The sequence below is a fragment of the Pungitius pungitius genome, chromosome 16 (assembly GCF_949316345.1).
Source record: "Pungitius pungitius chromosome 16, fPunPun2.1, whole genome shotgun sequence".
NCBI classification, from domain to species: Eukaryota; Metazoa; Chordata; class Actinopteri; order Perciformes; family Gasterosteidae; genus Pungitius; species Pungitius pungitius.
Window position 1 is genome coordinate 12,325,639 of NC_084915.1, and position 138,885 is coordinate 12,464,523.

The following is a 138,885-nucleotide window of genomic DNA, read 5'->3' on the forward strand; positions in this document are numbered from 1 at the left end:
ATATTTGTTCAAATATATTTCTCCATACAGTCGGGTTTTATTAGCCAAGAGAGCGAGATGGTTCCGGTCAGAATTAAATATTTAAAAAGGTTTTTCCTTAAAGCTGTGTGTGCACTTGTTTGTTTGTGATCATTAAACCTGATACTTACAGAACTAAGCCCCTGAAACTGTATTATCCTTCATAATGATCATGAGCCGTTATATAAAGCGGCTAGCTTTGGCAAATATGTTTAATGGCTCATGAGCATAAAATCACATCTGGGCCCAGACGTATTAAACTGGTTCCGTGTATGCATAATAAGGTGATACATTTGCATAAACATCACCCAACTCAGTCACAAGAAAAGTCTAAGCACTTACATTGTTCTGTCTGGAAATAGTAACATCTTGCCTGATGTTAAACAAAACCTATTTAAACCGTTCCTAACTACAGCAGTTTCAGTTTGGAACATTTCCTTTGACCCCTGTTTTTCAGTGATGCATCAAAGACAAATGGAATCAGTTAATAGTATTTATTTATTTTCCAGCATCATTAACAGCTGTGTAAGGCTGGCATTTTGAAACTAAAACCCACCCCAAAGACGATCCCTTTCCAGCTTTTTTATGAGGCGATCAGACATGATCTCTTAACACTCCTAAATATTAGGAAATATCTTTAAAACCTTCTGAATTGCCATATTAAAACAATTTAATATATTTGTAAAATGACTATTATTATTGGTGCTGATTTACAATTGAAGGCCATTTTGTTTTTTTCAAACTTTGTGATTTGACCTTATTTACAACTTAAAAAAAAAAGAATCAGGTCTGACAAAAGATAAAAACTATGATTATTATTGAAACTCACCAGCAAAGATCTTAGAAATTTTGTGCATATACATCCCAGTAAAGCACTGATAACAACAGCTTACTCAGTACTGAAATATATTTATCACTATTGATTTTACTGTACTTGAGTTCAGATTGACAGTAATATGAAACAAGATAATGAAGCCAATTCAGTCAAATAAACATCCCCAGGAAAGGAATTCCAACGTGTGAATCCCAAAGTCATCGTCCGTAGACTGCGTCAGAAGAACGTTTCTCTGCACAGAGGACAGGTGGACTTATTGCTGGATGTGAACCATTTGTACTGCAGAAAAATGAGAAGAAAAAAAAGAATATCCGTGTAAACAACGAAACAATGTGAGCGAGCAAAGAATGTGCCCACATTATATTGTGTAGGGTACTCGTGAGGTGTAAGACAGAAAAGCGTATAACACAAGGGGCAGTGGATTCATGAATTATGCCCTGCTATGAAGAATAGATCCGGCTGAAACATCATTGATCAATAATTCCTATATACAGACACACTAGTTTGTTATACCATAGCTATTGGGCTTTCTCCGTTATGACGATTGATCAAATACCCCCCTCCCCCCCTCTAAAAGTAGACACTTCTGAATATTCTGCAGAGTAGTCGCTGTAGCTCTTCACACCCCACCACCAGACGCGCCAATTCATATATCTCACCAGACACGCCGAGTGGAATTTCTTCTTGCAGGTGCGGCAGCCCTTCTTCGGGAGCGAGTAGTTGGAGCCGTGGATGACGGAGAAGCAGATCATGCAGTCCTCGATTCCCTCGAATCGTTTATCCACGTTGTTCTTCCACAGAGCCAAGCCCTCCATGATGCTGCCGTTCTGAACAAAGCAAGCCACGTTTTACGTTTTCTGACTCTTTCTGAGCTGAGCCCTAAACAGAAAGACGCCTCCTTTTCAGCTCTGGGGTGGGTCGATAAAAGGGGCTATGAGGAATTAAAGACAGGCAGTGTTGGCCAGCTCCAAAATGACCAGTTCTATCATTGGTACTTTTAACAAGTTTTTTCGGGGCTATTTTTTTTTTTTTAAATCACTTTTATTTTTACATTTTCAACACAGACAGAGATATATATATATATATACATACATACATATACATATATACACACACACCAGAATTAAATAATAATAAAATGATTTTTTGGGGGGTTATTTACGATCTTCTCCGCTCTCTGAGTCAGGGCTGAGCTACTTATACTCAATCATAAAAAACACACGGCGCACTAGCTTAGCCGACGGCAAATTGTTACACAGCAAAGACGCTCTGCTGAATACATCATTATTATAAATAATGAAAAAGAACTGATAAGAGTAAGGATAAAAAACTAAAAGATATACAGCTAACAGTAGTAGCATCAAACAAAAACAATCGTGAATCCCCACCGACATCCACCCCCTACTCATGTATTGATCTAAAAAGGACTAGCGTCTTGCTCTCATACCCGTGGTGTGTTTGCACATTTACCTGATGGGTGAGGTAGGTGCTCAGCTGCAGCATCCAGTTCCTCCACTGCTGCACAGCGACTCCCACGCGCCTCCCGCTCTCCACAGTGATGGAGCCCAGAGGGCAGTTTTGTGGGAGCTGAATCACCAACTCGATGAAGATGTCGTCCACGGAGTACGTCGCAATCACCTCCCGCGCCGCCGAGCGGGCCTTCACCTGAGGCATCGGGGGGAAACACACACACACACACCGTTTGCCTCCGCCATTGAGGGGGTGGCTTGCAGTGCACAAGTACACACGCGACCGAGTGTTTGTAACTTACGGTCATGCTGTCAAACATCTGAGTGCTGGAGTGGACCGACGCGATTTCCTGGGCGGAGAGAACCGGGCTGACGTATTTTATGGTGAACTTCTCCACGGCGGCGCTCACTCTCTTCTCCTGGCTGTTCCACCAGAGGCGCACCATGGCGGGCAGGTCCTGCACCGTGCTATAGTACACACTGCAAGCCAGGTGATGGAGCTCCCACGCAACGCTGTCGCCGTCTGCGGCGAAAAGGAACGCGCAGGTGAAAAACCGAAGCTTGTCTACATTTCACGGATCGGTACACGGCCGTGTGTGTGTGTGTGTCATTTACTGGGAACAGCCAGAGACTGGCTCTCTGTAAAGAAGGTCTTGGTCTCCTTGGTCTCTGGCGCCTGGTCAGGATAGCTGGGGTTCTCCGGCATCAGTTTGAAGAGGTGGAGGAGGAGCTTGTTAAGGGAGCAGCTTCTCCTGAGATACTGGGCGTAATGGGCTCGCAGCTAGGAGTAGATCAGGAGAGGGGGCGGGGGGGGGGGGCGTCAACTCTCAAGGCACTCATTCTTACACATCAGATTGGATTTTCCAAAAGTCAAAAACTGATCTGATAATCTGAGGAACCATCACGACTCACGTGGGATGGTGAGGACTTGAAAAAGGTGAGGAGCAGCTTCCAGGATAACAAGTACCCCAAGATGCAGGAGTACTCCACGCTGAGAGGCTGGACCACTGCAAACTCTCCGACCTGGACCCCTGCGAGGATGCTGTCACACAGCTCCTCGCAGGTGGACAGGACGGCCATCAGAGACGCGGGAGGAGACCTGAACGGAGAAATGAAACGGAGTGGTCAGGACAAGTAGAAGACAGAACTTCTTTCAGTTCTGAAGATACATGTATTTGTAAAACACAGCATTACTACTTCCTCTTACAGACACGGCTCATCACTATCATCATCGGACTTGCTGTTGTCTCCTTCTCCATCACACTCTGGCAGCTGAGGCATGACCCTGGATGGACAATGAGCAAATATGTTTACTTTCTTCTATATAAAAGGATCATTCTAGGCTCGGGGCGATGGGAATACAAATCAGCGAAGGGATCGTCGAGGATTTTTCTTTTTTTGTCAATATCAAGGCAACGTGAACCAGTTTACTCGTCTCTACAATCTTCGCCGTCGTCCCGTGCTTTTGCCGATATTTCGGTGAATTTTTAATCCTCAACTACAATTTGCCGTCTATTTCACACCCAGCCTCTCGGTCTATGCGCTCCAAAAGATTAGTTTACATATACATGGGCCTGTAACTCTTTTTTTTACATACAAAACTATCAATTATTATCAATTATTTTTTAATGTTTTCTTGCTATACGTTAACCGTAGAAGAATGGAAATGCAGATGGCATGAATATTAGATGACACGTGGACTATTGCATGTGATGTTTATGTTATCCATTATTGATAACTCAAATGTCAACCGTATAAAAACAAACTTCTACCACTTGACACATCGCTGGTCATGTATTTGACTTGGATTGTGATACTAAACTCAAGATAATAACACTTAACAGACCACGATGCTGCCATGATACGGTCCCGCCGAGCACAGACATACAGACTTTTGATAAGGGAGCTTTGGTTTGAATGGAGGACACTATTAAGATTTTTGACTGTTCAAATAAAACGTTCACCCTGTCTTATAAATGTTTAACACGTCATTTTAGCTTTATTGTTTGCAGACAGCCCAAAGGTTCTATTAGTGTCTGATTGGGCTATTTCAAAGCCCAATCAGACACTAAGCCACGTTGGTACCAGAACGCCTGGGCGATAAAAACAAACAACCCCCCAACCATCGATCATTTACAACGTCCTGCAAGGCCTTAAATGTCATTTGACACTTTATCCATAACCCAGTCCTAATTACGTTTTTGGCAGAGTTGTTTTTCCCGGTTCATTTATGGAGAATTCACCCAAATATGTGCACCGATACACACTTTCATAATAAAGTCCTTACTTTTCTAACAAGTGGTAGACGGTGATCTGCAGAGGCCTGGCCTTAAAGAGCAGCAGAGGGCAGAAGGTGTTGAGCAGCGTCTGCAGGGGCTCCGGCAGGTTGGTCTTCTGGTCCGCTATGAACCGTGGCGGCAGAGAGTTCTGTTTCAGCTGCTGCACAGGCACATACGTCAGTGCCACGCCGACGGACTGCAGCACCGCCAGAGGGAAAACGGGGTCATCCGGTTCAGCGAAGGCATCTGCAGTCAGACAAAGGAGGACGGTGACTTTCCAACTCAGGGGCTGTTACATGAAGGTGCATGTATGAATTTCACCTAAACTCCTGTTGCAGATTGTCGACAGTCAAAAACAATTGTTTTTTTTAAAGGAGGAAGTATTGGGTACATTTTGTTGCTTTCTTCTCAGTAGGTGTTGGCCCTTAAAATAAATTCCACACACGCACCGGTGATATTGACGGGTAAAGGAAACAGCAGGTTGTAGATTCCTTCAACAAAGAAGTCTGTCCATTCAGCCGTTAGTTCAGGCGGCAGTTTCTCCAGCACATCGGGAGGAGATGATGTAAAGAACTGGTTCAGCGTCACGATCACGGCAGCATTCTCACACACGAACAACTGCACCCACGGGTTCCATAAGCTGCTCACATTCTCGCTGGAAGTCTGAAATTGGGAGCAAGTCAGAGATGGAAAGGGACAATTAAAATACCTGTTTAACAAGTTTAACCTCACGGGAGAAATCTCTACAGCGTCGCCTCTGTAGCCGAGAATGACCTCAAAGTCCCACAACGCCGTACTATGATCAACGATCAATGTCTCACCTCCAACCAAGCCAACATGGAGCAGAGCAGGAAATCCCACTGGCTCGCCCCGAGCACTTTCGGACAATTAGTCACCAGCCAGGACAGGAAACGCATCATCTCCACAGCAAGGTTCAGCTGCTGCGCCGTTGCTTTGGACAGATCACTGAAAAACAAAGATGTGACGGACGCAGCTAGACTCGGTAGGTAGCATCGAAACTTAGATGGTGCTTCAAGAGATGAAACCAAACATGGTTGTGTGGTTACATTGCGATTACGATACCTGCTAAAGAGGAACCAATCCTCCTTGCCGCTCCTCCACTCCATCACGGTGGCCAGGATGGCCTGCAGAACCTCGTGCTCTACATGCGTGTCGGCTTTCAGGCAACACAGCAGTACCGCTAGACACCCATACACATCTGTGACACACACAAACACACATTAGTGCTTTGGTTCCAGTCCATAGTTATGCATTCATCTTTGTGTGTGGAAGGAGGGGGGTGGGGGGGGGGGGGGGGGGGGTTACATGTGTACTCTCACCATCATTTTCTTGCCAGTTGATTATTCCAGCAGTTGCCAGAGCAACAAGAGTCTCTCTGTCCTCTTTGGTCATGGTGGGGCACAGCACCTGGAGCGTGCTCAGTTTGCTGTGAGACACTGGGAACAAACTGACCAAACAACAATGTTCAATACAACACAGAGGTGAGCGTGGCCAATGTAAAATGCAAGCAGTAATAAATAAAAGATTAACCTGTCTGCACTGCCGTAAAGCATTCTCACGGTTCCACTGTGTGTGTCCGCCAATTTATTGGTGTGGATGTAGTTCTGTAGAGTCAGAGACCAGAGACCCCCGTCCTCCACTGACCTACAAGGTAACAACGCACACATATTCAGTGGGTATTGTTTCAGTGTCAGAAAGAGAAACATTGGAAACTTCAGACGGTTTGCGTATGTGTTACTTCAAAGAACATTTTTCTTTTGAAGAAGCTCCAGGCTCCAAAAAAAAGGGATGTGTGTTGGATGCTGTGCGTAGGTCACCTTGAGTAGAGTGTCTCCAGCAGGTCTTTCATTGGAACCTGGCTCTGAAGACCTAAGAGCCCCGAGTCAGTCAGCAGGCTGTGAAAGGCAGTGATGTCCCCGACCTCCTTACACCACTGCAGAGCATACAGCAGTTCTGAAACTGCCAAAGAGCAGCACACACACACACACACACACACACAAAGAAACATTAAAACAGCACCGTGAGATCTCTCATCCGAGAGACATTAACGACAAATACAGAAAACAGACAAAACACCAACGTTAGAGAGACATTTGGTTAATTTAGTCAGTGTTTGCGCACCTGTGTATTTAAGGTTTGGCAAGCGTGAATCCCATTCGGCCTCCTTTTCGTCGCCAGGTGTGAATGGTACAGTCTGGGCCACCCTCCCCAACAGCGCACAGGCACATAGGTGGGCAGGTGGCCGGGCTGAGACCCTGAACTTCCACATTTCCATGGAGGGTTTTTCACAAACTCCTCGGTGACAGCCGGTCAGCAAAGGGGTTTTGACCCACTGCAGAAGACAGGAAGGCATTCCATGCATACCAACAAATTGCATGAATCAATGTCAAGACCTTTGAGTGGAATCTAATAAAAGCAGAATTCCTCCACAGTACGTTCTGTGCAACAAATGCATACAACAACTGGTGTAACGGACCACGGTTGATCCGGGATAGATACCAAAAAAGTGATGGATAGCATTTAGAATTTTCTGATGATTTACAGACTTCCGCGTGGTTGCTAATATTTTCGTAATGCAAGCCAAGAAATGAAGTCTGAAGACTAGTAGAACAGCTGCTGTAATCAAACAACAATATGGATCCTCAGTGATCGATGATGAACTGGTGGCTGGCTCACCTGAGGAGGTAGTTCCTGTCTTATTTTTGTCCATTCTGTCTGACTGGGCATCAGCTGTGTAAAGAACTGGACGAGGAGGGGGGAATCTTTATCGCAGACGGAGATGATTGTCTCCACTAAGCTCTGCACAGCTCCTATTAGAACCTGCAAACTAGAACCCCAACAAAGCCTTGTCAAAGATGCTGAGGATACGGTTGTGTGGATTCAGAAACAATGTACAGGCCCAAACGTGGGGAGGGAACTACTGACATCCCCACTTAAGTATATTTAAAAATACATTTAAAAAAACATGCAGTTGTTGTTACCTTTTAATATCCATAGAAATGGTTAGAAGTTGCTTCACAACCCAAAGAGCTGCCCTGTGCAGGAAACCACCTTTCTTGACCTCGTATTTAGAGTGTTGAACCAATGACTGGACCCCAGCCACACACACTTTCCTCAGCTTATCCAAAAGGGAGTCTTTGTAAACGGAAGACAAATGTTTTTTTAAAATTAGTATTAGGCTTTTCTGAAAAGAATACACGTTTGTAGACTGTGCGCGGCCCTACCTGAAAGGTGCGTGTGCGTTCGATCCTGGGCGGTGAGCTGGAAGACGGTGAGCAGCAGTTCCTCGGCAGAGAGAAGCAGAAGACAGTCTTGCACAGAAGAGAAGAAGGTGGAGGCCACGTCGCAGATGAAGCAGACGAGTGGCTCCGTGTTGCCTGCATCGGACAGACTCTTGGTCTCAGAGAGAGTGGCATGGAGCCTCTTTAATATCTTCTCCATGTACACCTCCCCTATGACAGGCCCTGCACGCAAAACACAGATTTAAAAAAAAGATGATTGTCATACTGGTATACTCCGCAAATGCCGTGCACCAATAGTTCCGCAGAAACAGAACGATTGCTGCTGCATGTGATGATGTGTGTGTGTGTGTGTTCACCATTGTTGTGGTGCTGAGAGAGGACAATGCTGATAAGTGTCCAGCTGTGGTTGCTGGTGGAAGCGGTAGAAGCGGGAGCGTTTCCTCCCACATTGCAGAGCTCCTCAGTCAACCGCAGCAGCTGCTCGCCGAGAACCGAACCCTTCAGCCAATCACGACAGCTCATGAGCGCCTCAGGGTCCGTGCACGCCTGACGGGACGGGCGGCAAAACAGATGCGTGTGACTGGATGTACAATTTGATGCTGAGGGAACTCACTTGTGTGTGCGGAGAAGAAACATACCCTCTGAAAAATTTGCAGGATAACTCCCCACCGCAAACCCATCTAGGAACCAGAGGGGAGAGCATCGAGGTCAGCAGAGAAACAACAGAGCCACACGAAAGTTCAATCTACTACGCCTGTAATGGAGAAGATCGACAACCATCTGCCTCCTGGGGTTACCGTGGTGATGTGATTGAGGATGCGGGTGATCTCCTGCGGGCTGCAGCAGTAGAGCGAGCTGAAGACCATCTCCACCAAGTGCTCGGTGTCCGTGCGCTCCCTCTCAGCCAGCCACACCACCGCCTGCTCCAGCAGGAACCGCATTGCTGGATTCTTCATGGTCACCTCGTCCCTCTGCTCGCTGACAGTTGTTGTTGTTGTTGTTGTTGTTGTTTTGTCGTCCGACTCAACCAACGTCTGATGCAAAAAGTCAATTCTTTCAATTATACATCATTTTTAAAGATCAGGCCATTATAAATGACAGATACCTCGCTCAGAACAACACAGAAATACGCCTGTATGTGTAATCATGACTTACGCTGAAGACCCTGGGTGTGTGGAAGGACTGCAGCAGTAGGGAGAGGAAAACAAGATGCCTCTCAGAGTGTTTCTCATTCACATGCACCAGGCACAGTTGGGCCAGCTGACACACCACGTCCTCGAAATGCTGGGTGTGCAGGGACCCGAGGGCCTTCTCATTCACCGGCTCAGACGCCGTCGGAACAGGCTTCTCGACACCGTCAGCCTCAACGGCAGTTTTCTCATTGTTCTCTGGCTTAGAGAAACAGACTTTGACAGATTCCTTCTTCTGGGCGCGCTTCTTTTTCACCCTCTCAGGGTAGCGCATTACCTGGGAGGAGGCGAGAATAGATTTGTTTAGACATTGGTTTTCTGTTTCACTTCTGCCACTTTCAAAAAGACCCGAATGGCTCCGACAGCCATATTGAGCGGCCGTGTCCTCTCAAAGTGACCTCACCTGCAGCAAGGTGGCTACTCCTTCCAAAGCCTGAGGATCTGCATCCTCATTGTCGGCGCAACGCACAAACAAACAACCCAGTCCCTCCCAGAAGTCTGCCAGAAGCACTTGAAAGATGTCCCCGCTGTCATCAGCGTCATCGTCGCCATGTAGGCCGGTCTTTTTCTCCCAGGAAATAAGCAACTCGGTGACCAAAAGGAAGAGAGGACCGTTTTGAAGGGAGGGGTTCCCAAGAGCCTTTTCTAGAAGTGGCAGGAGCTACGAAAAGACAGACAACAAAAGAACGTAAGACCGACTGGCAAAGAAGGAGGAACAATAGTGAGTAAATGTTTGATCCCACCTGCTGGGAAAGGAGCATGGCCCGTATCTTCTTCTGTTCCTCCTCAGCTTCGGTGCTGTGCAGTACGCAGTACCTCAAGCACTCTACAACCGAAGTCACTATAACCGCACTCTCAGATGGACTGGTCACAGCACGTTCACTGGACAGACTGAAGGACAAACGGCACAGACAAATAAGGTCAGAGTGTTGATTGTGATAGAGGAATGTTGATTTGTTATATAACACAAAAGGTGTTTCCGAATCCCAGCTGTTGAAGTGTCCCTGAGCAAGACACCCAACCCCTAATTGCTCCCCAGGCAAAATGTAACACATGGGTTGTAATGCAATGCAAGTCGCTTTGGGTAAAAGCGTCCGCTAAATGACATTTAATGTAACATGCATTATATTTATGACAAGCGCAAGGGATTCTTTGATAACAATATATCTAAAGATATGACATATAGATGTGGAAAGCACAATGAAATTAAATTACTGCTCAGTGCAATGATATGTGTTTTAAGATTTAAAATTTACTTTGATTATAGGAATAACAAATTAATCTTAATTGGTGTTAATCTTAGTGACATTTGATCACATGACCTCAGTATATATACACCTGTTCTGAAAAAGTGTCTGCACCTCAAAGGTTTGCAACAGGAGGACCAAAGGGCTTTGCCAGGGACAAAGTTCAGAAGAAAGGGTTGAGTTATAAAAAAAACAACTGCTTACAGGTGGATTTTATTTAAATAACTGATCCATTATATGCCATTTAGGAGCGTTATAGCAAAGGCGTGATTACATACGCAGGTACTAATTTACTCCATTTAAATTCTAGTTTAAAATGCAACGAAGTAGGAAAAACAAAGGATGTAGACGTTTGCAAGACATCGTACCAACACACAAAAACAAATTACCCTTGTATGACAGAAGAGAAGAAGGTGGTGTAGAAGTCCAAGGTCGGATCGGTGACCTGCTGGGGCAGTTTGCTGAGGAGGGGCATTAGATTAGGGTGGAGGGCCTTAGCCATGCCTTTGCCACCCTCTTTTAGAAGAGACCAAAGTTTAGGTAAGAAGCCCTTCTTAGCATTCACGTGGGTCCAAGAATCCTGGAATAGCAGCAAAAAAAATTGAATTAGACACCATTAAACTGGCAGCAAAACTAAAAAGCTCCAGTTGTGTTGCCTACACATTCATGACTCTAGTGGTTAACTGCGCTACACATATGGAAGGTACCGGTATCGTAGAGACGACGTGAAGAACAGCCTCCCACACGGGCGGCAGCACTACAGGATCCGTGTCGTCGATGCTGAGGAGAACAGCGGGGAAGAGTCGGGCTGCTTCAGCCTGCACCAGTCCTGGAGTGAAGTCACACAGAGCGCACATCATCTCAAAGAACGCCCCTCGCACCTGTGGAGAGACGTAGTAGTGAGAAATGCTTACTACTCAAAAAACACATCAACATAACATGTGCGTATTGGAATGGCCTTATTCTACGGTATTTGTGTTTGTATTTGTTAGGGATTAATAGGAATGTTTGTAATCCACAGGTAATCTGGAATTTCAAAAGAAATATATGAATACAAACATTTAAAACCAAATACTTGTAAGTTTTAAAGTAAAAAAATGAGTAAAAAATATCAAACACTGATTAGGGGAACAATTCATTTAAACATCTACTGACAGATGAGCAGAGAGTGTACACTCAGTCCCTGGAAACCCAACAAAAATTCAGATTAAACCCCCGATCAAGGTCTTATGACAAATATATGGAACTCAAGTGGAATAGACGTGAACCATGAGCCCTACTGGACGTCAGTACCTGTGGCGTCTTGTGTTTGCTGTACTTCCAGAACTTCCCAGAGCTCAGGAGAAGCGCTAGTCTTTCCTCCAGGGCTGCCCGGTCACTCGGGAGCAGCAGAGACAGCAGTCTCCTCACGCCCAGCAGAGAGCTGGTCACCATGCGCACATATTTGCCTTCCCTCTCCTCCTCCGTCACACTTCTAGAGAACGAGGGGAAACCAGTTCTTCAGCAAAGGATCTGAAGGACGGAACGGACACACGGACCCACCGTGACTTACTGTGGATCGCTCAGCGTGTCGGGCGTGTCCTTCAACAAAACATCTTGAAGTACCTGCAACATCAGGTTGAAAACAATTGAATGTTCAATTTATTCGAGGCGGATAAAAAGCACCGAGGCCCCCGGCCGGGACTACTCACGTTGAGGATATCGTCCTTGCAGAAGCCGAGGGCCTCCGGCTGCTTGCCGGGCGAGAAAGCCGCCTGGAAGGCCTGGCACGCGGCCGAAGCTGCGGGCGTGTAAGTGTCGCACTGGGACAGAATCCAGTGGCCCATCAAGCTCTTCAGAATGGGGGCCAAGCTGCGGCGCACTTTCAGCACCAGCTGCTCGAAGGCCTGCTGGGTGGCCTCCCTGATGCGGCGATCGTGGTCCTGAAAGGCATGACATTGGCCTGATGACGCCAACCTCTTGTTCAGAAACATCTCCCGTCACGAAGAAGGTGCTTGACTGTGATGTTGCAAGGCAGGGCGGGGTGATGGTGGTTTGTTGGAGGGATTGAGAGATGCACTGATGTGAGAATGAAGCGAAGCAACCAGCTCACCACTGAGATCTTGCAGTAAATCCTCGGCCAGTACGGCAGGACCCCTTTCACCTCCTCAGCATCCCGTTCCTGACACATGGAGCCAAAGTCCTGCACCGCCTGACAAGAGACAACACAACACCGAGACCATCAGTGGGGGAGAGGGAGGGGGTGGGAAAACACCACCCAACACACCCGATGGGACGCGAAGGCCATTAGTGGAGATCATGCCTCAAGCTCACCTTCAGTCTAGTCACAACATCCCTCTTCGAGAGTTTCCGGAGCACCAGGCGGAAGTCCGCATCCACCAGGTTGTCGATCTCCTCCGCGCCGTGGACGGCGGGGACGTAACTCAGCTCCGACGTGACCGCGGTGTCGAAGCCCACGAACCCCGGGATCGCCCCCCCGTCCCGGGTCAGCACCGCGGCGGCTCGGCCGCTACTGGACGGCTGGTGGCGGGCGGAGAGACGCGTAAGGGTTTTTATTTATTTATTTATTTATTGTAAGCTCAAGAATGACGTCAGATCGGTGGCAGAAAGAGACGCCAGCCAGGCGGACACGTTGTTGTTCATGAAGCACGGTTTGGACCACGACGTTAAAGAAGGTAAACTTCGAAACAACGTGACGTAAACGTGGAGACATCAGTACTCACCCGAACATTTCCTTTGGTTCGCTGTTTATTTTTACCCCCCATGGATTCACATTAATCTTAAACGTATCCGTTTCTTATCTTTTGAAATAGCAGAGAGACGCCACAGTTCGGGATAGTGTGACGGAACTGTGTGCTGCCGTAAAGCCCCGATGAACAAGAAGAGGCAGCTTTTTACGACAGCCGTCACGCGTTACGTTGCTTTGCTGCCTCCTTCAGGATAGAGAGCATCACTGTGCTGTGTGCATTATGGATCTTATTTTAATAATAAACCACTGTCCCTCAGGCAGTTAATAGCTAATCATTGTATTTGCTAATATTGCTGTAATACACTTTTGTAATATGTGAAACTCTTCCAATTTTTTGTTGTTGTAACCTTAAGTTAGCAACTTGTTATTCCTATAGTGACTTTGCTGTTTGTTGTTGCAACCATAACGTTTTGTAGATCACAAGGAATTATGTTCAATACCCTTCATCATAGCATAGTATTATTAATAATTAACATTGCGTCAACCTTTGGAAACGTTATTTTAAAATGGGATGAAGTGATCAGCTCGCTCTACCCCTCACGACAAACATATGCTCAACATCTGTGGTTCCCCTTAAAGTGATTAGATGTTTAGCCAGTGACCCTTGTGATCAGTCAAATCCGGCTGACTTTATATTTAGAAAGCTAGAGAAAGGTTGTCTTGAGTAATCTTCATCAAATAACTTTAACATTATTATAATTATATGAAATGAAGCTGCGCACAAAAAAAAACATCATGCACTTGGATTAAAAAATATTTTAATATACACTCTTTTTGCATGAATCACAATTTCTAAAATAACAGCGATAGTTTTAGTTAACATGTGACTGTGTTCTAAACAACTCCACTTTAGTCTGACCATAGCTTCTGTTAAGGACGTCTGGTGTGTCTAAAGCGGAGTTGGTTTGAGAAATACGATGCAAGATAAGAAGTTCACAAACTGACAGTTTGAATATATTATCAGGCATGTGAGCTGTGCAAAAAAAAGCAAACATTTTAGAGTTAAAATTAAATAGTTTCACATTTGTGAATTGAATAGGTCAAGATGAGCCGTGTGCAATGCCATGGTTGAATTTGCAGCAAATAGCTCAACAGTTTCACATGAAGCACCTACTGCTTCCAGGGATTCATTAAGTGCAGAACCACTGCGACCATTCATCATCTAGTAACAGGAGTAATGCGTCCCGTTCAAAGAAGATTAAATATCTTTTTGAGGCGGATACCCATTCTCAAAAAGAGAAGCGTATTGAGCAGTGTGCTTTGTGTGTGTGTGTGTGTGCGCTTTGTGTGCACAGAGGTTTCCTTTATTGCTTCCAGTCAAAAGCGTCAATGTGGCCACCAATTCCTCAAAAATGAGTTTCTATCAAAGGCAATATTGAAATGGTTTCTGCATTATATTTTACTAAAAACCAAAGGAGGAAAAGACACTAACTTGATTACAATCATGCACCCAGATGAAAGGGGTGGGGAAGCCTCCCTGTGACAGCCGGGCAAGATCGTTTCTTCTAGCTGAACACATGTTACAAAATGATGAATGAAGTCAGACTAAATAAAAAAGAATTTTGTCCAAAATATGTTTGCAAAAAAAAAGGAGACCCGTAGAAAAATTACAAATGTATACAAGTTGAGAAAACAAGGACCATGCAGCTTAATTTATGACTATGTTTGTTATTTCATTTTATAAACCTTTATATATATGCAATGAGTGTAATTTACAAAGTTTACATCATTATGATCAAAGCTCTCGAGCAAGAGATTTGGTAAAACTTGCATTTGAAAAGAACAAAGACAAAAACAATAAGTAACTTCTTAAAATTGTTGACTTTCTAAGCCTGTGTTTCACATCATAGATCTCCATCTAAATTCATCTTTAATTGCAAACAATAGAATAATTACACATATCATCACTAGCAAAAATTGAAATGATTGAGTGGATGAGCCAAAATTCTCTCTCTTATTAAATCAGAGGATTCAAAAAGGTTAGTGAGTTTTGCTCTCCTTGTCAGAGCAACCCTCCAAACCATAAGGTTCTACACCTTACTTCGACCATCCACATCTTAAACAGGTAATGTCACACTGACAAAAGCAACTGGAAATTTGACAAAACACAAATATTTAGCATCAGCCTATATTTTGTTCTGTGTTTTATTAGGACTTCATATCATAATAGTAACTTTTAATAGTACTATTTAGGATTAAATACTATTTTTACTAGTTTAATTAAAGCCTAGTCAGGTATTGTGCTTGTGTGGCACCACAATTGAAACTCACAAAGCCCTGTTTAGGCTCAACATCCTCCTCACAGTTCACAACGCCACATCCCTTCTTCAACTTTCGGAAGGTTGTATAACACACAACCTTTCCGTTTCCTGATGAAGTACACCCCCCTCCCCCCTTACACCTCCCCCACGGCCTGGTCCTAACTCAACCGAGCTGGAAGTCGCCTCCTGGTGGAAGCACCGTGGTGTATCGAGGGTCCAGTTTGGGAACAAAGCCTTTAAAGTCCCGCGAGGCTTGAGTCCCGAACACATCTAGCAGCTGTCGGTTCATCAGAGCAAATCTAAGAGCGGAAAGGGAGGATCATCTCTGTGATGAACATATTTAGACTATTGACCGGTAAATACCGATTTTTGTCAACACGTGATGACGGATGGGTATCCAACAGTCAGTGTAGACCATGAAAAATACTAAATGTCATTCTTAGTGTTTTAACACTTATTGCCACAATTAAAAAGGTGTGGAATTTATTCATACCTGCCCTTTGTTAAACGCAGCAGGAACTTCCAGTAGGTCGGCCTGAGGTTCTGCACTTCCATCACAGCCTGTGCAAAAGTATCGAGTCAGACATTAGTGCTGAGACTTACTCAACAAAAAAAGAAATTGAATGTGTATGAAGCATTTTTTGTGTTACTCACAGCCTGGAAACAGATGGCAGTGGAGATGGCATAAAGGACTGTGTCTGCATGGGGAAAGTACGGGAAGCGTCCGGCCTCAATGCCCTTGAAGTACATGGTCTAAAGACAGAGTTTATGACATGTGCCGTTAATGATGAACTGGGGAAGTTGAATGCATTTCAGATAAAGAGACTTGTACAGAAGTCCATCTTCTATTGTGGTTGGTCTGACAATAAGCTAACTGAGGAACTACTACCACATCTGTAACATTCCTGCAAGGTTCAAGTTTGAATAGCAGCAGTAACTTTACATGTCATTTAACTGACGCTTTTATCCAAAGCCACTTACAATAAGTAAATTTCAACTGTAGAGATAACCAAATGTTGAGCATGTGAATGGTGACCATAGATATTTTACTTTTTACTTTGTATGATATCGTTTTGCCATCCTCGTGATGAGACATTAATGTTAGCTGGTATATTTTTCCAACCAAAATCATTTTCTTTTTTTTTACTGTTTGAAGTGCTTCTGAGACGTTCCTTTACCTCCACCAGCTTGGAGAACAGATACATGGATATTGAAGTGCTTTTGTAGAAGAACATCGACATACCAGCCAGGAAGCCTTGGAAGAAAGAAAGAGAAAATTAACTAACAGATTAAAGGGAAGTAAAAGCAAATGTGACATGCTTTATATGCTATGACCATGTGACAATGGCCTCTCACATGGTCATAGGACCCGGGCCACTCTGCTTTGCGTCCCTTGAGTGAAATTCAGCTGACACGTGACCTGACATCAGCTGAGACGACCCGGAGGATTGCGCCACCCGGACTTTGTTTGAACGTTTACGCAATACTGTCTCACCAGCAATCAGTGCGTGGAGTTCATCATCAATGTTCCGCAGCCAGCGCAGCAAGCAGCTTGTTCCCTGGGAGAAAGAAACAAAAAGGTACTTAAGACAGGAAAAAACAAAAATGGGAAACGATAAAAAAAAAAAAAAAATAGAACAGCTTGTACCTTATAGATACTGACGAAAGATCCTAGAAAGGCCCCTAGCTGGAAGTTCTCCTTGTTGTAGAAGAGGGCTGGGAGTCGAGAGGGTTTAGTCAGCATGTGCCTGAATGCTGAAGGCACTTTAAGACAACACTGAATCAGGTAGCCAATACTGAACATCCTGACAAAACCCTGGACAAAGGAAAAAAAGGTTCAACATATTATTGCTTTTGTCGTTATTATTTAATAATAAAACAAATACATGTGTAAATATCCACCGTAACCAATTGTCTTACTTTCACACAGTAAGATATGCAGTTGTCTTGGTAATGTTTACAACATCTGTGTCTTGGACCCTTTTTGCATCTAGAAAGCAAAACAAAAGTAAATACAGGGCCCTCTGTACCAACCATGTCAGTCATGTCAGTGAAGTGAAGGAGTGGATCTTCTCACATCGATTGAAGCAGAGCCCTGATTTGGTCTACCAGAGTTTTGCTGCGGGAGGACGGCCTGTCTCCTGCCGCTTGTGAGGCCTCGGGCCCAACAGCAGCGGCCCTCTCAAGGGACCTGGAGCAGATCTGCTCGCCGGCGACAGAGTGCGTTGGAATCTCTTCTTTTCCTATGATGAACCTGTCACGGAAAACGCACCCCAGCTATGTAGGCCTCAGCCAAACACCGGCAGTCAATGGAAATCAAGGCAACAGTCGGAGAAGGTCCAACTTACTTCAATGCGGAGAATGAAAAGCCTTTGAGACCATCTTTATTCCTGCAGCATAAAAAAAGAAGTTTATCCTCTCTAATGTTCCCTCAAATATATTTTCATTTTTGACCAAAATCAAGGCTTTAAAGTCAACTGTAGGAATCGGTCCGCTGACCTGAAGAAGAACATGTAGAGTGATGCAGTTATGCAGAACAACAGCACCTAATGGGGGGAAAAGGAATCAGGCAATAGGTCCAAAAAACAGATATAAGTAATGATTTAATCTTCAAGAGACACAATCGGTTATGAAGTTTTTTTATTACTATTGCAGGGTTACTCAATATTCTTTGGATTGGTAATAAGTGAAAAGACACACAAGCCATCAGGGCCGCCCTTAACAGCAGAGATGAATTAAGGTTTTTATTGCTATTATTAAGGCTCTACGTCCCATTATTACGCTCCCCCCTTCAACATCAGCTCATCCACACCTGCTTGTCATCTTACCTCGCCATGTCTGATGGGTTTGACGATGCCTCGTGTCACGGCCATGCGGAACAACGTCTCAGTGGCCTGAAAACGAGAGGACACAGTCACATATACACTCGCATATAACAAATAATGCATAAAAGAAAAGAGTAGCTCTTACAAGATTTGTCATGTATATTGTCAGCAGCCCTCTCCTGATGGCAGGTGAAAGCAGATAAACATAGATCAATGAACACAAAATCACAGGAGCACGTTGCGTCTGATACTTGATGCATCCAAAGACGTAATAGGTCACTAAAAATAAGTGCCATACGTGTGCACTGTTGTACATGAAAATGGGTTCATGTTGAAAACATGAAATGATTTGACAGTAAGAGATCTGAGACAAATGTAGTGAGAACAATCAGATTGATTTCTCACCTGCTCTTGCGCTCCAGGAGGATGGCGATATAGGAGGCGGGCAGTGCCGAGCCAAACCCAGCAGACCAGGAGTGGAACTCTCCCAACAGCTTCCTGAAGTTAGAAAATAAATATATATGGGAATACACGCTGGCATTTCTATTTTTCATAAAAGAAAATATGTGCCGACTGTGCTTGGGTCCAGTTTTTTCCTGTCAGTTTTCAAATTGCGGAGACATTTTGGAAACGTGTGCAGCAATGTGAGCTTAAAGCAAATGCAGAAGTAGAGAAGCTGAGGAACCTGTCCTGGCTCACTGGGGGTCAACAAATGCTTATCTCAGCTCATCTTTCCAAGAAATCGCCACGGGGCACATTTAAGCAACTCTGCACACAAACAGCAGAACACCCCTAATGAATCTATTTTGTAGCTGGCAGTCATTGACAGCGTTGTGTCTTTGTTGAACTGACCTGAGAATGCAAAAGAACACGATGTAGAGACTTCCATTGGCAGTGAGGAAAGAGGTGGACCACAAGATCTCGGGGAGAAGCCTCTTCAGATAGTAATCCTTCTTCCTTCTCCTCAGGACAGCTGCTATCTGCAATGACGTCACGCAGAGTTGAGTTGAGTTCACACACCGCTGCTGAGTGATTTCCCCCCGGTTGCGAAAACGTAAATGTTGTGCAATTGCATGAAAATAGCGAGCTGTAGCTGCAGTAGTAATTGCTTGTTGTGCAGTATTAAATAGTTTTCACAGTGTGTTACAGTTAACTGTGGTGAAATACAACGTCAATTCGCGGGTTTCTATTGGACAACGTTAAAGAATGGCATTCAACGTGTTTACGCCCGTTACGGAGATGCATCACCCGCAACCACTTGGAACTTTGTATCTCAAAATTAAACCAGCTACGTGTCTCGGAATTAAAGTTAGTTAGCGTTAGCCTCACTCGGTTAGCTAGCTGACTTTAGCTTCAGGTGGGAAAGGTTGCTATTGTCAAGCGCACGTCAGAAGGACTCACTTACCAGGTAAAGCGGGGCGTATACTTTGAAGGAGACCTCCAGAGCGCCCCTGGCTATATCGACGGCGGCTTGCACACACGACGGGTCCCAGGTGTGACCGATCTCGTAGCAGTTGTGCGGTAGTTTGCTGAGGGCGGCCATGTCTGAACCACTACTGACCGCGGGGCCGCCAGCAGTCAACAGCGCAGACAGTCGGCAGCGCGCGCTCGTGCGCATTCGCGGGGACGAGAACGTGTTTACGTAAACTAGCGGTGCACGTGCACGGCACTCCAGGGACGACTGATAATAAATAGCCCACATTTAGGCACATTATTAATCAATGGTCAATGTAAGGTCAGTGAACCCTTCCATTTACATTTTTCTTTATTATCAGAGTTATTTGATTGATTTATTATATTATTATAATGTATATATAAACATTTTTTTCTTTAAAAGTGACATGATGAGACATGGCGAGGTGCATTAAAAGCCAGAATCACTAGTTAAAAGTGAAAATTGTACTTTCTTGTTACTTGTTCTTCTGAGTTTGTATCTCTACAGTGGAAATGCACTTATTGTAAGTCGCTTTGGATAAAAGCGACTTACAATATTTGGATTTGGACCCATTTGGATAATGGGTACTTTCGTGACAACATGAAAAGAAACAGGTTCTTACACATCGTCAGACTTTCCCACCTGCTCACAGTGGCAGTAGATAAATACGTAAATCTGATTAAATCTTCAACTAAACCTGGAATCAGATTAGGCTTAATCTGACCATCACAAAAACCATCACAAAAAAGAAGATAGAAGTGTGCTAATTCCTGTTCAAGGGGTGTCATGTCAATGTAGCCTCCATACTGGGATGATTTTGCCAGTGTTTGATTAGCGGCTGGCAGTCAAGATACATTATTCAGCTACAATTTTCATTTTTTCGTCTCTTTTGTTAGACTGTAGCAGCACAAACATTACAGAGGTACAAATAAACTTGAGAATATCATCTAACAGTCCAGACTAAATTAAGATGTATATCAGCTCTAATGAAAGGTATATCCTGGAGAATCGAAAAATCCACCAGCTATTATAGTAAATCCCATAATGAAGCGCTAGGCCGGGCCCTGACAATAAACTAAAGCTCGGGATAATTCGGAACAATGTGTTCTTTCTCTGGGCTTTCAGGGGGCACTGTGGTGCTGCGAGACAAAAGAATCCCCAATCAGCCCCTGCGCTTATAACCAGACCCTGGTGACGGACAAGCACATAGGAGGAAAATAACAATGCAAGACTGGGGGTGCTTTTTTTTTAGACTTGCTGCTGTTAACCGCCTAATTATCCTGTAAAAACTCAAATAATATGGCAAATAAACTTATCATATCATTACTGCACTTGGGGGGAAATTGCATTTGAGGTTTGTGGAGAGTATCATAAATAAGGAGCCAGAGTGATTGGGAATATGCTTCTACATTGTTTGTACATACTCAAGGTGCACTCACCTTGGTCTCCACAGTTGTAACGCTCGGAGCTGGTCAACAGGTGTCAGCCTCCTCACCCCTTTGATGCAGAGACATTCAGGCTAACACACCTATTATAGGGATGGAGCTGATGTGTTGGGTTGAGGACGTGATGTGGGTCAAGTAGAATTATGAATTGAACAATTATGAATCCATTGCCAAATAATGTAGACCATTGATTTCGCCACTAAGTGGCGTTTAGACGGGTTTTATCAGAAAGAGGAGACGAAATGTCGATTGACGATTCAAAACTAAACAATAGAGGCTGCGACCCCAGCTGGCAAACGTTCATAAACTCTGGAAAAAATTGCCAGCCAATTTAGGACGCCCCACGACACCTGTGTCTGCATTTTAGATTAAGTGGACAAATCATACCTTAATTTCCCAGTGGGCAATTTTAATGGACATTTCACAATAATTAACGCGAGAACGCTGAGATTTTATTATCCGTGCGCTGTGTGTGACACGGCAGGAGGCGGTCACACGGTGCCTCTCCGGCTCGAATAGGCCAACCGTGTTTCCTTTGCTCTAGTTTCACAAGTGCGGCGTTCCCAAAGCACGCCGCCTGTTACGCGCCAGCGGGAGCAGATTCAGCGGAACTTTCCATTTGCCCCAGTGGCCGCAACAACAACAAAAAAGCCGCCGGACGTCCAGACCTGCAGAGGAACGGAGCGACCAGCCGAACACATGGCACCGAGTTTGTGTCTGTTTGTGGGTTCTTTGTTGCTCCTTCTCTCCTCCTCCGGAGCGGAAGGGGGGCGCAGCAGGGAGAGAGTGTACTACGTGGGGATCATTGAGGACTATTGGGATTACGCACCGAGCGGAAAGAACCTCCTCAACGGGCTAGACGTCAGAAATGATCCGTGAGTTGTGATGCAGTCAAGTTATTAGAAGACGTTATATATTGTGAGTGCACATACGTGCATATCAAATATACACAGGGGGGAGGTGTTGGGTTTATCTGGTGAACAAAAAACAACCCAAACTAAGATTGCGAGAAAGTGATAGGCCATGTCATCTTGTCAGGTTGAGACGGTGTCCAGACCTTTAGAAGGTGGTATCGTGTCCTTTGCTGGTAGACAAGCAGACGCATCGGAAAAGTGATAACACTTGAGTGAATTCATTCTATTCATGGAGGCTTCTTTTGCAACATGTAACAACGACCAGAATAATTAAGAAACAGGAATAGCTGCCTCTCATAGAGAGAAAGTTACATCAGACCACAGGTACTGATGTTTTACATACAGGTTACCAATGGTTACTGTGCTTTAAGAATGAGCTTCTGTTAAATTTGTGATGATAGTCAAGCTCATAAATACCTGAGATATCTGATTCAATCTGTGTCTTTGTAAGGGATTCATCACATTCACTTACATTTTAAATGAGGATAGATGAAAGCATTTGGTGAGATCGCACAGTGTGATAATATGATGTCACACTTTTTGCCACATTTTCCCATTAATTACACAGTTGTGCAGCAGACTTCAGTCACACAATCACTGTTTAATCACGGCGGTGTGGTTATGCTTCCTTCACTTGGATTTAAAGACTGAATATAAGTACCATTTAGTTATGCTTCTTCTTTACAGATTCATTCATGTCACAACTTAAGGAGATAAAACTGCATGTCATTGAGTAATCCTCTTCTCTACAATAGCCTGAACGTGACCTGAGGAAACGGGATCCGGATATGTGGATGTCACTTCTCAAACACTCTTCTTTCTGTTTTACCTCTTCCCCGTCTCCACTTCTACGTCAGGCATGCATCTGTGTTCCTGGAAAGAGGACCCCATCGTATTGGCCGTGTTTATAAGAAGGCCATGTTCAGACAGTATACAGATGCCACGTACAGCAGGAAAGTCCCCCGGCCGCCCTGGTTGGGCTTCCTGGGGCCGATATTGCGAGCAGAGGTCGGCGAAGTTATTGTGGTCCACCTGAAGAACTTTGCGACCAGGAGTTACACCATACATCCTCATGGGGTTTTGTATGAGAAGAACACAGAAGGTATAGTGCTACGAACCAACCCTGCATACGGAGATGTGCTGCGTTTACACCCAGACTGAAAAGAACAGCTTCAGTAGCTGTAATTCAGTTTGTGTACTAACGGTTTATAACTATATATGTTTCAATAAGATAAGAGTTGAGTCAAAGGTGCTGATTCACTCAACAAGCAACACCGAATCTACTAAGTATTTTTTTGAGGCAATGCTTATTCCTCCTGGAACATAAGGAAACATAAGCTGTGCAGGTGTTAATTTCAAAACATTTGAATCATTGGATGACCTTCAAAGTTTAGCCATTACTATTTCTCAGAAGAGCTGGAATATTCGATGTGCTGGGTCAGCGGTATGAATTGTCATGGCCTTCATGTGCAATAGATTATTCCGTCGAGTAGATTAAATCTTTATGGATACTTTACACCAAATATTTGTGAAATGCTGGTCAGAAAAGATATGACGGACTTTGTAGCTCTTTGTGATGCAACAGGCCCCCATCCCCCACTCATCAAAGGAGATGCTTTGTGCTTCTGTAATTTCCAGAAAAAGTCAAGAAACAAAACTTCCTCTTTTGGAGGAATATACTGCTATATTAAGCATTTAAAATAAATATAGTCATCATTATGAGTTGTCAAAAACATTTCTTTTAAGTGAAACTAACTGGGCAGGAAGGGAGCGATGTGAAGTGATAGAGAAAAAAAATACAAGCTCGCCTGAGGGAAGGCATCAACACACAAGGACACACAACTGGATAAATTCAGCTAATTCTCTCTTCGACCACTTTCGGTTGACGGGTGCAGATTGCTTCACAGGTCAGTGCACAGCTGACATCTACCACAAAGATGGGATTTATGGGTTCAAACATCACTCATACACGTAGAGGCTGAAAGTTTAACAGAGATAAGACCCGAGGAAATGAATGAGGTGATATACCTCCATTGAGAAAATGTGCTTATGAAACCTATTTGCAATTGAATCATCAAAAAAATGCATATTATGTTTTACATGATTCGTGCACCCAGATTTAAACATTTAAGTATAAGAAATGTGCTCCTTTAGACCTTGGCTTTCCGTTTCAAAAGACATTCTACTGACAAAACGTACAGGTTTGAACTGCTTTTCCAAACTTTAGAATAAACAGGATGATCTCAGAATGAACATTGCATTTGCATTTATCTACCAGGGGCGCTTTATCCAGATGGGACACCAAAGGAGATGAAGAAGGACGACTCTGTTCCTCCCGGGGGCAGCTACACCTACCGCTGGGAGGTCATACCAGAATTTGCCCCCACAGATGACGATGCCAACTGTCTGACTTGGGCGTACCACTCGCATGTGAACGCTGCCAAGGAAGTCGCCTCAGGACTTATCGGAGCACTGCTCACCTGCAAGAAAGGTATGAAGATGTGAGACTGCTCATTGTTGATATATTCATCCTGCATCTCTCCCCTCTCTCATCTTTCCCTGTGAGAGCAGGAATCTTGAAGGACATTGGTGTGGAGGCAGAGTCTGTTCTAGAGTGGCCCCGAAATGATGTTGACCATGATGTCTTCCTGATGTTCAACGTGGTGGATGAAAACCTGAGTTGGTACCTGGAGGACAACATTCAGAACTGCTCGGATCCAGCTGGAGTCAACCGGGAAGACCCAGACTTTGTGGAGTCGAACATGATGCACGGTGGGAAAGATCCTTTTCACAGTTGGTTCACACCGAAACAACTGCACGTAGATAAAAATGCTTTGCAACATAAAATAGCAAGTCACAAGTTTCATGCAGTACATGAACCAAGTTTAAATGTTTGCTCTCTTTGTCCTTGTCTGTCTGTGTTCTCCTCTCTGTGACAGCTATCAATGGCTACATGTTTGGTAACCTTCCCGGAATCAAGTTGTGCCAGAACAGCGCAGTGGCCTGGCATTTGATTGGCATGGGTAACGAGGTGGATGTACATTCTGTCTTTTTCCATGGGAATACGCTGCTGAACCGGGGGCACCGCACCGACGTCCTCAGCCTGTTCCCGGCCATGTTTGCCACGGCCAAGATGGTCCCAACAGCGCCAGGAAAGTGGTTGGTGACCTGCCAGGTCAACTACCACTTGCAGGGTAGGGTACCCAACCTTTAGCCTTTGTGTGAACTTTAACCTCTCTGCTCAAGTCATCCAGAGGATTGATCAAGCGGTGGGAGGGGGGGGGGGTGTGTTTCTTTTGGGAGGTTTAGGCCTTGTTTATTTTGTCAGGGGAATGTTTCAGGTCTCCCATTAGGCGAATGAAGCATTATTATAAATAGCGTTGTTTTGTTTCTGTGAGCCTTTAAAGGAACACACGCAAAAATGTGCAAATCTGACCGTTACTGGTTCTGTGTCCTGTTTTTTTCGGGTGGGCTCAATGGAAAGGATTCTGTTCTATGTGATATATCGTTTTTTATAAACATCCCATAAGGATTCAGACAGGAAGATTTCCTGAGGCTCAAAAGGCCCAGTTTCACCACAAGCTTGAACTTTGTGCAACTTTGTGTGTTGGAGTGTAACGTTTGAGTGTATCTCTCTTTTTACCAATTCCAGCTGGGATGCAAGCGTTCTATGAAGTGAATGCATGTGGCATTAAAGCCGACTGTACACACAAGGGCGGTGTCGTGAGGAACTACTACCTGGCCGCAGAGAAAGTCCAATGGAGCTACGCTCCCTCAGGAAGGGATCTAATTCATGATGTATCCCTCACTGAGGCGGGCAGGTGGGTGGAACGCTTATCAAATTAGGGGTAGCGCACCGCTGCATCCAACCGTATCCATGGTAACAGCATTGTGACGCAAAACTGAGAGCTGTGCACAAGTTGATTCATGCCAGCTTTCCTAATTGGCTCGTTTAGTACATAGGTTTAGCTAAAGATATTATTTGTACTGCATAAGGTTGTTTACATAAACATACAGTCTTATTGGCTATCCTATTGATAGGATGTAGTAGAATATTAAGATAATGACAAAATGTCCCTATGAACAGAACACAGAATAAGGTTTTTTAGCCAGGCCGATATGCGTCAGCCATTTTTTTATTATCTAGAAAGTACAACCTGTGTAGTTGGAGAAGGGAGTGAGGAATCTTACTGATTAGATTATTCATTAAGGGAGGAAACTCTGCATGGCCTCAGGGCTGATGATAAGTGACCTGGTTGTTCCTTTGGTTGAGGCATTCCGTGGCGTCTATAGTTAATGATGTAGATTGCGATGCAGTGACTCATCGTCACCGACCAGTCAGCAGTCTGCAGCAATTAGTGTTCGGGAGGATTAAATTAAATTAAACAGCGTTTTTTTCTGGGCCAGATATGAATTGCATATTGGTCATGCTCTGTTCTGTGGACTAACGGTGCATCTCCTTCATGTGCTTCCTCCCACACAACCCACCCTTTTTATCCCGTAGTGCATCTGAGGTATTTTTTGTTAGAGATGGCGGAGGGATCGGAGGGGACTACATGAAAGTGTTGTACGTAGAGTACACAGATGCTACCTTTACCGTCAGAAAGCCATCAACCCCTTCTTCTCAACACTTAGGATTCTTAGGTGAGGCCTCCCCTTTTTTTTTCTCGCAAAATCGAGATTTGGCAAAAGACTCCATATTTCCTCTTTTGTGTCTTTCTAGTACGCTGGTGTCTTGTGTCACTCAGTTCTTTTGTCCCATTTACAATGTTTCTCTATTTGTCCAGGTCCAGTCCTAAGGGCAGAGGAGGGAGACACTCTTAGAGTGACCTTCCTGAATAAAGCTGATAGAAACTATAGCATACAGCCTCATGGCCTGCACTATGACAAACACTTCCAGGGAGACAGCTATGAAGACGGTGAGGAAGTGACCAGTTGCATTTACATCATTAAAATAGTTTGATTAAATACTGAAAGAAATATCCCTTTGTGTCTGTGCTTCCAATTGTAGTTGTACTATTGAATTAATTTCATTTGCACAAAGACCAAAATCTTAAATTATAATTAAGGAACATTCTTTTCTATATGAATTCATGCTGAAACATGTATAATGAAGGTATGAGAATATTTGCATTTCACACTTTAGAATAAAGTAAATGAATCACAATTTTTCATATATTTCAGGAAATAATATATATTTTAAGGCTCATTATTATGGAGTTTAATGTTAAAAAGCCTATTTCAAACGGAACAGTTGGTTATTTCTGTATAATACTGTAGGTTTTGACAAGCCAGGATCCCACGTTGGTCCAGGGATGAACTTCACCTACAGCTGGCAGGTGCTAGAAGGTCCGTCGTCATCGGACTCTCCCTGTATCCCGTACCTGTACTTCTCTGCAACGGATCCCGCCTTGGACACCAACTCTGGATTAGTGGGGCCGCTGCTTGTGTGCTGGAAGGGAGCGCTGAGGGAGAACGGGACCCAGGTGCTGCTTTAGTATCCATTCACACACTTTGTCTCAGAGGAATGCAGGAAATCGTCTTTTGATCATTCAAATGATCTTGCAGATGAGATGAGATGAGAAGAAATGACTCTGTGCTGAAGATGATCTTGTTGATTGCGACAGTATAACGGTTTACATATTCGGAAGACAGGCATTGACATTTTGAATTAAAACAATGTGACAGTGGAGTATTTGTATTCATGCGGCTATTGGAATGTGCATCCGTGCTTTGTTTTACAGAAGGGTGTGGATAAAGAGTTCTTCCTTCTGTTCTCTGTCATGGATGAAAACGGCAGCTGGTATTTGGAGGAGAACATTGAGAGGTTTGGCACAAAGAAAACAGATCCTCAAGATGAAAACTTTAAGGAGAGCAATTTGATGCACGGTAAACAGTGTGTTTTTTTGGTGTACTTTACAATTTCTATTAATGGTAACCATAACTCTATAAATACAATAATATTTGTGCTGATTGTGGTATTTCATGAGTATTTTTTTACTTTTCTCTGCATTTTTCTGGTTAAATCTTTCCTTTTGATATAGCTGTAAATGGACGCATGTATGGGAACCTTCATGGGCTGGAGATGTGTGCCGGGGACAAAGTTAGCTGGTACACCTTTGGGCTTGGCACAGAAGTGGACATCCATGGTGTTTATTTTGAGGGGAACACCTTTAAGAAGGAGAGCACAACACGTGACACTTTGAGCCTTTTCCCTCACACCACTGCTACTGCCTTAATGCAGCCCAGCACTCCAGGTTAGGCCCGTTACACACACACACACACACACACACACAAACGCACACTGTGCTGCCAATCCAAAAGCTACCTCTTCCCTCACAGACATTGTCGGAATTTATCCCCAATCCAGCTTTTGTTTGACAGATTTGTTTTTTGTAAACGTGCTTGGATAACATGTGTGACCTCTCCCAACCTGAGACGTCAATAACTACAATGCAATTATCAAATGTACAAACTCAAAATCTACCATTTTGCTTCTTAGCTGTACATAAATATAAGTTTTTTTAATTTAAATTACTGATATTAGATTATGAGAGGCAAGCATGTAAAATAATACAAATGCAGTTTGATGTGTACATGTTCAAGCTAACTCAACATGCAGCAATAAATGCAAAGTGCAACTCGCAGTGAGCCACAGGGCAAAAAGAGGGATTTGTGTGTTTCAGCGGGAAATGCCTGCACCATGGCTTTCGATGAATATATTCACTTGTGTGTCCAAAAGCTTTTGGCTTTTTCATTCCCCTTTTTCATCCCCCTTTTCAGGCCTCTTTGAGGTGAGCTGCAGAGTAACAGACCACTACTCAGCTGGCATGAAGCAGCAGTACAGAGTGAACCTGTGCCCGCAACACAAATTAAAGCCCGAACACCCAGGAGGGCCGACCAAGATTGTGCAGTATTTCATTAGCGCCGAAGAAATAGAGTGGGACTTCTCCCCCACAAGACACTGGGAGAAGGAGAACCACAACGGCACACTGGAGGACAGGTGTGTGAGTTGGATAATTGCAGGATGATGTGTTTCTCTTTTGGAACCCGAGCCTGTGATTAGTGGTGTAAGTTATTGCTGTTTGTTAATGGAAGCAAATTGGCACATGTCTTCCAGTCCAGGCAATATATTTGTGGGGAGAGGAAGAAACAGAATTGGCTCGCGCTATAAGAAGGCCGTGTACAGAGAATACACCGATGACACCTTCAGAGTTCAGGAGGAACGACAGGCCGACCAGCAACACTTGGGAATTATAGGTAAGCTTAGTGCTCCATGTGATGTGTGTTTTATTTAAGCAAAAAAGGATTGAAGGTTATTCATTTTTATTCATTTTGTTGTTGTTGTTATAACGTTCTTTTTCCTCCTCTGTAGGGCCAATTATCAAAGCAGAAGTGGGAGAGCAGATAGTGATCACGTTCAAGAACAAAGCCAGTCGTCCATACTCGATAGCGCCACACGGGGTGAAGGCCAGCGGCGCTCACGTTCCTGTCCAACCCGGTGAGAAGGTTTTTCTTCTTCTTTTTAAAGATTTTAAATGTATGCTGTTTGTTTCTAACATTCGATGCAATGCCCTCTTTTACTTCCAGGCCACATACTCGAGCTGACGTGGGATGTTCCTGAAAGCTCCGGTCCAGGGGTCTCAGATCCTAACTGCATCTCCTATGCCTACTACTCCAATGTTAACTTCATTAAGGTACAGTCACGTTGCTACTCAGAAATCCTATTGCTACTGTAAACACAATGCGTAGCTAGGGGTTTAATTGGCATGTTCATGACAGAGCGGGGTTCATTTGTCCATGTCCAGGATCTGTACAGTGGCCTTCTGGGGCCTCTGGTGATCTGCAGGCCTGGGACGCTGAGGCGCGGGAAGGGCCCCGACCGGCAGAGAGTTGACGTGGAGAAGGAGTTTGCGCTGCTCTTTATGATTTATGATGAAAACCAGTCGTGGTACTTGGAGGACAACATCCGAACATACCTCAACGCCGACCCGGAAACCTTTAATCAAGACGGAGACTTCCACGAGAGCAACCTGATGCACGGTGAGAGATGAGAGGAGGCACGGAGATTGATGAATAAATGAAGTGAACCTTTAGAGATAACTGGGTTCACTTCAACACTTAGGATGGGAACACGCTTTATTTGTGTTGTTATCAGAGGAAGTCCCGCTAGCGTCCGCATTGCCTCTGTCGGATTCCCTGTGCTGAGTGTGGGGTAATATCTGTGCCAATGTGTCTAATGAAGGGATCAATGGTCTACTTTACGGGAACCTCCTCGGACTGGTGATGAAGGGGGGCCAGAAGGTCGACTGGTATCTACTGGGCATGGGCAACGAGGTGGACTTGCACACCGTTCACTTCCACGCCTTGACTTTTACATACAAGGTAACGGCAAAATGATATATACATACACAATACAGATCTTACTGATATCCAGAGTGCTAAAGATCCAAATATGCACTTAATGGCTTCCTCTATTAATAACACATCTCGTAACAAAGCTTAGTATTAGTGTTTGCATTTCTTTATTAGTTCAGACGGTATGATTTAAATTTAGTTTCATATATTTGTTCATTCTTATCTACCCAAGAGCTTGCTTGTTGTGGAAACAAAGGGTCGGTTTGGTGAGGCCTTCAGTGGGGAGGTGAAGGTGGGGCATCAAAGTCCGATTTGCACTGTGTGCGGCCGTGTCATTTTAATGTGCATTCATCACTTCAAGTGTTTGTTGTAAAAAGAAATGTTATTCTTGAGGATGAGAATGTCTACACAGCCCTGCAGAACTCTGCTATTTATTTATGTTTCTTTTTTTCTGTTCCCCTCTTTTGTGTTTTGTGTGTGTGTGTGTGTGTGTTAGACGGACCGTGTGCACCGTGCGGATGTCTTTGATCTCTTCCCTGGGATTTTCCAGACTGTGGAGATGGTGGCTGGGAACCCGGGGACATGGTTGCTCCACTGTCATGTCACTGACCACATTCACGCTGGCATGGAGACCACTTTCACCATCCTTGGTGTGTATGCATGTATCATGATGTGCGCTTCAGTCTGACTTGCATGCGCATGTGTGTTAACATGACGTCAGCATGTGCCTGAATTTGAATATCCATTGAAGAGAGTTTGTCAGATAAGTTTCTTTCTAACTCTTTCTGGGTTTTTTTTCATCTCCAGAGAGCTCCTCTCATGGTAAGAGCTATTTATTTACCAAAACTTCACACCATGCAGCCCACAACAAAAAGGTACAACTGTATATAAGTAATGTAATGACATATCAATCAAATATGATTGTCACTCTTTAGTGACTTTTTTTAAATGCAAATATTGATCCCTGCAAGCATTGGCTGCAATAATAACAAACTACTAACAAAACTGATGATTTACTAGCAAAATTTCACACAATAGTAATATTAATTATGTAACCATGTTATAAGCTTGTTTCACATTAGCATCTATTGCCTGTAACTTTACACCAAATCTAAATGTCTAACACAAATCAGAATGATATTTACAATAGTTAGTTGTGATGTGAGTTTTAAAACCCATTAGAAGTGCATAAACATCTTCCTTTAACTGATGGCTCAATTACTCCTGTTTGCGGCCATAGAATACTAGTCATTTTCTCTAGTCCAGGTCAACACAGGTCAAAGTGGGTCACCGGCTATTGGATATTCTTCATTTCTGTCTCTGTCTGTGACGTAATGGATGCAGAATGTTTTGTCTAATGTTATCTATGTTTACTTAGTTAGTATTTGGTGTTGGGAAATGAAGTAGCATTCGGATTAGACATTCCTTTAGAGATGTGGCCCTGAGATGTATTGCGCAGTAAATTAATTCTTGACAAAGTAAACTTTGATAAGGATAAAATTGTCTTCATGCTCCCGGGCCAATATGAATGGGAATTACAGATTTTTGGGTAATCGTGTAATGTATACATCACTATCATTAAACTATACAGAAAAGACACACAGGTAAGGTTGTGCGTTTACACGTGTACAAATGTCATAATGTCCATGAAAGGTTTCATTATTTACCCACCCCTCCCCTCCTGTGTCTGACCTCGTCTCCTCTCTGCGTGTCCCCCCGTTGCAGCGCCGGGATCTGAAGGCTCCTTAAAGACGCTGCTGCTCTCGCTGATTCTTGGTGCCGTGGCTGTAGGGCTGGTATTCCACTGATGGAGGACACTGTTGCACTATGAACAAAACCAGGGACAAAATCACTGCCTGTTACTAATGGAGCTCATGTATATACATATCAAGCAAGGATCAATCCAATAAAATACAATAGTTAACATTAACTTTATATTAACTTTAATTATTATTACTTTTGCAAAACGTTCCAATGCCAAAGATAATTCTCTAGTTCTGATTGTGCAATAAATATATTTTATCCACAGCATTGTGATTTTGGTTTCGTTATCTTTTCATGTGTTTGTACCACTTACAACCACAAGGGGGTGTTAACTCCATTTCAAACAGCAAGAGAACAGGTTATAACTCGTGTCCTTATTGTGTGGTGACTATCGTGTTGCTTTTATGATAACCTTTAATTGGAAGTGTCCCCGTGAACACTAACCTTACACCTACTTCATCAATGATTTGTTGTAGTAGTTCAATTACACGTGAGACAACTCGATATTGTAAAGCTGTGACCTCCTGTAAACTGCAGAGGAAATAAAGTAGTTAAATCACACAACGTTTGTCAATGACCATGACGCTGATTAATCGATCAGTCTGATTCGTTGATCAAATGCCCAATCAACCGGAATGGGTTTACAGATTGATAGATTAAAAGAGAATTTGAATTCCAAAGCTTCAATCATGTGTTAATCAATATAACAGCCCACATTAGCATAACCGTGTTTTTTCACTGTTGGTTACTCAGAAACTGCTTTGCATATTGATTACAGTTTCATCACAGTGAATTCCATGTGGATGACCTGGATAACACGTTTGACCTGATACACCCCCCCCCATCTTTAGAACATATTGGATGTTAAGCTACTGACCCACCAAGAGTCAAAACTAACTCAAATGATCAAAATATCCGCGGCAGCACGTTAGAACACAAAAGGGGACCTAATCCAATCATGCACGATCGTGTTGTTAAATCGGCTGTGTCTGTGTGTGTGTGTGTGTGTGTGTGTGTGTGTGTGTGTGTGTGTGTGCGCGCGCGCGCGCGACCTCAGCAGATTATTTTTTCGGTAAACACCGCACACGTAAACACTTTACGCAACTACAAAAAAACAAGGGAGTCCCTGCTCCAGTCCCGCTCCCCATCGATACCCGCTATTGAACCAGCCGATAGGCACCACGCACCTTTATCTGCTGAAGTACATTGTGTTTTAACCAGACTTTGTTTGGCTGGATGTTGTTTTGTTTTTCTCCCCATTGCACAATTGCTTTTATATCACGGACCTAGTGTATCATTCTTATTAAAACAGACTTGTTTTGCTTCGCCATTAAGAGGATTAAAAATGTTCATCGTTTATTGCCTGATCCACTAACTCCAATTCAATATCTAGTTATTGTAGACATATCAAAGCTTAGTGCCATGTGGTTGGCCGAGGTGCAGACGCCGGGCAGCCATTGGTCAGTAGAAGGCGCTGTTTGAAGACGCCCGGCTGTATAAATGGGGCTTTTCACACATAACTGGTCATTTGAAGGCAACCGGAGTTCATCCGTTGTTTGGAGCAGTTTGATGCTGCTGCTTCCAGCTCGGAGAGGTAAGAGAAGCTCTTCATTTACTAAGTGCATTGTAGAAACATCTTATTTGATAAGACATCCAACAACAGGCTATCCCTGATTATGATGTGGTCTCTAGCTTATTTACTTTCCATGTGATATCCACCTGCTTTTATAATACTGCTGGAGCAGATTGTGTGTGTGTGTGTGTGTGTGTGTGTTCTTCCGAGTGAGTGTGTGACAGAGAGAGAGAGAGGTCGGATTTGTTTCTGGTTTGTTCCTTTATGTTTTGGATGCACCGCAGTAATTGCGGAGGAAAGCTGCGGCTGGATGGGCCTGAGACATTTTAGTTGGTGTGCAGTGAGGTAGAGGCGCCGTGGAGTGAGGGAGCAGAGAGAAAGCCCCGTTTTTCTCTGTCCAGTCCGGACCAGTTGGCCTTTTCGAAAACAAACAGCAGAGTCCCTGTGATGCCACCCCTCATTCTTCTCAAGTCATTAGTGCCTATGATGTGATGCAAGATCTTTGTCTCCCCCGGCAACAGAGTGAGGTTATGGTCCGTCTACTAGCAGGAGTGTTAATAATTTGCCATTCATTGTTGGCAACATGCTGTTACTTCTTCTAATCAGGGAAACTTTCAATAAATCTGAAAAAAAGTTATGAAACAAACAGGGAATGTGTCCCACTGCAGATTCACTTCCTCAGTTATCTTCGATTAGGTTCAAAGTTTAGTGCTTTTATCTTGGGATCCTTCAAAAGCTGAACCTCTCTGTGCGTCAGTAACTGCAGCGATAGGCTAACTGTGAAACCTCCCACCCTCCTCTTGTGCCGTTCTCTTCACAGATAAGTGATCAGTGATCCCTCATCCCGGGCGTCAGTCAGGGAGGCTCTCTCTCTCTCTCTCTCTCTCTCTCTCTCTGCTCGGCTTTCCTTCCCCCCTACTTTGCCCCTCTCTCCCTAATTTAATAACCCGTCCAGCATGGCTCCGACCTTGACCACGGCGTTCGCCAGGCGCTGGTGGATGGCCGTGACTTCCATCATCGAGAATCTGCTCTTCTCCGCCGTGCTGCTGGGATGGGGATCGCTCCTCATCATGCTCAAGTCAGAAGGCTTCTACTCGTACCTTTGCCACGAAGAGGGTGAGTCGCAGCTGTGGAAGTTCTGTCGCAATACGTGGTTTTGTCTCAATTTTCCATCGTGGTGTAGTAATTGCTCATTTTAGGAGAAGCAAATCTTGAGAGTGTGTCTTCATGAGGTCTTTCTACCTGTAAGGCTCCACATTGAGCTGTTAGAATGAGGGCTGGTGGTAAGGGACGCCTCACCAGTCACTTGCATTGTGAGTTCCGGTAAAAGCAGGAGTTTTTATTTAATAGATGCAACGTGGCACTGCTGCCTTTATCGCCTCTTCCTATCTCCGGGAAGAAAAGGTGTTTCCTCCGAAGGGACTCCGGAGATTAAACCTGTTGAGTTAAATGAAATAGAGCAAGCAGGGTTGCAATTTGAGACAGTGATCAAAAGAATACACAAGACCTGGACCAGACTGATCGACAGGAATCCTATGATCCAATAACGCACCAGATCAACTGTCCTTTTGGCCTCCCCCCGCCACCCATTCCTCACTTTGAGCAAAGTCAGGACTGTGCTTTGTCTTTTTAACCACAAAGGGGGAATTGATGCACACAATGGCCCCAGTCAGGTCTTACAGAAAGCAGAAGGGAACGTGTGAGATTAATCAGGCCACACTTATCCTTTGGACCTCTGGTGACACTGTGTCGTGGCCCACATCCTAAAACTAAATGATTGGCTGGAGTGGACAACCTTATCTATCCTACACTCCTGCTATTAAATTATATTTGTTATTTATTAAGGGATTTGACTTTGTCCCGGGTTGACCTTTAAGCCTATTCAGCATCGTGTTAGTCGTTTGACACATGACCGTCGACCTTTAGTTACTCAAGGACAGTTCCAGCCATGTCAGCTGCTATGCTGCGTGTCGACACAGAAGCAGACTCACCAATGACGTAACAAATAAGGAACCGGGATTGTATGAGACTTCCTGGAGAACTTCCGTCGCCATCCTATCTCTCTCTGATGACGTAGGGGGGAGAGGACCCGCAGCACCAGCTCAGCTGGTTTCAGGCATGTGACATGTGACAGAAGGATAGATTTAATGACCAGTTGCATCAGAGTTGAAAGTCCACTGATAAAGGACAGGAAGGCAGGAGACGACTGATAGAAAAGTGATGAATAGCATAAATCGGAAAACTGGGGGGGGGTCAACGGTAAAAACAAGATGATTAAGCAGCGTGGATTAGGCTTTTGTGCACATTCAGCAGACATATTTGAGAATTGGTTAAAGCTGCACGTTATGTGGGAAGCTGTGCTCATGACTAACCAAGGAAGAGAATTAAAGGTCGTTGGATTCGGTTCATTTTGCACCGTCAGGTTCTTTCAACTCGATCCAAAATAACACCAAGTATTGTATACGCATGCACTTATATGATCTGCTCCCAGAAGACACGTTGTTCTCGAGCACGTCTCTGTGTTTTACACAGGGACCCACGTTCTTGCATCACGTGGCTACAGAGATGTCGGGTGGCAGAAACCGCGGAGGTGTTAGTGTAATCCTGAACGTTTTTAGCCCATTGTTCCCAAACCACCGCCTCCCTTTCTCCCTCACATGGACTTTTCCTGGACTTTTGCCCCTTTATCTCCATATGGGTTCTGATGATAATGGGATGTTTATTGCCAGAGCCTGCTTATCACAGCTTTCGAACATATAAAATCACAACTAATAAAATCTGTGCACTGGACACTGCAGGTTGGTCGATGTGTCACATACTGTAGGTGTGTAGTTATAACAAGCACACGTTCCGTGCCTATGTAGCATCCGTGTGTTAACGTTAGCCTGGGAATAAGCATACCGTCCGGCTCCAAGTACTGACACAGGTCAAACGATTATTACACAGCTCAACCTTCACGTAAAATATTTTCTGTGTAGCAGTGAGACGAAATAAGACGTGCAGTTTTACCCATGTTTACCTTCTTTCCTTGTGTTCTTCAGGCTTCAACAGTTCCAGCGTCAATCTATCCCAAAACCTAGCAACACAGGCGCCCGATGACTATGCCGACTACTATGACAGCCAGCGTGGCTCGGTTGGTCTGGGAGACGGAGTGGAGATGAGGCCCCTGGCCCCCGTAGATGGGCCCCTGAGGATGAACGGCTGGCTGATTTGTAAAGAACAGGATGAGATGCTGAACCTGGCGTTCACGGTGGGCTCCTTCCTGCTCTCGGCCATCACGCTGCCACTGGGGGTCGTCATGGATAAATACGGGCCCCGCAAGCTCCGACTGCTGGGCAGGTGAGCCAATGAGGGAAGAATCCAGCTGTGAGGTGGTTCATTTGCAATTATGTGAGCCTGTGGCAATTTAAAATTGTGCTAATTATTTCTTTCCAGCACGTGTTTTGGATTCTCCTGTCTTCTAATTGCTTATGGATCCTACAATCCAAATGGTGAGATGGTCTTTAGAGTTTTCATTTTTTACCCTCTCATTGTTTGAAACAATGTACAGTAGTTTGGTTGTTTCAAGCCGCCAGCTAACACGTGTGACCTTCGCAGAACTCTCCGTCCTTATCTTCATTGCCCTGACCTTCAATGGATTTGGGGGCATGTGCATGACCTTCACCTCTCTCACGGTGAGTTTTTGTTGCACGGCTACATGTTCTCCTCCCGCTGTGGACTCTTTGCACTCCATGATGTTTATAGATGTATATCATAGATGCTACATTTTTTTGTCTTTTTAGGGTTTTGTCTTGCTGTTATTGGTCAATTCTAGTAGTTTGCTGGCTCCTTGCCTGCACACACTGTCCCTCGCCTCTTGTCTGGCGTTTCGTTTTTTGGCTTCTTTCTCTGCACTCTGAGTTCCGAGCAGGAGGAGGGTGGAGGGGGGAGGTGGGGGGGGGTTTGGGGAGAGAGGGAGATGCTTCATTATCACTTTCTACAGTTTCTATTATTGTGCTTGAGCAAGGACATCATAGCAACTGCTGGGTGTTGGAGTTTACATGCGCACACTGTTATGTACTTGCAGATAAAGGACACTGACCCATTTTGTGTTGTCACAGAATTTCAAAGAGCATTGTGGTATGAAAAGTATCAACATTAAATGCAGCAGGATCAGAGATATCGTCCCCTCTGTCCTTCTACTCCTCAATTTCTTTTCCCTTCACCTCACCATTCATTTGCATTCTTTCCCTGCTGTTCTTCTTCTCCCCGTTGCATCCCCTTGTCCTCCGTTCAGTCTTAGGGGGACTCACACAGGAGTCCTGGGCCGTACCATGGTGATATTGTTCACCAGAGAGGGCCTCTATTCCAGTAAATCTCCCAATAAATGTCTCTCTTCCATACCCCCACAGTCTGTTGCTCCAATGTACAAATCCCCCAATGTTGTATTTGTTGCATCTCCTTGAATCTGTCATTAGTCGTTGCCAACGGGCCTGAATGTCAGTGATGAGGTAACACCATGATATAGGGCTCTGTTACCTCCTTTTTCTTGGAAGTCTTCAGAGTCTCTGCATTGGACCACATCTTCCCTGGAAACCACCATTTATCCAGTCTCCCTTTAAAAACTTTCTTTACAACGTCTTGCACACTCAGCGTGGGGTTAACCATCAGCTCGCAGGCTGCTCCTTGACTCTTATCGTGACTGTGCCTTACAGGCATTCAGTCTCAGTGGAAAGGTGTGGGGTAACACTCTGAGCAGTTGTCAGGTTAACTTTCGCCTTCGGGTTTGTTGGGCAACGGCTAATGTATTTTGTATTGTAAAGTTGGAGGATTTTTCTCCAAATACTATTGGTGAGATTGTTGTCACTGGTGGCTTTAATATGCATACTACACATACAAACACGTACTTCTTCCAGTCTTATGTAATTGGATGTGATTTTCATTGCTTAAGCTTGTGAATGTTCTGCCACCTAGTGTCTCTCCCTGTTTCCCTCTCAGCTCTCGTTTCTCTGTTCTCAAATGGGAGTAAAGCATGAAAAAAATAGTCACCCCGTCTGTGCAGCATTGCGATTGATTGTGTTGTGGACAGCGACATGTTGCTTTGCCTCGCATTCCATGCTACTTTGTTGCATTGTAGTTCCTCTGATGTCTGCTTGCTAACTTTGACCCCCGGTGTCAATCTGCACCATGCACCACCGTGTCCCCAATCTGCCTTTGAGCAGCTACACTGCAGTTGAGATCAGTTTGATCTTGACAGAGGATGCCTTAACCTGTGAACCTATATACACAGCACACAATAGAATATCGCTCATTTTGTGTAAAGCTTATGCAGGAACTTTGAGAGTACCAAAGGACAGGCTGTGATGATGTCTCGTTCTCTTTCACTTTAGCTCCCTAACATGTTTGGGGACCTCCGCTCCACCTTCATCGCCCTGATGATTGGCTCCTACGCCTCCTCTGCTGTCACCTTTCCTGGTGTGAAGGTAACGAACACTGAATCTACATCTCTGTACCCACACTTCTAACTAGTTTATTTTGGTCTTATTCCATGTCAATCTTATCTCTTGAATGCAATGTGCAGCCGCGCTCAGCTTCCACTCTGAGCCAACACTGTCTCGTCCGTTCTCTGTGTTTATTGGTCATGTTCCGATGTCCGCAGGTGATCTACGACCTTGGCATATCTTTCATTACTATCCTGGTGGTGTGGGCTGCATGTTCCGGACTGGTCTTCTTGAACTGCTTCCTGAACTGGCCATTGGAGCCCTTCCCAGGACCGGAAGACATGGACTACACGTTAGTACCTCTGCTAGTCACAGTGGCGTACAGTCATAGTGGACAGTAAACTGTGTCCTATACTATGTACTGTGTCTATGGAGTACTAGACACTAGCCCCGTCTTTCCTCACAACTTTTCCTCTTTTCCTCTGATTTCTCAGTATAAAGATCAAGTTCAGCTGGCTGGGCTTTGACCATAAAATCACGGGGAAGCAGTTCTACAACCAAGTGACCACCGTGGGACGTCGTCTAAGTGTGGGTGACAATCTGAAGCAGAAGGAGTTGGCCACCAAGGAAGGAAACCAGCTCTGCCTCTCCACCACGGACCTGGAAATGGAGACGAAAGAAGAGTGTAAAAGAGCAGAATTCAACCCCCTCCTTGATCACCTCCTTCGTCCTCCTCCCACTCTAATGCGTGTTGTTTATCTTTGTTGCCCCCACCTGCAGCCCAGTCATTCTTGAAAACCATCACCAGCACAATCTTCGTGCTCAGTCTGGTGACCATGTCCATCACTCAGCTCCGTCTCCTGTTCTACATGGGGGCCATGAACAGCGTTCTGGAGTCGCTCAGTGGTGGAGACCTCGACAAAGGTCGGTGGCTTTTTTTCCCCGCGTGCCTTTCCATTTGTGTGCGTAATCAAATGTGAACACCTGTTGATTGTTTTATTTTGTGCTCCTTTATCAAGTCGTTTCTACTGTGCTTCATGACTTGAAAGCAGCTGGACTTACAAGGGTTTTAATTTAATTTTCAGTGGAAAGAATGGAAGTCGGTAAGAATGAAAACTCGTAGAAGTAGAACCCTGAGGCATTAGATTATTAACTCTCAAGTTCACTCCAGTTGGAATTTGAACTTTAGTCGTAGGTTTGCCATCACAAAACTACACTAAATCCACTAACCATGCTCCCTGGCTTTTAGATAGCTCAAGTTGTTAATTTATTAGACCTTTGTTTGACCTTGACATGTGAATAACAGAGTCCTTCAGCTGTCATTCAGCTTTAACCTGAAAGCAGCAGGTTCCCATTTGTTGTACTCATTAACAAACTCAGCACCAGCAGAGAGCATACGTCATGCGATACGAGCTGTTTCACATGATTAACTTTTCATTTTCTTAACATTTTCATTTCTCATTAAACCACTGGCAACAAATCCTCCAACGAGGCCAAGCATTTTACTTTTGAAAATCAGTTTTCTCCATATCCAATTTTGTTTGGAAATAAAAGTCGTTTAAAAAAAATTAAAATGTGGACCCTTCTTTCAGTGGGTCTCTACTCTTCCATCTTCGGCGTATTGCAGCTGCTTTGCCTGATGACCACTCCTGTGATTGGTCAGATCATGGATTGGAAGCTGAAGGAATGTGACGATGGAGCGGAGGGAAAGGAGCCGAGCAGAAAGTGAGTCCAACATACATAGCTTTTGACATTGTTGCAATGAAATTTCCACGTGACGAACGCAACCAAGAAACAAACCTTTATGGTCAAGGCTGCAATCTAAGAGCCTGAATGATTTGACCTCCCTTTCTGATTTTCTCAACAAGGGGGGAGACACAGATTAAGCGCAGAGACAAAAAAACACAGAAGGTGACCAACGCCTTGCGAGCATTCGTCCTCACCAACGTCCTTTTGGTGGGATTTGGGATCACTTGTCTGGTGCCCAATCTCCCCCTGCAGGTGAGTTTTCCAAAAGGCCTCCAGTTAGCCTGACTCCACCGACTGGGTGACGGCTAATACAATGTGTCGTGTTGTAGCTTAGCGTACACCGTGTAGCGTTTAAACAAACCATGCTGTTTCCACAGATTGTGTCGTTCGTCTTACACACTGTGGTGAGAGGATTCATTCATTCAGCGGTTGGCGGCCTCTACGCTGCTGTGTAAGTCTCGGTGGACTTTTAAACCTCCCGCCTCCAACTCACACAAATCCTCCCCGTCCTCATCGTCATGATCATCGTCACCCCTCGTCCCCTGGATGTGGCTTCTAACTGGGAATGCGCCGCTTCTGTCTCTTGCAGGTATCCCTCCTCGCAGTTTGGCAGTCTGACGGGCATGCAGTCTCTGGTCAGCGCCGTCTTTGCTCTCCTGCAGCAGCCCCTGTTTCTGGCTATGATGGGACCCTTGGAGGGAGACCCTTTCTGGGTATGAATGCACACACACACGCACACACGCACACACACTCCAAAGCTCTCACAAATCAAACCACTGGACGTGGCTAATTCTGATGTTATCCCTCAGGTCAATATTGGACTCTTTGGTCTGAGCATGCTGGGCTTCTTGCTGCCTCTCTACCTGATCTGCTACAGACGGACACTCTACAAACAGCAACAGCAACGGGAGGACAACGCTAAGATCTACTTAAAAATCAACGGCTCCGACGTCCCCGAGGCCTACGTCTAGAGGCAACTGAAATGTTAACTACTTAGAATATGCCATCTAAACCTACGGCGTGAGTTATGTAGGTTCCCATAGAGTACACACACACACACACACAAACACATCGCCTTGCCCTTTTTTCCACACTGCGAAAGAAGATAAAACGAGGCCGTGGTTGTCACAGAATGTGGTCAGGTGCACAGTCGCTAAGTAGGAAGGTGAAACGCGGAGGAAAAAAGACGAGGAAAGACTGTGAAAGGAAAGAGGCACGAGCCCTCTGCATCTCCCCCCAAATCCTCTGACTTTTTTTTCTATAACCTCCTCTCCGAACAACGTATCAGTGCAGATCTGCTGCGCATAAGACTGTTTTAATATCCCACAAACGAACAGAAAAGGAGAGTTTGTTTCGCTGAAGAACATCATCGCTGCGACAGTATCAATTCTGCTTAACATCCACCACAAAATGACTTCACCACCATTAGAAGTCAGCAAATGTCTTGTATGATGACTTCATAACACCCCCATTGTAAATCCCATAACATGGTGCAACCAGTCTGTACTCGGCTGGATTTTTTTTAATAGATGGTTTAAGGTAAGTGTGAACTGCATGGCATTAAACAGGGAGGAGGGAAAAACCTTATTGCAGATGTGTTAAAGAGACTTATGATTTAATTATAGAGCTGGATTGTTTTCCCTTTTTTTTACCAAACAAACATTTTACAGTAAATTAAATGGCAGTTGCCTGGAATATTCTGTAGTATGGATGTTTTTCCATGAACGAGCAAAGTACAGACCAACTGCAACATGTTTTTCTGAGAGCTAAATGTTAATTTAGATTTAGAGTATTTATTTTATTTCTTGCAGTCTTTGGGGGGGGTTTTTAGGTTAAGTTTACCAACAAAATGTGTTCATTTGGCAGCATTACACAAATCAGTGAATATTGGTCCCGCCATCATGTTCCCCGTCCAGTGTATCCATAAATTGTCATCATTTCCTTTCTGTTCAGCACTTTCTATTCTGTTAGCGCCCTTTAAAAAAGTACCACTTGCAGTTTGGGCTTATACCTTCATACTTGTATTTATTTCATTTTACATTCACTTCCAGTATTTGAATCATGCTGTCATGTGTCCACTCATACGCTGTTGTTTGCATAGCTCCTTCTTTTGCATATGAACACAATGTAGAGATGTCGTGTTGCACAAGTGTTCCTTTTTGAAGAATTTCACACAAATGTTCCACAAGAATTTGTGGGTGTGAACTAAGAATAGTTGATCTCTTTAAATGGTCAATCTTGTTGGTATTTTCTTTTTACTGCTCACCAGGCTAAATAAAAGGACTTTATTGAAACCGTATTTATCTCATTGCTACATGCGAAGACAGAAAGGTGACGCTCCCATTCTGAGTGTGAAGACATAACGGCTCTTTACCAATATATTGCTTCCTTTTTTTACTCTAATAAAAGCACACTTTTTTCCTTTTAAATTGAAATACAAAATGAAGCTGTAAGGCTAAGGCCACTGATATATGAAGGGGGCCTTTGGAGATTTTGGGAATCAGAAAAGGTCTCAAACAAGGAGTTTTTAGGTTGTTACGTACCAACCAACCAACAGAGGTCAGTATTGGCAGCTTGCCTTTGAGGGCATCCAAGTTGATGACAAGTGAAACATTTCTTATTGCAACATAAATCATAGTGTCTTTTCAGTGATTGTCTTTAATACAAAAGGACATGAAACTCACTGAAATTGAACAGAAAGTCAATCATACATTTCAACTAGAAAATAAAGGAACTGAGACTGAGATTTACAATATAAGGAACTGAGACTGATTGATGAGTGACCCGCATGTCCAATGTTGATCTGCTTTGACAACGGTGTTTGCTGTAAGAACAGGGCGTCTCCTCCCCAGACAGCCCAACAAAGACACTGCTGAACTGTTTGATCAGGTACCGATGGAGCTGAAAGGGAACTTTGGCTGAGCTCTATCCCTTATAGATAGATAGATAGATAGATAGATAGATAGATAGATAGATAGATAGATAGATAGATAGATAGATAGATAGATAGATAGATAGATAGATAGATAGATAGATAGATAGATAGATAGATAGATAGATAGATAGATAGATAGATAGATAGATAGATAGATAGATAGATAGATAGATAGATAGATAGATAGATAGATAGATAGTATATCCACGGGAGGTATAAGGTTTCTGATACCGATCAAAAGACAGAGGAATGGAGCGGATGTTGGCAGGCGGATGCAGATGTGCTATAAATACAGCGGCAGTGCACAGTGTTACATAATATTAGACTTACACACGTACTGTCTCACATCCTGCTTTCTCGGGGACGCGGGGCTGGATTAGGGACCTGTGATTCCTCGTCATCGCATCACGTGCCCACACGGTTTCATAGACCCGTGGGTGGGGGATGAAAGCGTGCACGGGGGACCTCCACAGGTCCTTGAGAGAATAACAGGTCACCCTGCGATTCCTTTGTGGACCTACGATTCCATCATCTAACGCAGTTACATTCAAATGGTCGTATTTGTTATAATGAATCACTACATGGCAGCTATTATTGGCAGTCCCCATTCTCCAAATGGCCCCGAGGGGGTTGGGAATGTCTGGAGGCAGATGTTCACGTTGGATGCGGGGCTTGAAGGGCTTGCTGAGCTGACGCAGTGCTTGTCTGGGCCAGCCGCGGTGGTTCCCGTGTCAACTCTTTATATACTACGATGGTAAACAGCCACGCGTTGACGTCACCGTGACTGCGATGACGCAGAGGATGCCGCACACTCTGAAAAAAATGGTTTCAGAGAAGCTGGGCTAAATCTGTCTGATGGTTTAAAATATTTTAGAATCTAGTTCTGCTGTCTCGACAGTCCCGTAATATATTAAAATGTGTTTTTGATTGTGAGCGATCGGCTTTTCTGGTTACATAAATGTTCGAATAATGAAAAATGAAAGTTGAACCTTCCTGGGGGGAACTAAATCTAATTTCAGCTTTGGAGAGCCATTAAAAAAAAAAATCTACTTTTCATTTTATTTTTTTGGGTTGTGCATTTAAAACGTGAAGCAGACATATTCACTATAGATCTCTAAAAAAAAAATCAGTCCCTCCCAGTAATTATGTGGGCTGTATAGAGCCACCAAGAACCCCCCCCCCCCCCCCCCGCTGCCACCTCTCTATGTAGTCTGCTCTGCACAGGCCTCGCATCTCTGCGCGCAACAGCAACGCCGCGCCGCGGCCCCGATCAGGAAGTGAATTTGAAGAAATAAGCGAGTGTGGAGTGAGAATGACATAGAGGGGGAGAGGTGGGAGAGAAGCGAGCGGAGGAAAGAAGAGACCAGCCGAGGGAGGAATCGACCCCGTTTCAGGACCCGTATCGAGCTGCTCCCCTCTTGGATATTGGGCATAACGCACCGACAGAAAATGCTCATTAAGGAATTGTAAGTAGCCGTGTGCGTGCGTGCGTGCGTATGCGTGTGTGTGTGTGTGTGTTCGAGGACGTGCGAGCATGTACCCGCCGGGTTTCGCAGCGCTGACATTGTGGCCGGTTCGCCTGAGAGCGGAATTACAAGACTGCGGCCGGGGGGGGGGTGATGTCGAAGTCCCGCAATCTGCTCGACCGCGCGTCCGTCGTGTTCCGTCGTGCACGCAACACGCACAACTCTAAAAAAAATCACCCTGATGAATAAGAGCGAATAAACGGAGAGGTAATAAACCCGGCTCCCGGCGCGTGCACGGCGGTGCCCTTCACATTTTTTTTTTGCATCACGAGCCATCAAGTGCAGTCGGGAGGCTCTTGCTGTTGCATTCGGAGAGGCTAAAAAAAATGACGGATGCTCCGCAGAACGGGTGGTGCTGAGGAGGGAACGGTGGGTGAAAGTCACTCCGTTGCCCCCCCCCACCGTTGCCCGCGTCTCAGCCCTGTAAGCCCACCGTGGCCATGTTATTGATGCGCGCTGAAGGTGAATGATGGAAAGGAGCCCGGCTCAGAGGGTTCACCTCTGGAGGAATGGAGATGGCAGGCGCGGAGAGGTGGACAGTGCCCAGCGCTGGCGAACATTTGCGGCAAATGGCGAGGTTTTGACGCACCGGTCGTTTCTAAAAGAAAATGTGTGACAGCTGGGCCGAGGGGACCGGTTGGCACATTAAGTGGGAGCGTGCGTGCAAACCGAAAGATTTTTTTTCTCACACGTCAACCTACTTTAACACAAGCGGGCTTCAGTGTTTCTGATCACTGAGGCCTACTCAGAATGCTGGTTATAAAGGCCAATGGATGCATCTGGATGCACCGGGAGACACGAAATCAGATGTTAGTCATGGTGTGGGACTTCCGACTGTATTGTTGTTTTATTGGCAGGCTCCTTAAGGAACACGTGACCCATACGTCAACACAGACTTTAAGATTATTTAATTTATTGATGTAATCATGCATTTGAACTGTTTGTAGCAATTCTATGGCAAGGTCAGAGCTGCACTTGACTGGCTCACGTGTGCAGCTATTGGCAGCTTCCGCCTAAAAATAACACTGATCTTGAAACGTATTGATCCGAGTCAGGCTAAAATGGACATACATTAATCAACACTCATTATTGTCTTAGTTTCTCACCAAATATATGCAATCATTTAATGGCCCAGAAGAAGCCGATGAGAATGATGCCGTGGCTAAAGATCCAAAGTGATTAGGGAGAGCCTTGGTCCCAGCAGTCTGCCTGGGAATTAATTAAATCGGTCATGATTAAATGCTAAATGCACTTCTACATGCTGTCAACACAGACAAACAAAGACGCTACGCACACACACACACACACACACACACACATATGCCACCATGGGGGTCAGGAGGCAGGGAATTGATTCATGTATGAATGCAGTACAGCATGTTACTCTGTACTGCTTATCTGACCTATATCACTCCTACACTTTTTCTCCTATACTCCATGACCGTTAGCAGGTGTGCAGCGTTAAAAAAAAAGTGTGAGGAAGAGTGTGATGAAGATAATAGGAAAAAAGCAGTGAAAGAGTGGAGAACTGACAGAGAAAGAGACTGAAAAGAGGAGAAGACAGCAAAAATGAACCATGCAGGAGGGAAGAGGCGTGTTTGCTTTCTGAAGACAGAGACACCTGATCTTCCTGTCAAGACCTTTAGACCGAGGAGATTAGAGAAAGAGAGAGAGACAGAGCAAGAGAACATTAAGGGGACTTTAGTCCTTGTTTCACCTAAGCCTCATTTGTAAATTTAACTCATTAAGACATGTAAAACAATGATTCTGAGAGATCTGTTTTTAGAACTGTACTGTATCTCAAATAATCGTAATATTGTAATTTGACATAATAGACTGCCTGCCTTCCTTGCAGCATCTGGCCTCCCATCCAATGTGGCTGCGACTCAGCCCCAGATTACATTGAATAGCAGCAAGTGGGATGTGGGATTATCGGAATTTGAGCATACATCACACGGTTACCAAACAGTCCACAAAACTGCATACTGTTGTGTGCATTACATACAAAAGAGTTCAAGGAAGGAGGTAGCGATTTGAGTTGATGCTTTCAACAATATGGTATACTCAGAAATACATATTTTTTTATTTCATTATTCTTTCTTTTCATGCTATTTAGTGTACTTGGGTGACACTAATAAAGTCACTGGGGTGAGTTCCCTGACCTCAACAATAACTTGGAACCAGGAAGGTTTGTCTTTGTATGAAGGTTTTTCAAATTGTGATTCCATTCGTCATTCTATACAATAATAATGTATAATATACCAAGCTGCCAAAAAAGGTTTATTGCATTAAAGTACATATTTGCTTACACAACACATGAACACATTGCATACTTTTATTCTAGATCAGCTGCTGAAAACAATGTATGATAAGTACAGTATATGTCTAATATATTTCTTCTTAAAATACCAATGCGTACTAAATGTTTGTGTTGTACATCACACATGTGAACTAAACAGATTTAAAAATAACAGTAGGGGCTGCAGTTATGGGTTGGATGTCTTGCTCAGAGACACTTTGACATGAGACATGAAGCAGCCAGGGCTCAAATGGCCAACCTTGCTCTTCCCGGTCCATCCTCTCTACTCCATGCGCCACCGTCACCCCGTTATTATAATCTTACTTTTTAGTATTACTGGGCCCGCCGCCACACAGTCAAACTGTGCGCAAAGAAATTTGTTCTTGGCTCTTCCTGCAAGTGTGCAACGTCTGTGGCCATTTGTCAGCCAGCTTGATTTCCCACACTACTGTAAGCAAAGTGGTAAAACAGAAATTCTTTTGATGCAAAACATGCCACGCAAACTGAACACGACGAACAATCCTGTGCTTTATGCATGTACAGTGTGGATGCATGTGTGTGTTTTTTTGACAGCAGCTTACTTTACACTGTTTTATGCCATGGCTGTAAAGGACCAACCATTTAAAAAACATAGGAAATTAAAAAACAAAGAATGCTGCACAAGGCCAAAACAAATCCATTAAAACTAAATACAGTGCAAATAAGAAATACAGTGTGTTTGTTAAATAAGGTATAACAATATGAGTTACTTACTTTCTTTAACATTTGGAATCATTTTAACGGAAACACATACATCTCAGGCTCATTTACAAAATAATCATCATGTGTATGAATCTGTAAATATCATTTACAGAACACAATGATGATGGTTTCAGCAGCAATATCTAAGGACAACACCTAAAACACAATATCCTCATATTAACTTTAGAACCTCTGGCAGAGACTGTTATAAACCTGGTTAGAAGAACTCCTCAACCTGAAAACCAGCTCCGTTTCTGCATTAGCTGTTTTCTGGCTTCACTGAAGCATATTCTCATTTTCTCGTGAAACCGTGAAAAGATCATTTATTCTCTCCTGATGACTCCGTGGTACAGTAACAAAGTGAAATGCGTGAATCTTTTACCTTTGTTCAATTTATTATACATTTCTTGAATAAAAAAGTGTCGAGCCAAAAATCAGAAATGAACTAGCTACTATTATTATATTATATATATATTAGCGGAACGCTTAAAGTTGTCCGTTTGTGTTATCAAAGTTCTCCTGGCTGACCCTGTTTACTGTTATTGTGTTATTACTAAATTGAAGCATGATTAATATAGTATTATAATGTCAATAAGGATTTGTGTTCTCTCTTTCACACACTCACTATGTTGTGCAAAAGCGTGAACCTGTTTGTGATTGTCAGCTCATGATTATTGAGTAACCTCCCTTCTTTTTCCTTCTCTGCCAGTCGAGTGATTCTTCCTATCTCTGTGGAGGAGGTGAGTTTAACTGCATTACATTTCAGTGTGTGCGTCTGGGTGTTTGTGTGTAGCTAAAAACGGCTCAAGGTGTAGCTTTTGTTTTCTTGTTCTCAAGTTTACTGTTAAAGTGAAGCACGAGTGGCTGCCAGCTCTAAAAAGGCTCTTTTTTGAGTGGCCGTTTGGACTTTAACATGTGATTGTATTCATGCGCTTAACACACCACGTTTTCTCTGTGATTTATCAAACGTCCACACATAGGAAAAAAGCAAGGATCAGCTTGTGGGACCCACACAGTCAGCACAGTGTCTCATTGTCCTCTCCCTGTTCTTTCTCTGTGTCCCTCTGTCCCCTACTATCTTCACTTCACTTTATTTATTCGCGTCGCAACAGAATCACCTGAAACTACATCCGCATCCACATCTTGTGACAGTTCAGATCTGGGCTCGTACTTGTGCATTTTCCATTTTGATTGAGAGTCGAAAAAGCACAAGCCGGAGGACAGGGGAACATGTCCCTCTGACATGTCCCCCGTGCATGTCCTCCAGGCTTTACATGTTGCTCCCACGTAATGAGGCAGGTTTCCTCTGGAGCGGGAAGCCCGGAAATTGTGTGACTGTCAGCACGCGGTGTCACGATTAGATTTACTAAAAAAGATTTGACTAACACGTGACACATGAAGCCTGAATACAGTTGAGTAACGTCCCCTGTCTATTGAACTGTGTGTGCCCCCCCGCGCCCTTGAATCACGTCCCTGAAGAGCTTCATCTTCTCTTTCTCCCTCTCTACATTCCAACTCAACCCAGTCTCCAAAAAAAGCGTGAAATGGCTACGTTGGTCCACCGTGATAAACGTAGTCATGTTACGTTTTCCCCCAAAATAACGTTACTATGTTACGTTTCTTTTGGCCCATTCATTTACATTGCTTTGCAAATAGGTCACGTGACTATCAAGTTTCCCGGTAGCGAAAAGAAAAACATGGCGGACGGTCAGCATAATCTCCGTGAAAAACACAATATTTTAAGAAAGCATCAGCATTTGTATGCATTTCGATGGCATTTCTAGCGAGAAGTATGCGTTATTCTTTCATAATCTTCTATCAGAGACTGTAGAAGACCTTCCGTTTATTCGTTTCTGCGAAGATTTGAGTGTCCCTTTGGCAAAGCGTGGCTACGCAACGCCTTTAACGGCGCATTATTAAAAAAACACTTCCAGTGGGGGCGTTACCGTAAAGAAGCGTTCAGCCTTAAAGCCACTAATCGCCAAACAAAACAAACTCAAAGCACTCGAATCACATTATGACTTTTTAAACATAAATTCCGTTATTTTTATGAGTTTTCAATGAAAGAATGCATCATTTCCGGGGGTAGGCATGCCCGGGACATCCCGAATTATGGGCAATTTTGATTTGTCCAGCTTTTTGACAGCTCCAGTCCCGACTTCCAATCACAGCCTCCTAAATCAATGACGCGCCTAAAACTCTCGGTTCGAACATTACGTCTTGTTTACATGGGAAAGGGGGGCGGGGCTTCGCCCTCAGAGCGGAGCGTCATTTCTCGCTCCACACGTCTCCTCTTTTTACTGGCCAGGAAAACGGGCGATCTATCCCACGTGGGTCTGGCTCCATTCCATTGGCTCTGACGAATCCATAGAGAGGCGGGACTTATAATTTGCCCGGCAAACGGAGAGATTTGAGCTGCATTGCTTCCACTGTGCGTGAAGTGGCCGTGAGGCCTCCACTAAAGTCTCTCTCTATTTGTTCTGCTTTACTCAATAAAAGTAAAACCTTTACAGATATACTGTCCACACACTAGGCTAACATAATGGAGACTTCCAGGCTTCGTCCTTTATGTTTTATGGGGATAAAGCCCCTGTAAGTAGTTTTTTCCCAAGCAAATCTGAGTTTCTTCTTTTTTTGTGTGTCCCATACAAATATCAAAATATATATACTGATTTTCACATCCAAACACACTCACTTATGTTCCCTTTTATCATGACAACAAGAAATTTCAAGATATACCTTTTGCTTTCATAAATCATACAGTTTTAGTGTGTAAATGCCCAGCAGTGTACGGTCCGAGGGCCCCTATCGGGCCACTTGTTAGATGGGTTTGATGGGTTACCGACTAAAATATATGCCCCCACCCCCTAACTTGATTTAGGTCTGTTGCCTCAGGGTAACTTGTAAATATAATAAGTCAAACAAGCAATGTAAGCATTAAGAAAGTAGTGCATTTTGAGCACATTAACCACAAATGGATTCAAACATAAATTCAAAAATATTAAACAAAGAAATGAAATGACCAACACTGTATGTACAAAATCCACATACAAAACATGTAAACTTAAAGGGCTTGTTTGTGTCAAATTTTATGGCATACACATTCAACTGGCCTACAATAACCTGAAGAATGTCTTAAAATACTGAAGGGGGGGGCATGATATCATTAGAAATGTTATGCCAGAGGGAGCACAGAATGTATTGTGGGGTGTTCAACAAGGAGGATTTTCAACCTCTACTATGTCTCCATCCTCATCTTGATCGACAGACTCACTGTCACTATCATCAGACATGCGTTATCCTAGTTTTAGTGTGTAAATGCAATTTCCAGCATGAGACCTAAAAAACGCCTACAGGAATAAAAGGGTTAAACCAGATACAACTTGCTTGTTTGACTTATTTGACTTATTATATTTACAAGTTTCCCTGAGGCAGTTAGGGGGTGGGGGCATAAATTTTAGTCAGTAACCCATCCAACCCATCTTAAAACTCAGTCGAAGGAGTCTAACGCCGGAGTCACAGGGTGCAACAAAACTCTGTAGTGAAAAAAGTGAAGGCCGAGGCATGCTGGGTGAGGTGCGATCCCGGCCCTTTTGGGACAGTGTTGTGCCTGAACGCGTTCATATTCGATGTTGATATTTTGGGCGAACGTGAACTCAACGTACTGTATTAATGCCCGATGAACGTCACTGTTCTCGTTCATTCTGGTGTCTATGAACGGCGCGTTCGTTCAGCTTAACATCGTTCAATGGGGTACCAGATTTCTATAGAAAACACACCATAAACGCGCATTAATAAGTGTAGCAAAGAGGCGGCGTATAATAATTTTAAAGAGTTTATGAAGTTACTGACAAGGTCGGTGAGGATGGGAGGAATCTGACCTTTCTTTGCAAACATTTGCACCTTAATGATTACTGTCCTGTTTTTCTTTTAATAATTCCTTATTTAAAAAAGACCATTTAAGCAGCATGTGTTTGAGAATGTAGTGTAGGGGTAAACTCTGCAACTGCTGCTAGTGTGGAGTGAATAGACAGCAACATAGCATCAAAGAATCATTAGGGAAATGCTGTCCCCTCAATGCTAATGTAAACCCTGGTTGGATAAGGATTCAAATTGGATAAGAAGATTAAATCTGATGCATAGCTTCAGTGTTAAAACTGATAAAATAATTGCTGTCTGTGGTTCTGGGCTGTGGCAATAATTTAAAAAAAAAATAGCTCGCAGCAACGTATGGAAAAAAAGAACTGAACTAGTTTTTGGAACCGTGAACTTAGTTCAAATATTTTGAATTATGAACTGAACTAGTTCCTTTTTAAAATTTGTAAACTAAACTTTGAACTAGTTAATGTAGAAAGTAAACTTTCCCAACACTGGCTATAGGACCCCGGAAGATGATGAACTATGCCTGGGAAGGGCGAAGCCATGCCGGTACGAGCATGATGTGCAAATTAGTCGTCAGATCAAAGTATAGTAGTGATAGACTAATCGAACCATCTAACAAGTGGCCCGATAGGGGCCCCCGGACCGTACACTGCTGGGCATTTACACACTGTATGATTTATGAAAGCAAAAGGTATATCTTGAAATTTCTTGTTGTCATGATAAAAGGGAACATAAGTGAGTGTGTTTGGATGTGAAAATCAGTATATATATTTTGATATTTGTATGGGACACACAAAAAAAGAAGAAACTCAGATTTGCTTGGGAAAAAACTACTTACAGGGGCTTTATCCCCATAAAACATAAAGGACGAAGCCTGGAAGTCTCCATTATGTTAGCCTAGTGTGTGGACAGTATATCTGTAAAGGTTTTACTTTTATTGAGTAAAGCAGAACAAATAGAGAGAGACTTTAGTGGAGGCCTCACGGCCACTTCACGCACAGTGGAAGCAATGCAGCTCAAATCTCTCCGTTTGCCGGGCAAATTATAAGTCCCGCCTCTCTATGGATTCGTCAGAGCCAATGGAATGGAGCCAGACCCACGTGGGATAGATCGCCCGTTTTCCTGGCCAGTAAAAAGAGGAGACGTGTGGAGCGAGAAATGACGCTCCGCTCTGAGGGCGAAGCCCCGCCCCCCTTTCCCATGTAAACAAGACGTAATGTTCGAACCGAGAGTTTTAGGCGCGTCATTGATTTAGGAGGCTGTGATTGGAAGTCGGGACTGGAGCTGTCAAAAAGCTGGACAAATCAAAATTGCCCATAATTCGGGATGTCCCGGGCATGCCTACCCCCGGAAATGATGCATTCTTTCATTGAAAACTCATAAAAATAACGGAATTTATGTTTAAAAAGTCATAATGTGATTCGAGTGCTTTGAGTTTGTTTTGTTTGGCGATTAGTGGCTTTAAGGCTGAACGCTTCTTTACGGTAACGCCCCCACTGGAAGTGTTTTTTTAATAATGCGCCGTTAAAGGCGTTGCGTAGCCACGCTTTGCCAAAGGGACACTCAAATCTTCGCAGAAACGAATAAACGGAAGGTCTTCTACAGTCTCTGATAGAAGATTATGAAAGAATAACGCATACTTCTCGCTAGAAATGCCATCGAAATGCATACAAATGCTGATGCTTTCTTAAAATATTGTGTTTTTCACGGAGATTATGCTGACCGTCCGCCATGTTTTTCTTTTCGCTACCGGGAAACTTGATAGTCACGTGACCTATTTGCAAAGCAATGTAAATGAATGGGCCAAAAGAAACGTAACATAGTAACGTTATTTTGGGGGAAAACGTAACATGACTACGTTTATCACGGTGGACCAACGTAGCCATTTCACGCTTTTTTTGGAGACTGGGTTGTCCAACTCTCTTTTATGGCAGTCTTCTGTAATTCGGCATCAAATCGCACTTTTGGTTGGTTTCCTTTCTCTTAGCTCTTCTGCTGTTTCAATTGAATTATTTTTTTAAAAGCACAAGAGTTGTGTCTTCAGTTGCTATAGATGAATAAGTGTTTTGTTGTGGATCTATCTAATTGAAGGTAATTTAAATCAGCTTGGCAAAGGTTATTTTGGTCATTGTCTTTTTGTCTTTCATCGCTGTTCCTTGTGAAGTCATAACCTTTTAAATAAGCACAAAGGGTCCAAAGGTCATACTTGAAAGGATCAGGCTCTGAATAGTAGCTTTATTTTGGTCACCTTTCTAACATCAAATGTCCTCAGGAAGCTCCAACTACTGATGCAGTATTGTTCAAGTTTTCAAACCTTAATCGTAAACCTTAATTGTTGCAAATAGTAAAAAGACTATGCATAGGAGATGAATTTATGTGAGTATTTAGGGCACAATTTCCCTCATATCCATGATCAATCCATCATTTAGGAAAAATATTTTAGTTTTGATTGATCGGAGACATTAAAACAAACAGCCTTCATATTTTGACGTTATAACTTTTACTAAATTTGTGCATGTGCTTCTCAAAAGAACTTGATCAGAAACGTATATTATGTATTACTTTTTACATTGATAATCTCTGTTGTGTCTGTGCTCATCTTTTTACATCACTGTGCGTTAATTATAAAATAATATTTATTTTTTTATATTTGTATTTTGTTTCAAGTGGGGGCAGAAGAGCAGATCATTCTACTCAGTAACGAGACATCATGTAAAAGTCAATTGTGATGAAACACAATTCTGTGGCTTGTCACTCTGTTTGTATTTCTACAAACCTTTCAATGTAAAAATCTAGTACCAGGCGTTTTTTAGGTTTCTCTGTGGACCCTGTTGCATTAGTTTAAAAAGATGTCCTCTAACATCTATTGCATACAAAGAACAATGAAACAGCAAAAATAACTGTAATCCTTCTCCCGTGCAGATGATGTGTAGAAACTGTGTGTGTGATGTACGTCTGTCTCTGGTCCAGCTTTGTGCAGAGGTTATATGGAGGATTAGAGGTGATTAAGAAAGGGAGGGAGCCATTGTCCTGTGTTAAACATTCACGTGCACACTCGGGACCAGGGCGACTGGGAAAGGGAGGAAGAAAGGTGTGAGAATAAAAAGTGTGTCTGTGAGAGATCACGAGGCTTTAGGGACAAGGACAGGACAAGGAAGACGTCTGGAAAGAAAAAAAATAATCTACTTCTTTATACTGAAATAGAAAAAAGATGTGTTATTTCTTAGGGATAACACATGTGGAGGATAACGGCTTGTCTCCTGATGTTCTAACCGGTTCTTTCTCTCTGTTTTCAGTACCAGGTTGGCCAGCTGTACTCTGTAGCCGAGGCCAGTAAGAATGAGACGGGTGGAGGAGAAGGAGTGGAGGTGCTAAAAAATGAGCCGTATGAGAAAGACGGAGAGAAGGGGCAGTACACACACAAAATTTACCATTTGCAGAGGTAAGCAGTTGGCCAAAAGTCTTCACTCAGGAAGACTACGTCATTCATCATCCCCCTCGGGCTGCATCGCTTGGCTCACATCCATTTGTCCATTTCTCAGCATCAGTCCACCACTTTAAAGCCCCTCTCTCCCTCCAAGTAGTTCAATGAGTTTTGGTAACTACTTTTTTAGTAACTCATTTTTCAAAAACAGTTGTACATATAAGGTAAACCGTTGCTTTCTCACCAAGAGATGGATGAAAATGTGCGTACAGTGAACAGAAGCTACTGCCAGCAGCCAGGTTAGCTTAGCTTAACATAGGTACTCTGAGCTAGCAGCCACTAGCATGCTAACATACTCACATTAATTGCCAACAGCTTGTTATCAATTAATGTGAGTATGGTTAATCTTTGTTTAGCTTGTTCCAAGCTAAGTTAAGTTAAGCTAATCACCATCATTCACACTGTGCATCAAAATCAATTCTTGATCTTGTCTTCATGCATGGACGTCTTTCACCTAATCTCTCCTGAGAAAATAGATAAATCAAATATAATTAGACTTGGTCTGTTCTCTGCTCCCTCCTCTGTCTTGCAGTAAAGTGCCGTCATTCGTCAGAATGTTGGCTCCAGCTTCAGCTCTCAACATACATGAGAAAGCCTGGAACGCATACCCATACTGTCGCACAGGTAGACCCCCCCCCCCCCCACACACACACACACACACAACAAATAAACAAAAAGTAAGAACATAACGTATTGCAAAAAATAAGTAGAACATAGAGAACTGAGGGATTGGATCTACAATAAAAAAAACAAAATGTCGACGCAATGCACTGACGTAAACTTGAATGTGCTTTTACGTGTGAACACAGTTGACTCCAATGACTGCTGTCTTTGCGGCCCTCCGTCTCTCTGTCTCCGTGTCCCTGTGAACTTGAAGTAGCAGTTGAATTATTAACTGCATGTCCAGTCAGAGGAGCCAATGCAATCACTCGAGCCTTTCAGGTTGAGATCACCCACAGACGCCGGCAGCTGCCGGATAGCCGTCTTTCATACAAAGACACGGGACAGTTAATAGAAGCAACCTGAACCTACAAAACACAAGATACCCACCGACAAACATCGCGGAACAAATCCCCCCTTTTTTCCTCCACACATTGTCCGATAGTGTAAATGCTGTAAGTGCTGTAAATGTAAGTGTCATGTTAAATTCTTTTAACAATTCTTTTTTCTCTCTCTATTTTTGCCCCTCTGCTTTCTTTCATCTGACTTTGCAGTTATCACTGTAAGTATTTTATTTCTCTTTCAACTTACAGATTGCATGTGTGTTGAATAGAGAGGCAACAATTTAATCTGAAAGTTTAGAAAGAAATTTGATCTATTCCAGCAACACAGCAGTAGGGATAGTCAGACACCATGGAACTGCTGTGTTTTCTTTTTGCTGTGTGTATCTGATCAGAGACTGATCTGTTTCAATTATATTTAATGTTTTTTCTGTAGATTGACTGTTCCCTCGCCACTCAGGGTTATTTCTCTTTTCTCTGCAGAATGAGTATATGAAAGAAAACTTCTTGATCAAGATTGAGACATGGCACAAACCTGACACGGGACACCTGGAAAATGTAATTAGTGAGAGACTGCATTGCGCTGATGAGGTGCATGCATGTATCTAAACAGCAGGGTGATTTTTTAAGGCTGTTTTGGGGACCTAAATGAAAGCTGATGGTCATTCTACACTACTAATGGCTAATGGTGTGTTTATGGTCTAAATGATCCATTTCCCCTAATGGTTTTAGTTACACATTTCACGTGACTTCAGTCGGTCTTGTCCTCTAATTGAATATGGCTCAATGAACACTTGTGTAGGAAATTGTTGAAAAAACTGCAAGAAAAGGGCTCAACTTATTACCAGAGAACCCTGTCGCCCTTGCATGCATGTATCATACGTGCGTACTTGTGCTTTTACCCTGTCTCTTGTGTATGTGGGCTGCCTACAGAAGATGTGTGCTTGTCTTGCAGGTGCATGGTTTGGATGCAGAGACCTGGAAGAAAGTTGATGTCGTATATATTGACATCGCGGACAGAAGCCAAGTGGATTCAAAGGTGAAAAAGTTGAACCCAAGACCAAAACTGACACAGTTAAAGCAATTTTGTAGTTTTTGAGAAAAAAACAAACCCTCTCCCGTGTTGTTTGCTCTGTTTCATTGCTGCCCCTCCCTATAGGACTACAAGCCAGAGGAGGATCCTTGCAGGTACAAGTCAGCGAAGACAGGACGAGGCCCTCTAGGACCAGACTGGAAGGTACAGTGCCCTGTTTTTCAATTCTCAGTTGGTTGAGACACCGAAGTACATGATCAACATAGAACTTCAATACTGTTCATTTTTAAGGGCAGAAAAAACAATTGTGTGATACTTGTTTGTAATTGTGTATACTCACTGCTGAAGTAATTGAAAATGTCAATATATTATTTAGCCCATCGATCTCTGTTATCAATTTAAAATTTCCCTGTATGTATATTTGTGCATCTGCAGAAGGAACTTCCTAAGAAGACAGACTGCCCACACATGTGTGCCTACAAACTGGTCACTGTCAAATTCAAGTGGTGGGGCCTGCAAAATAAAGTGGAGAGCTTCATTCAAAAGGTGTGTTTAGGGTGTGGACTGTCGTGGTGCATACCGGTTAGTGATCGTCACAACTCTCAGGTAGCCACAGGTCTTGTTGACGTGTTTAGCATGATCTTGCAGAACAGACATTGTTTGTGTGCGCAGGTGTGTGTGTGTGTGTACATACAGTGTCTCACATCTCGTTATGCACCAGCCTTTAGAGGATACACTAGGAAAAGCAGGATGGAATTAAACACGTATATCATTTGGAGTGAAAGAAAATCTATTTACAATACTCAAACCCCTAGGATGACCTTCTCTTTCATCTCACACGTTGTTTTACAGCAAGAGAAGCGTTTGTTCACTAATTTCCACCGTCAGCTGTTCTGCTGGATCGACAAGTGGATCGACTTGAACATGGGAGACATCCGCCGCATGGAGGAGGAGACACGCAAGGAGCTAGATGAGGTGCGTTTTTTCCCCGTAACAGGACCACCTGTGAGTGTATGTATCTACCATTGTGTGTTATGTAAAAACACATCCGATGGTCTTTTGTGCGTCAGATGAGAGTGAAGGACCCAGTGAAAGGGATGGTGGCTCTAGAGGACTGAGTTTGTGTTGGACAGTGAATTCTGCTGCTAATCAGGTTAGAGGTTTGAATGTCTCTCTGTACAAACTTTAATACATATACTGATTATTTTTTACACAGTGATACAGGAAAATCTTCCTGTATAAGCTCTTCATCTTTTTCTTTTTCTTTCAGACCAGACGTCTATTCCTACTAGCGCAACATCTGACCGGCTGGTCCAAATTGACTCCCCCCCCACCCCCCTCCTCCCTCCCCACCCCTGATACAATCTGGTTTTTAGGGACCTGGACCCAGGCAAATCCCAGTTTTCAGATGATCTCCGCCACCACATCCCACCTCCCTTGAGTCCCATCCATATTTTCCCCATTTTATTAAGTGCTCTGAGGCCTCCAGTAGCACTTCAGATGAGTCAGTCCTCTCTTTTTCTTTCTCAGTGTCTAAACTGTTGTACCTTACAGATAATGCTGTCATTTATCACCGCAATTTAGGATTTATTTCCCTCTAAGATAACCCAATGGTGTATATATACAGTATACCCTTTATTGGAGAGCAGAATAATTGTATTTAAATATATATAGACTTACATTTATATATATATATATATATATAATATTTTTGTCTGTGGCTGTTTGTTCTTTTTTTCAGAACACGTTATCTGTTCAGTGTTCAGTTATGATCCTGTTATTGTTATTATTATTTTTGGATTTGTCATGATACCTCCTGCTCTCCTCTTGGGACATGCAGTGTTTCCTCCCATCGGCTGAACCAACGTGCACGTCTATAAAGCACAGCTGTGAGGTTGAGGCTGTGCTGCTAAGAGGGTCATTTTGTTTCTGCTGTGCTCCTGACCCACCAGATAGCATCTCCCTTTATGTGTTGAGGCATCCATTGGCTTTTCTGCTTTTCTGCTTTGCGAGTTTGTGTGTGTGTGTGTCTGTATGTGTGTGTGTGTGCGTCTACTTTTGTGTGGCTCTGTAGCGTTGTAAACTCATCATGGTTTCCAGGCATGTTTTTAATTTTTCACTCTCCAGATCATTTCAAGCTCATTGGTTTCAACTTGTAGGGAGTGCACACTGTGTGTGTGTGGGCGCTATATGTTTAAATGAGTAAAATATATGAGTAAAACTGTGTCGCTCTGCAAAGCGACACACATATTGGACCGGCCATAGATGGGTCTTCACATCCTTTTAGGTGCAAGCTCGGTGATTTAAACATTAGCAGCCATCAACAATACGCAGCTCCTGACGCTTGCTGTAGATAGATAAATGATTAATTGAAAGTAAAACGTTATGAGATCTGCATACGTTTTTGTCAGCCATTCTGTCACCTCCAGTGGATAAATGGTCTTATCCAGCAATAGCAATAACTACCATGACACGTTGGTCTCCCTTTTTATCCTCACAATTATAATCTACTCTACTGTTCCTATGCTGGAAACAGTCAGTAATGCCCATGCTGAAAGTCAAGGATGGTTTAGCTGTTGATTAACTAATTATTAAACGCTGGTTTTATTGTGTATGTCTTTGGATGAGGCAGATTTCTCTCCTACTTGAATCTGAACCCTGTTACGTGTAGTATTGTGGTTTTTCGGTATATGCATGAGTGTACACGAGAGACAGTAGTGTCTTTGAAAAGATCTCATGCTGGCTGGTGAAGAAGGGAGGTAATACAAGTAATACAGCTGTGGAGTGATGGCAGCAGCCAATCGCCTTCCTCCCCTTGTTAAAGTCTGTTTGGCCTCCTTTGACCTCAGTAACTGTTACTATCCATCCTTTATTTACCTTCCCTACACATCCTATAGACGCGTGGAACTTTAAAGAGCAAGCAACGGATAACGACAGAACCATCAGAACGAGTATCATACACACACACACACACACACACACACACACACACACACACATATTTGGATTGAATGTTGAAGAGTATGACCAGCAGTTCCACTGAAGGGCTTTTCAAACAAAGACTGTATCAATTCCAGCTTGTAATAAAAGGTCTGCATTGGCCTAATATTTTCTTTTCTTTATTTGTTATTGTTGTTTTCCCGGTCTGGAGCAGCACGGTCAGGAAAAGCTAAATCCAGTCTAACTCTTAACATGACAGTGCACAGTAAATCATGATTGTGTACAGGATTGCTATGACATCTTTAGATATTGGTGATGGCACCCTGAGGTGGATTGTTGTGGTGGATTTTCCATTGTATTGCAGCGTTTACACCAGTCTTCCAGAGCCTCTTAAATTGTGATTATAGCACACGGAGGAGAAGCATTTAAAGGCCTTTTTACAGGATGATATTTTACTAATGTCACTGTGTGGTCATCTCTCAGCTGGAGCCAATTCATCTCAATTTATTTGACTTGCCATGCATACTAACGGCGGAAAAATGGCCACTAGACTGCTCAGGGCATTATTGGCAACCGTTTAAGCATAGAAGTTAATACCTGCTTCCTCTTGGGTGAATGATTTCATATCCCTTTATTTCTGTACGTGGGATCAAGTTTTTAATCTCGTTACTGCGTTTCTGTTGCCTCCCCTTTAAAGAAAAGGCTTCCGCCTCTCTGTGTGTGTCCATCGAGCATCTCACTCACCGTCTGTGATGGGGCCATCAACTGAATCATGGAGATTTGTGGATGTACTGTATGTATTGACTTTGTAAATACTAAATAAAGTACTTTAGATGAACACATATATATAGATCAGACTGTCCTGCCGGACCTTCACCGCGCCCCCCTGACTCTTGATCCTCTTACTCCCTCTCTATCACAGACCACACTGACCAAGTTGGGTTTTTATTGTGAGTTGCTGGTAAGACATTTAAAAAGAGACACTCACATACGATAGATGGTTTTGCTGCGTATTTGATGAAGCAGCAAAGCAGCGAAGAGCTGCGTGTGGTTTGTAATTGGAAGGGAAAAACATTAACACCCTGTTCACTATTTCCTCTCTTTGGCACGTTGTTATTCCCCCACAGGGACCACGTTTTATTGGCAGGACAGTGTATAGATATATATTTTTGTTCCGAGTGTTGTTGTACCTCTGTTGTCGGTCTCTGAACTACACTCGCTTCTCTCGTGGAAAAAAGGAACACGTAACGGCAGCTTGGGTCAGTTGATTGATCCATATTATTAGCTCACGTGTCAGTCTCGGTGGAAGTCAGATTTCCCCCTTCGTGTGGTTTATGATGGCGACGGGAAATTATTTTACATTAAGAAGCAGTGGGAGCCGCACGGTTGGAGTTATAGCTGCATAGATTTAAAAAAAAATGAGAATAAGATGATTAGATGTGGTTGGCAACATGACACTAGGTCCATTTGACAACTTACAAACTTGTGAGAGAACATGGTTTAAAGGAGTGAATCTCATAGATGTCTGTTGTTAGATTCCTCAATTTATAATCCGAATATGAAACCAAATGATTCCACAACCCCAAACTGTTTTAAAATGTCTCTCTCTTTCTCTCTCTTCCTCTCTCTTGCTCTCTGTCACCCCTGTTAACTTGTCTCCTGTTTTTCTTTCTTTTATTGTGAATTTGTGCCTTTTTCGTCATCTTCCAATAACACTACTGTACATTGGAGACCTAAAGAAATGAATAAAAAGAAGCAAAGCAACTGTACACACGTTTTGATGTTTGAATGTTTTAAAAAAAAAAAAGCTAAGACCTCCTCCCTTATTTATCTCCACCATGCATTGACCTGGGGAGCAGACATGTGTTCACTGGTGTGTGTGTGACTGCGTGTGAGTGTGTGTGAGTGTGTGAGTTTGTGTGTCCATGACTGTGTAGCTCTGTGTTTGTCCGCCCCACTAAAACGCACAGTTGGGCAGTTACAGCTGCCACCTTCCCAGTGTCATGTGATTCACACTTTTTATGACCTGCTTTACTGGAACTATCCTCACTGATGATGGCTATACTTTACTTTAGAGCATTGAAAATGATTGGAAGGCAACTCATTACATTTTTGGGGCAAAAAAAGGCTAGATTTTAAAAAAACAAAGAAATCTATTCACAATATATGTTCTCACTGTAAACTAATTATTTGTTTTACTAGTCCAGTGTACATATACACACAGTGGAAGACACATACACACATAACTGCACAGACTGAGTGGCAGGGGAAAACTAAGCAATTTTGGATAGCAAAGATTACTTCAAATCCTGATTATGAGGCAGCGGAGGGGCCGGTACAGTTTAGGAGACCTTACACAATCTGGCTCATTATAGTTAATCTGGTTTTTACGTTCTAAATGGTCAAAATAATTAGGTAACAATGTGCTCTAAATAGACTTTTTTGAGTGTTGAAAAAGGGATGTCCAACTTGCTATTTGAAATATTTTAATATATTTTCAACTGCCAGCACATCAATCATTTTATCAAAAACTCTGAGGAACATTTTTGTTTAATATTTCCCATTTTTGCACTTTCTACCGCTATCGGCGCTTTGATTGAAACAGCACACAAGCAGAGCGCCGTACGCATTCCATACTGTTACAGGATTATTTATGAACATACAAAGAAGGCTTTGGAGCAACAAATACCATGCGTCACGGTGACACTCAATAAACAGACATGTCCATTCATGAAGTAGATAATACTTTCTCACCGGGCTGTTAACCAACCTGGGATAAACGCTTGATCCGATGTTACGCTCTAAGTCCAGAGCAGGTTGAGTGAGGGAGCAGCTGAGAACAAAGTGAGGGAACCAAAAAAAAAGAGCAATAACCGGTCAAAAAACGCGACTCAACGCAGGGAAGCAGATCCAGTCCCTTGGCTCCGCTTGTGAGACCTTTGTCGTCTGCGCTCACGGGGTCTGCGGCTTCTTTCCGGACACCACAAGGAAGGCACACGGATAAAGGTACAGAAAGGAGGATGGTGTTTTTTCTTTCAGCTGATGTGTAAAATGGACAAACGATTTAAGGTGGTTGTCATGATATTGTTGTTTTGCATCTTATAGGGCATTGTGGAGGAGGAAAATGTAGAGAACTGTGTGAGGAAAAGAGTTTCTGGATGGGTTACTGAAAATGTTAAAAGCTTGGAAAAATCTTTTTTTATTTGACAATTGGTATTCCTCCAGATCATATTGACTCTAAGTGCCTGTATAGTTTTACAAAAATGGTTCACTTTGATCAGTCCAGTTGTAGCTCTTTTGGGGAGTTACATGACCTTCTAGACAACAAAACAAAGAGAATTTAGAGGTCGAAGCAGTTACATCGTTAAAGCAGAAACTACCTGCTTTTGCCAAAAAACAGACCAACCAGGTTAGCAACTTGCTTTTCTTCCTATTGTACAGTCGCTTCAAAAATCACAAATGGGATGTGGATTTGTGAAGATAAAATTAGGATTATGAACTTGTGTTTACCATGAGCTTATTTCAGCAATAATCGAAAAAACTCATCCCTGCACCACTGCATCTGTTTGTCAGATGACCAGAGACACAAACCCAAATGAATGCCAGTCCAGCTCTGTGTCTGCTGTATGTGCAATTATAGTTTGTTAACATTTCATCCAAATGAAACCAAAACATTCCAGGTGCTTTCGTACTTCCTGAAGTATTTCTGCAGCATTTTCTGTTCAGGTCACGTTTAGACCAAGACCCACTAGGGTTCGATCATCCTACTGTCACAGATTCATAGCGCGGATGTACAAAACTCAACAGTTATCACAATCTGTTTATCAAGTTTTAATGTTTTAAAATGGCTCTCAGGTAAAGTGTCTCTGTTATTAGATGTGACCTTCAGAGCCTTTCCACATTAACGTGGATGAAGCTAACCGTGATTTGACAGGATTACAAAGCCATTTCAGCAATGACTTTCAGGCATCCCTGTCAGCTCAGTGTTACCGGGCAGCTGTGTGTGCTCCTTTAAACTACTCGATCTTGCATGTGTATTTCCTCTCAGTTAGGCAAACATCTGCTCGTGTGTTCCGACAGGGGAGAAAATGAGCACTGGAAGATTACCAAGTGGTGGGAGAGACAAGTGCAGGTATGTTCGGAATCCCAAATAAACCAAATTCTCTTCATTGACCTCAGGCATGTAGAGGTCAAGAGAGTGCAGAGAGAGGGTATAACCCACCTGTAAGGTGTTTGAATTGCCCAACCTTTCTAAGGAGCTTTGTAACTGCAAGCTCTGAGTCTTTGCAGAGCTTTGTGATAAAACTTAAATAGCCTCCAATTCCTCATGTCTCCCTGAACCAGTGGACCCCCCTGGTTTATCCACTTAACACTGCGCGCTAAAGAATGTGCCGTAAGACTCTGCATGTGACGCGGATACATGAAGTGGCAGCGAGAACTGGGGCACAGAAGATTTTTTCTTTTGCATGGGGCAATAAGGTCTGGTCGTACAATTTTCCCCCCAAAGATCCACACAAAATCTGTTAAACTTCCTGCCAAGATTTGTTGATGGATCACATGTTGCCATGAAATGACTTCATGCAAGTAATTGTAGATTATGGAGTAATTTGTTCAAATGTTTGTTAGCAAGATACAGTACTATCACAAAATGCGGTTCAATCATAAAATCCCCAAAACAGGGTATTATGGTTATATTGCTTTTGGAATACTTTGCTCCTTTGAAAATAATAAAATCAATTGATTTTAAATTTTTGACAATTTTTCTTTTAAATTATCACAGTTTCAGTCAATTGAACAAGGTGTTTTGTGTAATAATAGGGGTAAAACATGCTCATGAGAATATAGGCCATTTAATGCTTTAGTAACATTAGAGCCACATTCAAAACAATTCAATAATTGTAACTACAGTGTATATTGTTTGGGATCTGTAAATTATCAAGGCAAATGTGTGAAATTCCAAAATATATATTTTCCTATTTTTTGTATGTTTTAGATACAAGAGAAACACTTTTTCTAAAACAGACAACTTCATTCGGAAACTAAACTTTTAAATAAAAGAAAATATTATCTCACCTGGTTTATGGAAATCTGCAATATGCATCTAAACATGACCTTTAGAACTTGCAGATTGCGTCATTGCTTCTAGAATCTTCTGCTATTAACTGTGGTGTAAAACTTGATTACAATTATTTGAGCTTTTGTTCTCAAGCTTTTGTTCTTGAAAAAGCATGTCACGGCTTACAAAACTAAATTTAACCCCCCCCCCACCTCTTAACGCCCCAGGATAACCTTTCACCTACATGAAGAGAGACTGGATTAAGGCCAAAAGAAGCTAATGCTATTGTGTGCTGTTGTCCCCTCACTAATGCTCGTCTATAATTGCGGGGCTACATTCATTGTTCAGTGTCCTCAGCTGCTAAAGAGAATGCTGTTAATAAACCTCTTAGCAATCTGAAGGGTTTCTCAAGTCTTGCAACACCAGTCACAATGAGGATCAGACCCCAGTCCTACACTTCTACTGTGACGACACACACACCCACACTCACGCACACACAAATGCACGTTCACATGCCCGTCTCCTGCCTGCGATTATCGTCCAAATCGGACTCCCTCCTGCCCGCATTCCTCAGTCGACCCCACTGCACGACCACCCTGCCACAGCGAGGACTGGACCGCCTGCTTTCGGGTCTGTTATACGGGCCGTGGACTTAAGTCAGAAAGGGCCCGAGGGGAGATTTGACTCACTAGGAATCAGTTCATGTTACTTGCAGGGAGCTGAGCAGTGGGCCGCGTTTGATGGCTCCAACCGAACTGGCCAAAGAAGTCTGAGGAGAAATCAAGCCGGAGGGAATTTCTTCCTTCGCCCACGAGAGGACAGCGCCTTTGTTTTCTATTTCAGTTCATCTTACGTAACCCTTCCTGACCTTAAGGACGAACAGGTAGCAAAACAAACTGCGGGATTTAAAGATGGAGCCCTTTGCAGACATTCCACGCGTGCGCTCTGACAGCACGAGCAGCTCCGTGTCTCAGGGCTCGAGGTCCAAGGTGCTCCTCCGGCAGCGCTTGTCTCAGCTGCTGACCTGCATAGACGACATGAGCTCTGATGACGAGGCCAGTGAAGAAGTGTCCCGCACGCTGGACGAAGCCTTCCAGCTCTGCGGCCGCTTCATTCCCACAGATGCATTCAGGTTGACATGCGAACAAGCTTTTTCACGTACACAAAGGCAGGAGGTGTTTGGGTTTATTTATGCGTCTAAACTGTTTTTAGCGGTGTCTGATTGTTCAATCAGAATATGTGGATGTTGAAATGTTTTTTAATTTAGTCTAACTGTTCAATACTGTATATTTTGTTTAAACTAGGCATACAATTTAAGATAAATAAGAACTTATTGGTTAGGGTCTAAATGGTTTCTTTCCAGTTACATCATGTGTACTATTACATTATAAGATAAGATTGTCAGTATTCCCTCTTTTTCCATCACTTTGGTTCATTCTTGTCACACTGACAGGCTGCACATAGTGACCTGGAATGTGGCAACGGCGGAGCCCCCCGAAGACGTTACCTCTTTGCTGCAGCTGGATGTCCAGCCCCCCATAGACCTCTATGTGATAGGGTGAGAAGAAAAAAAAAAGTGGAATCTGGATGCAAGGATGAAGATTGCATTGTGTTTGCATTGTTTTGTGTTGTTGTTGTTGTTTGTCAGCCTGCAAGAGGTAAATGCCACTCCTGTGAGGTTCATCTCCGACCTGTTGGTGGAGGACGCCTGGAGCCACGTCTTCATGGACACACTGGCGCCCAGAGGCTTCGTCAAGGTGAGAGAGGACGGAGAGGAAAAAAGGGAAATGGGCAGATATAAATAGGTCATACATCTGTATTCATTAAGATGGTGAAAGTCTTATGAAGCCCAAGGTTGGTCCCACAAAACATAAGAATCAAACTATTATGCATCAAATCCTCAAATACAAACTAATTTCATCTTTAATGCAAGATATTGTTCCTCATAATATTGCACATAACGGAGAGTAAAGAAACATTTTTACAGATAAAGAACACAAAGTGAATTAATAAAAAATGATTCATAAAATGTATCTTCCTCTTTGTTTAGGTCACATCAGTGAGGATGCAAGGTTTGCTGCTGCTGGTTTTCGCCAAACAATCACATCTCCCCTTCATCAGAAACATCCAGGCCACCTACACTCGAACGGGTTTCTTTGGTTACTGGGTAGGTTTATCACGATGAAAGCGCCTGTCATCCCTGAACCTTACCAACGGCAACACTGTTAAACTCTGCACCCCAGGAATCCCGTCGGCATCAGATGCTGCAGAGTTTAAACACATTACGTAAAGCCTATTGTGTTTGTTTAGTGGGATGTGCAACAGCTTTGACTGAATGAAACCTCTAACAAAGAACAGTAGAATTGGTGTAGGACGAAGGGGCCAATACTTCCTAGATTATTGGAAAAACATTATCTGGCTAAATCTAGAGAATTTTCCACAGGAATCAAATTAATCAATATTTTGTAAATCATCATTCCCACAAGATAAAGGACGTGGATATTCTTGATATTCACGTGCTTTACCCCCCCCCCCCCCTTCCATTTATCTGTGTCAGGGTAATAAAGGAGGAGTGACCGTCCGTTTCTCCTTCTACGGCCACATGGTGTGCTTTCTAAACTGCCACCTAGCGGCCCACGTGAACTACGCCCTGCAGCGGGTGGATGAGATCGAGTACATCCTGGAGACTCAAGACTTCGACCTCCCTGACACCCCACACGTCAGGGATCACAAGTCAGTGGTGCAGCTTCACGCCGAGGCACACAAACACCCCAATCGCACACTGTGGAATACAAAAAAAAGAAAATCCCTCTCTCACAGGGCGGTGTTCTGGTTCGGCGACCTGAACTTCCGCATTGCGGACCACGGCCTGCACTTCCTCCGCTCGTCCATTAACAGCGGGCGCCTCCATTTGCTGTGGGACAAAGACCAGGTGATGTGCCGACACAAGCGCACGCGCGCACAGACAATATCCCACACTCACTCACTCACTGACGTTTGTGTACCTGCAGCTCACCATGATGAAGAAGAAGGAGGCCTTCCTGCAGGAATTTGAGGAAGGGCCTTTGAACTTCAAACCCACTTACAAGTTTGACCGTAACTCTGAAACCTACGACTCCAGGTAACATGTTAAGAAAACCAAATGTAGAAATCACACACAAATACCGTATCACGTCTCATTCCTCAAACTTCATCTGTTTTCTTGTTTCCGGTTGAACTCTGCACAGCCCTCCGAGGACATGGTTTGGTTTTACGTAAGAAGCACTGTAGGTTTTTTGTGACCCTGCCCCGCACTTCCTTTATTTATTCTAAGCCACAGCACCCTTCTATCTTTTCCCTCGGAGATAAAAGTGTCTCTAAACGTCACAGGTGACCCCTGAGACCCGCTAAACAGGAAGCCGATATAACTGAGAAAAGTCCAATGGGGTTGAGTGGATCTAATAACCTTTATGAATTTCAGACACGTTCTGCAAATTCATTACCTGAGACGACTTCCTCCTCCACCCGGCACCCCGTTGTTTGTGCTTGCATAATGCATGTGTTGTTTTATAGTGAGTGTGCCTCTACACAAGCTGTGATACCATTTCTCTTTACATCCATTTTTTCTCCACTGCATGCTACGCCGTTGGTATAGTGCAGCGTGTGTGTGTGCGTGTGTTCTTTATTGTGTCTAATATTGCTGTGTAAGAATGACAGTTGTTAGAATCGTGACATTTCCACAGTGAGCGTTAGAAACAGAGGAACCACGTGATCACCACTTTGCTTTGATTAGTGGCAAAAAGAGGAAACCGGCCTGGACAGATCGGATCCTTTGGCGCATCAAACCCAAGACCCTTCCATCAGAGGATGAGGATGAGAAGGCGTCGACTTCTTCCGATGAAGGTCTCGACGAGTATCCACTCCAGGTCACTCAGGACAAGTACACCAGCGACATGAGCTACGGAGCCAGTGACCACAAGCCTGTCATTGCAACCTTCAGTCTGGAGGTAAGAGCAGGCTTGCGTGGACCGTCACACAAATTTGTGAAACTCTGCATTAATAAAGCTCATTTTGTCCTCTCCTCCAGGTGAGGAAGTGCTTTGATACACCTCTGGTGCACGTATCTCCTCTGGGTGTGTGGAGCGCCGACCAGGATGCACTTCTTCAGTACACCGTCCAGGAGGACTTCATGTCCTCCACGTGGGACTGGATCGGCCTGTACAAGGTACTGGGACAGAAACAGAGGGGACAACAAAGAAACCATTTAGTAAAAGAAAGATTTGAACTCTTGTGTTTATTCTCCCGCAGGTGGGATTCAAGACTGCGTTTGATTATGAAACGTTTGTCTGGGTTAGAGAGGAGGAGTTGCCGGAGACAAATGAAGTCATCCAGGTAAGGTGCAAGTGAGACATTTGAATAATGTTTATGCAATGAAAATATTAATGTTCATTCATTTATATGAATGTGCACGTTTTGGTTGCAGCTACATGTCGATAAGGACGAGATCCCTCTGCTGAGTGGACATTACGTTTTGGGTTACTACAGTACAAACATGCAGAGCATCATCGCCCTCAGTGCTAACTTCCAGGTGAGTTTGGCACCTCATATCTTACCTTATGTGGCGTATTTTCAGGAGAGGAATGTGTCAAACATTCAAGGTTGTACTTCAAGAAACAAAGCTGAGTTTCTGTTAGTGATGGTAAAAATATGTGTATATAATTAAACAAGACTTAAGAATTTCATTTTCATCCTAACAGTGTCATACATGTGGATATAGTAGTGGATGGTTTGTACAGATGTAATTAATAAAATCCTCTCTGAGCGTATATATTTGGAGGAAGAAGGGGGCTGTCAAGTTTAAAAAGCTCTTCTTTGTTTCGATCTTGCAGATCCTGGAGTCAAAGCGGGCCGTCATGGAAGGTCTCGTTCCTGAAAACATCAACGGACTCAACCAATAAGAACAAATTCACCACATTGCCAAATATATATTCATCTGCCCTGGAAATTTCCACAGGCCTTTTTCTGCATGTTAGGGCAAACAATAAAGGAAAAAGTTCCATTTTGTTTGTAATTGTAGTGACTGTATGTTAATACAACCCTCGGTTAAATTATATTTGAAAATACACTTTTGTGTTTTGATTTGGAAGGATTTTAGTGCCAGTGCAGAAGGCCATTGGGGATGCTGATGTTGGCTTTTACTTTAATGCAGAAGGGTACATCTGGTAATTGAGTTTTTGAAATTCATGTAATGGATTGTAAAACTGTGTTTTTGGGTGCTACAAATGGCTCTAAGAACATTTAACGTTGGATGTGGGTGTTGATGAAGACTTTTACTCTAAGGTGTTTTTAATCATATACTGCATTATAACAATTGTAGTTCACACATATTTTTAAATGTGTATTATGACCAACTCAAAGGCAGCGAACCGAATCTTGATTTTATTGTAGGTTGAATAAATTATTTATCTATCCTGCTTTAAACCTCTTAACTGTAGCGGTTCACATTAGTGCAATGCGGGATGCCTTTTTCTGTCTCAACGCAAATATGATGATTTTTGTGTCAAAGAATAACAAAGTGTAAACATGGTTGTGCTGTAGTGATATTTTGTCTAGGTGATTGAGTTATCACTATCACAGCAACAGTATACAATGATCAGCAATAACATGTGTATTGGAATCATGTGTTTTAATGTGGTAATGACATTACCACATGTTGGTTGGGAAGTGTTGGAAAAAAGGCCTTTCAAGCTCAATTTGTGATAACCCCCCCAAAATGTTTCTGATTTAATTAAAACAGAAAATTAGAAGTTGACTTATGAGGGTTTGCTGGCATTTGAAGTGATTCATTTGTGCTCATGGAAATACTACAACATATTTGTATATCCGATGTTAATAATATACTATGTCATATCTTACAATCAATAATGACTCAATAATGAGTTTTAATGCAGATAACTCATTTTAGAGGTAGATTGATTTCAAAGGTACTTTAAGAAATATATACAGGTCACCGATCATATGGTTTTTAATGATCCAAATTGTAACAATATTCATTATTATTATTATAGTATTGTTATCGTTATTATCATAACCATAGTTATTAATAGTGTTATTCATATCATCATTATTATAACCATTGATATTGTTCACTGCTCTATAGTAAAGTAGTACGGCCACCCCGTCATCGTTCTCCCATGAATCATTGCGCGAGTCCGCGGGGCTCTCGACAGCCCGTTCTTGGAGTATCTCTTCTTTAAAGGCTCTTCGCTGAGTTACACGTGGGGAGTTTGAACATTTGCTATCTCACTAAAGGTAACGTTTTCGCAGTATTATGTGCCAATTCCATGCCATATAAAACTCGACACAGTTGTGCTAACAAATGGCGGTTATCTTACTGCCCTGCAATCTTTGCTGAGAGGAACGAGGTGTCTGAAACGTTAGTTAACAGCAGGCTAGCGGGGTTAGCTTTGAGCTAACTGGTTGACAGCATAGATGCTTGACGTAGGCTAGCTAAAAGTAAACCGCGAAATAGCGTATTTCTTCTGGTCGGATTGAGTCTAAAAAATGGTGATAGACTAAAAATGTAGTCTATCACCATGCAATGTATTGCTATTTGTCGTGTTTTCTGAAGTAACGTAAGTTAATTCAGTCAACGTAATGAATATTCCGTGAGGTAACGTTAAAGTTAATTTACGTTTGCTAGCTGGCTATAATCTCCCCTTAATGACACATTTTCATGACAAACATGTAACGTCACTTAAATTAAGTTGACCGTTACGTCTGTTTTTTAGATCCAAATCTGAGGATGACTAGTGAGGACGTGGAGCGTCTGTTGATCCAGTTTCAGGATGAAGAAGGGGAAGTTCTGGGCTCCCCTTTCGATGTGCCTTTGGACATATCCCCGGACAAACTACAGCTGGTCTGCAATGCGCTGCTGCAGAAGGTAATCCCTTTATAACATAATAGATATTTGCACACGAATGCATTTCACATTTACCCAGCCATCCACAAAATGTTTCTCATTGTATCAGAGTTTAAAATGTAGCATTCGTATAGTGGAAAGATATATTTATATATTCTATGATGGTAACACCAATTGCTGTAGTCTTGACAGCTTTTTTAAACTGTTACCCTTCTAAATGTACCACGATAAATGCCATATTTATTAAGTAATAAGATCTAGGTAACCAAATGTATTCTGGTTTCTTTTTGAATATTTTTTTAGAGATTAAATATAACTAAGAATACATATTGAAAATGAAATTATTAATGTGTTTTTTTTTTGCTCTTACTCACTTCAGGATGAGCCGGTGCCACTGGCGTTTTTTGTGCGCGGAGAGGCAGAGGTGGTGTCCAGTCTGAGATTGTGTGTGCAGGCTCTCGGGGTCGAGACGGAGCAAGTTGTGCCGGTGGTTTACCAGCCTCAGGCTGTGTTCAGGGTTCGAGCTGTGGCCCGCTGTACCAGCACACTACAGGGACACACAGAAGCTGTCATCTCGACTGCCTTCAGCCCCACTGGCAAGTGAGTGACGCAAATTCTTTGTACTGATTTATCTGAGATTTCATTATGCCACCACAACAATTACAGGGGATGACAATATACATGTTTATCGGAACACACAAGGGGATTATATTTAAATGTTAATTTTGTTTGTTTCAGATACCTGGCCAGCGGCTCAGGTGATACCACAGTACGTTTTTGGGACTTGACTACTGAGACGCCCCACCACACTGCCAGAGGTATAAAAAAATAAATAAAACTTCTACAAGCGAGTGAACTGCTATAGATACCAATAAGTGATCAAGGATTCTGAACACCAATGAGATGTAATCTGCTTTATTAAAGGACACACCCATTGGGTTCTGTGCATCACCTGGTCACCTGATGGCAAGAAGCTGGCTTCAGGGTGCAAGAACAGTCAGGTGAACTTGCAACACACAAGATTAGGCCTTTTGTTTCAAAGTTTCATCTCCTGTACACTGTATTTATTATTGCATGGCACTGTTTCTGTAGATCTGTCTGTGGGACCCAGTGACGGGTAAACAGATTGGGAAGACTTTAACCGGACACTCCAAGTGGATCACTTGGCTCAGCTGGGAACCTCTTCACCTGTGAGTACTCGCTTCATCACTTTCTCTGAATTGGTTCTGTACATTGTAGCCTATTTTACTAGTGACCCATCACTTGAATAGAAAGGAGCCATCCTTAATAATATTAACGTGATCACAAGTGTAGACCTTTTATTGAACTCTTAAAAACAAAAAAACATTGTAAGGAAAATAAAACTCATCTTGGAACCTAATCTTTTACAAAATGGAATTGTGAAAACGCCACCTTTTTGTAATAGCAAGTTACATGCTGATTTGTTTTACCACATGTAAAGTTAGGAATACATAGATTTCTTTTTGGAAAAACGCTGAGATAAATGGTCAATGAGAGATTGCATTGAGTAACAGAAGCTTGTTGAAATGGGGAAAGTAGCGTGATGCCAGTGCTCCTGAGCGTTTACTATATGTTGTGTTTTAAAGTGTCCTGATTTAATTCTGCTCCGATCTTCCTCCCACTTCAGTAACCCAGAGTGTCGGTACTTAGCCAGCAGCTCTAAGGACGGCTCAATACGTGTCTGGGACACGGTGCTGGGACGCTGTGAGAAGATCATGACTGGACACACTCAGTCAGTAACCTGTGTAAAGTGGGGAGGAGACGGACTTCTTTACACTTCCTCCCAGGACAGAACGGTGAAAGTCTGGAGAGCCAAAGATGTAAGTGTGTGTGTGTGCGTGCTTATGCATGCACGTGTGTGTGTGTGTGTGTGTGTGTGTGAGACAGGACCCTTTGAATATTGGTTGCTACAGACCGAAATACTTGACTCCGATGGAGGAGACATCTGTGTGTCAAAGCCAGACTTGATGTGTGTTAACTGTTTTGGGGTTTAGGGTGTACAGTGCAGGACTCTGCAGGGTCACGCCCACTGGGTGAACACCCTGGCTCTCAGCACAGACTACGTCCTGCGCACGGGAGCTTTTGAACCTGCAACCGCCACTGTCAACCCCCAGGACCTCACCGGATCATGTGAGGATCACCTTCTTTTAAAGATATGGGGCTTGAGGGATCATTTCTATTCTTCGAAAAGACTTGTAACCAGCATTCTTCTATCCCCCAGTGGAAGAGCTGAAGGAGACTGCTTTGCAGAGATATAATAAAGTTAGGGTAAGAACTGACTGTTTCCTGTGCCAATGTCTTCAAGTCTTCATCTGTCTTGTGCCAGTACACTTACTTGTGCTGTCGTCCTGCAGAGTTCCGCTCCAGAGCGCTTGGTGTCGGGCTCCGACGATTTCACCTTGTTCCTGTGGAACCCCGCAGAAGAAAAGAAGCCTCTGGCCAGGATGACTGGACACAGCGCTCTGGTCAATGAAGTGCTCTTCTCCCCAGATGGCAGGCTCCTGGCCTCCGCCTCATTTGACAAGTCCATTAAAGTCTGGGACGGGCGCACTGGGAAGTAAGAAAGTCTCTTTTCCCAAAATGATCTGTGCAATACTGCTGTTGTCCAGGTGATGGTGCTGTGGGCTTTAGATTTATGTGTGTGTGTGTGTCACACAGAGTATTTATGCATTTGCCTGCTTGTCCACATTCTGAAAGGTACCTAATATCCCTGCGAGGTCACGTGGGATCTGTGTATCAAGTGGCGTGGTCAGCAGACAGCAGGCTGCTGGTCAGCGGCAGCAGTGACAGCACACTTAAAGTTTGGGACATCAAGACAGGGAAGCTGAACATGGACCTGCCCGGCCACGCTGATGAGGTAAGGAGGGGCGGGAGAAAGCTGTTTTTTGATAGATTTGCATTGATTGTTATCCTAGTTTTGTGTCTTAACTTCCTTGGCTTCTTTGGGTGTCTAGGTCTATGCAGTGGACTGGAGTCCCGATGGACAGAGAGTGGCCAGTGGAGGGAAAGACAAATGTCTCCGAATGTGAGTGAGATTCTGAGAACCCTTGGTTTATCTTTTCATCATTCAGGTAAAGCCCAATGTAACCCTTTGGCCTTGTGTTATACTTTTAGATGGAGGAGATAGCCACGCCTGGGTTCCCCTTCCTATCTCTGCCAGAGGATTTTACATCTTCTACTATCAAGAAACGCGAGAGCTGGAGCGAAGGCAGCGAGACTGTACCTAAAATGTTGCCGTTTTGGCTTTATTGCACAGTCTGTGAAAAAAGGCATTGTGTGAGGGAGCTCTAACTGAGCCGTGATGCAGACGTCTTCTCCAGGTCTGAAACTCACGCTGGAATTTTAACACTAACAGTGTTTAGTCGAATGGGAGTTTATAACATGAGAGACCTTCCATCTGTTAAGATCATTGCCATTAGACGCTACATTTTAAAATGTATGTCACTGCTGGCATCTCAAATTCAAATGGTTTCAATTCAAGTGCATGTTGTTCAGTAAATGTCAGGGGCTTCGATGTGTAAAGATCTTTAAGCCTTGCTTAGGTGCCACGCCTCTAAATACAAAATATAATGAGATGAATACATTGAGATAAAATGATGTAGGCTGACTAGAGGAACTTTGTGTGGCAGGTGGAGCAGTGCGGCATTAGATGGCGGCGTTTAATACTTTGCTCTTTGTTTTTAACGCCAACCACACTCGGCGTGCACCTTCAGCCTTTAATCTTCTCTGCAGTCAGCAAAGACGGATCATTTCTTCTGCCGCTGCAGTAAAGCAAAGCTTTAACGGCTCTGAACTCTGATTCTCAAAAAAAATGTTCTTCAATGAATTCATTGATGCAAATAAATATTTACATCGACCTTACCACAAGGGAAATGTTTTTAATGTTATCTTCCATGACCCGCTGTCTGAAGCTACTTTACATGAAAATGGATTCATTCTATGCATAAACTAAAACCTCTCAATGTTGTGTTAGTCTCTATTTGCATACAGTACAGATAGATATAAGTGATACTTTTGAGTTTTCTCCAGCTGCTTTAAACACTCTACTGATGTCATTTCTTTAAGGCGCTGTTATGTTGCTTCACATTTCCTGTAGCCTGCAGTTAGAGAAATGTAATTATTCCCTCCGTGTGAAGGACAAGATGAAACTGCCTCTCGTCTTCTCTCCAGCCACAGTGTCAGTGAAGCATCACTGAGCAATGATGAAAGAAATCCTGTCTTATGAAGGAGTGCTTATCCATATTTTCTATACTACGACTCAAAGGGTCACACACATGGGGTTCATCAATACATTTATTGAAACCACTGAATCCTGTTACGTCTACATCAGTTTCTTCAGAGGTTTTGTAAATCACAGTTGTGTTAAGCCACATTCTTTTCTGATGTCATACCAAAGTATTTCACATGTCCTTCTCTGCCCGACAGCATCTTCTGAAACGTGAACGATCAAATGACCCGATGACGCACTCTTTGGTCTGTTCACGAAAAGCAGTAAGGCATGAATAAAGATTCTGCACAATACAAATGTACTCGCGTCAACAAAAACAAAAGAGGAGAGACCAATTTAACACTATTCTGTTGCACTTGGTTCATAATGTAGTAAACATTTGCTCCTAGGGGGGATGTTACATTGGAGATTCTACGTAAGTCGTTTGACAAAGATTGTTGAAAGGCTTTTGTGCAAGGCTCTCGAACCAAGGACTAGTGCTCTGCCTCTCCCTTGTTGGCAGATGGCTTATTTACTATTTCATCAGTGTACAAAAGGCATAGGAAGCAGGCTGGCTTGAGGTAAACAAAAGACGTTTAAGTGACATATGTGACGCAAGAATAGTGCACTGGAGTCATATGGCTTACGTAGTCGGACGTCTTGTCTCGTCATCTTGGGGTCAGGGAAATTCAGCAGTCAGCTGTTGGAAAGAGCAACACTACTGGAGTATACCATCTGATGGTCATAAAGTAACAATGAGGTCACTAACTTCCCTTTGTTGACCCTCGCTCCCTCCTAAGACTGCACGTAGAGATTTTGCTGCATGTGTTCCCAACAATGAGCTCAGTGGGGCCGGCGTCTCTTAGTCGGTTAGTAGACTAACTCGGTGCTTTAGTCGAGTCAAATTTCTTTAGACCATTAATCATTTATGCTATTGTAATTCGGACGACTCATTTCCATGAAAATATGTGAGCACATTTCAGGTAAACAAAAGATCAACGGAGGTGTTTTTCACCCTCAGCTGTACAAATGGGTGAATGCAATGGACTAATCGATGAGCGCGCTCGTGGTGTCCGGCAGCCTCTTCGTTCTTCGCTCCGTATAATAAGTACTCCGTGAATCGAAAGACACGTTTATGGTTTCAGTACAAAATGTTCACTCTGCAATGTACCGTTAACAGTCATAGAAAGCTAAAGCATCAGAGCTACGTTAATATAACCTTTGGTTAATAATAATATGCACGCTCCTTCTCTACGTACACCGGTGTTTCTGGTTAGAAGTCTCAAGAAAATTAGTCTATACGTTTAATCATTTTGTTACTTTGAGAGAGAGAGAGAGAGAGAGAAAGAGAGAGAGAGGAAAAATGGCCAAGGGCAAGCAGCCACTCCCCTTCTCTTGTCGCTGTTTTCAGGACGCGTCCTGCCTTTGCTCGGTGTGACAGAGTGGAAACAGGTCATGGTGACGGCCGGTCTACTGGGTCTTCCACACGTTGTTGAGTAGTTTGACTACCTCCTCGTAGATGACGAAGACGATGGCCACGTCCAGGCACACGCGGCCCAGCCTAGGAACGGTTCCTTTGTAGAACCTGGGGACAAGAGCGGGACGGGGTTTAGACAGGTGTGGTCCGCGCTCACGGGAGCCGTTTTCCCAGCATGCCTCGGGTCACGGGGGGTTACTCACGCCTGCGGGCCTTCCTGCTTCAAAATCTGAAAGGCACAATCCACTGTGTTTTTGTAGCGGTGGGCCTCCAATCCCTGCAGGAAAAGAAAAAAAAAGAGAGTTAGACATGGCACCTGATGATGACTTCAATGACATCACCCCACTGGGGGGCTGTCCTACCTGCATCCTGGTCTTCACCACATCCAGAGGTGTATTTCCAAAAACACTGGCAGCTCCCGCCATTGCTCCAAACGTCGCCGTGACGATAGGGGGCATGTCTCGTCTGGGGTCGTCCCCTTAGATGGAAAGTAAGAGGAGGGGAGCACGTCATTAGGGGAAAAAACTCTATATAGAAAAAAACAGGGCGATCAGGTCTCGTTTTGCAGAGGGTTGGCTTGCGTTCTCACCTTTGTACCAATTGCGCAGCGTGTTCATCACGTAGAATCGGATGGCCTGATTGGATCCTTGCTTGAGCACGGTTGCTGTCAGACCTTGATATGTCCCCCTCACACCTAAATGAGTCCAACAGATCTGGTTTCTTTATGCAACGCAAACCAAGCATATCGATACGGCTGGTTTCAGGGTCCGTTATCGACCTCAGCGGCCAATAAAAACACGCTGTGTGTGTGTGTGTGTGTGTGTGTGTGAAAGAGCGTCACGTATTCCGTGTTGAAGCCACCCTGCCCTCTTACCCTGTTCTCTGATAATCTCACTGACTCCGTGAAAGAAGCCTCTGTAGCGAGGTCTGAGGGAACACTGGTCATGGATCATCTTCACCTGGAGGACAGGTGGGGGGGGGGACCCGGTTTATCGTCTATTTAGATCAATGTCAAAGAAATGCAGAACGTCCTCCAGCTCCACCCACCTTAAGCGTCTCCATGGGACAGACGACCACGATGGCTTCCGCTATGCCTGCTCCCAAACCACACAGGAGGCTGCTGGTGTTGTCGAGGCGACCTGTGGCGTCTCGCATCGGGTTGCTGAGCATCTCAAACGTGCCAAACCTGGCGATGGTGGGAAGGGGATACCGTCAAGAGAGACCAGGGGCAAAATAAGCACAGCATTTGTCTGATGGATTCCACTGTGATCAATGGGGTGTTCATTGACAGTTGATTGGACAAAATGAGCCCTTGGAAAGTTGTGACGGCCGAATTTAGACAACAGATAATTTTATAATAAGTAGCGGATTAATAAATAATAACAACAATCATCGTTTGCCCCTTTGCAAATCTGATTGAAGTTCCAAGAAAAGCTGTTTTTTTCAGTCAACCTTAACACCCCGGTCAAGGTGGGATGCTGAAACCCAAAAGGATGCGGCAGGAATCTGCAGTAACATTCTGTTTATTCCGTTAAGAAAACTGTGCTACTATTTATCAGGAGTGCAACTTCACCTCACTGCAGACTTGGGTATCGATCCATAGAGCAGGGAGCTAAGGCCTCGATACAACCCTCTCAGCCCGTGATCTTGCACGGTCAACTTCACACAGTCCCCTGTGCACACACACACACACACACACGCAGAGCATCCATGAGTGAGTAGCCCAGCAGAAGACACACAACACACACACACACGCAAAATCGGGCGGAAGACATGCTCGGGCCAGTGACCTACCGATTCCTCTGTATCTCGGCGGGTTGGCCCTCCCATCCAGCTGTAGCTGGGTCTTGACGTACTCTGTGGGGAAGGTGATACAGATCTCTATGCCTCCTGCGATCCCACCTGAGAGAGGAAAGGACACAAACACTGATTTAAAGAATTGTTTATCCTCTGTGCAGAATAGTTTTGAATGTGAGAGGAACAGGAGGAGACAAAATCGATGGACCGATAGCAGCGTGGTGCTGATGCTACGCATCATTCCTGACACTGTGACAATGCAAATGCAGTGTGATTACACAGTGGTGCCTGCACAGAGTTAGAACTAGTAGCTGAGAGCTACTGAACGTGTATTCATGCATTCATATTTGAGCATTTGCATACTTTCAGGTAAATGCAAAGGAGTCCATTGTGTGCGCAGTAATAAGAGAAAAGGACACGCGACTACATCATGCCGCTCAGTGCGTTTTGACCCAGTTCTGCGTGGATCGCTTTAACGGGCGACAGATTTGGATTAGAAAAGCAACAGCCGACTGGAGTGGGGAGGATATATGTGTGCTGAACAAATATTTGGACAAAATAATTCAACCTGCGAGAATGGCCTTTCCGGGATGCGTGATTTTCCTCCCGCCGACCGATGCGGCTGCGAGGTTTCTCCTCGCCGCGTGCGACTGCTGGTGGGCCGGCAGAGAGCCCGGCCCCGCCGCGGTGACGGCGGCGGACGGCCGCTGCTGATGGAGGGCGGAGCGGGGGCGTCCTCTCCGGACGCCGCGGCCCTCGCACGGTCCTTCGCTCACCGCGAACGGCTTCGGCAACGGGGACATTGTTCGGTGGCGCCGGGTTCGGTTGTGGAAGTTCTCCCACGGTAGCGACGGTCCAATGTCAGACAATAACAACGCGAGGAGGCGGCGGCGGCGGCTCGAGGAGCGTCAATATTCACATAGAAATCAGGTGATGGGGCCGGCCATTGGCTCTCCATGCTGCCATAATGCCATTATTCAGTCACGTGACCATGGGGGGCTTTTTGGCGACCAATAGCGTGGAGGATGCTGGCCGTCTGATTTCTGGTCCAGAGCTCATTGTCACATACTATAATACACAACAATAAGCACCAACACACCAGTATTTTCCTTTTTTCATGTGGATGTTGATATTTTTCAGTTTTTAAGGGTAACTGTACATTTAGGGGTAATATTATGCTGTAAACTAAATACAATAAAGACGTTGATAAAACAGTCTATAATGTTTAAATCACCTTTTTGGAAAGGTTATTTATCTAATGTGTAACAATAATGTCTAAAATCGAGGTAAAAAGGGTGAGTTTTAGTTGGTCAAACGTGTGCCTTAAAAACCTCAAGTATCAACGACACACTGTGCATTCAACATTCTAGGAAACATAAGAATCCAATGAATAGACCACACAATAGCATAATGTCTTGGCCCATGCAATCAAGACTAGGGTATATTGCTGCTGCCTCTTAATCCTCGTTTCCTTAGATAGTGCTTTTGCCATGCCAGCACACACACACACACACACACTGCCTCCCCAATCACCCTTTACAATGAAAATAGGTCAGTGTTTCCACCCACACGCCCACTGAGATAAATACTGTATATATAACACAGATAGAGACACTGTACTCTAAATTACTATGACCAATCATTTACTGGTTTGCTGGTTTGATTTATTTCTTGGTGACCACTTGCTATACTTGTTATAGCAAAAATATTGAAGGTAGGAAGACAATATTTTCTCCATCTAGCCTTTCTGATCTCATTGAGCTCCTTTGAGTCGGTCTGACTGCAGTTGCTCAAGTCCAGCGTCAGATATTAGAACACAGTCCCTGCTGTACGTGAACTAGTCGCAAATTTAGGATTTATTCGTGTAACCTTTAACTGAACCAGAACATGAGCCTGTATATATATATATGATTTTTGTGTCCTTCCCCTGTTGCCTTGTGTACAACAGCACGTGGCAGTCGGTCCTGCTGCCCGCTCAGCAGCTGGACCTGAAGACCACGGCTGCACCACCGCGTAGTTGACAGAGATGAGGCTTAGCACAGGCGATTGAATTCGGGGAGTAGCAACCTGATGGGGTATCTTCGTTCGGGGAATGTCAGGCTGCAGTTTTCTTGCAAGCCAACTGTGACAGAAATCAACAGAGAAGACCGGAGGGGGTTTCATTTTATGTGAAAAGTGGTATTTTATTTATCACCTCACTTTCTGCTGGGGTTCACAGCCAGTATATTAACACTAATCTCAAAGCACCTCCACCAAGTGGAATATTTTGCTTGCCTGTGTCATCTATGATGTTTAAAGGTATCCAAGACCCTTATATTTCAGCCAGCTACGTAAGGAGTTAAGCTGTTGTCATTGGAGTGTTTGTGCCGGAGGGCCGTAAGCAGCTCATCTGACAGAAGGATTTAACACAGGCTCTGGTTGATGAGGCCGAGCTAGCAGGGCACAATGCGGGGCAGTCTGAGGTCACGAAACCCCACATTCATGTCCAGACAGGAGATATGTCACCAGGGATAGCAGCACGTCTGAGAATAAGCCACAGACGCTACAGGTCACAGAATCAGAAACCAATCCCAATTTTTATTGTTTCCTTATTGTCTTCCGACTTATTTCTTTAATTACCAGTGTACCTTTTGTTAAGCTGTAATGACAGTGACATATCTGTGTTTTTATTATCTTTGGTGGTAAAATGGGCATGTACGTGTGATGTACGTTCATTTCCCTGGAAAAAAAACAAAACTTGTTGATAGAAAGAGTACTTAATTTCACAGAAACGTTGTACACATTCTTTTATTTATAATAACATATTAAAAATACATCATGAATTAAACACAGGTTAAATTTAGATGTAAACAGAGTTATTTCAGAGCAGAAATTGCTATTGCAAATAACCATTATGTGAGAATGATTGCCTTAATACCAAGAGGTACAGTATTATTTTTTTAAAGTACAAACAATATTTTTGCTGTTGCCTTCATTTATTTCTTTGGGATCTTCACCCCTTCAAACTGTAGACACTTTGCCTGCGCAGAGAGAAAGAAAACAGGCGGGTGACATAAGCCGTGGTCTGTTTAGTGCAAACTGTGAGCCTACGTGTCTTTATTTATGCCTGTGCGTGTGTTTACAAGTGTCTGTGCCAACCTCATGCCAACGCAGTGTGTCAGGGGGCAACCCCAAATGACAGTGAGGGCAGGTGTCTGTCTGATCGAGCACGTCCTGGCTCCTCGGCCCCCAGCAGGGCCCCTCGCTGCCCCACAGAGGGCGACAGGTGGAGTGGGAGGAACAAGCTACTCCAAAGTGAGGTCGAGGGTCTGTCTGGTAGCTCACTTTCTGGTCACCAGGGAGCGCCGGTGACAAAGGACCAGACTCTTCCTGAAAACGAAGCACAAATAGGATCCCACAACATTTTTGTCAGCTTTAAGATTAATGAGGAAGATTGTTGTGGGGACAAATCCTGGAGCTGCTCGACAGACACTGTATGAAGGAACTATGCTGATTCTACACTGATAACAGCATCAGAAAGCATCGGATGTTTTAAGCAGCTCTACCGACTCACAGATAACTTACAATAACTCCAGAGGGTCTTTCTCCATGTCACCATGAATTTGAGTCATAATACTCTGGTTCACAGTTTAAAGAGTCAGATTTCCCTTCGTGGCCGTATTGGATTATTTAAATTAAACAGCTAAATGAATAGTTGACTCAAGTATTTTATCCAAAAACAATAATAACATGTAACTTACTATACATTTAAGCCATATATAGTATTGTACGTCTAAATTATGAATAATCTTCTACATACACACAAACATATTTTACTTTTTAAAGCATTAATACTGCAGGTGATAAATTTCCTACAAAATGTTCTAAACTATAATGACCCTATTTCCTTTGTTCCTATAAAAAATTGATCTGTATTTCCTTTGATCTTAAAAAGCCAAAGATGTATTTCCATATTAAAGAAATGGCTTTGTACCCTTGTAAGTTCAGGCTGCTTCTTATTATCTCCGAGAAGAAAGAGTCATGCAATTCGTCAGGAGTTCGAGTCCATGAGGGAGTCTGCGAGTGAATGAGTGTGCACCTCTGTGTCTTCCAACTCTTATTTTTCATTATGCTAAAGCAAATTGCTTAATATTTTTGGTGTCGAGTTACGGCTGCGTGCTCTAGTTACTGTGACTCAAACTTTCTCAAAACACCTTTTGTTGCCTGTTTTATATTGCTGACTATGTGCTGACTCCTCTCTCTCGTCTCTGGGGCCGCTAGTGATAACGCAGCTAAATGCGTCTCGACCCCCCCCCCCCACAATCCACTAATCTATCCCCACAGTGGATGGATTTATTGTTTTGGACCATTATGTGAATTATTAAATTCAGTCATTGGGGCATAAAGCCACATGTTTCTACAAAGAATGCATTGGAATGTGAGGGAGAGATAAGACAGAGAGGTCTCAGGTTACCGCAGCAGATTTACACTTGAATGTGAGGAGGATGAACCAGGAGGAGACACTTTGAAGGAGAAGCCAATGACATTCAAATACATCCAAAGGACCAAAGCGGGGGAAGAATTTTCCTGCAGCTGCTTTGATAAGTCACCTTTGACTTGGTCAGAGAATTCTCTATTTCGCGAAATATATCACTATTCGCATTGTATTTCACTTTGTAATTGTAGTCCTTATCACTTTGTTTAGTTATTAAATACTTTTTGATTTTTAAACTTGAGCCAGTTGACTCTTTTGATTCATCGTTTCCGGCCGGGTCGAGAACAAAGGAGTGTGATCTCCCGCGAGGGGCCTTCAGAACCTTAACAGTCGGAGATGTCTAAACCTGTTCAGGAGTTTCGGGACGATACTCTGAGTCAAGAGACCTCCGGCAATACCAGCAGGGTTCAGACGAGCGATCTGTGAGGGCACAAAGAGAAAAGCGCTACACCCCGTTATTTCAAATGACATCGCAGGAGCCTGTGCTGGTTACACACACACATTATATCAGTCGTGTGTGTGTGAGAGACTGACTTTGTGTGTTCAAGGGATGGGATGACACTGAAGGGGGGGTCATCTCTTCCTCTGTTGGCATGGGGTACAATGGGAGGCCGTGGGCGACATCCTGCGTGTCTGTGGCTATCGGTGTCTCCTGTGGTAAGCTCTCTGCATCACAGAGACGTAGATCCTCCTCCACCTTCATCCGTCGCACCAACCAAAGGCACAGAAAGCTTCAATCAACGTAGTTTTATTTTTGCCCAGTTACAGTTGTGTTTCATTTAACTGAGCTTTGGTGGTATGTCGTCCATTTTCCCCCCACAAATCTGACCTGGCTTGGCTCTACCCCTCCGTCACAGGCTTGGGTCTCGGCCTGGTCATCCTCCTCTGGTTCTTGGAGGTTTCGGGGCTCGTTGCTCTCCTGGGCGCAGCTCTGAGTCACTGTGTGACTCCGGGTAGGAGTCGTCCCTCTGGGGTTTGAGAGAGAAGCAGCAGAATAATAGAACAAAAAACGTGTCCTCCTTACCCCCTGCCCAGAAGGTTATCAGCCAATCAATCTACAGCGGATTACACTGGTGCAGCTTCTACTGTTACACTTAAGAAGAGCCCCTGATTAGGCATAAGCATTCACACTCTCCTTGCCTTACCTCTGGATGATCTCTCCCTGTTCCTCCATCTCTCCCTCCATCTCTGCTCATGTGTCTCCCTCCCAGGGTGCCTGATGTGTTATTTTTCTTATTCTGAGTCCTCCGTTAGCTGACTTTTCTTTTGCTCTTCGCCTGTCCCCGTTTTATTCTCCGGTCGGCCGGCCTCTGCCGTCCCCCCTCCCTCTCTGTGTGTGAAACGGAAACTCCAGGCTTTCAATATTTGATGTGTCTGAATGGCTCACAAGCAGGTTGCTGTAAAGAGCAATCACGTGAGGACCCCGGTGCCTCTGCGGTTGTGGGAGGTTTTGACACAAACAAGCATGCTAAGAACAATGCCAAACACATATTGTGAAAATTTCAACTCCTAGAAAATGTCAGACAACTCCATGGAATCATCATAGCTGCAATTTACAAATCTTTATACAGAGACTTATTGATTTCATTATCATCATTGCTAAAGATTTTTTCCAATTTGGATGAAATGATTGATAAACATTTGATATTTTTCCTTCCATGCACTTTCTCTTTGTATGTTTGTTGAATATCTTCGAATCATGTAATGGTTTACAGCTGAAATGAGTTGTGGTCGTGTGGTGGCACAGTGGCGTTAGCTCGATCATCTCAGAGCAAGAAGGACGTGGGCTCGAAACCACTCAGTGGGCTTTTAGTGTGAGGTTGAAATGTTCTCCCCGTGTCTACGTGACTTCTCTCCTTGTACTCCGTGTACTTCCTCCCACAGTCCACGCGGTTTCTTTACTTGATGACCCTAAATTGCCTGTAGGTGAGTGAATAGTTGTTTGTCAGCCTCGTGATCGACCGATCAGTGACCAGTCCAGAACCCCGTCTTTCACCTGATGTTACTGGGATTGATTTCGGGCCCTGCGACCTTCCAACGGTAATTGGTGTTGGAACTCAGTGACTGAAATTGATCATTCTGTTGGCAACATTGTGTTCACCCAGAACTGCCATCTTGTGCACACGGCAGTAACATAACGGCCGTGTAAGTGACACGTTCCTCCAGCAGATGGAGGAAGAACCGTTCCTTTGTGGCTCACAAACCATATTCGGACTAACAAGAGCAACAACCACAACACTTCTCCAGGGAATTTCTGTCTTTCCCTCTTTAACTACACCATTTATTTCATTTAGTCCCCCCCCTAAAGTCCGGGAGCATCTCTTTCATAAACAGCCCTCTATTTCATTGCACAGTGACATGAGTTTCCTCGATACAGCACACAATCCTGTAAAATATGCTCAGCAGAACACATGAATGAAAGCCATTCTCATTCTCCACCACAATGCTCAACCAAATGATGTGACTTGGGTTATAATTTCAGGGTAAATCTAAAGAGCTGTGGAATGTGTGCGTGAATGGGTGCATGTGTTGTGTGTGTCCGTCTATCAGCGCGGATGTGTGTGTGTCTGTCTTGTCTCCCTGTAGATGCACGACAGGTAAGGAGTCATTCGAGTGTTTTTCCTGTATGTGTGTGTGTGTGTTTTTTGTGGGAGGAGGGAGACAGGAACATAAGTGGCGATGACTCACCCGTCTTTTGTGACAGTGGTGCAGAGAGAGTGCTTTTCACCCATTTCTCTCCCTTGGGGCTTGCATACAAAACGAGAAATGGAGAAAGAATACAGAAGAAAAGGAGAGGAAGATTGGGTTTTAGGGAGCATTAAGGAGGAGTGGGGGGGCATGGATAATTGAAGGAAAAAGAGGAGACGATGGGAACGAGGGTAGAGACCGGCATAAAGGACGGGAAAGACAAGATGAAAGGATTGAGCAAAAATACAAGGGCTGCAGAGATCATAAACAACGGATGCGTTTTCAAGGGAGAGGCTCTGCTTCTGTTGTCCTAATGGCTGGTGAAAGCCTGGTTGATGAAGCATGTTATGGGGCCAAGACTGTGTCGAACAATGGTAGTTTAACAATGAACAACAACAAATGGATCAAACATGGAGAGGAGAGGGACACAAAGACAAAAACTGGTTAGAGTCAGAAGCAACGTTGAGTGGGACAGTGCTTCACTATCTGAGCAGCTTTCATATCTATAGATAAGACGTTTTATAACCATCTATTAGTGTTTCTGCAGCTTACTTAGCAACTTCTTCACCACGTTTAATTAATTATTTTATATTATAATATCCACCAAAACTAACCTATTCTTAAAACATATGGTATTGTTACATTTCAGTAACGTGAAGAACATTTTTAAACACTTAAACCAAACTATGAACTCTGAACATCTGAAATTTAGAGGAAAAGTAATCAAATTTCTTTCTTAAATGGACCTAAATGATAACTGCAACATAATCTCAGGCCAATCACCAAAAGCTTGTACAGGTTTTAGCAGTTACAGCTCTCTCCTTGCGGTTCTGCATCTGTAATTTCTTCTTCTTGGTGCCACTGCAGATGAATTGGTTTGCAGTCAGACCGCTTTGTGCCAGGAGCTTCACACATACCACATGTTGTCCCTGTGAGAGTTGGAGGCTTTTGGAATAATTATTTTTATAAAGATGTTGCACCCACCAGGCAACTGTGAATGATTACTATAAGGACGCAATGGGACCCAAAGCTTTTATCCCACACATTTATCCCATTGTGCTTCAATTTTCTAAAGGTCTATTGTGTTGTATGATTACAGAAATACGAACGTGAGAGTGTAAATAGCATCATCTCCACAATGCTCTTTTTCTCCTCAGCTGGCAGAGAGGTGTGACAGAAGACTTTTCGTGAGCAACAGGGTGTGAACATCCACATCGCGAGTACCACGGTATCAGAGCGAATATGCTCAGCCTCATCTTCTTTATCAATGAATTCTCTCAGACATCCTATAAGGTAACAAAACAACTTCATACAGGTCATTGTGTAGCATTTATCGTCTGTTGCCAGCCAATGGAAGCTAATGGGTGTGTTATTTTTCTCTCTGTCCCTCAGGTTGTGTATTTCTTAATTTCATAAATCAATACTATTCATGTTAAGTGTTTCCTGTTCTATTTTGTTACTCACCTCTCATCTTGTTTCAGCACACTGCCCATTTCGCTGTGTTTTCCTGCCTGCCTTGATTGTCCATCCAGCCTTGGTTAGTACCACCTGTCCCTCCTGCAGTCATTTACTCATAGCGGTTCTTTGTTTCCAATTCGTCTTTGGACATCTGCGTCTAGCTTTTTTTTTTTTTTTTTCAGGTCTCCCCATGGTGTGGAGCTTTTACAGTGAGTTGTTTTTTTTTTCTTTTCCTAATTTCCATTCTTTGGATTCTTCTTTGGAAGCGACCTGCTTCATTTGGCCTCTGGAAGCCTGTTCATCCTTAACAGAAATCCTTCCGCTGCTTTGTCTACTGTCTGCATTTGGGTTCCTGTTTGGAAACCTTGCAAACACGGTGCGCCTGTCCTTAAAAGTCCTAGACGTAGCACATTGAACCTTTCAGTTTACAGTTCAAACCAACTGGGGACATACGCAGCAATCATCGAGAAGATTAGCAGCCTTTATTGTAAGTTCTTTTTCTTTTGAAATATCAAAAGGCTGGCCTTGCAAAGCTTTACATTTTTAGAAATGCCCAAATAAATAGGAGCTCTTTTTTACCCTAAACTACACTGTTATCATGGGCTGAATCACAAGTCCCGTGTTGAGTCACGGCTGGTAGCTGTGTTGGATATTAAAAAATAAATTGACAACCAGGTTCATAAATTAACTATTAATAAAATGCATTAAGTGATGATGATTCTGGAGACGTGTATTCAATAAAGTAATGGGAATGTCGTAAAACCACTGTAATTTTGAAACTAATCAATAGAATAATACCAATGTACAGTTATGATTGTGTTCAATGTAATGTAATCTACCGAAATGCACCAAAATGCATTCATGCAAGTTGTAATTCTACTGATATTGACTGAGCTACATTGAACTCACCAGGAGACCACTCCCAGGGGGCGTGGACACTGACTTTCACACCTTTACTGATCTGTATAAATACCTGCAGGCAGCCTTTGTTCTCGAGTTTGCTGGTTGAGACAACACACACTGGGATGGTCAAAGGACTCCCAGTGGCCTGTTGTTGGTTGCGGAGACCAGCGGCTCCTCAGCTGAGATGTTCTTTTTAGCACAACACCTTTTCCTTTATTAAATACTTTGGATTTTAACTGCTCGTTCCAAGATGTCTTCCGTCGTTCTGGTGTTTCTTCATTTTTTGAACATAACAGCTGCCAGCGACTACCATCTTTCTGCGTTGCTGTTTTTAAAGCTCAACCCCGATCATGATGATGATGATGATGATGATGATGATGATGATATCACTATGGGCACAACAAATAAACTTAATTTTCTTGTTACCACCACTGGGTGTATATCGAGATAGCAGATCTACTGAAGATGGAGGCTATAATTATAAATCTGCATTCACAACATTGTGTCCAAGAATCACTCAACAAGCCGCGATGCAGCCATGAAAGGTATCGTTGCAATCAGCAGGAAAGCAGTTTGGTAAGATGGCATGCGATATGACCGTGTTGACAGCCTGCTAATCACTGTGTTTGTGTGCTGACTGCATATGTCAGGTTTGTTTTGATGCCGAAAGGGCTGAAGCCAAAAGCACTTAAGGAATTATAGCACAAGGGCATATTGCCTTAGTGATGTGAGAGTGAAGAGGAGGTGGGGAAACAAGATATGGTGTAACATTTTTTATTTCTTTTGTCAAACCCATCTATCAAACACCTTTCCATTGGCTGATTGGCCGGCTGGAGGCAGGGGCGAGCACAACTCAATCTTTATCTTGAATGCCGGAAGCCAAATTACTATACAGCTCAAAAAGGGAGGGTGTGTGTGCGTCTGCACACGCATGGACATGCGCAGAAAAGTGTGAAGATGGATGACTCATCCACCAATCATGTGACTCATCAATCACTGCAGTTACCATTTCCCTCCCTCCCTTCTAAATCTTTCCATTATTTGGTTATTCCTCCCCCTTTTTTATTGCCATTCTTTTTTTTCTCTTTCTCATTTTTGACTGTCTTGGAATTTATTCAGCACCCTCTACAGGTTTTCTTGATTTGCCTCTATATTAAAGCAACTTCTACGCTTCTAAGCTTCAAGTGATTCTCTTTTGTTTCTGTGTTTTTGGATTTGTTACTCAAGTGACTAAGTGTTCTTATATTTGATTGTATACAAGTACAACATAGCACTCGCCAAAAAGCCATTAAAAAACTGAACTTTAATAAAATAATTACTTTTATTTTTTATCATATAGCAAAACTAGTAATCATCATGCTGTTATTTACACATTGCACGGGCATATTTATTTCACACTGTACATGTTACAATGCTAAAGGTGACATCAACAACAACACTCTCCTTTTACAAGACAGATGGCTTCACTGTGGACACAGTGGCCTTCCTCCATTTGAGATTTCTTTTTTTATGTTCACAGTTTATTCAGAGAAAACAACCATCTGGATTTTTCCTTTACTGTTTTATTTTTTCTCTTTTTTTTGTTTATTTTTTTTGTTCATTTTTTAAGATGCAAGTAGAAAGACGTGCATTTAACGGTTTTAAGCACAATCCCTGACTCCCCGGGCCTGAAACTTTTCAATGAAATTCATCTGAGAAAAAACAAAACATTTGTAGCCTCTTGGTGGCAATCTTTTTAAAAAGCCGCTGAACAGATTGTATTTTCAAGTATCCTTTTTTTGGTGGGAAACAAAGAAAAAAATACAGAAATAATACATGATTCAAGAAATATGGCAAAAGAACAGCATGTGTGAAAACGAAAAAAGGTGACTGAGGATGACAATTTATCAGTAATTGGAGATTAACAATTAGAAAAGGTCAGGAAAATAAAAAAAATGACTCATACCAGGTCAAAGAGTACTATAAGTCAAAGTCAAATATTTTGAAAATTATAAATATCCTTTGACCACCCGGTTGGAAGTGTTTTCAGTTTGTGCTTCTGGAGTCCACAGCGTTTCTCTTTTAGGATCGGTTGTGATGATGATATAATAATATAATAGGATTTTTTTCCCTTTTAAAAGCATGAGCTTGAAAGGAAAAAAATCTGAATTTTAATATTTTGAAAAATTGTTGCAATTTGATCCAATCGAGAATAGGACGGGAAACCACAAACATCAAATAACACAAATATTTACTGTCATTGAAGAATTGACAATGGCAGTGTTTTCATATTTGAGTAATAAGTCATTCAACTTCTTTTGTAATAACACATACATATAAAACATAGGAAGTGATGTTGTAAACATGGTTCTTTTAAAATGGGCACATTTGCTTGTGAAAGTGTCAAAAATGTGATTATAAGTCAGTGTGTGTGTGTGTGCGTGTGTGTGTGTGTGTGTGTGTGTTCCCTCTGACCAATGTAAGAGATTCAGAGATTGACCTGAATGGAGGCAGACATACACCATGGTATGTTCTGTTTCAAAATGTAAACTGAGCAAGAGGCTAATATGGTTGCAGGGAGATTCAACTGGGACCCGTTCATCCTCTCCCTGACCGAGAAAGTAAAAATAAAATGAGTAAAACAACATAAATCAAACATTTCACACCAAGACCCTTCAATTTCCTTCAGGCTCAAAACCAGTCGCCCCCCCCCCCGAATCTTACCCCCGCCCCACATTCTCTTTTAGCTTTTCTCCAGCTACTGAATATCTATCCCACCTCTGGTCAGCCCGTCTGATCCGACGAATGTCCAAAAAATCTCTCAATACATTCTACGTTTCATGTAGATCCTCTCAATAAAGTTTTCCAGCTCCTCCTCACTGTCCAACTGAGGCACCAGCCCGTCTTCCTCATAGTCATCTCCCGGCGTGACCTGTTGGTAGTAGTACGGGGGTCGCCTCCCTCTCCTGGGTGGGGTTATCGGTTTGGGCGGGGGCAGGGGCTGGTAGGTCCGTGGGTGAGGGAGGATATAGTTAGAGATATAAGGGCTGAGGGGCAGGCGAGGCGCCGGCTGCTGTCTCCAGCCCTGTCCGCGGTTCTTACCCCCGGCCCTGTGCCTGCGCCTTGGGGGCTGGAAGTCAAGTTCCTGGGGGCCGAACGGTTGTTCTCTGGAGGGAGAGGGTTTGCCATAGTATTGCGCTTTGGGATATGGGAAATAAACCGGGTAGTATGCTCGATATGGCTTCTGGTAGTAGGGATAGGAGGGGAAGGCTAAAAACTGTTTCTGGGGTTTATACCAGTAGTCAAGCTGCTTCTGAGGCTTATACCAATAGTCCTTCTTATATGACGAGACTTTGTCCTTGTGCCATTTCTTGTTGGACTTGTTGTACCTATAAGGGGCTTTCTTGGGGTTTTTCGAGGCGGTGTAGTGGTAGATGGGTGGAGCAGCCAGAGGAGGAGGTACCAGAGGCCTAAAGCGTGGGGCAACGGGATTGCTGTTGATTGGTAACTGTTGCAGCTCTTTCCTTTTCTTCTTCTTCTCCTCCACGTCGCTGATGATCTCGATCACGTCATCGGCGGGCAGGTGCAGCTTGCTGCTGATCTCAATCAGCCTGTCGATCATCTGCTGGTCGACGTCGTCTTCGTCGGCGACGACCTCCTCGGAGCGCTTGTCCTCAGCGGTGTTGCTGGCGGGGCCCAGGCTGCTTTTCTGCCGGGGCTTCATGTAGGACTGCTGCTTCCTCCCCATGTACTGCAGCAGCATGTCGGAGGCGATGTCCGCCAGCCTCTGCTCCTCCTCCCTGGCACGCTCCGCCTCCTCCTGCTGGCGAAGAACCTCCTGTTTCTCTGCTCGCGCTCTCGCCTCTTCTTGCATGTGGGAGAGGCTCTCCTCCTCCTCTTCAATCTCCTCCTCCAGCTCCTCTCCTTCATCCTCAAACTCATCCATGAAGTTGCCGCCGTTGGCGGGTCGGTTTCGGTCCTGGTTCTCCTCCCAGTGCAGCTTCTTTCCGGCTCGTGCGAGCTCCGTGTTGTACGCCTTGTAGCCCTTCAGAGGAGGCAAGATCTCATTATCTTGGAGACCCAGGTCAATGTTTTGGAAGTAGCCTCTTATTTTGCGCCGCAGAGATGGATCGTCTCCCAGTTCGGCGGGCCTAGGCGTGGCATTCTTTAGGAAACTTTCTAAACTATGTCCCTCCTCCTGCTCCTCGTCTTCCTCTTCCTCCGTGTTTACACTATCGGCTCGCACGTCCCTCACAGGCCACCCTTGATTCTCCTCTGACCTTGTGTTTTTATCTTCCTCGTCCCTTTCTTTTGAGTCATCACCCTGAGCAGCTGTCAATTGGCCTACAATTAGCTGTTCAATTGCCTTATCAGCCCCTCGCCCCTCTTCCTCCGCCCCCCTCTCTCCCTCTGTCTCCCCCGTTCTTCTTATCTCACCACCCGCGGCGCCTTCAATGGAGGGCCGTTTCGGACTCTCATCCTCTTCCAAAACTCTGTCTCTACTGGCATAGATGTTTTTCTCCGCTGGGTGGTCCAGAGCCTCCAAAAGCACAGCAAGCACCTGCATAGGGTCCATCACTTTATCTGATTGGTTGTCTTGACCCGGGTCCTGGCCCCGGTCTAACGAGCCGTTGTCAGGGATGGAGAGACTCATCGGTGGGGGCGAGAGAAAGGGGGCGAGGTTGTCCTCTCTCAAGTCTGTCCGGGTGCCCCCTTCTACCCCTCCCTCGACCCACGCAGGGGCGGCCCCAGCCAGGGGCGGAGTGACAATGAGCAGGACCAATAGGATGAGGTGGGATGTGGAAGGGGCGTGATGACAGGTCATGACCATGCAGAACTGGCAGTAGGGAGGTTAAGCACCTGAAGAAGAAAAAGAAGGGAAGAAGGCATAGGGAGAAGGAAAAAAAGGACACATGAGAAAGGATTCACGCGTGTTGCAGATGGACTCACGATGTCATGGAATTCCAAAAGGCAAAAGGAGCGCAGGGCATTTAAGCGATAAAACAGCTGTTTCAATAGGCCAGTCCTAAATGTACAAAAGATCAGTGATGATAAGACATCATTGTCATCACTATATATATATATAAATATTTGTACCATGTAACCGCCATTCGAAAGCAATTACCACTAAGGTTTGAGAACAAAGCAGCCACCGCACGCAACCTAATGAGCCGAGCCAAATTCAACAAAGAAAGTTGCCCGCTTCTCTCTCTCTCTCTCTCTCTCTCTCTCTCTCTCTCTCTTTACATTTATTTTTTAATCCTGGATGTTCATGATGGAAAAATCAATATCTAGTTAATATTTTTTATTCGTCCGCTGTTTGCCATTTAAGTGTAAATCTGACCGTCTTTCGACATCAAATTGCTCATCTGAAAGGTGATATTTGCATATTGAAATTGCGCTTCGAACCTACATATTTTTTTGCATGGCGTTAACGCAGTCAATATCCCTCCGTCGCGCGGATAAGCATGCTCTCATATTTCTAGTCTTCTGACAGATATAGCCAAGTAAACTATAATAACAGTATAAAAAAAGCCCGAATCGAATCAGTATGAATTTCTGGCATTTCCAAAATAAATGATCTCACCTCTTCCTCCTATCCAACGTAACCAGAACGCATACACTTGCCATTTTAAGCGCAAACCCCTCTATTTCACAGCAAAGATGCAGAAAATTCAAATTGATCTGCGCTGTGTCTCTGTGTTAGCTGTGGATTTGGTAGTCCATGCCTCAGCGCGATGTGACCAGGGCACCGGCACAAAGACCGCACGCACGAGGAAGCCATGCGTAAAGCTGTTGGCTGCGGTTGAGCCATTTAACCCTACGGTACCTGAGTGATGCATCCAAATCGTAAATCAGCTGGATGGTACATTTTACAGGATGCAGCCTTTTTTTTTTTTTTTTTTTTGCACAGAGAACGAGGAAGCGCTCAGTAAGTAACGCGGCTTTGTCCTTGTGCGGTGTGGGCATGTTTCTCCTCAGTGCCAGTGGTGGAATGCAGACAAGCGCACGTTTGGGCAGCGCAGCGTGCAGCCACAATTTTTTTTTTTAAACTATTTCCATTTTTACAAACTGGACGAGGAGGGTGGAAACAGACAACAATCAAAATCCCCATATTAATGTAGCTGGCCTACCGAAAATGAGATTTAGACTATAATTTAATTAGAATTGATGAACACAAGATTTACACTCTTTTACAACCTTCATAAATGGGCAATTTTGTTGTATTCATATTTGAAACATTTTCTCGAGCAGCAGCTGCACACAGTTGTATTTCTCAGAAACAATTCCACACGCATTGTAGACGATCAAAATGATTTTGAGAAAACATTTTCTACAGTTTTTCGACAGTTACAATTATGCATTATTATTATGAAACAAATTACTAAATTGTTTAAAATAACGTACAACAATGTGTTGATTTCTCAATTTATGAGAATGATTATAATTTTGGAAGCTAAATGAAAATATTTCTCAATGGTTGAAATATGTTTCATGCAACAACAACAACAATATATTTATATATATATATATATAAATATATATATATATATATATATATGAAAGCGTCGCTGCACACTCTTAAATCAGACAACAGTTGCCCATTGTGGCAAAACATACTTCTGTTATTTAAGTTGAGATTTCTTCCACACACTTCAAGCCTACAACACGCAACTTGGATCCTTTTTTTTACAGAAAAGAAAAATCTGAAATTATTAACGATTAGAATAATAACATTAATACTCGTTCAGCCGTATCTGATTCCGCTGACAAAATGACAAAATGAGATTTCGTTCCACTTACCTGGAGTCCCACTGGGGGGTGAGAAAGTGGTGAGACACAACGCGGTTAAAGCCAAGATTATTTCATGTAGATCACCTGATATATTCCCCCCCCCCCCCTCTCTCCCTCTTCAGCTTGTGGCCAACATCAAGAGAAAAGCCAAACAAACTGGCGGATCTTTATTTAGTTGTGCGGTGAGTTTGTATAGCAGCAGCCCTGGCGCTAATGTACAATTTGGTGAATGTTTTCAGCCTCACTGTCAGCGCAACTTTATTGTATATACCCCCTCACTGAACCACGTGATAAGTCCCCCCCACCCCCCATCTCTCCTCCCCTCAGCTGCTGGCAGTGCTGACGTCACGTTCATTGATAAGAATGTTGGCGTGGAGATGGGACTGTGAGTCTAGGCTGGCCCCAGCTGATGAATGAACGGAAATGGCATGAATGAAATAGTACTTTTCCTCAATGAAGAGAGAAAATTGTAGAGATAGAGCTGGTGTGCAGCTATTTCCCTTCTTGCATGTTGAAGGTTAGTGGGTTGCTTCTTCCTCCCTTGTTCCTTCCTTCCTCCACCCCTCGCCCCGCTTGATTCGGGGGGGCTAGCGGTGAAAAAAACAAATATGAGTGACCTCATTCACAGGCTATCAATTGGGGTCATTGAGTGACGTGCTCCGAAGAATCAATGACTTGCCTCTGCGGGCTGCAGACAGAGAAGTGGTGCGCACTCCAGGGGAGGATTCCTGCTGCAGCTTTGTTGTCAGGCTTTTGTCTGAGGCGGCCCTGATCCTCTGCGGCTACATGGCTCACGGGCCACGGGGAGCGGCGCTTTGCTTCTCAATTCCTGCTCAATTTCCAGGGATTGCGCAATGTTCCACCCCCTGTCTCTCGTAGGATTTCTGGCCGCTCTCCATCTGTCAGTAGCACATTGTGCTCTTAACATACCACACCACAAAGACACGAGCCAGGACCCATTTGTGTCCTAATCGGTACCCTTAAGAACAATTCTTCAGTGACTCACAGTGATTTAGCGCATGAATGAATACAATATGTATCGTGATTCCTTGTGGTTTGCCATTGGGAAATGAACTCCCTTTGATTTTATGGGATTCAAATGGGATATTGTGTGATTAGTAGTAGAACCTATTCTATTAAAAATGTGGTTTTATGGGAGTCAGATGCAATCATCTTCATCACGATGGGAGCATGAACTGCATTGAAAAATCAGATAATGATAACTTATACTGGAAACTTAACCAGGTAAGTTTGTGATATATGTGTGAACTGTGAATAACAATGCAATGGCCAATGATACTACGAACTAGATCAAACCACGTCAACTCTTAGTGACTCAATAAAAGTTCACAATTCACAATTGACCAACATAAATTCATGATACATGCAGCATTCATTTATGATTCATTTAATTGTCATGACTCATGCATTAGTTGCGCTTTGCTTAAAATGGATGAATATATGAACAGCTTTTTCATAATAATGTCTTGTATGCTATCCGACTCTAATTCCGATTGTTTATCAATACCAAGTGAAGGAGTGAAATCACGCAGCTTTGTGCAGCATCAAATCCTCCCAAAGGCTTTGAACCTCACTCGTCATGCCTGAAACAGGAAAATAATCAAAGGCTCCCTGAAGTAAACAACTCTGCGTTATAGAGGGATGCTTCAGTTATATGACGCACTCATGTGAAATCTGTTCTTTTCCCAACTTTATTTCTGCTCTATTCATTATAAAATAAAAACCACTTCCACTGTCATCCAGTGATTCACAAGGTCTGTTGTGATGGAGCATTTGGTACGTTATGGTTCAAGGGCAAATGAGTATCCAGCCACAGTGTGTCTGATATTCTGCTTTCTTGTAGGCATTACTGGAATTCGTGTGCTGGATAGTGTAGGATCAAGTAAATACACAATGTTAAATCCGCGCTCATTTCCATACACTTCATTTATCGGTGCCAAGTCTCCGCCCCGTCCTTGTGTGCCTCTAAATTCAGCTGTCAGTCCTCATACGGGTTTATTTCCCACTGCATCACGGATTTCATTCCAAAGCGTGCACGTGTCTTTGTGTGTGTGTGTGTGTGGGGAAGTGCACATTGTGTATTTTTTGTCTGTGTGTGCTAGGTTAATACACGCACTGTACCTTCAGTTAACCACAGCAAGGATTCCATATTATCAGCGTTGTTCTAAGGTTAATTGGATATTAGCTGCAGACGTCACACGAGGCCGAATTTATTCATTCATTATTGTGCGGCCTGATTCAAAATGTCACGCTCCACTGATGTGAATGTTAGATTCCTGATATTTCTTATCTGATTAGAGAAATATAAGGTGCGGATGAACAGGAATATCCACTTTGATGTCTAATTTTAACATGTAAAAGCTTCTAGTGACACCGCAGCAATTACGCAGCCCCGTGTTACATGCTCACTCTCCACCGGGGAACTAAAATGGCGTTTTATTTCCGTTTGGAGATGGGTGTCGACTGTGTCTGTGGGTGCAAATAATTGTTTTGTGTCGGCAGCCCGAGATATGCACACATTAGATGAAGTAGTAATTTGTTACGATGGCTTGAGGCGCCACATAACCTCTGTTTGATTAGATTCTGTGCAAGGAACTGTTTGTTGCAGAATGCTGAGTGTTTGCACGGTAGTCGTGTCATTGTGCGTCCATGTGTGCGCTTGTGTCTTGTGAAATGCTTGATGGCAGCAGCAGCAGCAGCAGCAGGCTCCGAGAGGTGAGCACGCAGCCGGGGGGCAGATGCTGATATAACGGTGTGGCATTATCAACTGCCACTCAGCATTAGTTGGCCCCTTACCCTCACTCCATGTCCGCACCCCCGCACTGACTCACACTCCTGCCTGCCTGCTTGGCCACTCACATAGATTAACACGGGTACATAGTGCTTACATTTAATGGAATACACACGCCGGAGAACACACACCTCGCAGTTCCATTTCTCCCTCTGTTATGCACTCTGCCCCGCTTTACCACACAGACACACAAACACACACGTGCACCGAGGCAAACACACGCTCTTACTGTAATGTACATTAAAGACAAATGAACCTTTTTGGAGGAGGTTGGGGCATGCTGTCACTTATGGTTCTTCCTAAAAACTGCCAAGACAAGAGGCGATGACTGTACGCGGTGGGGCTTGTGTTCCATTGAATAAGCTTTCTTTTTCATTGTTGGTATTGGGCGGAGGGCTGCAGGATCATCGAGTGGAGCTGAAAATTGACATTTAAAAAAAAAAGAAAAAGGGAGAGATGGAAAATGGTGAATTTTTTCGGCCATAATTATGATAATGCAGGCTCGGGATCTTTCGGCAAGTGTGCTAATGCGGCTCCCTCGCACTGCAAAGGGTCTCTACCTGTAAGTGAGAAAATGGAGCTCATGATTAACAGAAGCTTTTCTGCCCACGCAACTTTGTCAGGGGAGGGAAGGACAGGTAATTGCACCATAAGATCTGTAAAACACAATGCATGGCTGGGGCCTGATGGTGTGTGCGCCGCCCGGGCGCTCATGCTTTAATCTACACTTGAAATTAAGATTATTTTTCATACATGCATTTCAAATTCAGTATGTGTGGCAAACTACATTCATTACAAAAAAAACCCTCTCCTCACTGAATACGTTTATAATGTTATAAGGGTTATGTTTATTCTTCCTATCCATCAGTGGAACAGCTACAGGAGTCTAAAGTTGTCTGTTTTTTGAACACACCTGATTTTATTCCATCTGGCACTCTCAGGTCTGTATTGGCTATACATGTATTTTAAAGTTGAGCAGCTGTGTTTACATCTGGAAAGTGATGTGGCAGAAAAGAATTAGTCGGCTTAATTTGTACGATGATGTTTGCAAATGACATAATGTAGATGTTTTCCACTGATGACATTGGCACAGAAATGTCTGTCCTTAATGTGGTAATAAATCAAAGTGGTTACTAATATATCTGGATATTAAAGGGTGAAAGCAGAATATATAATATGGTCTTTAATAACTACAAGAGGCTTTGACATCGACAATATATCATTGTCACAACTACTCGTTACTCTCTTAATCTTTCTAAAGAGGGCACATCAACATGTTCGCTCTATTTGTTACTAAAAGATGAATGTGTGCTTCTGCATGCCGGGAAAAACACAATATAAACTGAAACAAATGTAAACGAAATGCAGAATATCTTTAGGAAGGTCATGTTTTTGTGCTGCCTACATCCTCTCAGCTCCCTTTAAAATAGAAGCAAAGAAAATTGTCTTTTTATAAACACGATCCTCTCTTAGCTAATCAGTTAACACCTTGATGAATACGCCGTTAGAAGTAATATTTGAAACAATGAGCCGGTTTAGGTGATGTGGGAGAATAAGCCAATTTGCATAAATTAGCCCTCTAAGGACCGTTATGGTCCATAGAGCCCTCAGGAAGTGGGTTCTGTGTGAATATGTGTGCATTGTGGGAGAATGTTGCCCGACTCTTTCAATGTCTGCTCCTCCAGGAATTATTTTCCCCCATGAATATTAGCTATAAAACGTGCATTGCAACCTTTTGAGAAACTGGCGGCGTCAATGACGGATGGCGTTGGAGGCCAGAAGCGGCCAATGAATTTGAGGCTGATGAGGCGACTCATATCAGAGCGTGCGACATCAGCGCTCGCCATCAATCTCTCCCCTTCTCCCCAGAAGACATCTGGCACATGCATCAGCAAACACACCATTGAAAGTGAATTGAACCCAACCCTGACAAAAAAAAAACACACACGTCGGATGGTTTCAGAGGCAATGCTGCACTTGCAAGGCCTCGAGACAACACACTTGGCCTGCAGCCAGCTGCCTTTAATGTACTAGAGTAGAACCTAGACTTTACTGGAGTAATAGCCTGCATCCACATCATTTGAAATCACTGAACCTGAGAGCAAAGATGGCAACGCCACGGACCAAAGATGCAATGGCAAGGAACCATCCTTTCGCAGATCTTTTATATAACATGAGCTTAATATGAAAAAAGGCATGCAAACCTGTGTATTGATGTGATTAGTGTCATGTTCAATTATGCATCAACAACACGTTTGGTTATTCTTATTGTGAAGCTGTTGATAGAGCAGCTATGATTTTGTATTGGATAGCAGATACGCGGTAGTCTTTCAAAAAGATGTTTTCTTCATTTGTTTCTATGCTGGTGTTCTACCAGAAATAGATCGGGGATTGGGAACACCTATTTTCAAAAACAATTTGTCAACTTAAAAGAGCCTTTATACGAGCAAAGATGCAAAAGGCTTCTCTTAAAGTTTTTTTCTTCCACTTGACTCTTTCGAAGAGGGAAGCGTATGTCCCGCAGCCCCACGGTCAACAAGTTTGAGTCTTGAGATTTCACAACGCATAGACATTTTTTGTTGTCCGGCTGGCCCAGCTTTCGATAAACCCATCCACTCTCATTTGTCCGTGTGCGTTGACGGCTCCCCCCTCCCCCCTCCCCCCCCCCAGCACGCGCCGCACTGTAGGCCTAATGCAAACAGGCACGGAAAACACATAGGCTATAACCCCGAGGCAGACAAACAGAAAGAAAGATGAGTCCTCCAAAACTCCTTGTTGAAATGAGAACTGTTATCGGTTATCAGCGCACCACCCGACTGGAAGGGAAGTAATTTGAAAGCCGTTTGAAACATGGTAATTTGCCAGTGTGACTCATCGCTAACACCTACAGCGACAAAAACCTCTGATCCTCCAAAAGGAAGCCCAGAGGAGCACAGCGCAGTGTTTCTGTATGTGTGTGTGTGTGTGTGTGTGTGTGTGTGTGTGTGTGTGTGTGTAGTAGACTAACAAACTGCTTTGAGGTTTAAAGATAGAAAGCTATACGAAGATTAGGTAGCTTCGATCATATAATTATGGACGTCTTATTTAAGTGGAGATACAACTAGTGTTTTTCCCCATATAGGGTCCTGCCTTCAACATCTTGTCCTTCAATGGTTGAACGTTTCTACTTGTAAATTGACCAGTCAATAATCAGCAGGCTTATGATGGAAACAGTTGAAAAGTGAACTTCTCTTCTATTGATCATCCAGTTATCAAATCAACAGAAAGCGGGTTAACAAAACAAACATGTCTACATTTTATTACCAGACAGGAAGCCAAGGAACAGTCAATACAATTTGGATGTCAACTTAATAGTATATCTGTAAAATGGGACAGGCTGACTTGAGGTGTCAGTGAGAGGGAAATTATCACGAGTAATGCAGGGTTTGGGCAGGAATGTAATCAAACCTCACTTGTTAATCATTATCTCTCCCTGATTCATTTTGGCACAAGATTTATAATTTAGATATCAAGCTTCAGTGTGATGGGCAGAGAGCTTAAACAAGACTTTACATCATGGATCCATTTTAAAAAACAATCCATCAAATGATAAACTGTAATTATCTGAGGCAGATATACAAAGTATTGTAACTGAAAACTAAATTGTATATTAATAATCAAAAATAATTGCATTATTGGTATACAAAGGATTACAAAAGTGCTCAATTGGATAAAAAATACACATTGAAGAGTAAAATGTTTCCTTTCTGTGCTCATACTTCCAGTAAAGTTAATTCAAGGAAGACAGAAACATCCTCAAAAAGAGTCTGTTCTGCAGCATTGTTTTGTTAATGTTAGAGCACAGTCTGCAGTGATGATAAGGAATAAATAAATAACAATGACAATCCAGTCATACATTTTTATATATTTACCAACATCCTCTCAGTTGACTTCCTTTGGATCCGGTCCGTGTTGGCAGAGAGGAGGAGGAGGCAGACGTTAATGTGCCGGAGGAAATGAGATGAGGCGGACCCACCGCAGTTGTTGCAGTCGGCTTCACTGAGACGTGTTGCATTTTTTAGGAGGCGCACGTCAAGACAGATGAACAAAAAGACAAATGATTGACTTGCAAGTCATCATGACTTGGATTTGGACTTATGAACAGCGTCGGGGCTGGTTTCTTTTTGTTAATGAATCATCTGTGGAATCTGCGTTTTTCGACCTCATCCTGATGCGGCTCAAATGTCTCCCAAAAACTTCACAGTCATACATATTATCTCCTGCTATCCACCCATCAGGCTCCTGTCCTGTGAAACCAGCAGCTTACCTGTTTCAGTCCACGGGGCAAACACACTCACCACATTTAAGAGTAGGCTTAAGACTCAATGAGTCTTTGATCACGCTGACAGTTGGGGCCGCCTCGGGTTAGTGTGAAGTTGTGTTAGCAATGCTGACACTATTACTGTGTTTGTTATCATTGTTATTCTTCTACATCGTCTGCTGCTGTGTTCATCATTGGTTGTAATTTCACATCATTATTCTGCTTACCACTGTCATATGCATATTTTACAGGATATCTATTGCACTTCTTCCTCCTCCGGCGCTTTTGTACGTTTTCTTCCTTTATTTATTTTCAGTTGAATGTTTTTTGGGGAGAGTTTTTCCAGTGTTGGTGTGAGGATGAGTACAGGTTGTAAAGCCCTTAATGGCAAAATGATGATTTTGATCATGATTTTTGGTCCAACAACTTGGACATTCAGTTTGGACCATTTAACAAAAACAACCCTCACATTCTCACAACCTGTACTGAACTCAGCCTGAAAGTAAACTTCTCTCCTTGAAATGCAAAACAACCCAAATAGGTTAAAAATCAAAAACCTGGTGGAGATTAACAGTCCTGACTGAGGACTTACGTCACTAGCAAGTAACAAACCAGTCCCTTGACTTGATGGTGAGACACCATTTATGGTCAGGACTGTATGAAACGAGCTTCTTTTTCGAGCCGGAGCTTCGAAAATGACAGATTGTTTGTGCAGGTTGCAGGAAGTAGCAAAATTGCTATCTTTGCGTGCATGTCCATTATAAATTGTTTATCACAAGCCTTTAAGATAAGCTTCATGAGGTGTTTTGGCTTTGCATGAAGAACATGTTTCTCAATGTTTAACATGTTCTTACCAGGCGTTTGACACCATGAAGGCAATTGTCCAGGGAGCCGGAAGGCGATCGGGTTCAAGAGGTTAATTCAATTCAATTTAGGTTTGCACATGCAACGTCCTCTGTCCTGGAACGTCTTCATCACCACAGTCTGATTCGACTTCTGTTTCCATTTGACTTGAAAACAGAGTAGCGAATCGTGTCAATGTTTAGAGGTAACATTGGTGCAAAGATTCTGGAACTGTTGGAAATCCTCGTCTGATAAGGTTCTTAAAAATTAGCATCACAATTATGCACTGTGGGAGTCAGGTTTTGATAAATAAATAAAATAATTGTTTTTTTCAGCAATGAAAACAAACCTCAAGAAATCCTCATTTTTGCGTGAATATTTTGACAGTACAAAATGTCTGGAACATGATCTGGTGTGAATGCAGCGCTGTTTTTGGCCGGAAGCCCTGCTCAGACTTATCTATTCATTAAACACCAAGCCGGAGCCAGGAGAGGGTTAGCTTAACTTTGCATAAAGACATGGCTTCAAGCCAAGACAATCATCTGTAAAACCGTGAGTGAAATAACAACGTCTTGTCTTCACTTAAATGTTTGTATGGATGGAACAAGGTTGTAAAATAGAAGCATTCAGAGTATTTTTATATACGTTTGGAGAGAGGCAGACCGAGTCTTTCCTTTTCCCCGTCTTTGTGGTAAACTAAGCTAACATGGCGCTTCATGCATTCATTACCAGTATAAACCCTCATGGCAAACCTTGCAGAAACAATACCATTTAGTGATTAGGATTAGCTTACTTTAATGTTCATGAAAAGGCCTAAAGGTTTGTGGATGTGCTATTATACAATTTTTACACGCAGGAAGAAAAAGTGCTCCGTGTAACCAGGGTAAAACCTGAGCCGTTAATGTAAAAGGATTCAGCGAGTAAAAGATAGAATAAAAGCTTATATCCAGCGAGCTCAGTATTCACAAAATCCATTTCCCAGATAGCGGCATACAATGACATTTTCCATTTCTTTATCTGTCACTTCTTCTAATCCGGACACTGATCTCCCACAAACAGAGCAGTGTTTTCTATATGTAACGTAATGTCACGAACACTTCTCTTGTCTCCTATCATTTCATCTCATCAACTCCAATCATTTCCTCTGTGTCTCTCTATGTTCTTTCCAGGTGAATGCTCATCTCTGTGTCCATTTAAGAACCAGCTAGAGATAGCATTTGACAGAAGACAAAAAGTAAACAAGAGAAGGACGCCTCAACACAAATATATACATGATTGAATGATTTAATATGCATAAATAGTTGTATTTTTATTATATACAAGCAGTGTTTGCTTACATGCAAGCACTATTAGCAGTATTTTCTCACACTGTTCATTAACATTTGATAGTTTACTTTTAATTGAAGCCGCCGTGTTTTATTAAGAAAAACAGCTTGGGAATCTCCATCATTTATAAATAAACCTAAGAGCTTCATCGCTTGTTACTATAGAAAATGGTGAGCAGCCAAAGCCTAGCATAATGGGACGGCTCCATTGTTGCAATCAGGGACAAAGCCATTGTTTCCCCATTCATTATGTTCCCGTGCATTTCCCAATCTTTTTTTTTTTTTTGTAATAGACTGTGGAGGAATAGAGTTACATAATACTAAAATTGGGCAGATGGGAAAAAAGGAAGAATTAAATAAAAGGCAATTTAACATGCTCAAGATCAAAAATATGCAGTTTCATTACTCATTAGTTAAACTTTTGCTACATATTCTTCCTGTAAAAAGAATAAAGCATGCTGGTGTGAAATATTGATGGATGTTACGGACCGTGTAGCCTATTTGTTTGGGGCTTGGCAGGAAGAGGCCTGTGGTCAGCGGTCTTGGTAACGGACTCTCTCAGTGATGTACGTTGTGTTGTGTGCATACAGAGAGGGAATCGGACGGTCTATTGTAATTGAAACATTTTATCTTGTCCCCATCTTGACCTGGACCGTTGTCAAGCTGATAAACTAGTACCCTTTAGATTTGTTTTTATTGACTCTGATAGACATAACCCTGGACCGTAAAGAGTCTAGAGCCACTCTGTGAGAACGTCATGCTTGATATAAAGAAAAACAAAGTTAAATTTACTATTAAAATGTTGCTCTCATGATGGTGTTTGATGAAAAAGCCAAAGAATTTCAGAAAGACCTTCAGTGTACAAACTAAAGCGCCTATTTTGCATTCGTCTTTTGGTACACTCATTTCCTGAGTGTCTCAAGGTTATGTTAGCGTAGCATTTACAATTCATTCAAGCGGGTCTATTAACTCTATAAACTGCTCTGTTAGAATAATCTTCGCCAGGAGGATCATTCTATTGATCGCGTAGACACCTTTGTGTTGTCCACAGCAAGTCTCCCATTCTGCTGCAGCAAGAACAAATTATATTTTGAGCTGATGGCTCATATCGCTGCTAGTTTAAGTGTTTAAATGTTTCCTGTCCAAACGCACTTTCAAAACATAATTGTGGGTACGAGCAGGTTTTTTTTTGATTCACAGACGTAATTCTCTAAACTCATCTGTGAAATTCCAGCCAAAAAACCTGCTCTCCCTAATCCTGCTGATTAAACCAAAAAAACAACCTCCTTCTCAGTGGTGAAGGTAATAACAAACGTAATTCATATAGCACCTTTAAGGCTTCTTAACACAATATACATAATATATACATTTTGTAGACTGGAAAATATTTTTAAAAAATGATAATAATTGCTTCCTTTTGAATATTGTTTAAAGTTTAAACAATTTAAAAAGATTAATTTGATTTCTTAGCAAAAATGTTACTGCATGTGCGCATACAGTAAAACCAGTAAATATTTAAAATTGTTGATAGCGGCTTGTGCGTCCATTCTCACCCGCTAGATTTTTATTATCACAAATGAATCACTTCAGACAGTTCAGCAGCGTTGCTTGGTGTACAATAATTATTTATTTAGGATCATCATTTTTTTTTCTGCATGAAATCTGAGATGCAGAAAAGTTCCACAGCGTATAACTATTTTGTGTTACTTACAATCATTAGTTGGTTTCAGTCTGCACTTTAGTCCGGCCAGCCCTATGGGGATGAATATGACTCACTTAATTGTTGGCTATTACAAAAATGTTCAGTCGTTTGGACACATTCACGCCTCATCGTGGCTCATTTAGAAAAAACAAAACGTTGTGTATACATTTGCAAACAGTAATTTAAAATTGTAAAATGACACATTAAAGTCAGTTTTTGTTGTTGTGGTTATGACTTAAACAAAGATGTTACTCAATATATGATCATTCTGAACCTCTCAACTGCAAATCTCAGATCTCTCGAAAAGCAAAGAGCCGAGCCCAAACCTCGACATTAGCTTTATTGTAAAGTGATCCTCTCGTCAAAGATGAGCTATTCAGCGACACTATGGTGATGAATCCAACTGATCTCAGTTTCCGTCTGCATGCTGACAACAAATACAGAATTAATGTTAGAAAGTTAACTGAAAATGTGGCCTATGACGTGCAGAGGCTAATATGGAATAATTGGGATGTGTTTTTTTCTGTAATATAGAGGAAACTGCAGGAAGCAAGTTTCTTTTTGCTCTCGCTTGTGCCTAAAAACAGATACGCAGAAGGAGCTCTTAAGGTTTTATTTTGTTTTTCGAACACCACTTAGCTCTCACTGTCTCCTTTAGTGTAGAGATTATAGTTACTTGTATACAGTCATATATATATATATATATATATACATATATATATATATATATATACCTATAAAAGTATATAATATATATATTTAAGTGTCATGTATGTTTACATTTAGTGTGTTTGTAGATGTGCTTTACATGTACATTGTGTTGCATTCAGGTGTAGCATTTTGTCAAATGAATCAGTATGTTTTCTATATATTTTTATATTATGTTATAATCTTTATAACCGTAAAAGGGGACACTTTAATCTACACACAGAGCAGGTCGTCTTGACATAGAAGAATGCCGTGTTTCCACAGTAGGCCAGAATGGACAAAACAAACACTGACTCTTGAATGGGGCATTCACACATGTTGTTGTTTCACTGTAGTTGTGTACATGCTTGGCAGTCAGGAGAAGTCGCGTTTGGTTGCAATCTTGCGCCTCGCGGCCAGATGCTCCCCAATGCCGCCCACTGGACCTTATTGGTTGGTTAAAAGCTTTCATCCTCATCCCAACTCGCGTATCGATGGTCCCAATAGGCTTTTTGTACAGCATTGTCATAGTAGCAAATGCTCAGGTGTTAATGCTAATAACATTAACAAAGACTGTGGCCAATAGCTAAATTGTATTCAAAGTATAATCATTTTAATGAGATTAAAAATAGTGCGACTCTTCTTCTCTAAAGAAATTCTGCCAGCAGAATCTGCTAATTTGCCTCTGGATTTCAGATGTAACACTCCTTTGGTAATTGATCACTCTTGGTGACACATGTACATGGAGCTGCATGTGGTTAAATTCCTGCATATTCTAAGTGGTTAACCACTAAGAAGTTAACCGTTTTTTACCAGCGCTGTTTTAAATCCCATCATGCAGTGGTTTAGTGACACTTGACGTGAGAATTATCAGCGTCAACTTCATCACAATGCGCAAACTTCTAATATTCACATACCGTACTGGATGGAATTACATATAAATCTGCATTTTCTGATGGCAACATTCTGTAACTTTGGTGAAAACGTTCAGTAGATTTGAATGGAAACCTTGCTTGTTGTTGTTGTTTTTAAGGTCAACACAAGCCTGCAGGAGCATAGGCTGTCAACATGATTGGCAACCACCAGAGGCGAGGAGGCAGGAGGCCCAAAGGGCACTAATCACAGCCCAGCTTTCCTGATCTGTGGTGAAAATCACTACTACAAAAGACAAACACACCCAAAAAAACAACAGGTGCACTCTGAGCAGGTTTAAACTGGCCATTTTCAGAATGTCAGATTTTAAGATTTAATAAGGATAATTGTAGGAGTCTCTTCAATACGTGGAATGCACTTTATTTTCTAAATAGCATGTTGCAAACGCACATGTGTACAGTCACATGGAACGTGGAATGAATTGGTAGCCAGCGGGTGGACGGGATGGCCTCATGTGACTAGATTTCATTGCTTTTGTTACCAGTGGCCACTAACCCACTAACAGCAAAGTGGTGGATGGCTGTATTCTGCAATTGAAAGGAAAAAGTTCTTGAGCACTTTGCTTAGTTTCAGAGCAGTTTAGCGGCTGGAGACAGAGCACATTTCAAATATAGACGTCCTGTTTTTCTAAGAGTGAGTGATTAAAGTGGAAATGACTCAGATTCATTGGGATCCTGAACAAAGCCTCAGAACAAAATGATTACTCAACGGAAGGAAGGAAGGCTGACATTTTTAAAATCGTATAATTCTAAAATTCAAATCTTGTAATGAGACATTTAATAACTGAAAATAATTACAGTTTTTACTTATTACTTATTCCGTTACTCAGGCAGGCTCAGGCGGAGAGATATTTTCAGACATTTGGATATGACAGCTAGAGGCAATCCTTCAAATCCCATACACAGATATTATCACCAACTGACAATGTTTACTAGACATACATGTTTAGTTGGTTTTTTTTTTTTTCGTGGGCTATTTAAAATCTGCATTCTTCAATGTTTGCTTTAGGCGAGTTACCAATTGGAGCCGTGAATATTTCCAATGTTAAAATAAATGAGAGATCCTCCAGTGGAGTAGAATCTAGTGCTATAATATTGAGTCATTCGCCCACTGCAATCCTCGAATTTTAAGTCATGAGTGCGCAAGCAAGAAGTGAGCTGTTTTCCCTGCATTAGGCCTGTTGTGTATCACATCCTTTGAAATCCACGTGTTTTTGTGTTCATCCATACGTCGGAAGTAACTGTGTTCTTCATCGCGAACGTCCAAGGCGTGCACGCCATTAACGTGCTCATGCTAAAACAAGGTAATGAACGGTACTTACATCTCGGGAATCCCTCCCTTCGCAATGGAGCCACGTGGCTTTGTAAAGGAACACACAGCTTAGGGTATCTCTGAGCAGAATACCTTGAATGATCACGGCTCAGAGGATAATACCGCACCATCCCCCTTCAAACTGAAACAACCGATGTCGAATACAAAAAGTGTTGCACTAAAAATGTAATATTTCATCAGACAGCTGTGCTATACATTTGTGAAGGCTCTCCCGGGGATAAAACATCTATCAGGAACAGAAGCGTTTTGGCATACATCCGCTTAGCCACATGTTTTGTGTAACTAATTGGATAACCACACCAAGTAAAGCACGAAATTGCCTTTTTTTTTTTTTTTTTTATCCCTCCTGCAGCAGTGGATGCAAGCCTCTCTGCAGGGCGTTGGTGGGGCAGAGAGGCAAACCCACAGTTATGAGTCATACATTTAATATCCTCTCCCTTCCTACTCATATCATAAACACTCTGAGAGATGGAAGTATAACATCTTTTGTCCTTTAACCACGTCGGAGACTCCGTCAGAGAGTCGATGGTGAATCTCTCCTCTGCGTCCCATTGAGTGTTTTCTCATCCTCACTCTCAATGATTCCTTCTCTTTCCCGGTCCGACACCAGGAAATGCTGCTTTGACTCCCCTTGTGCTAGCTGTAAATAAAAATGTTGGTAGTGTATGCGTCTGTGTGCGTGTGCGTGTGTGCGTGTGTGTGTGTGTGTGTGTGTATGCTTGTGTGTGTGTGCAGAGAAGATAAGAGATTAACATGAGTCAGATAATGATTCAGGACACCAGGTGGCAAATGCATCAAATCATGCACTCCCTCTCTCCCTCTCTCTCTCTCTCTCTCTCTCCCTCTCCCTCTCTCTCTCTCCCTCCCTCTATTGCCTCGTCTCACTTGTTCACACAGCCTTGTCTACTCCTCTCACCGTACGCACTGTCACTGCCGCTCATTCGCTCCCACCCTTCCCACCGACACTTTCAGCCCCTCTCCCTTATGTCTCCCAACAACTTCCCCCCCATTTCTCTTCCTCCTCGTGATTTCGCCTCGTGCTCCCTGTCCGTCCGCAAATGTGGCAAACTCAATAACCCACCGGTTCACGGGTGGCCGTGGAGAGGTTAACGGGGCAGATAAAGAGGGTAAAGACAGATCGAGTGGGATAAACGGGAGCGTGTCGAATTGAGGTGGAAATTGAGCATGAACCTCAAGGAGTGTATAGGAGGAGGCGGGGGGAGGAGGGAGGGGGGGGGGGCATTGGCTTGTGTTGCAGGATAATTTAGAAAGAGTGGGACAGAGGAATGTGTAGTGAGAGGCAGAGAGGGTTATAGAGAGCTGTGTAGAGGTGGATGGAGGCAGGGATGGAGAGATAGAAGGAGGGGTGGTGATCCTGGGGGCCTGATGACTCATGGCTGTGCTGCGGTTTGTGCGTCACTGGCGCTGGCTGGAGGAGGAGATAGTGGAGAGGTCTACGCATTTAATTACAGCCTTCCAATTTAGACACACTGTACACACACACACACACACACACGCACAAAATAATATCACAAATAATAGTCTTACAAGTACGATAATTTGTGACACACGCACACAAGTGCAGACGTAGGTGCATGCTGGGAGCCCTCGAAAAATGTCTTAAGCATACTTGCACACTGAATGTGACTGATTCTTTTTTTCTATGTTCCTCTTTCTCTTTCATCGTGGATATTGAGCTAAAGCGGTTGTGGTAACGAGCGCGTTGAGCATGCACTCTGCGTGCAGTCATCTGCGTGCAGTCATCACACCCCAGACAGACCTTGAGGCACAAAACTTAGCACCACCCCCCACCCCCCACTCAAAAAAAACCCAAATCATACCCTTTGAGCAATTGCACCACTCTGCTTGTGACTGGAATATGAAATAGACGCACAGACATGCAGAGGGACGTGCTGGACTCGCTTTGATGACGCAGTGAAGCCAACTCAGATAATAACACACGGCAGTTTGAACTTTGTGATGTTCGAGTCGACCTGCTGGTTAAAGGTCATCCTCGCAAGAGCAGGATTTAAGGATTACGTGTGTTGTATTTCATGGATTTTCTATGGTGGTGGGGTTTTGAATATCATATGCATGGCTTGTGATTAAAAAATGTCGCATCTGATTTGACTTTGAGACATGTTCCTGAATGATCTTCATACTATCATATCCATGACAGTGAACGTGCTATTCCTATTGCTGCTTTAGAAATGACTTCTCCTTCAGTTGAGTCAAGTTGATTTAAGAAGCACTTGTAACACCTGCGCTTTCCCCAAGTGGTAAACAAATGACACAGAAAAAAATAAAATAAGAACATCATAAATAACAGGAAATGGTGACAGAGCCTGCTCAAAAACAAAACAAAAGAGAGAGTGACGGCTGCACTATACAGTGTTGGCTGGGTTTATTTTTGGCATCATACACTTCCTGTGAGCAAAGTGTCTAGATATTATTTATTCACCTCACAATTCTGACCTAAATGTAAGAACATAACACGTTAACTGTTGACGTCTTATATACTGTTTTGTTCGTTTTTGACACTGATGTAGAATATTTCGAAGCATTGAAATACAATACCATCTATATTCAATTAGTCTTAAATCTTGTGTAATCAACATCCAATTTGGTTTATTGAGAATTTCTTTCCAAATGGATGTACTAAATATTTGTAACAAATATCCCTCTACACAAAAATATTTTTTACTTGTTTCAACATCATTGTAGGTTATTATTGACTTGTAGTTTAGTAATTTGTGCTCTATGTTTTTAATGGTGATGTACTTTGAATTGCCTTGTTGTTGAAATGTGCTATACAGATAAAATTGCCTTGCCTTTTCTTGCCTATTCACTACTTTAGATTGGGTTACATTTCATCACATAGGAAGCTAAATGGATACTTCATTTCATTTTCTTGTAAAATAAAAGCACATGAAAAAAAGAGTGCTCCAAAATACAAAAAGAACAAAGTGTGTGTATCGAATAAATGAAAATGTGAGTTCATAGAGGGTTTTTATTTATTTTATTTCAAAACACCTTGTTCACATTAAATTTAAATGGTTTAGTTTTAGCTTTAACAGTATTTTCTCCTCAGCACCTTTTGGTTTAATCTCTCTTTTTTTGACTTCCCTTTCCCATCCAAACACATTTCCCTCCCTGGGTGTCAATTACCCCACTAAGAGGCTGCCAGCCTCACTCTTAAACAATAGGAGCAATCAGTTGCCCCCCCCCCCCCCTTCAATGTGCCCATTCCCTCCACTCTTTTTTCCTGCAAAGTGCAGGGAGAGAGTATAATTTTTGCCAAACAACAGTGCTGGGAGGGAAATGGCAGGGGGAGGAGAAAGGAGAATCAGAAAGAGATGAAGAAAGAGGGGGGGGGGGGGTCACGTCGGTTCAACGAGTCTAGAAGCCAATTTGACCGTACAAACCTGCATGCAGATGCAGATAAACAGTTCTATTAACCTGGATACAGATCAATGTTGTATCTATACTGTGATCAAGAAGCTGATCACAGTATTTATACAACATTTATTCACTATGAAATGCAGATTCTCAGACAAAGACCTGAGCCACGTTTTTGCTAATGTCATCGTGTGAAATGATGAAATGAAGTTTTATCTGTTTGTTGTTACCGAGAAAAGGGGTTTGAAGTATTAGTTCATCATTGTGTAATTCTATTCAATTTTTTATTAAAGGTCCATTAAAAAATACTTAATATATTGTTTTATAGATATTTCAAATAAAGAAGCCGTGAGAAATGTATAGCATCCATTATTTTTTCTATTTTCTTATGTTTCTCTTTTTAATCAATTCAAGGGTGGGGGGGGTCCATCAGTTTTCCAGGTCTTTCAATTTAACGCCTATTTCCCCTTTCATTCATGCCTACTATCATGAGTCGTCAGCGGCTCCGTCCCTGGGGAGGGAAATCCCAGCTGTCACTGAATAACTTTTCAGATCAAACCAATAAAGCTAATGTCCACGGACACTGGAGGCCCTGGAGTCCATTTAACAGCTGCTTAATGCATGAGCACCCCAGTGCCACACACACCCACACACACACACACGTGTGTGCACAAACACACACGCAGGTTGTTGTGGATTACTCTAAACAGGCTAATGATCTCCTCAATGGGACAACTGGGACTCTTCTGAGACCATCTTCAGCCCGAGGCCCCACAGGGACCCGGAGAGGGGCTCAGGGGTAATTACAATGCAAATGCTCTTTTTGTGTGTGTGTGTGTGTGTGTGTGTGTGTCTGGGGGGCGACATGTGCATGTCCAAGATTAGGTTAATCTACAATCAAGCAAGTTTTGATTATGATGGATTTAGAGCAGTTCATAGAAAAAAGGGGAATTGATAGATGGGTGTTAATAGATAAGCCTTTATTCACTTGAGTTTAGACCTCTTTTTTTCAGTCAGTATCAGTCACTATCACTCATATTATATGTGATGTTGGTGAAATGTATTACTGGATATGTGAATCTGTGAATTCTGCTCGTCTTTTTCAAACGTTGTAGGAACACTCCCTATCAAATTAGACAAAGCTTAGTTCCTTATGTGAGGTTGTGCGAGCATTTGCTGTCTGCTTTTTTACCATTGAAAGGATGGCTCATCTCCCTCTGTTCAGTAAACATTCAGATTTGCCGCCGAGGATTCAACACTTTAACAGCACACGCTCACATTTGAAAAGCTGTGTTTAACATTCAAAATCAGTGGCACTGGATGCAGAGCACAAGAAATGTAAGAGAGGCTAATTGAGAGGGAGAGAGGGATGGGGTAAATGGATGTATGATTGATGCGAGTTGGATGCTGGGAAAGATGGAGGGGTGGAGGAGGGGTGGAGGAGGGGGGAGGGGGCAGGCACAAATTGATCCTCACCTTCTTTCTTTTTTTTGTCATCCTGCCTTTGTTTCGGCTCATGGCCCCTCGTCGTCGTCATCACCATCATCATCATTATTTCTCCCCCACTCCCCTCACTCTCTCTTTCTTTCTTGCTCTATCAACAACCACCCCCCCCCCCATACCCCGCTCCTCCTCCCTCCGACGTGGCGATCAGATCGTAACGTGACATTACGGCTCATTATACCTGCTCTTGATGACCGGTCTGCTGATGGGGACCAACCTTCGCACGCACAAAGCAGTCATGAAACGTGCCTCAAAATGTGTAACGTGCTGTTTCCTCGTCTCTTTGCTTTGCAGTGTGTGATGTCCACGGTGTCCAGGCAGAATGGAGCGAGGTGGGGCATTATGTATTCTGGGGATACAGGCTTGTAATACATAAACAAAGCCCTAAAGGAAAGAGATAGAGGAAAAGAGGGGAAAAAGTGTCTCAAAGAAATGAGAATCTTATGAGGGGGAGCGGTAGAAAGAGAGCCACGAACGCTCAAGCAGCAGAAAAGCATTGTGGTCATCTGCAGTGCGATGAGTCACCTGTAGGCAACACACACACACACTCACCCACACACACACACACACGCACGCACACACGCATTTACGCACAAACTCAAGAGAGACAGGCTTTGCAATCAGAGCCCACAGCTGTGTTGTCACCGTGCCATATTGTCTCATAACCTGCATTTTCTGAATGTGTCTCGTCGTCTAATCTGAAGCAAAGTCCTGTGCTGAATGTGTGAGGAAAAAATGAAAAGTGGTGGAATTTAAAAATCAACAACAAAACTACAAAATGATTCGACCTTTTCAAAGGCTTCCTGGACAAATTGAGATACCAACGTGATGATTAACTTAAGCTGTCGAACAAAATGTTAATGAAAGACATTCTTGGTCTTTAGACGGTTTACTGCCGGCATCATGTTGCAGCTCTTGTAATTAGTTGAAATCAAATGTGTGGATTAAATCAACCATCTGTAGACTGTGTATATTTTTCCTTCTGCTACCCCTCTGCTCCTCCATATAGTTGGGGCTTGAAAAGGCTTCTTCAAATGAGCTGATCCACGTGACAAAGTCATTCATCATAATACAGACACAACAGAATTATAGTCATTAAACAGAAGTACTAGGACTGAGCCTGTTTCAATAACGTCAAATGCTATATTTTACCCCAAAAAGTTGTGAGAAATGATCTTATTGGCATTTTTAAGACTGTTCAAGGCCAGGATTTAATGATTAAAAACTCAAACTCCTGTCGTCATGTTGGCCAAAATGTTGGTGACATTTCTATGTAAACAAACACGTATGTATACACAACAGGCAAAAATGCCTTTGGCCTCGGTCATATATCATAAAATAAGTCAATATAGTCTTATTCAGAGGGGTCTAATTCAATTTGCAACTAAACATTCATTACTAATTATCTGTTAATTATCTTTTTGTATTATTTGCTAGGGTTATCAAATTCCTTGTTGTGTTCAATCAACAAAAAAAGAGATCAGAAAAACATCTTTTTAATATTTGCAAAAACAAAAAAATGAATAAAAACATAAGTAATTAATTGAAATGCTTCTGCATTATGAAAATGTTATGACATGTTTATTGAAACCTGTGTTATTCAACCCACCAACACAAATTTGACTGTTTCATTAAGGAATTCAATATTTAATTTGTTGGTCACAAATATCTGCTTTTGACTTTGTTTTTCAGTGGCAAAGGACTCGCTAGCAAAGGTGTATTTTGAACGAGCTCTTATTCTTTGTCTGTTAGGTTAGTGTAAAACAATAAGAAAGCATTTTCACTGCAGGCTGACAGGAAATCGTGTGAGCTTTCACAGGCGTCATCAGCTCATTTCCAAATTGTCGGTCTATCTCTGTGTGGTGAAACAATATTTTGCTTGATGAGTGTGAAATATCTGCCTATTGATAGCTGCAACAAAGTGTTTCCAATGTGTGTGTGTGGGTAATTTAGAGACTAACATTAGCTTTTTTTTTTGCTTTTTCGAGGATGAAAATATAGAAGAAAAAAAAAAAGCAGATCTTGTCATCATTCATTCTTATTCTCTCGGCGTTCAACCCCCCCCCCCTCTCTCTAGTCCCCCCCCTTTCCAGCCAGCATCATCTCTTTTCAAGCCTCATCACCAACACACAACACCACCCCATAATTCCCCCCCCCCTCATCCACTTCCCTGAGCAAGACTGGGTTTCAATTCAGTCCATTTGAATTAGTATCAGATGGTTGTGCTGCTTTAGATTCGCTTCCAACGGGATGAAAAAAAAAAAAAAGGTACAACCTCTGTGCTGAGTGGGAGCCGTCGGCCATCTCCTCGCACACTGAGGAACCTCACTGGTGTGTTCTCGCTCGTGCCTTCACATTCTCCTGGGAGAGAACCTGTACCTTTCTACGAGATGTTCTGTTATTCATGGTCACATGCATTTTTTAAAGCATTTCATTTTGGGAAGATTTTTAGCCAAGCGGTTTATGCAACTTTCAGGAGGCGTGGAACATTCGGGTGTGAATGACCACCCAGTAGCTATTGGTTGTTAGCTGTTGCCATGGCAACGGCGTAAATGAAAGACATATTGATTATTTATATATTTTCGTATCATCTACTGAGTTGGAAACTGTGCTGTTGAGAACGGAAGCGAGTGGACACCGTTTGGTCACTCAGCTATCAACGTTTGACCGGGTCAAAAGCTTATTTTTAATAATCTGTGGTTGTGACCCTTAATTAGCTGCTGTCCACATATTTGGTCAAATTGTGTTCAAACATCATTCAGAATGCATGAACAAACATCCACAAATGAGCACCGTTTTACAATTGCTTCAAACGAGTGCCTATTTAGTGCAAAACAGTACAAATTATCTTTGGAATAAATGAATCCATTGGATTGTTTAGATTCCAAAAAAGTAGAAGCCCACCATTTGTGTCCTGTATGAAAAGCAAAGGTAAACATGGGTTTGCTTTGGGAAATGTTGTTATTGAACAAATCCTGTGGTTTGCAGAAATGTCAAATCCCAACTTTCTTCTTGCGACTTGGTTTCCCTCCGAACCCGACGTGTTATGTGGGTGAAATGGCACTTTCTTTGAGTCATGAATTCCCTTTCCAGTTCTTTGATTTTTATTCATGCAGGGAATGTTGTTTGCCTCACGCTTAGTTCTGTGCGGTTAAGAGTAATGTCTGACTTGCAGCAGCTGAAATGATCAAAATGCACTTACTGTGACAGTGCCAGCGTATGAATCATAAAGGTCAGCAAGCTGAAAGCGCCGACTTTTGCCTGAACATTGAGTTATGGTTTCAAACTGCACAATTCAGAGGGTAAAAATGTCTTTGTTTCATACTTTGATTTGAGGGAGCCGTTCCTCGTGTGCTGTACATTTTAAGTCATTCATATCAGTAGTATAATGTGCCCCACCTCAGCTTTTTAAGTTTAAAGTGTAAGTCCTTACAGCCTAGATTTCAAAATAAAAGACAGTGAGGCCACACGGATGAGATATAACTCCAGCGTGTAGTTAAGACCTGGCTTTAATTCATTTTAAATCTATTTCCAAAACCAGATAGTGCAAATGTGCTTTGTCAAAAGGAACCATGTGAGGCGCTCTGAGACCTTCAAAGCGTCACAAGCTACTGGTTTGATATGGGTAGGTAAGGTCAGGTGCCATTTTTTCAGGTCAGAACATCTCCCCCACAGCTTCACTCACTCGGACGAGAGAAGAAAAAAAATCTCCCCAACAGCGGGGGGGGGGGGGGGGGGGGGGGACCGAAAGTGAGAAGAACGCTTTGCCTCCTCTCCAAGGTTGACCAGCTGCCACGTTCAATGAGAATCTTCAGTCCATGAGTCATCAAAACACGCAGTCACTTCCAAGCATTTGTTCAACATGTATAATACCTCCAGAGCTAAACCTCGTAACCTCTGGGAGGCTTTACAGTTAGTCATGCAGGACGTGCCCCCCCCCCCCCCACGGAAAAACCTGTTAACTTCTGGATCTCCGACAGAGTTTCCCTTCTGCCCTTGTGGCCGCGTGTTTGTGTTTACCGCTGTGCACAAAACCCCGCAGCCTCATCAGGGGGGTGATACGGGAAGGACGGCGTGTCACGAGGGGCCGAGGCAGCACGCTGCCGCATTGTTTCCCAGGCTGGATGACTCATGGAAGACAAATCCCGGTCGGTGGCATTGCCGTTGCGTCAGGACAAGCGCTGTTTAAAATCAACGGTGGGATTATAACAAGGTCCCATGACGCCTGTTTTAAGCAGGTCAACCAAGCAATTCATTAAGGCAGGACGTAACCTAATTACCCGAGAGACTCAACAGTTGCATGCTGCGATGTGTTTTTGGAGGAGATTACCTCCTCGCTGCTGTCTTTTGTCGAGCGTACTCACGAAAATTCAATTTTTCCAAAGCATCGAGCCGTGTTCGTGGCACCCCGTTCACAAACTATTTAAAGTAATTTCTATGTGACTCACCAAAGAAACTCAAAAGCTCATACATCATCAAAAGAGCAGACAGCTAATTCTTCTCTGCCTTAGTCATGGCTGAATTGCTTCTAGGCAATATTGCCGTTTTTTACGCTTCGATTAGTTGTCCCTTTGGACAAAGTCTGGGAATTCAAATGAGGCGCTTGACATTGTGTGGATTTGAACTGAGAATGTGGTCAAGAATATGTCAACAACCGCCAACACTTCACACCTCCCACCATCGCATTCAGGTTTTAGCCCATTTCAAAATAATGCTGCTCAGTAGGATTCAGCTTTCTTTGAGTGGCCACCTTTGATTTTCTTTCCTTTTCTTTTCTTTTCTTTTCTTTTTTTTCCCATCCGTACCGATAAAAGCTAAAATACACAAAATTGCCCACACACAATAGGGGCGGCTACGAATGCATTAATTTTGTTTTTGACTTTCCGCACACATCTCCTCCGTTCATCCCGTATGCAAACGTCAAGTGTGTGCAGGTGACAGACATAATCCCCTTTCCTCCCCGTTCTCCCTTTCTCTTTATTTCATCCCGTGTGTCTCTTTGTGTGTCTCTCTCTCTCTCTGACCACCCTCACACACACACACACACACACACTGCCAACATGAGATAGCCACGTCTGTGTGTCCAGCGCAGTGTGTCATGTGTGATAATGCGTGACGTAGCCGTCACGTGCCGGCGGTTTTAGGGTTCCACTTGAAGCTACTTATTGTTATCGTTTTTAGGGATCGTCATTATCAGCTGGAGCAGACGTGACGGGTCCCTCTGCGTCACTGGTACCTCGACACGAAGGAAAAAAAAAAAAAGCTCCAGCCGCCAAACGTAACCAACAAAGGAGGAAAGAGAACACATTGAAAATAACTCTGGCGTCCCTCCCCTCATCCACTCTCTCATCCGTGGCCTGCATACCCCCCCCCCCCCCACACACCCACCCTCCCCCTCTCCCTCTGCCCTCTGCACTGTCTTGCTTTTTTTTCTTTCTTCTTCATCTCTATCAAACGTTCACTTCTTTTGTCTCATGTGCTCTTTCTTATTCCATCGCAGTCAATCTTTCTGCGTGACACACTCTGCCCTCATCCAGTCCCTGTGGCGGCCATTATCTAAACCACCCATCTCCTCATCTTTCCCTCAATTCCCCCTCTGTCGTAGTCAGGGGAGGAAAAGCACAACCTGCACACACACAGATAAATGCACACTCCACGCACACAATGACACCGCGCTTGCAAATGGTCCAACCCCTCCCAAAAAACCTTCTTCCACGCATTCACCCCCTCCCCCCCCCCCCCCCCCCACACACACACACATCCTAATCCTAATCACACCACCACCACCGTCATCAACCCTTATCTCACTCCACCAAATCTGAGCTGTGACTCAAAACAATTTCCTCTCATTTGCGATTTTTTTGTTTTTTTGTTACTGCCCACCCCCGCCACCTACACCTCCATCAAACAACCCCCACCCGTAAGCCCTCTCCACCTCCTCAATGGCCCCATCTCTACCCAGCAAAACCCCACCCGAAACGCACGTGCACACAAACAGCAACGCATACAAATGCACTTACGTACACACACACACTCTGAGCGGGGCGCCATTGAGAATGGCGGCTCACGGCGAACACGTGGCGACTTGCCACTGTCATCCAGTGGAGCCCGAGAAGAACTGCAGTGTGACGTCACGGCGGACGCCGGCGCCGCTGGTTGGTGGAGTACAATTACGCGCGTGTGTGTGTTTGTGTGTGTGTGTGATTCTGTGCGTGTAGTTGGGACGGTGGAGCCGAAGGAACACAATTTGGAGGGTGGGCGGGCCCGGTGGGCCTTGCTGCATCACTGAACCAGGAAAATGAATGAGAGCCTACACTAGGTGTCACCGCTTTTCCTTTCCTGCTGGCCGCCGCTAATTTCTCTTTTTCTGCTTTTCTCGCCTCCCTTTGGGCCCCCAGAGCAGGGGAAACAGTTGAAACCGCAAAGATTAACCGAGTGTTTGACATCATGTCGCAGGGGTGCTTGACTTAATGGCTCGAAACACCTGAGAGACAAACAAATGTTTATATTATTTGATTGAATGGACCGCGAATCCATTCAGAGTTCGGCAAAGCAGTCGGATGTGACCAGAAATTTCAATTTCAACGAGAGCAAAACGTCTCGACCCGATGGGGTTACTAAGAGCAACACCTCGCTGAGAGGTGTCACTACGGGAGGAAGAATATAACACGGTGAGGCTTCAGGACACGAGCTTGTGTGCTGCTGTACATCGACGGACTCGATGTACAGCAGCGAGTTTGAAATTAAATCTGTGAGTCAGCAACATCCAATCTGTTTCTCTGCAGTTACTAAACAGTTTTCATCAGAAGTCTGTTTTTTTTTTTTTTCCAGCAGACAATGTGCAGTTTGTTCTGGTGATTGGAACGTTGCCTGCGGCTTTTAGTGGTCATTTAGATAAAATTGAAAACCAGGAATATACACATTACACGTTATGGTGTTGAGCCTATAATGCAATAACCATTCTTAGTGAATTTAAAAAGAAAATCTAGCTATCGAGCTATTACATTTGAGTTGCGCGAATGCGTTGACATATTGTTTCCAATTACCTGAAGTTGAAAATGTGATTAAATACTTTTGCCAGACACCGTACAAGAACAATTGTGTATGTTCAACATTAATTATTACAGGAAAATCAACAGTAAAGTAAATATGCTTCCATTTGCGTACCCCACAGTTAATGTGGGATTCATAGGGGTCATGTTTTTGACCACTTGGCAAATATTCACACTTATTTTATTTCAGTTGTTTAACCAGAATTCTATATATTTTGAATTGCTTATTGCTCCTTGATGTTTACACGTTGGTTGCTAACCCTGTCTTTCTGTTTGTGGAAGACCAGTGAAAGCAGCATTTCAACCCCTTATTACAGTTAATGATGCTGTTTCCTGCTGCACTTCCTGCTCTATTCGCCAGTAAAATCACTTTCTCCTTAACTTCCACCTCACCTCAATGTCCAGGGTTAAAAAAGGTAAAAGCCCTGTTACATTATTGTGTTTAATTATATGCATGAATTTCTACACTTTGACCAAACTGTCACTGGGTGAAACTGTGGCGATCTGTGACGCAGCGCCACAGCTAAGAGAAAAAACAAAACAAATTAATTTAGTCATTTTAAAGGGAGGGCACGTCTTGTTGGGGGGGCCGGGCTGGAGGGATCTGACTCGTAGCAATGCCCCACCATGTATTTTGTATGTTGTATTTTCCCTCTCTCAAAGACAGAGATTAAGGTGCACGGACATTAACTTGCTTATTGATTATTACCCAGGTAATTGGTTATTGATTGCCTTCTTGTCTGTGTCCGGGGGGGGTGGGGGGGGGGGGGCGGAAGAATTGTATTCTACGATTATTGAGTTTGGGATTGAAGTCTAGTTTTCTGCCAAATCTCATTTCAGTATGGAAGATTCAGCTTCAAAAGACGCAGGTAGAGGAGTAAATGGACAGCGCACAACAGACGGATCGCCTTCTGCTGCTGCTGCTGCTGCTGCTGCTCACACTGTTGAGTCGCACTGCAGATCCTGCTTGAGAAGCATTGAGCTCTGGCTACCTGTGGACTATAAGAATGAAACAATCCAGCTTTTCAAACTAGCGGGACCTGTGGTAAGGCTGGTAGAGGAACATCGACGGGATTGTACATTTCTTTTCTTTTTTTCAACATCCATATTTAGGTTAGTTTAATGTGTAAGTACACTTATTGCCATGAAACAAGGGAATTTGGAAAAAAAAAAAGCCTAAATTGCTTTACTTTAAACATGAGGATTGTGGTGTACCTGTAATTACTTGCAAATCGACGCCTACATTCTTATAACAGTAATTAACTGGATAATAAATCCAAACTAATTAGAAAAAAGAACAGCGATAGTGATTAAAGTGTGGCAGCATTTTAACTAAAGAAATTACATCCTTTTCCCTCACCCAAATAAACTGTTTTAGGGTTTCACCAGCAAGTAGCAGACAAATAAAGTGTGTCCAAAGCGTCACTTTGACCCCTTAACATATCTCATATGTATGTATACCTACAGATGTATGCTCAATAGTCAACATACCATAGAAACGAGGTGCATTTGCTGTATCTAACTGTGGGAGGAGAAATAGTTCAGCATGTATCCACTGTTTCGACTCTCATTGCACGAAGCCAAAGCTTGATAGATGAGAACATTTAGTTTCCTTTTGTGCAAACCTTTTGAATGCCAAAGGCTGTCACGAACCTACACCAGCAATCAGTAAAACTATTTTCTGGAGAAAAAAGGAAAGGAAGTAAAGACGCTTACAAATACAAAAGAGCTGCTGCAAAACCAAAGTATAAAACACATGTCAGCTGCCAGTGCAAAAAGGCTCTTTCTCATCTGTCAAGGCCTTTTGGAAAAGATATTTTTTTTTTCAAGTATTGAGTTCCATTCATATTTGGTGACGTTCATTTGTGCTTTTATTGTAATGAAAAGGTTTTGTTTCTCAGTTCATTTCACAGGTGATGAGCTTCCTGATCGGCTTCGTCAGCATGGTGTTCTGCGGCCACCTGGGGAAAACGGAGCTGGCGGGGGTGGCGTTAGCGATTGCGGTAAATGATCTCAGAGCAGTTTGGTTTCAGCTTTTTTTTGGCATTCTGCACCGAGGCTTCATTGTTCACCATTGCATTGTGTTTTCAACTCTTATTTTATCTATCACCGCATTGATGCGTTTTCATCTATGCTTTCTGGGATTATAGGTCATAAACGTCACAGGCATTTCCATTGGCAGTGGATTGGCATCAGCATGTGATACTCTCATATCTCAGGTATTCAGCTCATCATATTAATAAAACCTGTTCAGTTGATGCTGTGTTCACAGTGTGTTCTTCCAGATTGTTTTTCCTTCTCCTGCACATGGGTAGGTGTTATTTTAGTTTCCCCTCTTTTCTGACAACCTACGTTCAGACTTATGGGAGTGGTAACCGAAAGCGCGTCGGAGTGATACTGCAAAGGGGGGTTTTGATTCTGCTTCTGGCCTGTTTCCCCTGCTGGGCCGTCCTCATTAACACTCAGCCCATTCTGCTGGCTGTCAGGCAGAGCACAGAGGTCGCCAGGTGAACCCTCTCCATTTGAAAATCTGTGCATTCTTTCTGTGCCACAGCACAACCTGACACCACATGCTACATCTACACATATCACTAAGGATCAGGTTATTCAGCATGATTATTTGGGGGACGTATTCACCATTTACCGTATTTTCTCATCTACCATAAAGACTCTCCCAGCTGTATGTGAAAATCTTCATGCCGGCTCTGCCAGTGAGTTGTAAATCTATTTTTGCATCTCCAATCACACAAGCTTTATTGAATGGTTGTTTTGATGCATTATTGCTCTAATTAACTCCAATTCATCGCCTTTTGTTGGATTCTGCAGGCTGCCTTCATGTACCAGCTGCAGGGGAGGTATCTTCAGAATCAGGTGTGGTTAATGACTGCAGGACCAGTGGTGTGCAAATAAATGTCTGTAAAAGTTGGTCTGTAATGAGATTATTTTGTACGTCAGAAAGAGCGTGTGCTATGAGACGTAAACTAACAGCAGGTGCGCCGATGTGTTGAGAAGGCAAAGTTCTTTTAACGGCCCGTTGTGTCTTGCAGGGCATCGTTTGGCCCACGGTGGTATCTGGAGCCGCGGCGAACACTTTGAATGCAATAATCAACTACGTCTTCCTCATCCATCTGGATCTGGGGGTTGCGTGAGTACATCCATGATATCTATTATAGTGTACAGATTAACTTAGTAATCATCTTTATTATTTCCAACCAGTCAGAGTATCAATCAGAAGAATAAGGATGAGGATTTTGTTCAGTAACTGGAGGCTTAATTTGAGGACTTCTTTACAGGCAATAACTAAATAAATAGTTTTTGTACCCTTTGGTTGTCTTGATGAACATAAGTGGATCTGCCGCTGCAAATGCCATCTCTCAGTATTCCTTGGCTGTGGTCTTGTTTGTGCACATCTGTTCCAGAGGACTACACAAAGCTACGTGGGATGGTAAGTTTGGCAAATTAATCTTTACAGGTAGGTTATTATTCGACTGTTACTTCCTTCTCATTTGTTATTCAACTTCAGTTGATTTATTGTTATGTTTGCCAAATACATCGCAAACTGTGGATGAAGACTAACAGATGCAAGGGAGGAAGGTCAGAGATCAGCTGGTTGTCCATTGAGCCCCCAAACGAGCCAGGGACTGTTTTAAGTGGGGAGTTAGGAGTCGGCAGGCAGTCGATGCTAATAAAACAAGTTTTTAAAAAAAAGGTGAGAGTATGAATCACCGCAGCCACCACAGGCCCTTGAGCAGGAAGCCATCTGCTGCTTCACAACAGCATTTAACTATCCAAACCCGCAAAGCCTCAAAACCCCCAAAGATAGACACATATTCACCATATATTAGCATCCAAGTGCAACCAGACAATATATATATAATTCAGGCATCACCTGTGTTTATGTTATTTAACCAGGCCAGGGTTCTCGCTGAGGACATCAAGGTCCATAATAAATATGTGTCAAGAATGAAGGTCTAACGCCTACACAATGATTTTTATGTCATTGCTTCTAATAGAAGGAGGTTAACAGATATAGATTTATTTTGCTTTTAGACCTGCTTCATTAATCTTCTATGTCTTTGCAATTTACAAGCAATAGACATATAGTGTGATCGCTTCCAACAATCACATACATTGTATTACTGCAGTTTGCATGGTTCCCTTTACATAGTTTATTTTAACCGTTAATGTTCCTTCGTAAGTGGCCATGACCAACCTTCTGTAAACATATTTTTTGTGGCAATTTTAGGGACGAAGAACAAAAAGAGACAACAGAGCCTACACTCCAAACAGTAGACATGACAATATCTCACATTTCCTCGTTGAAACGGCAGCACAACTTGTCTACTGAGTCTGCAACATTTCATTGAATCCATCGCACCTCCCACCATATGTCAGGCTGGTCAAGAGACTGCCTGCAGGAGTGGGGTCCTTTTCTCCGCCTGGCCATTCCCAGCATGATGATGCTTTGCCTGGAGTGGTGGCTGTACGAGATTGCAGGGTTCCTGGCAGGCATCGTCAGCGAGGTTGAGCTGGGAGCGCAGTCCATAATTTATGAATTGGCTACAATCGCTTTCATGGTAACTTCTGTGTAACCCTACCTAACCTTTGCCTGGTATGTTCTGGATTGATGCGACGATACAAATGAATGTGTGTTTGGCTGAAGCTTTTGTGGATACCTGACTGGTTTGATGGAATTAACGTTTTCCTTTCATCCTGTCGACCACAGTTCCCGCTGGGTTTCTCCATTGCTGCCAGTGTTCGCGTTGGGAATGCTCTCGGGGCTGGGAACACTGAGCAAGCCAAGCTCTCCAGCAAGGTCTCCGTCATCTGTGCACGTATGAATAAATCAGCCAATTCCCATGTGTGTCCGTTTAAATTCATTTTTCTTTCTTCTGATTTTGAATCAGTGTAATCCTTGTGATGCATTTGTCTATTTCTAACCCTTATCTAATGGCATGATGTTCTTTCTTATGCCTCATCCAGTCATTGTGTCATGTTTCATCGGAGCGTGTCTCATTGTGTCTAAGGATGTGGTTGGTTACATTTTCACTACAGAGAAGTAAGTACAGAATGTGGTTCGTGTTTTTTTTTTATTTTTTATCTCACAATCATTAACTAACAGGCAGAACCTCACACTGACAGCTGTGTTTATTACAAAGTGTAATAATTCTTTGAAACATAACAGGGCTTCGTCCGACTTTCAGTCGGCTCAGGCCCTAATTAGTCATGTAGTAACTGGAAAACACACAGACCCTTGACAGCAAAGTGATCTTGGACCTGGGAGGTGAATGATTTATTCTTAGCTGAGCGAAATGAATTCAATAAACGTTGTGCTTGCCAGTCTTCATTTTCATTTTCATGTCGTGATCTCCATTTTGCTTTTAGAGACATTATTCAGAGAGTGGCGGATGTCGTGAAGATTTACGGCTTCATTCACGTCACGGAGGCCTTCGCGGTGAGAGCCTTTGCCATTGATCTGTCTGCTGGGTAAAATAAACCTGACTAGTTTGCAGAATTTTTAGATTTCTCTTTGATTGACCTCCACAGTGTGTGACCGGAGGGATCATCAGAGGGGCAGGGAAACAAATGGTTGGCGCTTTGTGCTACTTGGTGGGTTACTACTTCATTGGGTTCCCCATCGGTGTGTCTTTAATGTTCCCTCTCAAAATGGGCATCATAGGTGAGGACAGATTGAATAGTCATGCAATAAGTGACATAATCATATTTCAACTCAAACTAACACACATTTTTGTTACAGGGCTGTGGTTGGGGTTTTTAATTTGTGCTTCGTTACAGTCCATTTCCTTCATAGTTTTCCTGTGTAAATTGAACTGGATAAAAACCACTGAAGAGGTGAGTCCCATTCTGTTCACAATTCACTTCATTGTGGATACAAACTACGTTTTTTGTGATTTAGTTCATGTTTAAAATCTCTGAATAGGCGCTTTTGAGAGCAGGGATCCGCGTTACAGAGGGCAACGAGATTTTCGTGATCGATAACAAAGGTTAACACAAGTTACTAGTTATTTCGCATACAGCTACAATTTTACTTTCTGGGAGTTATTGACATCACTAATCATGCGTTTTAACCCCCGACAGCTGTGGACAATACAAACTGCCTTGAAATGACCAGTCCATGTAATTCAGCGAAGGGCAAAGTACTGGAAGGGCTCGATGCAGGTCAGCAAAGCTCCGATGACGTGGCTCTGTCAGTCAGGCAGCTGGTGGTGCGACGTGGCCTCGCTGTGCTGCTCATGTTCATCATCCTCGCTGTTGGAGTGTGCATCAGCGAGCTGCTCATCAGGCGGCTCGAATAAGACAAGTGACCATGAACCATGGGGCGAGCTGTGTGAGGCTGCCTTTGTAGTGGCAAACGTCCATACTCACACTTTTACAAAACATCAGACCATTTATTATACATTAGTCATGGGAAACGTGTCATATAACACTGACACAAGTATAAAGTGTCCCGTAACTGCATCGAATAAGTGGAATTATTGCAACCTGTGGAAAAGGTGTTGCGTGACTTTGTTACATGTTGATTATTCCTTAACTTCCTTAATTCTTTGTACAGGATAGGGGATTTAAAATGGAATTTAGTCATTGTAATAGCGATTCTTCCTCAAATGTAAAATAAATAGGTCAATCCACGCCACTATTGCATTTCTTTACATTGACATATTTAGGAAAGTATAATAGAAAACACAATTCATATGATACAAAATACTGTATGAGGATATCTTCTTTATATAGAAAGATGGTTTGCAATCAAGACTCTGACAAAATGTTCTCATTATGAAATATATAGTCTGAATGGATGCCACAATTAGAAAGAGCATGATTAAATGCTATATTAAGGCTACAGCGCATCCGTGGATGTATGCTTTCATCATCAAAGACAGAACAGATGCTCTTCCCTTTTTGGTGTAATTTTTTCCTATCCTTTGATCTGTGTTGCCAAATTTGAAGATAATGAAAGGTCTGTACACTCACACACTGTGTGACGTGCTGGCTGGATGAGGACATGTCAAACCGAGTAGACCAACCAAGAGCAGTTAACAACCAGCTCAGAGCTCAACATGGTTCAAAGCAATCTGTCAGGCACGTTTTCTGAGGTACCTTTAAAAGCATTGACTGGTCAGTATGGGAAATCAAACTTTGGTGTTCGTTGGATAAAGAATTAAATATAGCTTTGCATACTTGGGCCTGTGGTTTATTTCTATTATATCTCGCCATTTGCTGCTCAAAAACACATATGTTCACTCGTAATTTCCTTGCTGTTATGATTTAGAGGCGATCGATGGTCAAATCCATTCAATTGCACAGGGACACATCTACATTTTTGCAGCTACGTCCACGTTGTTGTTAACCACGCCCTTGAACCTCCCAATCAACGCACAGTTTTTGCAGCGTCGTCAGCCCCTGAGCTCAGCTTCCCACTCTCAACAATCATCAGTCTCTGGACTCCACGGGGAAAGATTTGTGTTGCTGCTGCTCAGCGTGGACGCCCCTCCGTTGCAAATCTGCCAGCAGAGTTTAAGCATCAAAGATTTTCTATCAAGACATTATCATCACGCATCATCTGTTGTAATATACAATTATGTTTCCTTTTTTCACTCATCCCCCCCCCCCCCCTGATTGAAACAGGCTTGTTTGATTTATGTGAGACGATTGATACCTCTCATATTTATGAATTATGAGGCAACAGCCAGGAGCAGTTAGCTTAGCACGGAGGCAGAAAGAGAAGGGGAGCCCAGCTTTGACTAAAGGTTACAACATGTACCTGCCAGCAACTAAACTAACAGTAAATTGACATTTATCTTTATCCCATCTGTCTTAATTAACAAAGAAATGTAGCTGAAAGTGTATTTACTCCAGGTGTATTGTAGTAAGACCGGAGTCAGGCTCCTTTGAAGGGATTTTTTTACTTTCACCTCTGAGATTTTCATAAAAGTCTCCACTCTCACCTGTACGAGGTCATTACACCCACAATGCACTGACAAAACTGACATCAGCAATGACTTACAACAGATTGATGTTTGCAACAGTTTGATGAAAAACATTCATATCAATTTATCATTATTCAACATGTAAATCAGACTTGATTCATACATTGTCACGCCTGAGCTTCAGTCTAGCTCATCAGCGCAGACATTGTCACAGGCTCCTCACAGAGACTGTAATCTTGGCCCCGCTCACCTCCAGATTCTGCAATCAGTGACACGCTGGGGCATCATTAACAAGAGACTGTGTAAAGATTTGCTGCCATTGTTAAACAAGAACTTGTGAAAATGGCTTCAGACTTGGTTGCGTGTAGCATATGTAGCGCAATAATTTACATGAAAAGTCAACAACATTTACCCACATTTTTTTTCCATATTCAAGACTTTTTAACCATTCAGTTGTTGGCTAATAGTCTCATGTTGTGCAACTAAGACTTGATCTAAAAACATATATTGTGTGGTTGATGGTAATAAGGCTTATTTATAGAACACATGTCAATATGAGGTTTAAAGTTTTCACATGCGTAATCTGTGTCCACAAAAAACAGCAGCTAAATCATTATTTAATCATTAATCAGTTACTAAAGTAATAGCTGAGTCTTTTGAAGGCCAACAGTAACCCAACTCATAGAACTGCACCTACAAATCCAAACACTATTGCACATATAAAAAAAAATGATTTAGCAGGGCAGAGTTTTTCTACATTTGGAGAGCTTTTATTTATTTACTTGAACTTAAAGCTGCTGACCCCAGCTGTCTGTAAGCACAGTTGCCCCCAAGGTAAGCCACAGATTGTACCCACATCACCCACTCTGGGTGTGTGACATTACTGATATCTGTAAATGTCACTGACATCCATGATCGCCCCCTGTGGCGATGCAAAAATCCCAGATGGAGTATGACATATGTAGCCTATAGACGATGTAATAGCTTATTTAAAAGGGGCAGTTTTCAGCTTTCAGTCTAAGAAATGAATATTAAGATATTTCAAATATACATGGAATTTGTAACGCCATCCTTTTCCTTTTCTGTTACTTTACGATCACATACGCATCATCGAAATATTTAATATTGTAGTTTAGTCTACTGATTCAGACGATTAAGAAGAATGAAGTGAGACATGCATTTTACATATACACAGTATATGTGTGTTGTATAACATGGAGCTCTTTGATCATTTGGTTTACTACTATTTTAATAGGTTTCCTAGGAAACAGGGTTAGAAAGCAATGTAAGTTTCTTTGGATAAAAGCGTCAGCTAAATGTAATGTAATTTGTAATAATAAACAAGGATCAGGGCCAAAATACGGAGTGTGAATTTATCATGACCAAAATCCATTTGCTTTCTTTTTCCTTACCTTTCAAATCAGAAACATCCATATAAGCCTTATGGTTATTGGCCTATTCCTCATTCCTGTTTTTAAAGGGTTTTTTTTTTTTGAAGGGTTTAAAGGAATATGATGACATTTAAGGATGGGATTCACAGTGGTGATGCAGTTTTACTCATGAAAGCATCAGCGCTAACTCATATTCATTATGCATCCACCCTCTAGCAGGAGCAGGAGGAGCATGCTGTGACCGCCAGTACGACAACTGTTGGATGCTGTGAGTTCAAACAGCAGGGCCTACATTAGTGGTGGTGTCACCTTTGATTCATTGCCAACATTGTTTGTATTTCTTCTCTTCAACTGAACTTAAGAAGAAGAGTTCAGTCTGTAGTTTGCAGATCAGACTATGATACATTATATCTATATATATTTGGCTCGGTTAGTTTAAATGCTACTTGGAGTCATTTTTATTTATTGGGGCACTATCATATGGCAATATATTATTTTAACTATCGATCTGCTATAAAAAAAAATCAACTTGATACTTAATATTCAATAATTTCTTGTCAAAAATCACATCGGGCCCAAAGAATAGAATGATTTACAGTTAAAATGACATTGGAAAGAGGTCGGAAGCGAGACAATATCACAGGGAAAAAATAAATGACAATAAAAGTGAAAAAATAAAAAGCTATTTGGTTATCCTGCCAGCCTCTCATTGGATATTGCTTCCTGATATTTGTGAATTTGATGAACAGCGTGGCACTGAGATTCTTTTTGAGATTTTTTTTCCTTTCTCCCATTCCATTTGGCTGCAGTTTTATAACAACTTAGTTCTTCAAGTAGCCTACACATTCAGCATTTTTCCAAATGGTCAGTTTGTGAGAATTGTATTCAGCTGCTAGATGTCTACATTCAGAGATGAAAAAAGGCTTAGCGGCTTGGGGTCAGGTCCTGTGGGGCTAGTGGTGTGGGACTTGAGTCATTAGTCCAGTTCTGGGTAAAGTTGGCCCTGCTCTGGATGGAGGGCTCCTGTACAGGGACCGCGATGTGAAAAGCCACACCTATGGCCAAAACGAGAGCTGAAACCAAGAAGATGAGTCCACGGCGCAAGATCAGCTCAGGGACGGAGAGCAGCACTGAAGGTTTGGTGTTTGAGGTCTTCTGGCTCCCTTCATCCTCCCCCACAGGTCGTCCTGTATTTGTGTCGTTGGCCTCAGTCTCGTGTCCGCCTTCCAGCTCCTGATCCTGGGTGTTGACTGGACCGTAGCCCCCCGTTTCAGGAGCTCTTTCACCCTCCAACTGGGCCTTTAGGATGCACAGATGCTGCTGTTAATCAGTGTGTAAATGACGAACCCCGACAAGGGAGAAAGCACCATTTACTATTTATTATGCACTTACTTCATCAGGACAGTAAGAGATCGCTGCACTAACAGGACGCTTCGTTATCAACACAACCTTCTTTCCAGCTCGCCGTTGAGCCTGAAAATATAGTGAGGTTCATGTGAGTTAAACACAAATGTATTGTTTATAAACATTCAAAATAAAACTGGATAAGCATGCACACTTGCAACACTTAATTTTTTTGAAATGCATTAATTTGTGGCTTGTTTGAGTGTGTATGTAATGTTCAGCACTAACATTTCTATTTGTCCTTGTATTGTAAATGAGTTGAGAGATAACGTACAATGCTACGCCAAAGCATTGGAAAGAAAAATGGAAAGAAAATTTGAACAAAACAAACATTTTAAATGGTGCCATAAGTTACATTGGCCAATCCAAATACCTAATAACAGATTATATACAAAGATAATAAAATCCTACCTTTAACGTAACTTTCTTCCAGTCTAGTTTGAAGATTAGAATGAGGAAGAAACCCGTCTCCAAGACAACACATGTTAAGATACCGAGCCACAAACCTAACCAGAGGCAGACACAAAAAAACATTTAAAGAAGAAAGATCTTTGTGTTCACTTCATACATAGACATAAGAACATTGTGTAACAAGAAAAACTACGGATATACTTCATGTTCATGAGAAAACAGACGGAGCCACACTAACAGGCATTGGACAAATTCCACTGTTGACCTGATGATGGTGCTAGATGAAAAGTCAGAGATCATCAGAGCGTTAAACCATTTCATCTAAAGCCACGATTGTAATTGAGGACTCAAGTTAAAGTCAGTGGAAGTGACTCACTGATTGCTGGATTATATTTGATCAAGTTCATTGTTTTAAAGCACAACCTGCACAAGTCTGTTTCCAGGTCAGGAGGAGTAATACTGCATACATTGTATAGCAACTTTTGAGGCTGGGGAGGGAGCTATTTGATCACTTATAAATAGCCTGCAAATTATGATTATAAAGCATGTTTTCTTTAGGGTGTGGCGAATTTGTAACTTGTTGCTCCCACGTTGTCTGATCTCAGAGTTGTTCATGTTTTCCTATTAGTATTGTTGTATTGTTTCTCAGTGTTTCTCATTTTGATAGCTCAAAAATGTCTTGGTACGGGTCAGGTTGACCTTCTTGTGTCACTTCTGGCGGCAGAAAAACAAGACGGCCGTAGCTAAAAAGTCAAGGCCGGTCAGTCAAGTGTTATGTCAAAGCAGGCACCATGTTTTTGACGATGAAGAAGAATGGAGACATTTGTGCATCTACTTCGTTGATTATTATTTTGAACTGTCCATCTCATCCGCAATGCTGACACCTCAGAGCCAAACATCGATAGTATGAGAAATGTTTAACTTTTATGCAGAAACATAGAATCGGAATATAATAGAAACATTACCTAATATTCTGAGCTTGGCAGCAAACATCAGAGCTATTCCCACTGGCAGACCGATGCAGTAGTAAGACACCAGGTTGGACAAGGCAGCTATTTTCTGCATTCCAGATCCGACAAGAATGCCTGAGCAGACACACTGACGACATACACACATAGAAACAATTGCAAAAGGGGCTGCATACTCGTCAACACAAGCTCAACACAAAAGAAAAGAAGAATATTTATTCTGTCCGTCATAACGTACCAGAAGAGCATCAAAGAACTGCAGAAATGTGTAGACTGTGAGGTTATCTGAGACAATCGCCACAATTTCTCTGCAGTAAAAGAAGATCATCAAAATATAACAGAGTTGACGTTACAAAGTGCAGGAACGAAGGTGTGTTGGTTTAAGACTCACTCATCGGATGTAAATATGTAGCCAACGACGGACTTAGAGCCAGCAAGGACAATGCCCTGGAACACAGCAAGCACCCCTGCAAAGACGTTACACAACATACATTATAACATTTGACAGGATGTGTGTTTTGTCCACATTCACAAAAATATCAAACAGCTTAGAAATAAAACTTGCATGGATGGAAGTATATATTTATGTGTGTTCTTTTACAATAAAAAATAACTTTGAAGTAGCTGTTTAAGACACTGATTATGACTAGGTAATTTCTAATTAGCAGGGATCAATGATCCTGCCAACCAATCAGAATCCAGGATTCTCTGTGTGCACGGTCTGGATTATAGTGATTACATGTTTGTGTTTTCATACCTGATAGAACCAGTGCTACTTTGCAAGTGACTAAGGCCCTGGAAGTGTTCCCAGCACCCAGAGCATTCCCAACACGCACACAGGCAGCTGCATAGACACCTAGAGGGAACTGCAAGGACCCCGTGTTGATTTCTGATGTTACAATGAGTTACACAGCTTTGGGGAACAAACTTATTCACTTTCTTTCTGATAGTTTGATGAAAATATTGATATTCCTGTTTCAACTTTGGGTAAAATAAAACCAAGACAAGATGTAGTTAGCTTAAAAACATTTAGCAGTGCTTCTCTCAAATGTTCAAAGGTCAGCAGAATGTCTGTATATAGAAAAGTCACTGTGGCACATAGCAACACGCAAATTGCATACTTTCATTTCTGTAATCCTGAACTTTGGACAGAGCCGTGCTAGCTCTACTATTAGTTTTAATGCTACGTTAAACTAATCTCCTCATGACTGTTGATCCTTACTTGACATACAGACTTTGTGAGTTGTATCAACATTCTCATCTAAAGTAAATAAGATCATTTCCCAACATGCTAAAAACTAAAACGCAGGTAAGTGTTCGAACTCATTGGATGATGCATACCATAAATGTTATAGCTCCTATTTCCACCATCACATGCTGGGCTCCCAGGTCCACCTCTCCCAGTAATCCTAATATGATAAAGGTCAGATTCAGACATTTTCAAAGACAAGAAACTGCACACAGTCTCCTGCTGTTGTATTAATCCAGCCAAAGTGAAAAATATGACAAAGAGAAAGGATGTATTCTGCCATATATTAGATTATTGTTTCAATGTCCACACTAAATTGTATTTGATCGCATAAGGGGAATTTATAGTTGCAGTTGGTGGGGAAGGCCCTGTGTGACAAAAAAATGCTGTGCCTTGATCTTGTTTTAAGTGATTTGTTTAAAGATGTCTTTTCACAGTGATTCTAATGTTTTAATTATTGGTTTGTAAAAAAAACGTTACTGTGGTCCACTCAAAAGCGTTTAAATCATTTTCAACACTGACCAGCAAGGAAACCTCCAAACTCCCAGATCCACCATTCAAAGCAGACCATGCATGTACTGGGAATAGCCAGCTTCATATAGGAGCCCCACTCCTGCAGACAGTCGGTGGACCAGCCTGCAGAAGGTTTAACACAGAAGGATTGTACTCAATGGGGCTGTAGTGGGGGACGGATTTCTGAAGACAGATTTATAAACAGATCTAAATCTTCTGCGTCATTTGCCTTTTCATCCGGATGTATCAACAGAAATGCAGATTTTGACCTTTAATACTTTTGTGTGTATAACTCACCTCCCCACGTCTGCTCATGCAGCTTCTTCCATCGGATGTAGCCAAACAGCAGCAGGCAGATGCTGATCTGAGAGAGGCCGTTAGCTATAGCTGATCCACTGCAAACACAAACGAGAGAACTTAATGTTATATTGAAGGGATGTCACGGTCTATTTTGACTCTATCCCTCTCTCTCTCTCTCTCTCTCTCTCTCTCTCTCTCTCTAGACAACTAGGAGAAAGGACGGCACACTGAGAGGTCAAAGAAGGTCTCCAAAAAGACAGTGAATTAAGAACTCTTGTGAGAATAAGCCTCGAAAGTTTTTGCGCTGACCTGACCACAGGGACCTGATTGGTTAAGTGGACTGCTTGTTGAATGTTTGTCCAGCTGGACCAGGATCACATCCTCTCAAATTCCTCTCTCCTTTCCCTGCTGCTCTCTCTAAATAATAAATATCAATGTACTGCTTTACAAGAAAATAAATAATCCTTAGATTAAGAAACAAAATGAGCAGTCTGAGCTCAAAAGTTGTATACTTCATTGGTCAGAGCACTTGAAAAAAAAAGTAAAAGTAGAGGCAGCGTGACACACTTACAGGACTCCCAACTCAAGGCTGTAGATTAAGACGTAGTTGGCCCCCACATTAAAGACGTTTGCTGCTGCTGCTGTGTACAACTGAGGCATAATGATCCCCTGGCAGACAAAAAGAGACATGCAAGCCACAATCAGCAATCCCCTTTATACAGCTTCTATTAAAAAGGCACGAATGTTAGCCTTGTAACTCTGAGACAGACAGAAAATTCATAACATCGCATCCTGGTAACAAGAAGAGCAGCTTGGTGGAGATTTACTTTGGCACAGCAGCTCTTTCAGCTACATGTTGATTGTAAACATTTTTTAATTTGCATTATTAAGTGCAGGATTTAGCTGAATCAATAGATTTGCATTACCATGAACTAAAGTATTGACAGTATAAACTTTGGCTTATTGCAATTCATCCTGAGGGGTGCATAGACGTCTAAATCCGTTTAACAGTTTGTAATGGACTGCGTTAAATGCAATATTAACCTGTTATGTTATTTTTGTTTATGAGGAAGAAGGTGATGAAGGTGAGGTCTCATGGCGTGTGAAGCTGTTAAAGCTGTCAATCCTCGTAGATACCTATGAGATCGCATAAGTGAGGCAACCTGGGATTGGAAGAGAGACTGAGGTGGGATGTATTTGTCCTTGTTATTGTCAAGCATGATAAGATAACGTGTCTTGGCGTAGGCTACGGCCCACTGTAGCCTGTGTTCTGTTCACTACCAAAGTACAACAAGCATGGTAATGTCTCCTAGCGAGGTCATTGTCATATTTTATCGAAACACACAAATGGCATCCTCGTGGTGGCAAGGTGATTCTCTCTTTCTTTTTTTTACCACTGTAGTGCAACTATTTCCTAAAGTTGCTTTGGGGAAACAAACACATTGTAGTACAACTATTGAGACAGGGCACTAATTGAAATTCAATGCAGAAGTAGCGCAACTGTTTCCCCTTATAAACTTACTTGGTTTTGTAGGTAGGAAACCTGCAGCTGGTGCAGAAACATGGCCTGTAGAGGGTAACATAGGGGAGTTTTGAAGAATAAAACTGCCAGACCGCTCAGATATAAACCATGTATTGAATTAGGCAGTAAATATTTTAGTCCACATTGTTTTGGTTTAATCAACTCACTGGAACAGCTGGAATGAAGGCCAGTGCGTAGATTTGGGAAATTCTGAAAGGGTGAGAAACAGAATTTATTTAGTAGCACAAACAATATGTCATGTTTTGCCCAGACATACACCCTGTTTTTGGAAATGCAATTTTCACATGAAATGCCTTCTTTGTGTATTTAATTCCTCAATACCAAATAAAAAGTTTAAAAAAATAAGTGCCAAAGCTGCAACTTCACACATTTAAAAATAGAAACATGAAGATGAATGTACAACGTCATGAAGGACTTCTAGACACGCTTACCTGTAATAATACACTACAAAGATGCACTGTCGATATTAACAATCACTGCACTAAAGAAAAGGGTGTCCCTTCTCAAACTAACATTTTGTCATCATAAACCAGGGATTCACCTCGCCACCTCATGGTCTTGGTGCAACATGAGCAGCAAGTTGTGAGTGTTGATGAGAAGAGCCCAACAGGGCAAACAAAACAACAGCAAGATCAATGAACCCCTTTGAAGGATTACTCCCACACGTCTCATGTTCCTACCGCCGTACGTCTGCAAAACACAAGACAAAACAGAACTGAATCTGCTTGTTTAGGTCGAAAATGAAGCTTTCTCTAGATAGCAATGCAAATTAGAGTTAGAAGTTAGAACATAATAGTGTTGGGTCACCTGAGAAATGAGTGTGTCACAGGCCACAGCGAGACCACAGCCTGTTGAAGCTGTGGTCGTGTTAATGATCT

The 138,885-nt window shown here is 42.9% G+C and overlaps 12 protein-coding genes across 18 annotated transcripts in view; 6 read left to right on the forward strand and 6 right to left on the reverse strand.

Moving 5' to 3' along the window:
• Positions 1-495: 495 nt before the first annotated feature.
• ltn1 (listerin E3 ubiquitin protein ligase 1) lies at positions 496-13,215 on the reverse strand. Its single transcript, XM_037467093.2, has 32 exons — positions 13,025-13,215; positions 12,615-12,821; positions 12,394-12,492; positions 11,993-12,223; positions 11,854-11,906; positions 11,595-11,775; positions 11,009-11,182; positions 10,691-10,881; positions 9,798-9,945; positions 9,458-9,715; positions 9,020-9,331; positions 8,662-8,898; positions 8,503-8,544; positions 8,221-8,410; positions 7,847-8,086; positions 7,604-7,757; positions 7,299-7,449; positions 6,744-6,954; positions 6,440-6,581; positions 6,153-6,266; positions 5,942-6,069; positions 5,685-5,820; positions 5,423-5,567; positions 5,051-5,264; positions 4,610-4,847; positions 3,530-3,607; positions 3,235-3,421; positions 2,938-3,103; positions 2,625-2,845; positions 2,324-2,518; positions 1,513-1,680; positions 496-1,132 (listed from the first exon to the last, which is right to left on the reverse strand). Exons 1-32 carry the CDS (start codon positions 13,064-13,066, stop codon positions 1,070-1,072), a joined length of 5,316 nt encoding a protein of 1,771 aa, XP_037322990.2. The 5' UTR covers positions 13,067-13,215; the 3' UTR covers positions 496-1,069.
• Positions 13,216-13,791: 576 nt separating this feature from the next.
• On the reverse strand, positions 13,792-19,743 carry tmem135 (transmembrane protein 135). The gene is made up of 15 exons (XM_037467094.2): positions 19,542-19,743; positions 18,989-19,116; positions 18,542-18,634; positions 18,282-18,315; positions 18,140-18,205; positions 17,811-17,857; positions 17,660-17,701; positions 17,389-17,565; positions 17,232-17,301; positions 16,960-17,127; positions 16,807-16,870; positions 16,490-16,566; positions 15,966-16,064; positions 15,805-15,872; positions 13,792-15,610 (listed from the first exon to the last, which is right to left on the reverse strand). The coding sequence occupies exons 1-15, from the start codon at positions 19,677-19,679 to the stop codon at positions 15,475-15,477; spliced, it is 1,407 nt and encodes a 468-aa protein (XP_037322991.2). The 5' UTR covers positions 19,680-19,743; the 3' UTR covers positions 13,792-15,474.
• A 1,809-nt stretch (positions 19,744-21,552) lies between these two features.
• hephl1b (hephaestin-like 1b) lies at positions 21,553-32,316 on the forward strand. 2 transcript variants are annotated; one of them, XM_037467445.2, is made up of 20 exons: positions 21,553-21,891; positions 22,788-23,032; positions 24,209-24,421; positions 24,502-24,702; positions 24,870-25,124; positions 25,583-25,751; positions 26,435-26,574; positions 26,718-26,849; positions 27,211-27,416; positions 27,675-27,819; positions 27,975-28,187; positions 28,714-28,933; positions 29,051-29,190; positions 29,306-29,431; positions 29,521-29,627; positions 29,739-29,973; positions 30,176-30,315; positions 30,785-30,938; positions 31,096-31,163; positions 32,014-32,316. In XM_037467445.2, exons 1-20 carry the CDS (start codon positions 21,716-21,718, stop codon positions 32,035-32,037), a joined length of 3,309 nt encoding a protein of 1,102 aa, XP_037323342.2. In that variant the 5' UTR covers positions 21,553-21,715; the 3' UTR covers positions 32,038-32,316. The 2 variants fall into 2 exon arrangements, with proteins under 2 accessions (XP_037323342.2, XP_037323341.2); XM_037467444.2 differs by having other exon boundaries at positions 31,096-31,110.
• Positions 32,317-33,558: 1,242 nt separating this feature from the next.
• Positions 33,559-42,210, forward strand: slc43a2b (solute carrier family 43 member 2b). 2 transcript variants are annotated; one of them, XM_037467446.2, is made up of 15 exons: positions 33,559-33,646; positions 34,446-34,741; positions 36,667-36,964; positions 37,061-37,116; positions 37,223-37,299; positions 38,995-39,087; positions 39,264-39,397; positions 39,540-39,730; positions 39,826-39,969; positions 40,131-40,148; positions 40,638-40,770; positions 40,914-41,046; positions 41,172-41,245; positions 41,384-41,507; positions 41,604-42,210. In XM_037467446.2, exons 2-15 carry the CDS (start codon positions 34,582-34,584, stop codon positions 41,763-41,765), a joined length of 1,797 nt encoding a protein of 598 aa, XP_037323343.2. In that variant the 5' UTR covers positions 33,559-33,646; positions 34,446-34,581; the 3' UTR covers positions 41,766-42,210. The 2 variants fall into 2 exon arrangements, with proteins under 2 accessions (XP_037323343.2, XP_037323344.2); XM_037467447.2 differs by lacking the exon at positions 40,131-40,148 and having other exon boundaries at positions 33,560-33,646.
• A 2,716-nt stretch (positions 42,211-44,926) lies between these two features.
• On the forward strand, positions 44,927-62,404 carry pitpnab (phosphatidylinositol transfer protein, alpha b). The gene is made up of 12 exons (XM_037467742.2): positions 44,927-45,195; positions 49,005-49,035; positions 55,474-55,619; positions 56,194-56,285; positions 56,876-56,883; positions 57,146-57,220; positions 57,618-57,701; positions 57,822-57,899; positions 58,131-58,241; positions 58,548-58,670; positions 58,766-58,848; positions 58,966-62,404. The coding sequence occupies exons 1-11, from the start codon at positions 45,179-45,181 to the stop codon at positions 58,811-58,813; spliced, it is 813 nt and encodes a 270-aa protein (XP_037323639.1). The 5' UTR covers positions 44,927-45,178; the 3' UTR covers positions 58,814-58,848; positions 58,966-62,404.
• A 3,406-nt stretch (positions 62,405-65,810) lies between these two features.
• On the forward strand, positions 65,811-71,256 carry inpp5kb (inositol polyphosphate-5-phosphatase Kb). 2 transcript variants are annotated; one of them, XM_037466620.2, is made up of 13 exons: positions 65,811-66,823; positions 67,145-67,249; positions 67,340-67,448; positions 67,742-67,858; positions 68,249-68,424; positions 68,512-68,623; positions 68,703-68,812; positions 68,919-68,945; positions 69,464-69,677; positions 69,758-69,895; positions 69,979-70,062; positions 70,154-70,258; positions 70,560-71,256. In XM_037466620.2, exons 1-13 carry the CDS (start codon positions 66,603-66,605, stop codon positions 70,626-70,628), a joined length of 1,587 nt encoding a protein of 528 aa, XP_037322517.1. In that variant the 5' UTR covers positions 65,811-66,602; the 3' UTR covers positions 70,629-71,256. The 2 variants fall into 2 exon arrangements, with proteins under 2 accessions (XP_037322517.1, XP_037322518.1); XM_037466621.2 differs by lacking the exon at positions 68,919-68,945.
• A 616-nt stretch (positions 71,257-71,872) lies between these two features.
• Positions 71,873-76,575, forward strand: nle1 (notchless homolog 1 (Drosophila)). Its single transcript, XM_037467897.2, has 13 exons — positions 71,873-71,982; positions 72,462-72,613; positions 72,972-73,192; positions 73,331-73,410; positions 73,517-73,593; positions 73,685-73,782; positions 74,241-74,433; positions 74,608-74,743; positions 74,835-74,881; positions 74,968-75,170; positions 75,311-75,470; positions 75,568-75,638; positions 75,728-76,575. The coding sequence occupies exons 2-13, from the start codon at positions 72,476-72,478 to the stop codon at positions 75,738-75,740; spliced, it is 1,437 nt and encodes a 478-aa protein (XP_037323794.1). The 5' UTR covers positions 71,873-71,982; positions 72,462-72,475; the 3' UTR covers positions 75,741-76,575.
• Positions 76,576-78,110: 1,535 nt separating this feature from the next.
• Positions 78,111-81,144, reverse strand: slc25a1a (solute carrier family 25 member 1a). Its single transcript, XM_037467899.2, has 9 exons — positions 80,663-81,144; positions 80,092-80,199; positions 79,871-79,970; positions 79,345-79,483; positions 79,172-79,256; positions 78,887-78,991; positions 78,660-78,775; positions 78,501-78,574; positions 78,111-78,405 (listed from the first exon to the last, which is right to left on the reverse strand). Exons 1-9 carry the CDS (start codon positions 80,895-80,897, stop codon positions 78,291-78,293), a joined length of 1,077 nt encoding a protein of 358 aa, XP_037323796.1. The 5' UTR covers positions 80,898-81,144; the 3' UTR covers positions 78,111-78,290.
• Positions 81,145-82,885: 1,741 nt separating this feature from the next.
• Positions 82,886-85,895, reverse strand: LOC119215497 (uncharacterized). The gene is made up of 6 exons (XM_037467712.2): positions 85,714-85,895; positions 85,398-85,536; positions 85,103-85,265; positions 84,915-84,988; positions 83,233-83,463; positions 82,886-83,114 (listed from the first exon to the last, which is right to left on the reverse strand). Exons 1-6 carry the CDS (start codon positions 85,752-85,754, stop codon positions 83,070-83,072), a joined length of 693 nt encoding a protein of 230 aa, XP_037323609.1. The 5' UTR covers positions 85,755-85,895; the 3' UTR covers positions 82,886-83,069.
• Positions 85,896-90,900: 5,005 nt separating this feature from the next.
• On the reverse strand, positions 90,901-96,630 carry si:dkey-175g6.2 (uncharacterized). Of its 3 annotated transcripts, none has more exons than XM_037467325.2 (2): positions 96,401-96,630; positions 90,901-94,456 (listed from the first exon to the last, which is right to left on the reverse strand). In XM_037467325.2, the coding sequence occupies exon 2, from the start codon at positions 94,425-94,427 to the stop codon at positions 92,418-92,420; it is 2,010 nt and encodes a 669-aa protein (XP_037323222.2). In that variant the 5' UTR covers positions 94,428-94,456; positions 96,401-96,630; the 3' UTR covers positions 90,901-92,417. The 3 variants fall into 3 exon arrangements, with proteins under 3 accessions (XP_037323222.2, XP_037323224.2, XP_037323223.2); XM_037467327.2 differs by lacking the exon at positions 96,401-96,630 and adding an exon at positions 95,427-95,936; XM_037467326.2 differs by lacking the exon at positions 96,401-96,630 and adding an exon at positions 95,184-95,386.
• A 26,460-nt stretch (positions 96,631-123,090) lies between these two features.
• On the forward strand, positions 123,091-129,478 carry LOC119215295 (multidrug and toxin extrusion protein 1-like). Its single transcript, XM_062558107.1, has 16 exons — positions 123,091-123,324; positions 124,181-124,282; positions 124,430-124,498; positions 124,638-124,786; positions 124,948-124,990; positions 125,106-125,150; positions 125,327-125,424; positions 125,627-125,724; positions 126,675-126,856; positions 127,006-127,114; positions 127,263-127,338; positions 127,665-127,734; positions 127,827-127,959; positions 128,038-128,132; positions 128,221-128,284; positions 128,379-129,478. Exons 1-16 carry the CDS (start codon positions 123,121-123,123, stop codon positions 128,594-128,596), a joined length of 1,755 nt encoding a protein of 584 aa, XP_062414091.1. The 5' UTR covers positions 123,091-123,120; the 3' UTR covers positions 128,597-129,478.
• A 713-nt stretch (positions 129,479-130,191) lies between these two features.
• The window catches only part of LOC119215293 (multidrug and toxin extrusion protein 1-like), a 24,145-nt gene continuing 15,451 nt past the window's right edge, over positions 130,192-138,885 (reverse strand). For both annotated transcript variants that reach the window (XM_037467331.2, XM_062558105.1), the window contains exons 3-17: positions 138,815-138,883; positions 138,549-138,697; positions 138,154-138,196; positions 137,987-138,031; positions 137,036-137,133; positions 136,462-136,559; positions 136,174-136,287; positions 135,744-135,811; positions 135,160-135,268; positions 134,794-134,869; positions 134,641-134,710; positions 134,400-134,532; positions 133,435-133,529; positions 133,012-133,092; positions 130,192-132,918 (exon numbers count right to left, since the gene is read on the reverse strand). In XM_037467331.2, the coding sequence (XP_037323228.2) occupies positions 132,544-132,918; positions 133,012-133,092; positions 133,435-133,529; positions 134,400-134,532; positions 134,641-134,710; positions 134,794-134,869; positions 135,160-135,268; positions 135,744-135,811; positions 136,174-136,287; positions 136,462-136,559; positions 137,036-137,133; positions 137,987-138,031; positions 138,154-138,196; positions 138,549-138,697; positions 138,815-138,883 (1,623 nt within the window). In that variant the 3' untranslated portion in view covers positions 130,192-132,543. The remainder of the gene's footprint in view (positions 132,919-133,011; positions 133,093-133,434; positions 133,530-134,399; positions 134,533-134,640; positions 134,711-134,793; positions 134,870-135,159; positions 135,269-135,743; positions 135,812-136,173; positions 136,288-136,461; positions 136,560-137,035; positions 137,134-137,986; positions 138,032-138,153; positions 138,197-138,548; positions 138,698-138,814; positions 138,884-138,885) is intronic.

Coding starts and splice junctions, on each gene's coding strand:
- ltn1 (XM_037467093.2), bottom strand. CDS start 13,066: ATGGGGGGTAAAAATAAACAGCGAACCAAAGGAAATGTTCGG. Junction 6,070..6,152: donor CTTTACGGCAGTGCAGACAG/GTTAATCTTTTA, acceptor TTGTTTGGTCAG/TTTGTTCCCAGTGTCTCACA. Junction 4,848..5,050: donor TTTACCCGTCAATATCACCG/GTGCGTGTGTGG, acceptor GTCTGACTGCAG/ATGCCTTCGCTGAACCGGAT.
- tmem135 (XM_037467094.2), bottom strand. CDS start 19,679: ATGGCCGCCCTCAGCAAACTACCGCACAACTGCTACGAGATCGGTCAC. Junction 16,567..16,806: donor ACTCCACGCACTGATTGCTG/GTGAGACAGTAT, acceptor CTTTCTTCCAAG/GCTTCCTGGCTGGTATGTCG. Junction 15,873..15,965: donor CTGCCATCTGTTTCCAGGCT/GTGAGTAACACA, acceptor ACTTTTGCACAG/GCTGTGATGGAAGTGCAGAA.
- hephl1b (XM_037467444.2), top strand. CDS start 21,716: ATGGCACCGAGTTTGTGTCTGTTTGTGGGTTCTTTGTTGCTCCTTCTC. Junction 24,703..24,869: donor GGAGTCGAACATGATGCACG/GTGGGAAAGATC, acceptor TCTCTGTGACAG/CTATCAATGGCTACATGTTT. Junction 28,188..28,713: donor AATGCAGCCCAGCACTCCAG/GTTAGGCCCGTT, acceptor CCCCCTTTTCAG/GCCTCTTTGAGGTGAGCTGC.
- slc43a2b (XM_037467446.2), top strand. CDS start 34,582: ATGGCTCCGACCTTGACCACGGCGTTCGCCAGGCGCTGGTGGATGGCC. Junction 34,742..36,666: donor GTACCTTTGCCACGAAGAGG/GTGAGTCGCAGC, acceptor TGTGTTCTTCAG/GCTTCAACAGTTCCAGCGTC. Junction 39,088..39,263: donor TCACCTTTCCTGGTGTGAAG/GTAACGAACACT, acceptor CGATGTCCGCAG/GTGATCTACGACCTTGGCAT.
- pitpnab (XM_037467742.2), top strand. Junction 55,620..56,193: donor AAAATTTACCATTTGCAGAG/GTAAGCAGTTGG, acceptor TCTGTCTTGCAG/TAAAGTGCCGTCATTCGTCA. Junction 57,702..57,821: donor GAAGCCAAGTGGATTCAAAG/GTGAAAAAGTTG, acceptor CCCTCCCTATAG/GACTACAAGCCAGAGGAGGA.
- inpp5kb (XM_037466620.2), top strand. CDS start 66,603: ATGGAGCCCTTTGCAGACATTCCACGCGTGCGCTCTGACAGCACGAGC. Junction 68,425..68,511: donor CCACACGTCAGGGATCACAA/GTCAGTGGTGCA, acceptor CCTCTCTCACAG/GGCGGTGTTCTGGTTCGGCG. Junction 70,259..70,559: donor CCCTCAGTGCTAACTTCCAG/GTGAGTTTGGCA, acceptor TCGATCTTGCAG/ATCCTGGAGTCAAAGCGGGC.
- nle1 (XM_037467897.2), top strand. CDS start 72,476: ATGACTAGTGAGGACGTGGAGCGTCTGTTGATCCAGTTTCAGGATGAA. Junction 74,882..74,967: donor AGAGATATAATAAAGTTAGG/GTAAGAACTGAC, acceptor GTCGTCCTGCAG/AGTTCCGCTCCAGAGCGCTT. Junction 75,471..75,567: donor TGCCCGGCCACGCTGATGAG/GTAAGGAGGGGC, acceptor TTGGGTGTCTAG/GTCTATGCAGTGGACTGGAG.
- slc25a1a (XM_037467899.2), bottom strand. CDS start 80,897: ATGTCCCCGTTGCCGAAGCCGTTCGCGGTGAGCGAAGGACCGTGCGAG. Junction 80,200..80,662: donor CGGAAAGGCCATTCTCGCAG/GTTGAATTATTT, acceptor TTCCTCTCTCAG/GTGGGATCGCAGGAGGCATA. Junction 79,257..79,344: donor GTCCCATGGAGACGCTTAAG/GTGGGTGGAGCT, acceptor CCTGTCCTCCAG/GTGAAGATGATCCATGACCA.
- LOC119215497 (XM_037467712.2), bottom strand. CDS start 85,754: ATGGAGGGAGAGATGGAGGAACAGGGAGAGATCATCCAGAG. Junction 85,266..85,397: donor GAGGGGTAGAGCCAAGCCAG/GTCAGATTTGTG, acceptor CGACGGATGAAG/GTGGAGGAGGATCTACGTCT. Junction 84,989..85,102: donor CCATCCCTTGAACACACAAA/GTCAGTCTCTCA, acceptor GTGCCCTCACAG/ATCGCTCGTCTGAACCCTGC.
- si:dkey-175g6.2 (XM_037467325.2), bottom strand. CDS start 94,427: ATGGTCATGACCTGTCATCACGCCCCTTCCACATCCCACCTCATCCTA.
- LOC119215295 (XM_062558107.1), top strand. CDS start 123,121: ATGGAAGATTCAGCTTCAAAAGACGCAGGTAGAGGAGTAAATGGACAG. Junction 123,325..124,180: donor TCAAACTAGCGGGACCTGTG/GTAAGGCTGGTA, acceptor TTTGTTTCTCAG/TTCATTTCACAGGTGATGAG. Junction 127,735..127,826: donor ACGTCACGGAGGCCTTCGCG/GTGAGAGCCTTT, acceptor TGACCTCCACAG/TGTGTGACCGGAGGGATCAT.